The sequence below is a fragment of the Oncorhynchus keta genome, chromosome 24, assembly GCF_023373465.1.
Source record: "Oncorhynchus keta strain PuntledgeMale-10-30-2019 chromosome 24, Oket_V2, whole genome shotgun sequence".
NCBI lineage: Eukaryota > Metazoa > Chordata > Actinopteri > Salmoniformes > Salmonidae > Oncorhynchus > Oncorhynchus keta.
In genome coordinates this window covers 46,631,007-46,775,185 of record NC_068444.1, presented here as the reverse complement: position 1 = coordinate 46,775,185, position 144,179 = coordinate 46,631,007, and the positions used below count along the sequence as shown (strand labels likewise).

The window sequence follows — 144,179 nt, the reverse complement described above, 5'->3', positions numbered from 1 at the left end:
TTTAGCTAGTTTACCGATAACAATTACCTTTGGCTATAACTCGAGATTTCACCTGACCTTGTTTGACAAACAATCCCGTTTCCCAAACTGGCTAGCTACAGACCTAAGCTCGGTTGCTACCTAGCTTCTAATTTCCCAGGCCTATGACGGTAGCCAGCTAACGTTAGTTAACTAACTCAGTTTAATATTTTGGCAGTGGATTCAGAATTGAAAGCGTTTCATTTGGCCGATGGTTGGTGTTTTAAATCGTACTTGTATGTTTTACTGTAATTTTTAAGAGGGACTGGCTTGCTAACAATTGGTGACGCTTGCTGCTCACTAAAAGAAACCACCTATTTTTGCGTTGGCGTCCTTACTCACATTCACAAGTTTTTAACATTAGTTAGTTAGTTAGTTAACGATGTCATTACTTGCTAGCGAAAATGCACCACATATTTTATTTTTGTTTACCAGTCAATCAACTTTGTTAATATTGTCTTTGATTTATTTAAAAAAAAAATGCATCGTCAAACTTGAGTATTTGGTGTCTGATTGGAGGACTTAAATTGGATTTTTCATCCAGGGAAAGGTTTGGGTTCTGCATTTAAATAAAAAAAATCTACTTCACGTTTTTTTTTGTCCACAAGAATCATCTCCACACTGAGTTGTTAAATTGCTCAATAGTGAACATAGGGTATGAGTTCACTTACTGGTCATGATTGAACTTAAATAGCTAGTTTCTAGGCTGAATGTCCACATCGTTAAATTAATACTTTGACGTTTTGCCTCATCCTCAACTAAGCATATTGCCTGGAGTGGAACATGCCATAGGTTGTACATAGAATATAATATTCAGTCAGCTTAAAGATATGCCCAAGCCACCCCACAACTATTCTTTTACCTCAACTTCCCATCTGAATTCTCCAAACATGTGCTGCTCTTACTTGGGCTGGGAGCCCTGCCAGTTATTGGCAAGAGAGAGGCAGTGATTTGTTTTCAAACACCTACCAGACATAAAATTGGAAACAACATGAAGAATGACTCAAAGGTGCTATGGGAATTGTATCCCCTGGCAGTGGGGATTAAAGTAGTTTAGACTCTATGTGAGAGAACATGTCTTTTATTATATTCCCTCATGCACGGTTTGGTAGGGGGGGAAAGGGGATACCTAGTCAGTTACACAACTGAATGCATTCAAACAAAATGTGTTCTGCATTTCCTGCACATGTGTAGCTTGAGTTAGCCTGCCTCCTCATGGGGCCCTCAGTCCCTCCAGAGAGCAGAGCTTGAACTTTTTGTTCACACCTACATTCTTAAAGGACTGTCTGTGACTGAACATGGCATAAGCCTAGATGTTTCCTCAATGTTTTTTCACAGTACCCAGAGTTTAGGGACAGGGTAATGCCAGAATGACAACCTAATGTTAAAAGAAGACAAGACAAGTCTAGACAATTATGCCCAGTACGTTCCTCATGTTCACCCTCATCTTTTAGTAGTAATGTCACCTAATGCCCCCCCACCTCTCCCATACAGTATGATGTTGTGCCCATTCAATCCAGCGTGGTCATCTGTTCCTGTCCACATCCATCAATGGTAAGAAATCAGCCTGACTCCTGCTCGCCACGTGCCATCCCAGGCGCAAGTAGCAGCCACTGTACCAGCATGGAGGGCCCCACCTCAGAGTCCCGGGCCCCGGGAAAACCTGCCAGCCTGGGCGCCGAGCTCCGGGCACAGCAGGCCCCTCAGCCGCGCAAGAAAAGGCCAGAGGACTTCAAATTCGGGAAGATACTGGGAGAGGGCTCCTTCTCAACCGTAAGCAGACCATTATTCCATTTCAGTTATGAATTAGCCCTAGATAGGTGTTGTTACATGTAAGCATTCTTGTGGTCATATACTCCAGTGACTCATCTTCAATTCTTGCTAGTTGATCAGGAATGACTGAGTACTTTCAATGGAATTTAAGGTAACCTGGCACATCATTTACTCTGGGGATGAAGTGGTCTACTGAGTGAGTTGTAGAAATATATTTTCTAATAACAATGTACAGTGCATTCAAAAGTATTCAGACCCCTTGACTTTTTCCACATTTTGTTACGGCCTAATTATATAATTGACTTAAAATATCATCAATCTACACACAATATACATTTTTGAATTTTTGCAAATTTAATAAAAATGCTTTATTTACGTACCTATTTGCACCCTTTGCTATGAGACATGAAATTGAGCTCAGGTGCATCCTGTTTCAATTGATCATCCTTGAGATGTTTCTTCAACTTGATTAGAGTCCACCTGCGATAAATTGAATTGATTGTATATGATTTGGAAAGGCACACACCTTTCTATATAAGGTCCCACAGTTGAACGTGCATGTCAGAGCAAAAACCAAGCTATGAGCTCGAAGGAATTGTCCGGAGAGCGCCGATACAGGATTGTGACGAGGCACAGATCTGGGGAAGGGTACAAAAACATTTATGCAACATTGAAGGTCCCCAAGAACACAGTGGCCTCCATAATTCTTAAGTTGAAGAAGTTTGGAACCACCAAGACTCTTCCTAGAGCTGGCCAAACTGAGCAATCGGAGGAGAAGGGCCTTGGTCAGGGAGGGGACCAAGAACCCAATGGTCAATCTGATAAAGCTCTAGAGTTCCTCTGTGGAGATGGGAGTACCTTCCAGAAGGACAACCATCTCTGCAGCACTCCACCTTTCAGGCCTTTATGTTAGTGGCCAGACAGAAGCCACTCCTCAGTAAAAGGCGCATGACAGCCTGCTTGGAGTTTGCCAAAAAGGACTCTGACCATGAGAAAGATTCTCTGGCCCAATGAAACCAAGCATCACATCTGGAGGAAACCTGCCACAATCCCCACAGTGAAGCACGGTGGTGGCAGCATCATGCTGTGGGGATGTTTTTCAGTGGATGGACTGGGAGACTAGCCAGGATCAAGGGAAAGATAAACGGCGCAGAGTACAGAGATCCTTGTTGAAAACCTGCTCCGGACCTCAGACTGGGGTGAAGGTTCATCTTCCAACAGGACAATGACCCTAAGCCAACAGCCAAGACAATGCAGCAGTGGCTTTGGGACAAGTCTCAATGTCCTTGACTGGCCAGCCAGAGCCCGGACTTGAACCCGATCGAACATCTCTGGAGAGACCTGAAAATAGCTGTGCAGCGACGCTGCCCATCCAACCTGACAGCGCTTGAGAAGAATGGAAGAAACTCCCCAAATACAGTTGTGCCAAGCTTGTAGCGTCATACCTAAGAAGACTCTGCTATAATCGCTGCCTAAGGTGCTTCAACAAAGTACTGAGTAAACGGTCTGAATACTTGTCATATTTCTGTTTGTTTTTTTGTTATACATTTGCAAAGACTTCTAAACTTGTTGTTGCTTTGTCTTTATGGGTTATTGTGTATAAATTGGGGGGGCATTTGAATCGATTTTACAGTACAGCTGTAACAACAAAATGTGAAAATTCAAGGTCTGGATACTTTCTGAATGAAGTCTATTGAAAAAAATTGTTTTATAGGTTGTCCTTGCAAGAGAGCGTGCAACGGCAAAAGAATATGCAAGTAAGTTGTAATTTCGCTATTAAAAGAACTTTGCTTCCATGTGTCATACTTGTTTTTACGGATTGTCATAAGTGTGAAGTTGCTGTTGATCCCTTTGTGTTTTGTGCGGTATTTACCCTCAACTTTACTTGTAATTTTTCTCTTCCAGTAAAAATTTTGGAGAAGCGGTATATTATGAAGGAGAACAAGGCGCAGTACGTGAAAAGAGAACGGGATGTGATGTCGAACCTAGATCATCCGTTCATCGTCAAACTGTACTTTACATTTCAAGATGATGAAAAGTTGTGTATCCTTTAAAAACAGACCATGATGACTTGGAGCCTGACTGCATCACCAACTTGTTTAGTTTTATGGTGAACATGTTTTCTTGTTTATTAATTCCTTTGAGATGAGTAGTTTTCCTTAACTTGCTATTAGATTTTGGCCTTAGCTATGCTAAGAATGGAGAGCTTTTGAAATATATTCGCAAAATCGGTTCTTTTGATGAGACCTGCACTAGATTCTACTCGGCTGAAATTGTTTGTGCACTAGAATATTTGCACGAGAAGGGAATAATTCACAGGTAAGTAATGTCAGAACCGGTATATCTGTAATGATATGTTACAAGTTATCATAGTTGAATTTATATCCTGATTATCAATTTTTATAAATGTACATTTGTATAAAAAAAGTGACTTAAACTTGCTGCCACTTTTTACACAAATTATCCCTTTTTGACAATGTAGGTTGACGACGTTCCTTTTTTGTCTTTCAGAGACCTTAAACCTGAGAATATTTTACTGAGCGAAGACATGCACATCCAAATAACAGACTTTGGAACAGCAAAGCAGTTATCTTCAGATGGCAAACAAGGTACTTGACTTTTATCAACATGAAGCATTCATTGCGATTTATTTCTACCTGAACATTCCACAATTCTATGATGTTCTTACTTTTAATACACACATTTGATCAGTCTCAAGTTGAGTGTGTTGTCATGTTAATACCCTTCTTTTTGTTTTGCAGCAAGAGCAAACTCCTTTGTAGGAACTGCGCAGTACGTGTCTCCAGAGCTGCTGACAGAGAAATCGGCCTGCAAGAGGTAACTGGGACACGACAATTGAGAACCTTTGAGTGTTGTGCCAATGCATTATTTGCCCATGCACTTAGTGAATGTCTGTTGTTCTCTGATAGGATATTATATTGATATCAACTGGTTGTGTGTTTCAGCTCTGACCTCTGGGCATTGGGATGCATCATTTATCAGCTAGTGGCTGGGCTACCACCCTTCAGAGCTGGGTAAGTAGAGCACGATGGCTGCTCTTGGCCTCTTTCACCTTTTTGTTTTAGCTTCTGTGATAGGCTTATCTGGATATTATGTTTTATGGGGTAACTCTTACCTCCACTTCACTCACTGTCCTTTCTCTGGATTCCTTCCCCCCCTCATGACTTCTGTGCTTACTTTGGACCAGAAACGAGTACCTAATATTCCAGAAGATAATCAAGCTGGAGTATGAATTCCCTGAGAAGTTCTTTCCCAAAGCTAAGGATCTCGTTGAACAGCTTTTGGTAGGTCATGTTTTCATCAATAAACTCAGTGTAATTCTGTAATATCAGCACTGCAGACGAGGATACATATTATGGTGTATCTCTAAATCATCCACACACTGGTTTAGTTAGTTGTAGTAAGAGTTGAGGGCTTTGGGTCAGTGAACGTGATTCTGTTTCTCAGTCGCTGGACCCCTCCAAGAGAATTGGCTGCGAGGATATGGGAGGGTACGAACCCCTGAGGGGACACCCGTTTTTCGAGACCATCTCTTGGGGAGACCTCCATGTGCAGACGCCCCCCAAGCTCACTCCATACCTGCCAGCCATGTCCGAGGATGACGAGGACTGCTATGGAAACGTGAGACACTTCCACACATACATTGAACATGGCAAAATGAAACGGGCCTCCATGTCATTGTGGTTTGTGATAATTTTTCAAGAATGCTGTTCATCAAGGGATCCATATCTTTGTGCCATGCAAAAGCCCATGCTTTAAACCAACTTTACTACCTTCTGCCCACATCTCCTGTCTTTCCCCAGTACGATGACCTCCTGAGCCAGTTTAGCAGCATGCAGGTGGCCCAGTCCAGCTCGTCCCACTCGCTCTCCACGCCCGATACCATTCCCCCAGCACCGCAGAGGTCCAGCAGCAACATCGAGCAGTACATCCATGACCTGGACAACAACTCATTTGAGCTGGACCTGCTGTTCTCTGAGGAGGAGAAGCAGCTGCTGCTGGAAAAACAGACCAGTAGGAACCCTTGGTAAGCCCCACTCTGAAACACTCTCCTATTCACGTTTGTTTCATTTGCATTGGCAATGAGAATTTGATGTTGAATTGGTATTTTGATCATTTTGTAAAGACTTTGTTTACATCACTTTGCTTTTATTTGCTTGGAAGTACTTGCTCGTAACCCTTACACTGACTTACACAGGCACCAGTTTGTTGAGAATAATTTGATCCTGAAAATGGGCCCAGTGGATAAAAGGAAGGTGAGTGGAAGCCAAACCAGTGGTATTGAATATTTTACACCACATTTTAGTTTTTAACTCAAAGTAAATAAGTTCATAAAAGTAGTCTTTTTCGGAGCAATGTTTGTATATAGTTTCACTTGTTCGAGTTGAAGAAAGCTGATCCTAGGTCAGCAGCTAATTCCACCTCTGGTGTGGAACATTACGCCTGGCACTAGCTCCCTCTGGTGCTCATCTCATGCCACGTCTCATGACTCCATTGCAGGGTCTGTTTGCTCGGCGGAGGCAGCTGCTCCTTACTGAAGGGCCACACCTGTACTACGTGGACCCTGTCAACAAGGTCCTGAAGGGGGAGATCCCCTGGTCCCCCGAGCTGCGCCCAGAGGCCAAGAACTTCAAGACCTTCTTTGTCCACACGGTAATTGTGAACTGCAATTAACGCTTTTTGATGACACTAATGGCTGAATCATATTTCAAACTAACATTATTACATAACCTCAGGTTTCTTGTCAAACAATATTGACTTTGTCTCAGCTTTGGATGTTTTTATTTCATCTTTGTTGTGATTTGCTTACAGCCCAATCGAACATACTATCTGATGGATCCCAGTGGAAACGCTGACAAGTGGTGTAAGAAAATCCAGGAAGTGTGGAGAAAGATCTACCACAAGCACCAGAATCCTGGCCTATAGGAGAGCAGTTACTCCTGCGGCCACTCCTTCCTCCAAGCTCTGAGGCCAATCGCAGAGTAACATCCTCTTTAGGGCCCTTCATCACCGCAATGTAAACAAACTCTTTTAGAGACGCTGGCATCTAGACCTTGTTTATTTTCCTTTTCTGAAATGAGCAGAACCAATAGGAAAAAAAGACCATGGGATTCAGGGTTGCTTTGCTTGTTCTTTGTGCTCTGTGTGGCTTTTAATGAATTTTTTTTCATGTGGATGATTACTGCTTCCATGCACATCAGCATTTTATACATTCTGCAGGGGTAAGAGAGAGGATAGGCTTTGTAGAATTTCACTGGTGTAGGTACCATTTAAGACCATCTCGGTGCAAGGTCTGGTTTCCTTCTTCAACCATAACAAAACACAATCCAGCATTGCTCGTACACTAGAGTTTATCCCAATACAGTATGATACTCAATCCAGATCCTAATCCAACATTGTATCCCTCTGTAATTTTACCTGAACTCGACACACGTACTATAGACTAGTGCCTGGTTCATTATCACACTGCAACTAGGCGCTTACCCAATAAAGTATATTTTTGTCAGACCCCCATTGTCCACATAGTGTATATATGAATTGGTTCTCAACGCTCTTGGTACTTACTGTTTGCAGTCCGGTTTGGGTCTGTATGTTAATGTTTCAGGGCAGAGCGATGGTCCCCAAAGTGAGGCATAGATATGAATAGCACTCAATTGCTTCAGCGTGGTTCTCCATACACTGAGACTGTGAGAACAGTCCCTAATAGTAAACCATTACATTGCAAATAGGGGGGACATGCCACTAGCGTGTACTCTTATCATAAGACTCGCTTAGCTTTCCTGCACGGACATTTTTTAGCATAGCATTGTCTGCTTCTCTCCCAGGGCACTGGAGATATAGTTTTATTAAAGCTAAGGTGGGTATTTTGATTGCATTGGCAACCATAGATAATAATATTGAATTATTTGGCTGTTCTTTACCATTCACTGGCTATTTCTTTGTGGTTTGAATAATTTTTGTTTTATTTGGTTGGATTGATGGTTAATCTTCAGTGTCCTGTTTAAAACAACAGAATGCTGACTACCCCATTATGAACATCTTTGGCGATAATGAAAGCTTCAAGAGTTACATCCACAATACTATCATTTCTTGGAAGCAATCGTAGTACAGCTGTAGTCCCAGGGAAAGTTGTCAGCTTTGCCTCGTTGGGTTATCAAGGTTCATTAGGAATGTCCCTGTCATTTTTTTTTACAACATGACACCTGGCCCAATATGTATCGATCGATTTGACTTTTGCTCTTTTATTTTTTTAGAGAGAAGTATTACTATTATACATCAAATTCTGACATTACCTTAAGGTCCTCTCGAGAGATATTCCTCCAGCTCTTAGTCTGTGTGTGCGACTGGAGCAGGTGAATAATAGCCTCTGGCTTGGCTGAACTTGCTTGAACATCAACTAAAGGGTATCTGATCCAAATAAGATGAAATTGCTGTATCTGTCTCTAAAGTAAGGAAACACTATAGAAAGTGTTTGCTTCTCTTGTTAGAATTTTTTTTAAAATCAAGTTGGGCGGCAAGTCGGTTACATTGTGTATGTAATACTCTACCTGGTTTGTAACCGACTAGAACTGTGATGTACAGACGATGTATTATTGAAATCTGAAGCAAGTAATGCAATGATATTAGGATACAGTTTTTGTATTTTTATTCTTGTATAAGGTTATTTGATGGCTATTGTTTAGCCTCTAGTTCATTCTGTGTTATTTAAATTCTAATATATGAATCATATTTGGATTGAAGTCATGTTCAGGGGCCATGTTGTGTATGTATTGAGATGTAAAGCCTTTGAATGTGAATAATTATTGTAAACTATAATATTTTACAGCTTTTTTCTTACTATATCATATACATTTTCTATTTGCTCAGTGATTTAATCATATTTCTGATAATTTAATGATTCTGTTCATTCTCTCTGATTGTTTGTGCGCTAGGTCAGTAGTTGTTGAATGATGAATTTTCCACGTAATGCTTGGTAGTCCAGTAATTAAAGCATGTAGGGATTTAGGCATACAATAATACCATGCCTCATGTCTTCTGTTACAACCTGACATAATACATGACTGCTGAAACATTACAAATGTATATTTCCATCAGTTTTCTGCATAGTGTTACATTTATACAATATTAAAGGCTTGTAAGAAAGCGTACATTACCATTCCAACAGGGCTAGCTGGTCAATCATACATAACAAGTTATACTGTATCCACCTGATTTTAATGTGTAAACAGTTTTTTAACAATATAAATATGATAGGGATTTTATGCGTTGTCATATTTTATATTTCTGAAATAATTCTGCTTTTGGCCCAATGCATATTCTGTTATTGTTGATAAAGTGGAGTGGTAGACAGATAGTAGGTGGAGGGAAAGGAGTGGTATCGCCTGTGGATGGAGTGGAGACAGCCTACTTAACTGGAGAGGAGAGGCTTCCTGTCAACAGCCTCAGTCATACCGGAGGGCAGAGAAGAGGGGATGGCAGAAAACAGCGCCGATACTTGTGGGTCCGTTTATCGGAGCTGTTTGACTCATTCTTCCTGGGAAAAACCCCAGTCACCCAGTAACGGGGCTTCCAAATGGGTTCGCTTGAACGTGGGGGGAACCTATTTCTTAACAACACGACAGACGCTGTGCCGAGATCCGAAATCATTTCTGTACCGACTGAGCCAGGCTGACCCCGAACTCGACTCTGATAAGGTAGCTAAGTTAATGTTAGCTGTGCTAGCCTTCTCCTGGTCTCGTGTGTGAATATGTCAGTGTGGGTTCGCATAGGGTGTCTTCAAAGCTAATGTAAGTAGCTATATCATGCGATAAAAAGTTATATTTTAAGACTAACTATAAAACTGCTAGTTAGTTTACTAATCCCCGATGCCGACACGACAGATGTCAAACGACGTAATGCTAGCTAGTTACTGTAGTAGCCTGTTAGGTAACCAGCAACAGATCTGGGCCCGTTTACACAAAAGCATTTTAAAGCTAAGATCTTACCCGTAATATGTTTCTGGGTAACCAGGCCCAGATACCCCGGTGTCCACTAGTAAGTACGGTTGGCTACGTTAGCTAGCTAGTGCAGATAGACAACGTAGCTCACAGGGAAACGTAAATATCACATTTTCAACTCCAAATAGGTAAATCACGTAAACTTCTTTAACTATGTATTTTCAGTGGCAAAATTAAATGTGTCCCTTTTTTCTCTGTGACCATGATCAGTTTTGTATTGGGGATACTGGGGGATTCAGACCAAGTCTTGTAATAGGTGGTGGGCCATAGCAAGTTCTCTGCTTTAGTTTGAGATCGACCTTTCGAGGAACTGTTTTTTTTTTTTAAATTTTTTTTTAATACATATTGTGTATATTTATGTCTGCTGAACACATTCTCAGTTTGCTGGCAATGTCAATTCTTGCTAATGTTTTCTAAATAATTGTATGTTAGCTAGTTATACCGGCAAACGCTGCCAAGTAATACACTTTTACATTGGTGAGTATGTAAATTCGCTCTGGCTTAACTGCTCCGATTTCAGAACACTCTCGTCTGAGTGTCAGAGCGCAGAATAACTGATTAATTTATGAAGGCTCAACACTCGTTGAATATGGCGGGTGTCAGTAAACGTCGGCAAAAATAGCGTAATATAATTGTTGCCAGCAGCACAGTTAGTCACCAACGCTCTGGATAATATGAAAACAGCCTAATCAGCTCTGCTAGGGGTGTTCTCATTTTGTCTGGAAGTAGCTAGCCAATGTTAGCCAGTTAGCTTGAGTTCTTGACTGTAGTTGTGAGGTCAGAACGCTCGGATAAACCCTACTTCTCGGGTAGAGCGTCCAGTGTGCGTTCTGAGTACCACGGCTTTGTTGAATACTTGTTTCTGATTTGATTTAAGTGCATTATTTCCCTTTATAAACGGGGTGGTTTAAGCCCCGACTGCGGATTGGCTGAAAGGTGTGGTATATCAGACCGTATACTGCAGGTATGACAAGTTATTGTTACTCGTCTAATTACATTGGTAATCAGTTTATAATAACAATGGGGCCTGGGACTAAAAATAAATACAAATAAATATAGGACAAAACGCATCACAACGAGAGGCAACACTACATAAAGAGAGACCGACGACAACCTAGCAACGCATGACAACAAAGCATAACAACACGGTAGCAGCACAAAACATTGTACAAACAACTGCACAAAGGGCAAGAAGGTGGACACAACAATACGTCATACAAAGCAGCCACAACTGTCAGTGATTGATTCTTTGAATGAAGAGATTGAGATAAAATGGTCCGGTTTGAGTTTGTTGCAGTTCATTCCAGTCGCTAGCTGCAGCGACCTGAAAAGAGGAGAGACCCAGGGATGCGTGTGCTTTGGGTACCTTTAACAGAATGTGACTGGCAGGACGGGTGGAGGATGAGGGCAGCAGTAGATATCTCAGATAGGGGGGAGTGAGACATAAGAGGGTTTTATAAATAAGCATCAACCCGTGGGTCTTGCGACGGGTTTACAGAGATGACCAGTTTACAGAGTAGTATAGAGTGCAGTGATGTATCCTATAAGGAGCATTGGTGGCAAATCTGATGGCCGACTGGTAAAGAACATCTAGTTGCTCGAGAGTAATCTAGCATGGGTAGGATGGTCATCTGAATCAGGGTTAGTTTGGCAGCTGAGGTGAAAGAGGAGTGATTACGATGTAACTTTAGCCTGCTGCTTTATGTGCTGAGAGAAGGACAGTGTACCGTCTAGCCATACTCCCAAGTACTTGTATGAGGGGACTACCTCAAGCTCTAAACCCGCTGAGGTAGTAATCACACCTGTGGGGAGAGGGGCATTCTTCTTACCAAACCACATGACCTTTGTTTTGGAGGTGTTCAGAACAAGGTTAAGGGTAGCGAAAGCTTGTTGGACACTAAGAAAGCTTTGTTGTAGGGCATTTAACACAAAATCCAGGAGGGGCCAGCTGAGTATAAGATTATCACCTGCATATACATGGATGAGAGGGCTTCCTACTGCCTGAGCTATGTTGTTGATGTAAATCGAGAAGAGCGTGGGGGGGGCTAGGATTAAGCCTTGGGGAACTCCCTTGGTCACAGTCAGTGGCTGAGACAGCAGATTTCCTGACTTTATACACTGCACTCTTTGAGAGGGGTAGTTAGCAAACCAGGCCAAAGACCCCTCAGACACCAATACTCCTTTTCCGGCCCACAAGAATGGAATGGTCTACTGCATCGAAAGCTTTGGCCAAGTCAAAAATAGCAGCACAATATTGCTTAGAATCACGGGCAATGGTGACATCATTGAGAACCTTTAAGGTTGCACTGACACATCCATAACCTGAGCGGAAACCAGATTGCATACCAGAGAGAATACTATAGACATCAAGAAAGCCAGTCAGTTTATTATTGACAAGTTTTCCAACACTTTTGATAAACGGGGCAAAATTAAAATAGCCCTATAAAAGTTAGGATTAGCTTGATCTCCCCCTTTAAGTAAAGGATGATCGGCGGCTGCCTTCTAAGCAATGGGAACCTCTCCAGAAAGGAGAGACCGGCTTGGCGATGATAGGGCAGCAACGTTAAAGAAAAAAGGGTCTAAACCATCTGACCCAGATGTTTCTTTTGGGGTCAAGTGTAAGGAGCTCCTTTAGCATGAATTCAGTGACTGCCTGCAGGGAGAAACTTTGTAGGGGAAAAAGAGGGAGAAACATTGGGGATAGTCTCATTCGAAGGGGTGGGAGATTAGGAAATGTTGGACGGCCAAGGAGGAATGGCTGAGTCAAATAGGAATCCTGACTTAATGAAGTGGTGATTGAACTGCTCAGCCATGTGCTTCTTGACAGTAACAACCACATCAACATTAAGGGACATGGGCAGCTGTGAGGAGGGTTTATTCTCCAGGTCTTTAACTGTTTTCCAGAACTTTTTGGGGTTAGCTGATCAAGCTGATTCTATACCAATTTACAGCGGCCGGGGTCATGAAGGAAGGCTTGCTCATTCAAGTTTTTTAGCAAGCGTCTATGACAAATCAGGACGGGTCGTTTCACTGATCAGCCATTTCAAACACCGGCTGTAAAACCGTGATCTCTTAAGGTCATTACAGAAAGGTACTAGTCTGGTGTTCTCAGCATTATTTGTGAGGCTACTCTCCTTGATATGCTTTTCTGGGTGTTTCGTAGTCATACCTTGTGGGATTGGTGATAATCTGAGAAATATTTATGATGTCCCATTGCTTTAGGACTTGGTCAGATAGTTTAAGCATGGCCCAATTTAGGTCACCAAACAGGACAAATTGACCATGTGTAAGGGGCTAGGAGAGCGCTTAGGGCAGGTAGGGTACAGGCTGGTGCTGATGGAGGACGGTAGCACCCTGCAACAGTCAATGAAGAGCTATTTGATAGTTTAATGCCTAAAACCAGCAAATCAAATTGTTTGGGGACAGACTTGGTGGAGACAACCGAGCACTGAAGGTGATCCTTGGTAAAGATTGCCACTCCCCCACCTTTGGAAGATCTGTCTTGCTGAAAAAGGTTATAGCCAGAAAGGTTAACGTCAGTATGCAAAACACTCTTCCTTAACCACATCTCAGTAATGACCAACACATTTGGATTGGTGCTGTGATCCCACACTTTCAATTGATCCATTTTAAGTTGTAAGCTTCTAGTGTTAATGTGCAGAAAACCCAGCCTTTTACAAGAGCAGAAATCGGAGCACAAGTGGGTCTAGAATTGGGTCTAGCAACAGTAGATGGGCCACGGTGTACATGCACATTTCCAGATATCATTAACAGTAATACAATCAAGGCACAGCATAGGACAGGGAGAGTTCTGCAGTGCTGATTTGACATCTGAATGTGCATCAGATGGCAACAAGATCATATTGTACAGCAATTTCATCAGGTAACATGGATGTCAGCATGTTAAATGTGCAACCAGAGGGAAAAGAACTCCGGACCACCTATACTCCACACAGAGATGCATACAAGCTCTCCCTTGCCCTCCCTTTGGCAAATCTGACCATAATTCCATCCTCCTGCTTACAAGAGCAAATTAAAGCAGGAAGCACCAGTGACTAGATCAATAAAGTGCTCAGATGAAGCAGATGCTAAGCTACAGGACTGTTTTGCTAGCACCGACAAGAATATGTTCGGGATTCCTCCAATGACATTGAGGAGTAAACCACATCTGTCATTGGCTTCATCAATAAGTGCATTGACGATGTCGTCCCCACAGTGACTGTACGTACATACCCCAACTAGAAGCCATGGATTACAGGCAACATTCGCACTTAGCTAAAGGGTAGAGCTGCTGCTTTCAAGCAGCGGGACTCTAACCCGGAAGCTTATAAGAAATCCCGCTATGCCCTCCAACAAACCATCAAACAGGTAAAGTGTCAATACAGGACTAAGATCGAGTCATACTACACCGGCTCTGATGTGGCAGGGCCTGGAAACCATTAAAGACTACAAAGGGAAGCACAGGCAAGAGCTGCCCAGTGACACGAGCCTACCAGACGAGCTAAACTACTTCTATGCTTGCCTCGAGGCAAATAACACTGAAACATGCATGAGGGTACCAGCTGTACCGGATGATTGCGTGATCACACTCTCCGCAGCCGATGTAAGACCTTTAGACAGGTCGGCATTCACAAGGCCGCAGGGCCAGCCGGATTACCAGGACGTGTACTGCGAGCATGCGCTGACCAACTAGCAAGTGTCTTCAGAAACATTTTCAACCTCTCCCTGTCAGTCTGTAATACCAACATGTTTTAAGCAGACCACCATAGTGCCTGTGCCCAAGAACACTAAGGTAACCTGCCTAAATGACCACTGACTTGTAGCACTCACGTCTGTAGCCATGAAGTGCTTTGAAAGGCTGGTCATGGCTCACATCAACACCATCATCCCAGAAACTCTAAACCCGCTCCAATTTGAATTCCGCCCCAACAGATCCACAGATGATGCAGTCTCTCTTGCACTCCACACTGCCCTTTCCCACCTGGACAAAAGGAACACCTATGTGACAATGCTATTTATTGACTTCAGCTCAGCATTCAACACCATAATGCCCTCAAAGCGCATCAATAAGCTAAGGACCCTGGGACTAAACACCTCCCTCTGCAACTGGATCCTGGACTTTCTGACGGGCCGGCCCCCAGGTGGTAAGGGTAGGTAACAACACATCCGCCACGCTGATCCTCAACACAGGGGCCCCTAGGGGTGCGTGCTCAGCCCCCTCCTGTACTCCCTGTTCACTCATGACTGCACGACCAGGCACGACTCCAACACCATCATTAAATTTGCCGATGACACCAACAATGATGAGACGGCCTATAGGGAGGAGGTCAGAGACCTGGCCGTGTGGTGCCAAGAAAACAAACTCTCCCTCAATGTGATCAAGACAAAGGAGATGACTGTGGACTACAGGAAAGAGAGGACCGAGCACCCCCCCCCCCCATTGACGGGGCTACAGTGGAGGAGGTTGAGCGCTTCAAGCTCCTTGGTATCCAGATCACCATCAAACTAACATGGTCCAAGCACACCATGACAGTTGTGAAGCTGGCACAACAAAACCTATTCCCCCTCAGGAGACTGAAAAGATTTGGCATGGGTCCTCAGATCCTCAATGTTCTACAGCTGCACCATCGAGAGCATCCTGACTGGCTGTTATGGCAAATGCTCTGCCTCTGACCGCAAGGCGCTACAGAGGGTAGTGCAAACGGCCCAGTACATCACTGGGGCCAAGCTTCCTGCCATCCAGGACCTCTATACCAGGCGGTGTCAGAGGAAGGCCCTAAAAAGACCCCAGCCACCCTAGTCATAGACTGTTCGCTCTGCTACCGCACGGCAAACAGTACCAAGTCTAGATCCAAGAGACTTCTAAACCGCTTCTAACCCCAAGCCATAAGACTCCTGAACATCTAGTGAAATGGCTACCCAGACTATTTGCATTGCCTCCCTCACCACTGCCACACTCTGTCATCTATGCATAGAGGTCGACCGATTTATGATTTTTCAACGCCGATTTTTGGAGGACCCAAAAGGCCGATACCGATTTAATCGGCCGATTTTTATTTATTTATTTGTAATAATGACAACTGTAACAATACTGAATGAACACTTATTTTAACTTAATATAATACCTCAATAAAATCAATTGAGTCTAAGTAAATAATTAAACGTGTTCAATTTGGTTTAAATAATGCAAAAACAAAGTGTTGGAAGAAAGTAAAAGTGCAATATGTGCTATGTAAGAAAGCTAACGTTTCAGGTTCCTTGCTCAGAACATGAGAACATATGAAAGCTGGTGGTTCCTTTTAACACGAGTCTTCAATATTCCCAGGTAAGAAGTTTTAGGTTGTAGTTATTATATGACTATTTCTCTCTATACCATTTGTATTTCATTAACCTTTGACTATTGGATGTTCTTATAGGCACTTTAGTATTGCCAGTATAGATTCCGTCCCTATCCTCTCTCCTCCCTGGGTTCGAACCAGGAACACAACGACAACAGCCACCCTCGAAGCAGCGTTACCCATGCAGAGCACAATGAAGAGTTGCAGGCAAAATGCAAAGAAAGTGCTGTTTGAATGAATGTTTACGGTCTGCTTCTGCCTACCACCTCTCAGTCAGATGCTTAGATGCTTGTATGGTCAGTCAGATTATATGCAACGCTAGATAATATCTAGTAATATCATCAACCATGTGTAGTTAACTAGTGATTTGATTGATTGTTTTTTATAAGATAAGTTTAATGCTATAGCTAGCAACTTACCTTGGCTTACTGCATAATGCGTAACAGGCAGTCTCCTTGTGGAGTGCAACAAGAGAGAGGCAGGTCCTTATTGCGTTGGACTAGTTAACTGTAAGGTTGCAAGATTGGATCCCCCGAGCTGACAAGGTGAAAATCTGTCGTTCTGCCCCTGAACAAGGCAGTTAGTTAACCCACCGTTCCTAGGCCGTCATTGAAAATAAGAATGTGTTCTTAACTGACTTGCCTAGTTAAATAAAGGTATATCCTTTAAAAAAAAGAGTTTAAATCGGCGCCCAAAAATACAGACAAACTTGAAATCGGCCCTAATTAATCGGTCGACCTCTAATGCATAGTCATTTTAATTAACCCTACCTACATGTACATACTACCTCAACTAACCGGTGCTCCTGCACATTGACCATGTACCAGCACCCCCTGTACATATCTTTTTTTACTGCTGCTCTTTAATTACTTGTTACTTTTCTCTCTAATTCTTATCTGTATTTTTTTTAAACTGCATTGTTGGTTAGGGGCTCACTGTAAGAATTTCACTAAGGTCGACACCTGTTGTATTTGCCGCATGTGACTAATAACATTTGATTTGAATACATAGCCTGTGAGTTTTTTAGGACGGGAGGCCATAAGTCTGTAACCAATAGAGTCCCGACTGTGAACAGTCTGTCCCATGGTTGGGTAAAGAAAGTAGTCATAGTCAACTAAGTAGGAGTCATGAGGCAAAATGCACAAGAAAAATATATTCCGACTTGGGGCTAGCCATTGTAAGTTCAGAGTCACTCGCCCCAACAGTGACTGAGTTCTGGAGGTGAGCGAAAGCCTGGGAGAGAGGGGCGAGTGTGGTGGGGTTACCTGTACGATACAGGCCAGGGCAGATGGTGAACAGATCGCCAGGTGTAATCCAAGCAGCACTGCAGCAGGCAACGGGACAAGGCGTCACACCCACTTGGGAGAAACTTTTATTTCTGGAGACAGATTTCTTGTAGAAAATGCCAGTGAATAGTCTTTGAACAGCAGGAGGGGGCTTCAGAGGATGCTTCAGCCTCCTGCCACTTGTTGGGCCCAAAGGCCTCAACACTGTTTACTTCACACCTTTGCTAATTTAATTTGTATTTTGTCTGTCCTTGCAAGCCTGGGAGCCTTAACTCTGCATTCAGTCCCCATTTAAAATATATAATTGTAATGTACTTTATTTTTCTTCTAGGCTTTCAAAATCGCATGAGACCGAACACTACTCACTCAGTTGCATGGTGTCCTCAAGTCTGTTTTTGCTAGAGCACCCTCCGTATAGCTTGGAAAAAGAAACATGGCCACAATCTCGCTGGTCAATTTTTGTCAAAATTAGGTTGTGGGTTTAGAGTTTTGATCTGGAGCGTTCATACTACTACTACTACTGTAGTGAGCTAGTAAACGTGCTCACTACTTCAGTGGACGTTGAACACATTTCCATTGGCAAATGTGTTAAATTATAGTCATGGCATGAAAGGGATAATCAACTCGGGGCTCTGCGTTCTCTGAAAAATAATGCAACTCAGTGGAAGGTTAGTTCCACTCCGCTAGCGGCTCGTGGAGTGCACCTTCCATGTCGTTCATCAGCAACCACAGCTAATGAAGTCACTGAAACCCTTAGAGTTGCAGTCTGTTTTGGAATGGGTGGCCAGTAATAAACTGGTCTTGAACATCTCTAAAACTAAGAGCATTGTATTTTGGTACAAATAATTCCTTAAGTGCTAGACCTTAGCTGACTCTGTTAATGAATGGGGTGGCGGTTGAACAAGTTGAGGAGACTAAATTACTTGGCTTTACCTTAGATTGTAAACTGTCACGGTCAAAACGTATAGATTCAATGGTTACAAAGATGGGAAGAGGTCTAGCCATAATAGATACTCTGCTTTTTTGACTCCACACTCAAAAGCAAGTTCTGCAGGCTCTAGTCCAGTGCTGCAAGGAAAGACCTAGTTAAGCTGCAGAATAGGCCCAGAATAGTGCGGCATGTTCTGCTCTTAATTGTAATCAGAGGACTGATAATTACTATGCATGCCAGTCTCTTGGCTAAGAGTTGAGGAGCGACTGACTGCATCACAACTTTTTTTTTAAATAAGAAACATTGTATTAAATCCTAAATAGTTTGCATAGTCAGCTTATACACAGCTCTGACACACACACTTATCCCACCAGACATGCCACCAGAGGTCTTTTCACATCCCCAAATCCAGAACAAATTCAAGAAAACGTGCAGTATTATTTAGAGCCCATATTGCATTGAACTTCCTTCAATCTCATTTTGCTCAAATGAACAGCAAACCTGGAGTCAAAAAACGGATAAAGCAACACCTCGTGGCACAACACCTCTCTCCTATTTGACCTAGATAGTTTGTGTATGCATTGATATGTAGGCTACTTGTGCCTTTTTAAGAATGTATGTAGTTCTGTCCTTGAGCTGTTCTTGTCTAATGATATTATGTTTTGTGTGGACCCCAGGAACAGTAGCTGCTGCTTTTGCAACAGCTAATGGGGATCCTAATAAAATATCAAGTTGGATGAGTTCCGCTGGTGTACAGAAATATTTAAGTCATACCACAGATTCCCGTGTTGCTTTAGCAGTCCTGCTGGAAGGCGAACCTCTGTCCCAGTCTCAAATCTCTGGAAGACTGAAACAGGTTTCCCTCTAGAAATCCCCTGTTTTTAGTGCCATCCATCATTCCTTCAATTCTGCCCAGTTTCCCAGTTCCTCCCGATGGATACACAACCCCACAGCATGATGCTGCACCCACCATGCTTTACTGTGGGGATGATATTCTCAGGGTGATGAGAGCTGTTGGTTTTGCGCCAGACATAGTGTTTTCTTTGATGGTCAAAAGCTACATTTTAGTCTCATCTGACCAGAGTACCTTCTTCAAAATGTTTGTGGAGTCTCCCACAAGCCTTTTGGCGAACACCAAACATCTTTGCTTATTTTCTTCTGGCCACTCTTCCGTAAATCCCAGCTCTGTGAAGTGTATGGCTTAGTGGTCCCATGGACAGATACTCCAATCTCCGCTGGGAAGCTTTGCAGCTCCTTTAGGGTTATCTTTGGTTTCTTTGTTGCCTCTGATTAATACCCAAGAGCTCCTGGGTCTTCATGGTGTCGCTTGCTTGGTGGTGTTGCAGACTCTGAGGCCTTTCAGAACAGGTGTGTTTACAGTGAGATTATGTGACAGATCATGTGACACTTAGATTGCACACAGGTGTACTTTAACTAATTATGTGACTTCGGAAGGTAATTGGTTGCACCAGATCTTATTTAGGTTGCTAATAGCAAAGGGGGTGAATACATATGCACGCACCACTTTTCCTTCTTTTACATTTTAATTTTATTTCTTGAAACAGGTTTTTTTTTTTCATTTCACTTCACCGATTTGGACTATTTTGTGTATGTCCAATAAATGAAATCCAAATAAAAATCAATTTTTATGGGGGATGAATACTTTTGCAAGGCACTGTAAAAAGCAATGAGTCTCATAACAGATATGAACATTTAGCTTAACATTTTCATATAAGCGCACAAGGCAGTAGGCTATGGGCATATGTTTGTTTCTGAATGCAATTAGTGGGGAAATACCATTGAGATATTTCATTGTGACCGTGATGAAATGTAAAAAGCAGGGTTATCTAAATATTCTACAACGACCATGGGCTGCTAATATGTGACTCACCACCTGGATTCGGTCATATGTAGGAAAACGACTAGAAATTGTGGGGGGGGTTTATACATTGGATAAAAGTAGAGACTCAGAGCTACACAATTGTATATAATACACTGCATTTGAGGAACAATGGGAATGTAATTCTGCTTTGAAAGATGATCAACTTATAAACTCACTTTTGAGAAAATTCCCTTTGTGTTTTGGTATCAAGTGAAGAGCTCTCTGTCTACACCCATTCAGCGTCATTCACAACCTCTTAAGCTTTAGCCCCACCCATCTCGTTTCGCTCTCGGAACGCACACTTGATGCTCTGACTGATGATTTGTTTACCTCTGGATAACATGGAAACAATTTCATTGCGCTTTTTTACAGACGTTTACTGACACCGGCCATATTCAACGGGTGTTACTCACGTAATGTTAGCTAACCAGCCTGTCACCATTAGCCAGTTAAACAATGCCATGAAGTGGCAACAATACCAAAGTGCTGGGAGCTAACCAACCAGGTTGTAATGTTAGCTAGCAAACATAACTCTAACTAGAAAAGCAAATGGCTCTGGGAAACTAATGCCAGCCAGCTAACACTAGCTAGATAACAGTACACTTTAGCTTGAAATTAAACCCCTCTCTGTTAAAATTAGAAAAGTGTAATATATCATAGTCTAGCGATAGCCAGCTAACATTACATTATCTTACCTGCATACGTCGCTATGGACCCGTTTCCGTCAGGAATGCCATACCACTGTTGTCCTTAGTTTGAAGATGTAATCCAGAGATTAGAGGTCGACCAATTTTTTTTAATTATTTTTTTAAAATTATTATTATTTATATTATTTATTTATTTTTATTTAATTTTTTTAAAAATTGTATTTTATTTTTTAGTAATGATTTTTCAATGCTAATCCCGATTTTTACATTTTTTTTTTATCGGCGGACCATATAAAACCAATAGTGATTTAAAAAAAATATATCTGTTTTTTGTGTATGGGTAATAATAATTACAACAATACTGAATGAACACTTATTTTATCAATTTAGTCTCAAATAAATAATGAAACCTGTTCAATTTGGTTTAAATAATGCAAAAAGTGTTGGAGAAAGTAAGTGCAATTAATTATGTGCCATGTAAAAAAATAATAATAAAAGCACTTTTTTTTATTTCTTTCTCAGAACATGAGAACATATGAAAACTGGTGGTTCCTTTTTAACATGAGTCTTCAATATTCCCAGTTAAGAAGTTTTAGCTTGTAGTTATTATAGGAATTATGACGTGTCAACTATTTCTCTACCATTTGACAGAAAAGTGCTGTTTGTTTGAATGCTTACGAGCCTGCTGCTGCCTATCACCGCTCAGTCAGACTGCTCTATAAAATATCAAATCATAGACGTAATATAATAAACCCACAGAAATACGAGCCTTAGGTCATTAATATGGTCAAATCCGGAAACGATAATTTTGAAAACAAAACGTTTTATTATTTTAGTGAAATATGGAACTGTTCCGTATTTTATTTAAAGGGTGGTAACCCGAAGTCTAAATACTGCTGTTACATTGCACAACCTTCAATGTTATGTCATAATTATGTATAATTCTGGAAAATTAATTACACTTTTTGTTAGGAAGGAATGGTCTTGACACAGTTCGCAACGAGCCAGGTGGCCCAAATTGCTGCATATACCCTGACTCTGCTTGCACTGAGCGCAAGAGAAGTGATACAATTTCCCTAGTTAATATTGCCTGCTAACATTAATATGTTAACTAAATATGCAGGTTTAAAAATATATACTTCTGTGTATTGATTTTAAGACATACATTGATGTTTATGGTTAGGTACATTTGTGCAACGATTATGCTTTTTTGTGCTTTTAAGTCATCACTTGTTTGGCGAAGTTGAAGTAGGCTGTGAATCGATGATAAATGAACAGGTACCTCATTGATTATGTGCAACGCAGGACAAGCTAGGTAACAACACATGGTTGATGCTATTTCTAGCTTAACTAGTGATTATGTGAGGATTGATTTAAAAAAATATGTGTATATATAAGATAAGTACAGGCCAAAATAGATGGCTTCATGAGGAAGGAAATTTATGTGGATATATGGAAGCAACATCTCAAGATAAGAGCGTCTGCTAAATGACTTAATGTAATGTAATGTAAGACCCCAGTCAGGAAGTTAAAGCTTGGTCGCAAATCGGTCTTCCAAATGTACAATGACCCCAAGCATACTTCCGAAGTTGTGGCAAAATGGCTTAAGGACAACATAGTCAATCCCATAGAAAAGGTGTAGGCAGAACTGAAAAAGCATGTGCGAGCAAGGAGGCCTACAAACATGAATCTGTTACACCAGCTCTGTCAGGAGGAATGTGCCAAACTTCACCCAACTTATTGTGGGAAGCTTGTGGAAGGCTACCCAAAACGTTTGACCCAAGTTAAACAATTTAAAGGCAATGCTACCAAATACTAATTTGAGACCATTTAAACTTCTGACCCACTGGGAATGTGATGAGAGAAATTAAAGCTGAAATAAATCATTCTCTTAAAATAAAGTGGTGATCCTAACTGACCCAAGACGGAATTTTTTTACTTGGATTAAATGTCAGGAATTGTGAGAAACAGATTTTAAATGTATTTGGCTAAGGTGTATGTAAACTTCCATCTTCAACTTTATTTACTGAAAAATCCACAATATAGGATATATCAACGTCCATTCTTTTTTTTGTTTCTACTTAAAGCCGCCACCTGTATGTTGAGGAATGAACCATTAGTGCCCGATGATGCGCTGCCTGACTGTTTTATAAGACGGGTTGGTTGTTTAGCCCTGTAGCAACTATGGGGCAAAACGGATGGTTGTCTTTGATTCTTAACAACATGATTGTAAACTATATTTTGTCTCAATTTTATTGAAAACAAATACATTTGTACAATGAGCACTTGTCTCAAGTCCATTGTTAGCTAGCGAATTTGATGTGTAAGTGTAGAGATGACGAGTCAAAACAAGACGTGTAATCAATAACAAAACACAACGAGATGAAACTAGCCACCTACACTTCCCCACATGGCAGCTTCTTGTCATTGTTGGCTATAGATGCGATTTAAAGAGGTCAATGGAATGCAAACTGTGGGGGATAGGACACCGGATTGGTGCACATTCTACTAATCTGATCTAACAAAGTGGATATTTGTTAAATCCATCAAGATTGATGTATTTTACAGGGATGCAAACTAGTCAACTTTCGGAGGAAATTCGTCATTTTGTATCCAAAATAGGTGACCAATGTGATTTGTGTAGATCCGATGAGGAAAGTTTGGGAGGGGGCTTTGGATCACTACTGGCTGTAGTAAGTGAACGAGTGATGCTCGTTTGAAGCAATACGGGCTATATCCAAGGTCCAACCAATCGTTCATAACAGAATGCAGCACAGCATGCGACTGAAGAGAGAAGAGACAACGAACTTGCTAATTACAACATCAGCGTGCATTCTGGAAAGACAGCAGGGAGTAGAAAGGCAGCTTGCCAGTTACAGCAGCGAGTCCCCTGAACGATAATGAGGCAGTCATTTTAGGTTCGAAGCCTGACCACTGAGACGGGGGTGAGAAGGTGATGAAGCCTACTTCATGAGCTGTAACCGAAAAACAACTGGCATTTGTAAAGTTTGAGGTGGGAGAAAGTGTGGTGGACCAAGTATTGTTAGCATTGTTAAGTATTTTTTTATTTATTTCACCTTTTATTTAACCAGGTAGGCTAGTTGAGAACAAGTTCTCATTTGCAACTGCGACCTGGCCAAGATAAAGCATAACAGTGTGAACAGACAACAGAGTTACACATGGAGTAAACCATTAACAAGTCAATAACACAGTAGGAAAAAAAAGTCTATATACATGGTGTGCAAATGGCATGAGGAGGTAGGTGAATAATTACAATTTTGCAGATTAACACTGGAGTGATAAATGATCAGACGGTCATGTACAGGTAGAGGTATTGGTGTGCAAAAGAGCAGAAATGTAAATAAATATAAACAGTATGGGGATGGGGTAGGTAAAATTGGGTGGGCTATTTACCGATAGACTATGTACAGCTGCAGCGATTGGTTAGCTGCTCAGATAGCAGATGTTTGAAGTTGGTGAGAGAGATAAAAGTCTCCAACTTCAGCGATTTTTGCAATTCCTTCCAGCATAGCTAGCCTTACAGAAATCTGTGGTAGTAGTCAGTCGTTTTAACTGCTGTTGATTGGTGATGATGGCATGAACATGTATTGGGGTTGACATCCATAAATGCATTACACTCCCATTTTTGTCTCAACATAAAAACAACAGCCTAAATATAGGCTAATTTTGCTGGGCCACAGCATCTTGTTTCAGTTGTTGGTTGAGTTCCATTTACCTTTTTATTGCCTCTATCTGACCGTTCAGAATCATAACGCTATAAGGCCACCTGCCTCATCGAGTGTGCATAATTTTCGTGACCTTGTCAGCCAACCCGTTGATAGACTTTAGTTTGAGAGCTTACATGAAAATTCTGGGCAAGTGTGGCGAATTTCCTATTAATCCGTTGGGCATTTTGTGTACATGGGCAGCATCAGTTAGTGTGATGCTACTTATGATGATGATGATTAACTGTTTTTCGAGGTTAACTTGAGTTAAATGTCCAATGGCGCTAATTTTATCTCAATCAAATAATTTCCTGGTAACAATTAGTACCCTGCTGTGATAGTTTTCATTTAACGTAGTCAAAAAGAAACGGCTTCTGTTGGTCTGTCTGAGTGGGGAGGGGAAAACTAGCTGTTCTCTCAATTATTTTTCTTATTTGTCTATTAACGTCACCAGTCAGCAGGCCAAAACTCCATTCCACCAAAACAGGCTGAAATTTCAGACTTTTCAAACAGCAGGTACACTAAAAGGGCATTAATTTTCACAGTAGTGGGGAGGGAAATCACAGGAAAATTGTGTTTTTGCCTGCACTGGGCCACCATATCTATGTGATTGTCTTTTATCCTTTCTACCACTTTAGCTCTCGTACGCACACAAACGTGTACAATTACCACCATCCTCAGTCCCTTTTACCCTCTGGCCTTGTGTCTGGTCTGTAAGGAGCAGCCTGTAAAAACTGGCTTAGTCCTGCTGGCTTAGTGTTCCAGCCTTTTACCATGTGTGTTTCACTTCTCCCGGCACTGCTTTGTCTGTTTTAAAAGCATCCTTGTGTGTTTCTCTTACTGCTCCATCACAGTCCACTGCTCTCATCTAGCCTACGAGCACTGTTCATCTCTATCATTACCCTACATTCCCTGGATTTGCTGTTGTCTCAGTTCCTTTCATATTTATATGTATTCATCCAAATCTCCTAATCTCTCAATAGCCTAAATCGGTGTGGTTTACCCAAACGTGAACAGCTGATCATAAAGGGAGCTGCCAAGCCCAATCCCCTGCCTAAATGCAGATTGGGCTCTTACGCTAATGCTCTAGATATCTGTCTGGGGGCAGGTTTGACTAATAGTCGCCTTTGATATAAAAATATATATTCTGGACAACCATAGTCAGCCTATAGCCAGCACCTTTTTTAAAATGTTAATATGTGAATTAATGTGAGGCATGTGTTTCTGTCACGTTATACAACCCAACCCTGAATAGGAAGTGCCAAAGATTGATGGCTGATTCAAGTGCTCTGGTTTTTGGCCGACGCAGTAGTTTCCCACCTCAGGAAATGAGTTGCTTGGTCTTCAGTCACGCAGGCTCACTTGCTTCAGGATGAGATCTGCATTATTCATGTTGTTGGCTAGACTGTTTTGCACATTGGGGTAAACCAGGGACAGATTGCTTGGAGGGGGGAGTTGTACACTCATGCAGTCAGGACAACTGACAGATACTCCCAAATGTTTGTTTCCAGAGGGATTGAGCCAGCAAAGTGTGTGTGTGTGTGTGTTACAGTACCAGTCAAAAGTTTGGACACTGACTCATTCAAGGGTTTTTCTTTATTTTTACTATTTTCTACATTGTAGAATAATAGTGACGATGTCACAACTATGAAATGACACACAATGGAATCACGTAGAAAACAAAAAGTTTTTAAAAAATCAAAAAGCCACCTCTGCCTTGATGACAACTTTGCACACTCTTGGCAGACCAAGTCAAATTCCCAGATGGTCTGGTCAAAGTCCAGAAATAATCTCAATTGAGATGTTGTGACTAGAAATGAGCAGTTCATGCTTAAAACCCCACAAATGTCACTCCGTTAAAATAGTTCTGCATACATTAGTGAGCCAAAATTCCTCCACCGTGACGTGAGAGACTACAGGAAGCATTTGGTTGCAGTATTTATTTATTTAACCTTTTATTTAACTAGGTAAGTTAGTTAACAAATTCTTATTTACAATGACGGTCTACCAAAAGGCCTCCTGCGGGGGCCGGGGATTTAAAAAATAAATGCAATATAAGTATAGGACAAAACACACATCACAATGAGAGACCCAACACTACATAAAGAGAGACCTAAGACTACAACAGCAAAACATGACGACACAGCATGGTAGCAACACGTCAACATAGTAGCAACACAACATGGTAACAGTACAAAAACATGGTGCAAAGGTCAAGAAGGTAGAGACAACAATACATCATACAAAGCAGCCACAGCTGACAGTAAGAGTGTCCATGATTGAGTCTTTGAATGAAGAGATGGAGATAAAACGGTCCAGTTTGAGTGTTGCAGCTCGTTCCAGTCGCTCGCTACCTGCAGCGAACTGAAAAGAGGAGCAACCCAGGGATGTGTGTGCTTTGGGGACCTTTAACAGAATGTGACTGGCAGAATGGGTGTTGTATGTGGAGGATGAGGGCTGCAGTAGATATCTCAGATAGTGGGGAGTGAGGCCTAAGAGGGTTTTTATAAATAAGCATCAACCAGTGGGTCTTGCGACGGGTGTACAGAGATGGCCAGTTTACAGAGTAGTATTTAGTGCAGTGATGTATCCTATAAGGAGCATTGGTGGTAAATCTGATGGCCGACTGGTCAAGAACATCTAGTTGCTCGAGATTAATCTAGCATGGGTAGGATGGTCATCTGAATCAGGGTTAGTTTGGCAGCTGGGGTGAAAGAGGAGCGACTACGATAAATCTAGCATTGGTTTCCTCTAACTTTAGCCTGCTGCTTTGATATGTGCTGAGAGAAGGACAGTGTACCGTCTAGCCATACCCCCAAGTACTTGTATGAGGTGACTACCTCAAGCTCTAAACCCGCCGAGGTAGTAATCACACCTGTGGGGAGAGGGGCATTCTTCTTACCAAACCACATGACCCTTTGTTTTGGAGGTGTTCAGAACAAGGTTAAGGGTAGAGAAAGCTTGTTGGACACTAAGAAAGCTTTGTTGTAGAGCATTTCACTCAAAATCCAGTGAGGTGCCAGCTGAGTATAAGACTGTATCAGCTGCATATAAATGGATGAGAGAGCTTCCTACTGCCTGAGCTATGTTGTTGATGTAAATCAAGTAGAGCGTGGGAGCTAGGATTAAGCCTTGGGGCACCCCCTTGGTGACAGGCAGTGGCTGAGACAGCAGATTTCCTGACTTTATGCACTGCACTCTTTGAGAGGGGTAGTTAGCAAACCAGGCCAAAGACCCCTCAGACACCAATACTCGTTAGCCGGCCCACAAGAATACCTTCCACCTCATTGCAGCTAAAGGTGGCACAACCAATTATTCAGTTTAAGGGGGCAATTACTTTTTCACACAGGGGAATTGGGTGTTGCATAACTTTTAATTAAATAAGCATTCTTTTTAATTTTTGAAAACTCTTTCCTTTATCTAATATTTAGGTTTTGGTTGAAGAGCTGATAACATTCAGTATATAAAAAGTATGCAGAAAGGGGCCAAATATTTGCGTGCAATATATGCTATTTTTTTTATTTGTGTGACATTTATTCCTTTTTATTTCTCTGAAATTAATGTTATTACACCTACATACATCTCTTGAGATTTGTGCACCTGAGTTGTGGATGGTCTGCTATCTAATGACTTTAGAACCATAACAAGCTTACAGGACCTTATCACTTCTGCCTTTGTTAATGTAAGAACAGGCTACTCCTCTCAACCATATGCAGGACCACTCAAATTAAATTCCAGTTCTCTGGTTTTGATCGCAACATCAATATTTAAAGAATTACATGGCATAAAATTATTGTTCTTTTCACATCTAATTATTGTCATATTCCTCTCCTGGCTGGCTGAGAAGGCCCTCGCCACAGTGTGTGAGGAGCATGGTGTGCATTTAGTGCTGGGTTCATGCTTTTTCCACACCTGAGCACACTGCGTGAGGGAAGCAGGGTGAATATTTAACATTATCATCTCCCTGTTCCTCCACTTCTGCCTTCAAACTGCCACCGCTCAACACAATGCCACAGTGCTGCTGTCACTGACAGAACGAGTTAAAAGTCAGCACCACTTCTGTGGTGATGTCACACTGGCAACTTACAAAAAAATGATAATTATGGATGACTGAACATGCCATGTTGGCCCGGTGATGTAACGCCCCGAAAGTTATCCAGCTCAGCTGGTCACGTGATAGAGAAGCAGTGTCAGCTGTTACCGTCTCCCTGTCGACTGATGGTAAATATTTTACATTGTGCTGCTTTCTCTTCCCCGATACAGTACTCTTCCCCACCTAGAGTGCTCTGGACAGCAGTGATTTCCCCTTTGCCAGCCCAGCAGTGATGAAACTCTAACGGCCTCTTATGATGGGAAAGCTTTCAGGGGCTTCTAAAAGGAGCTGTTAATTTGAAACATTTATCTGTCATAAATTGTTCAGCTAAATGCACCGGCTGTGAACCTGGTGAATGATCTGTACCTTAAATGGTCAAGGAAAGCAGAGGGGGGGAAAAAACGACACAGTTGAATGTTTTTGAAAATTGAGATCCACGTAGTTTTAATGTCACTTGCACAAGTACAGTGAAGTCTTTCGTGCAAGCTCTAAACCCAATGATGCTTTGATCAATATCAATGTAGTAAAACAAAAATAAGATGGGTGTGGATTATTTAGCAGTTATATTTGACAGCGAGTTCTTAGTTGTACACCTAAGGGGCATCTGCTCCAACCCTACAATGATCAGACTTCCACTAAAAGTGCTAGTTTCAGTCTTGTGACTTCTGGAAGGTCTATTCCTCTGTTCAATTCTGTTATCTGTAGCTGCTTACTCAGATTCAAGTTCCCTAGCTACCCTTTATTTATTTTTTATTTTTTTTACAATTGATGCTTAAAATGTTGGAGTGAAATTTGAACCTCTACTTTAAGCTTTCAAGTGCTAGGCATTTTCAAGCTCCAGCAAACGTTTGACTTTCATGTCGTTGAAGGGTGGGCCACCGTGGTATTTCCTGCAGGAGGATTTCTATTGTGTATGGGAGAACGATTAGGGAACGCTTTAAGGCTTTCCCCTCAGATGTGTATCCCCCCTTCTAATTACACCTTGTTTACCCTCAAGTCTTTGGGTTTTTGTTAAGCACTTTGGTCTACTACACAGAACAAAAATATAAATGCAACAGTTTTAAAACATTTTACTGCGTTACAGTTAATATAAGGAAATACATTAATTAGGCACTAATCTATGGATTTCACATGACTGGGAATATAGATATGCACCTGTTGGTCACAGAACCTTTTTTTTTTTTTAAGTTGAGGCATGGATCAGAAAACCAGTGTGACCACTATTTGCCTCATGCAGTGCTATACATCTTCACATAGAGTTGATCATGCTGTTGATTGTGGAATGTTGTCCCACTCCTTTAATGGCTGTGCGAAGTTTCTAGATATTGGAGGGAACTGGAACACTATTTCTCGTACACGTTGATCCAGAGCATCCCTAACATGCTCAATGGATGACAGGTATGTTGAGTATGCAGGCCATGGAAGAACTGGGACATTTTTAGCTTCCAGGAATTGTCTACAGAACCTTATGACATTATCACGATGAAACAGGAGGCGATGGCAGTGGATGAATAGTGCGATAATGTGCCTCCAGGATCTCATCCCGGTATCTCTGTGCATTCAAATTGCCATTGATGAAATGCGATTGTGTTAGTTATGTTGACATCAGCAAACCGCTCACCCACACGACTCCATACACTGTCAGTCACCTGCCCGGTTAAGTTTTAAAACCGGGATTTATCCGTGACAAGCACACTTCTCCAGTGTGTCAGTGGCCATTGAAGGTGGGCATTTTCCCACTGAAGTCAGGCCAAGACCCTGGTGAGGACGACAAGCACCCAGATGAGCTTCTGAGACTTTCTGACCGTTTGTGTGAAAATTCTTTGGGTATGCAAACCCATTTTCAGCAGATGTGCGAGGGCTGGCTGGTCTCAGATGATTATGCAGGTGAAGAAGCTGGATGTGGAGGTCCTGGGCTGGCGTGGTTACATGTGGTCTTCAGTTGAGGCCGGTTGAGCTTACTGACAAATTCTCTCGAACAACGTTGGTTGTGGCTTACGGTAGAACTGAACATTCAAACCTCTGGCAACAGCTCTGGTGGACATTCATGCAGTCGACATGCCAAATGCATGCTCCCTCAACTTAAGACATCTGTGGCATTATGTTGTGACAAAACTGCACATTGCAGTAGTCTTTTTGTGTGTCCCCAGCACAAGGTCCCCCTGTGTAATGATCATGCTGTTTAATCAGCTTCTTGATATTATACACATGTCAGGTGGATGGATTATCTGGAAAAGGAGAAATGCTCACTATCAGGGGTGTAAACAAGTTTGTGCACACCATTTTAGAGAAATAAGATTCATGTGCTTATGGAACTTTTCTGTGATTCTTTATTTTTTTTTTTTTTTTTAGCTCATGAAACATGGGACCAACACTTTTACGTGTTGCGTTTTTATATTTTTGTTCAATATAGCTCATCCACTCTATGATGCAATGGAAGTTGGTCCAACAGTTGTTGAAGAGACTTTCAGTGCTTGGCCGTATAGTTCTATGGGTAGGTCTGTTGCGGTGACTATATTACCGGCAGTCGTGAGTCATGACCACAGTAAAATTCTACTTGACTGAGCCACTAATCTGCTTTTATGCACTCTGAACTAGAGGTTGACCGATTTATGTTTTTTCAACACCGATACCCATTATTGGAGGACCAAAAAAAAAGCAATACTGATTTAATCAGACTATTTTTATTTATATATGTGTGTGTATATTAATGACAATTACAACTATACTGAATGAACAATGAACACTTATTTTAATTTAATATAATACATCAATAAAATCTATTTAGTCTCTAATAAATAATTAAACGTGTTCAATTTGTTTTAAATAATGCAAAAAGTGTTGAAAGTAAAACATTTGCCATGTAAAAAAGCTAATGTTTAAGTTCCTTGATCAGAACATGAGAACATATGAAAGTTGGTGGTTCCTTTTAACATGAGTCTTCAGTATTCCCTGGTAAGAAGTTTTAGGTTGTAATTATTATAGGACTATTTCTCTCTATACCATTTGTATTTCATATACCTTTTGACTATTGGCTGTTCTTATATAGGCACTATAGTATTGCCAGCCTAATCTCGGAGTTGATAGGCTTGAAGTCATAAACGGCGCAATGCTTGAAGCATTATGAAGAGCTGCTGGCAAACGCAGGAAAGTGCTGTTTGAATGCTTATGAGCCTGCTGCTGCCTACCACCGCTCAGTCAGACTGCTCTATCAAATCATAGACTTAATTATAATATAATAACACACAGAAATACGAGCCTTAGGTCATTAATAGTTTCCGGATTTGACCATATAATTTCGAAAACAAAACATTTATTATTTCTGTGAAATACGGAACCGTTCGGTATTTTATCTAACGGGTGGCATCCATAAGTCTAAATATTGTTGTTACATTGCACAGCCTTCAATGTTATGTCATAATTATGTAAAATTCTGGCAAATTAGTTCTCAGCCAGGCAGCCCAAAATGTTGCATATACCCTGACTCTGCGTGCAATGAACGCAAGAGAAGTGACACAATTTCTCTTGTTTAATATTGCCTGCTAACATGAATTTCTTAACTAAATATGCAGGTTAAAAAAATACCTCAATGTATTGATTTTAAGAAAGACATTGATGTTTATGGTTACGTACATTCGTGCAACGATTGTGCTTCTTTCGCAAATGGGCTTTTGTTAACAGTACGCCTCATCCCGCATGCGGGATCGTGACTACAGCCTCAAGCGCATTACCATAACGCAACGTTAGCGATTTCTAAAAATCGCAAATGAAATGAAATAAATATGCCTGCTCTCAAGCGTATCCTTTTCTTAACAATCCTGTCGTCTCAGATTTTCAAAATATGCTTTAGAACCAGAGAAAATCAATAATTTGTGTAAGAGTGGTGATAGCTAGCTTAGCATTTAGCATTTAGCACGCAACATATTCACAAAAACCAGCAAAGGGATCAAATAAAATAATTTACCTTTGAAGAACTTCAGATGTTTCAATGAGGAGACTCTCAGTTACATAGCAGATGTCCAGTTTTTCCTGAAAGATTCTTGTGTAGGACACATTGTTCCGTTTTGTTACTATGCATTTGGCTACCGAAACTAACCGAAAATTCAGTCACCTACACGTCAAACTTTTTTCCGAATTAACTCCATAATATCGACTGAAACATGGAAAACGTTGTTTGAATCAATCCTCAAGGTGTTTTGTCATATATCTCTTCATTGAAATGGCAGTCCTAGAAGCCTTCTTTGTTCTCTGATTCGGATGGAAAAATACTGGTAGCTGACTTTTGCGCACCAATTTCCACGCAGACACCGTGCGGGACACTTGGCAATTGTAGTCTCTTATGGTCAATCTTCCAATGATATGCCTACAAATACGTCACAATGCTGCAGACACCTTGGGGAAACGCTAGAAAGTGTCTGTTCATTCCTGTCGCATTCACAGCCATATAAGGCGATCATGGAAAACGTACCTTCAGAAATCCTGTTCATTTCCTGGTCGCTCAAACATCTTGGTTTTGCCTGAAGCTTTTGTTCTAAGGCACTCACAGTGAAAATCTTTGCAGTTCTGGAAACGTCAGTGTCTTCTTTCCAAAGCTATCAATTCCAAGCATAGTCTAGCATCTTTTCGTGACAAAATATTGCGCTTAAAACAGGCACGTGTTTTTATCCAAAAATGAAATGCTGCCCCTATAGGACTAACAGGTTAAATCAGCCCTCGTTTGGTGAGTTGGCTGTAATTGTTATGAAGAAATGGTCTTCATACAGTTCGCAACGAGCCAGGCGGCCCAAACTGCTGCATAGACCCTGACTCTGTTGCCCAGAATGCAAGAGAAGTGACACAATTTCCCTAGTTAAAAGAAATTCATGTTAGCAGACAATATTAACTTAATATGCAGGTTTAAAAAATCACCCGTTTGGCGAAGTAGGCTGTGATTCAATGATAAATTAACAGGCACTGCATCGATTTATACTCAACGCAGGACAAGCTAGATAAATTAGTAATATCATCAACCATGTTTAGTGATTATGATTGCTAGTTTTTTTTTAATAAGATACGTTTAATGCTAGCTAGCACCTTACCGTGGCTCCTTGCTGCACTCGCATAACAGGTAGCCATTACGATTAACGATTTGTTTTAACTTGAAATCAGCCCTAATTAATCAGTCATTCCGATTTAATTGGTCGACCTCTACTCTGGACATGCGTTGGTAGTACCCAACTACCATAAGGTCCTAATGGACTGGTACTCAGGGCTCTTGTCCCTCTAAGACCCATAGGTCTTATGTGTGTAGACCTATTAGCCCAAACCTGTGGGGGGAATAAAAACGAATTATTACCCATGGCAGGAAAAACCAAAAAACAAAACTGATTTCAAGATGTATTTTGGTACATAATTACTCCAACATTAATTTAAATTTGAGCAATCGCCTTTGAGCGTGGACTTTATTATTATGCATACTGGATGGACTGGTTACCTTATGCTACGCTCCAAAATGTATATCCATGAGTCTGGGAGAGAACGTATAGCCTGGGCAATGCTGTTGGTTGTTTTGCAGGGAGGCTTACAATTAGCCTACATTTAGTGATTTTAATTTTATTTTGAATAGCATAATAAGAGGATTTATATTTTCATAAATAATTGGGTGATATATTCCCTTCAGTTCTACAAAATATTTCCACACCTTGCGTTTCCATCTCTCTTTTAGAACTTTCTCAAGCACGCAGAAAGGCTGTCAACAGTTCAGTGAAATATGTTTAGTTGCGAATACATGTTACTATCGATGTTCCCGAACAGATTTCACTTGGTTCCCAAATTTAAGCACGGGGTAGCTGCAGGAACAAGGTGTGAGAGCCCATGGAGTTCAGAGTTTGGGCGGAATATCACGCGTCTGGCAGCAAGAGCATGCATCTCAAACAGTGGTTGATATGTGGAGAGAAATAAGTGTCATATTTATTTCTCAGCTGATCATTAAGCACATGCTCAGCTATAAACCCGAAGTAACGGACAGGCTGGGAACGCATGGCCTCCAGATGTCATGTATATTCCCCCCCGCCTCTGTTCCTGCCCATTTGATAATAGTCCATTCTAAATCTTAACAAATAGTACATATTCAGGAAAGAGAATAGTATGATGGGTGAAAATATGATCACTGATGAGAGTGCAGCCTGAGGCAAGGAACAGAGCCCAAGCTTTTTTCTCTCTACTTTCTCTTATCAATAGCCTGTAGTCGCACCATGCTGCTCATGTTTGGATATTTGTTAAGATGAGATTTGTATCGTCACATCTAAAGTTGCCAAATAACTCCTAAAACTAGCATATAGGACCAGTTTTTATCAATTGTATTGTTTTAATGTTCACATATATAAGCTCAAAATAGCCACTTAATATGCTCACTTGCACAGTAGGCCTAACGGGGACAAATATCATTTTATTCAAGCTGACAAGTTCAATTCTACCTACTACTAAATGTCAAGGGACAAATGGCATATCTTGTCAGCTAAATTAACAAGCCTATAACATAGGCCAGCTCATTCTGTTCTTCTGAAATGTTCTTCATTTCAATGTTTCTTTAGACATGACTAATGGATTTACTGTGATAGTGTACAATATATTAAATCAAATGTATTCATAAAAAAAATATATAAAATGTAGATGTTTCAAAGGCACGCATCAGAGGCTTGTATGTGTGGAGGCCTGAAGATTCTAAATGTGTGTGTTAATTAACGGTCACTTACTGCGAGACTGGCAGTCCTTTTTATGACAATAACCGGCTGACAAATTTCATGACTGCCACAGCCCCAGCTAATGTATCTGGCAACAGACCGTATATCTTGCTGCCAATATCTTGCTCATGAACTAAGAGCAATTTTTCCATCTTCGGTGTAGGGTTTGGCATTTTCCATCCTCTGTCGATTTATATTCACCACTGTCATGTGTGCTCCCTCTCCGGCCTCTAGGTCACCAGGCTGCTCGTTATGGTGCACACCTGTCACCATCGTTACGCGCAGCTGCGCGTCATCAGACTCACCTGGACTCCATCACCTCCTTGATTACCGTCCCTATATATGTCACTCCCTTTTGTTTTCTTCCCCAGGCATTATTGTTTCAGTTTCCTGTCTGTGTTTCTTGCTTTGGATTGTTTTATTTTATTAAAACACTTGCTTCCCGACTCTCGGCGCATATCGTTACAACCACAGTATGTTCACTTAGCTGATCGAGCTGCTCTAGGCTTTACCTAGCTATCCCTGTGGTTCTAGCTTTATATCTGGCCTTAGATGACAGTGCAGCCATTGGGGACCTCAAATGGACTGGGCATAAATTAATAATGTTTTCTGTCCTTCAAGAAGGTTTGATGGGAGTTTTAAGTTTCTCCCACAATGGCATGTTGCATTATTCATTAGACTTGTCAGTCTTTCTTTGAATATCCTTGTGTGTCTTCCACCTGAGCTCATTCAAATATCATAAGTGACTTTTATGGTATCACTCCCGAACATTCTTGGATGCGCCCCATCAGCATCAACCTCCGCTTGTGATCACTTAATTTAGCTGATTCAATTTTGCCCCTTTCTTACTCTCCTATCCCATTCTACATCACTACTTGTCTACTCTGTTACTCCTTTTCTCGATTTCCCTATGGTTTTCTCCCTTGTCCTTTCGTCCACTTCCCTGTGTTTTGTTGACCGGTGCTCCCCCAGAGGGAGGCTCTTGTTTTTCATGAAACCACTGTGCCCTTTGTGTGTTGGTCCACATCAATCATGAGCCACTGCTCCTCTCATCACCACTCTCCCAAAAACAGGGTTACTTCAAGTGGGGACTCAACCACAAGGCCATGAGCACCCAGAGATCCCAGCCCAAATGAACCAACTCAAGGGGGTCCCGGCAAAGGATTAGACAGAAAGAGGAGTGTGGAGCTCACCTCATTTGCAGATGTGCAGCTTAGAGCTGACACACCGACAAGAGACAATGTACAGATATGGCATCACTGAGGCATGCTTCTACATCTAGGTGGCATGTCTACTGAAACTTTATATGGCCCCTCATTGTTGAACGTTGACAAAGTACAAACATGGCAATAGATGTATTCACTATGGACCTGGCTCAGCACTTTAGTCAGTAAGTGTTGTGGAGGTGCCGCTACACCAGAAGATGGAAGTCTTAGCTGACCTATTTCTGTTCTCCTGTACTCTCCACATATACACTACCATTAATAAGTTTGGTCATTTACAAAAGTCCCTTTTTTAACTTAAAGAAAACAACGCTACATTTCTTGTCCATTTAAAATAACATAAAATTGATCAGAAATGCAGTGTAGACATTGTTGATGTTGTAAATGACTATTGTAGCTGGAAATGGCTGATTTATGGAATATCTACAGAGGCCCATTATCAGCAACCATCACTCCTGTGTTCCAATGGCATGTTGTGTTAGCTAATCCAAGTTTATCATTTTAAAAAGGCTAATTGATCATTAGAAAACCCTTTTGCAATTATGTTAGCACATCTGAACACTTGTGCTGATTTTAAAGAAGCAATAAAACTGGCCTTTAGACTAGTTGAGTGTCTGGAGCATCAGCAGGTTCGATTACAGGCTCAAAATGGCCAGAAACTAAGCACTTTCTTCTGAAACTCGGCAGTCTATTCTTCTGAGAAGTGAAGGCTAGTCCTAAGAAGGCCAGTTTTATTGCTTTCAAAAATGAGGACATTTCTAAGTGACACCTAACTTTTGAACGGTAGTGTACCTGTGGTTAAACTTTAGTGTCTGCAGAAGAGTAAGAAACTGACTCTGAGCATTTAGGCTAGTTCATAACCCATGGGCTCCACTGGGGTATTTTTGCCATGGAAAGGAGGCCAGTCAGCCAAAAAGTTTCCGGTTCAGCACTATAGAGAATGCTTTGAGACAGTTTCTCATTATAGGAAAGACTAATTGGGTTTCACAACATTTGGTGACCGTCTATCTGGTGAAAGTAGCTGTGAATAGATGTATGTGTGTCCGTTGGAGTTTGCCTAGGTTTGTTAGGCTGTGACCAAAGCCTGGAAAGTATGAAAATGAAGCGTGTGTTCTAGTGCCTCAGACAATTTGTCTAGATCACTCCTGAAGTCAAATACTTAACTTCATGCAAACTCACACATCCTGTTGTATTAAGTGGATTTGCACAACATTTGTTTTGTTTCACCCCCCCATCCACAAGTTTTTTTTTTGTGTTTTTTTTTTTTGTAAATGACATCCACACACCATTTCCATTTAATCCTTACTTGAATGATATTTTTATTCTCTTCTCAGGCGACAGGTGTTACTTGCAGGTTGCTGACAAACTGTCTCAATGACTTCTGTGTTTTTAATGGATGAAGAGGGTGGTTGTGTAATTTGTTACGTCTTGTAGGCCTACTGTATGTAAGATTGTGTTGCATTCTGCAGTCTTAATTGTTTTGCATTGAAGAGGGTGCAGTAGTATTTTCCTCTTGGTCCCCTCTGGATTCGGCCTCCTGTTCCAAATCTCATTCTGTTCTGCTCTAATTGTTTTAACCTCATATTCCCCAAGGAGATAATGCTGTTCTAATCACAGTACTTACAGGAATATGGGATTGCTCGCTGTTTGAGCGCATGAGGCTCAAACCCCAAGTCCTTGTGGGAATATAGGCTAGAATCGACTGTGGAAGGCCACAGCGTTTGTGACAAGTTCAACCCATGCAGGGATTCTGATCCCAGGCGCTTTCTTCATTTATATGGGCTGATGTTAGGGCTTCTGTTTCCTGATATACTTGGTGTGGTTTTATGTATTCTATTAACAGCTGGCCAGTGGATTTCCTTTCTTTACTCAACTTGGTCTTCATCGTCCAACAACGGTGAATTGTGAGTCTTGACTACATTTATTTTCTTTCTGTTCCATTTTCAGGATGACACTGGTGCATATCTTATAGACAGAGACCCCACATACTTTGGGCCGGTGCTGAACTACCTGAGGCATGGCAAGCTGGTGCTCAACAGGGACCTGGCTGAGGAAGGTAAGACTGGGCATGTGATATGCATATTACTGCCAAGGTGCACAGTGAAGCAGTTGGTTTCCAATGTCAGCTTTCAAGTATTCTCTGTAGCAGTCCATTCAGTATGTTGATCATTCTTGCCAGGATAGATTCTAAATGTGTTTTTGAAGGTGTCTTGGAGGAAGCTGAATTCTACAATATCACGTCATTAATAAAGCTCCTCAAGGACAAGATCAGGGAACGTGACTGCAAAACATTACAGGTAGGTGACACATTGACACATTGTGCTCTATTGATTTTATTTTCATTTATTTTAAACCCGTATCAATTTTATTTGTCACATACACATGTTTAGCAAATGTTTAGCGGGTGTAGTGAAATGCTTGTGCACAAAAAAAGAAAATCTTGCAAAGTTGCTTAGGGCAGTTCTGCTTCTAGCTCCTATCTTTCGGCGCCATCTTGTGATTTTTATCACTTTGGGGGTTCCTGGCCTTGGCTGAGTCCACTGTTAGAGTAAATGCACCTGCTCTATCCCATGCTTCAGTATCTCTCTGTCTGTGTGCCTCTGTCTGTCTGTGTGCCTGTCTGTCTGTCTGTCTGTCTGTGTGCACATGTCTGTCTGTGTGCACATGTCTGTCTGTGTGCACATGTCTGTCTGTGTGCACATGTCTGTCTGTTGACTTTCCTTTGACTTTCAATTGCTAGCAAAAACAAAAAAGCCGACAAATAAAACTGTTGGCCAAAAGGGCCGGGAGAAAATAAATCCCATTACTAAATAATGCTTTTTATTAATTGATGGCAATACCAGTCGATGGAAATACATTTGACCATCATGCTTATTGGTTTATAGGTTAATTTGCATCATTAGTTGAATTAATTTGGCCTGTGTATTTTCGTGTGTACCTTATTTATCCAACACAACAGTCACACCCGCACAGCATACTGAGCCTATTTTGAGCAGGATTTCTCCTGCAGTGCCTCAGCTGGTTGCTGCTGGAGTAAAACGCATGCTTTTATAAGCACATTCATTGCGCAATTTTTTTTAAATGAAATTGTGTGTTAAACGTTTTGGTGCGTGATTAAGAAGAGCTACTGTTTTTAATTCTCAACTAATAATTGAAGCGCGCCTCCCATTCAATTGCAGGAAGCAGCCTACCATCGTGTCACCCACCACTTTACAATGTGAGTTGGAGGCAGTGTGCGTTTTGAAAAATACTTAGACCTGAATGTTTTATTTCATATTATGAGTAGCCTATAGGCAAAAACTTCATAGGCGGCTCATGAGTTTCAAGTTTGGGGAAGCTTACAATTTATCCTACCGTTATGTGTGTCAGTTATGATTTTCATGTGCGCATTTTCGTGGAACAATTTCATTTCAATAACGTTTTCGTTTCGCAAATTCATTGTCATGTCAGCCTGGTGGTTCATTGTCTTCATAGAAATCAGAATTAAAATTACAAAAAGCTCAGTTAACATTGATAAACTGATCCATTGGTGGCTAAAGAAATGAGCGCATGGAACTTAGACTGTAGGCCAATGCAGTAGTAGGCCTATAACTATCATTGCTCTTTCACACTGAGGACTGGTGATTATCAAGGAGGAGATTGTTGGACAGATTTTTCAAACTAAAATAAAGACCTATACAGTTGAAGTCGGAAGTTTACATACACCTTAGCCAAATACATTGAAATGTATTTTTCACAATTCCTGACATTTAATCCTAGTGAAAATTCATTGTCTTAGGTCAGTTAGGATCACCGCTTTATTTTAAGAATGTGAAATGTCAGAATAATAGTAGAGATTTGATTTATTTCAGCTTTTATTTCTTTCACCACATTCCCAGTGGGTCAGAAGTTTACATACGCTCAATTAGTATTTGGTAGCATTGCCTTTAAATTGTTTAATTTGGATCAAAGGTTTCGGGTAGCCTTCTACAAGCTTCCCACAATAAGTTGGGTGAATTTTGGCCCATTCCTCCTGACAGAGCTGGTGTAACCGAGTCAGGTTTGTAGGCCTCCTTGCTCGCACACGCTGTTTCAGTTCTGCCCACAAATTTTCTATGGGATTGAGGTCGGGGCTTTGTGATGGCCACTCCAATACCTTGACTTTGTTGTCCTTAAGCCATTTTGCCACAACTTTAGAAGTATGCTTGTGGTCATTGTCCATTTGGAAGACCCATTTGCAACCAAGAACACATCTCCTTCCTGAGGGGTATGATGGCTGCGTGGTCCCATGGTGTTTATACTTGCGTACTATTGTTTGTACAGATGAACGTGGTGCCTTCAGGCATTTGGAAATTACTCCCAAGGATGAACCAGACTTGTGGAGGTCCACAATTTTTTTTTTTCCTGCAGTTTTGGCTGATTTTCTTTTTTGAGATACATTTTTTTTACTTGTGTCATGCACAAAGTAGATGTCCTAACCAACTTGCCAAAATGATAGTTTGTTATTAACAAGAAATTTGTAGTAGTTGAAAAACAAGTTTTAATGACTCCAACCTAAGTGTATGTAAACTGCCGACTTCAAGTGTGTGTGCGCCAGTCAAAAGTTTGGACAGGCCTACTCATTCAAGGGTTTTTCTTTATTTTTACTATTTTCTACATTGAAAATAGTAGTGAAGACATCAAAACTATGAAATAACACATGGAATCATGCAGTCACCAATAAGGTGTTAAACAAATCAAAATATATTTTATAATCTTCAAAGTAGACACCCTTTGCCTTGATGACAGCATTGCACACTTGCCATTCTCTCAACCAGCTTCATGATTTAGTCACCTAAAATGCATTTCCATTAACCTAACTTCAATAAGGTGTGCCTTGTTAAGTCAATTTGTGGACACTAATAAGAAGAGGAGACTTGCTTGGGCCGAGAAACATGAGCAATGGATGAGCAATGGACAATAGACCGGTGGAAATCTGTCCTTTTGGTCTGATTAGTCCAAATTTGACATGTTTGGTTCCAACCGCCGTGTCTATGTAATGCAGAGTAGGTGAACGGATAATCTCCCAAGTGTGGTTCCCACCGTGAAGCATGGAAGAGGCGTGGCGGTGCTTTGCTAGTGACCCTGCCAGGGATTTGTTTAGAATTCAAGACACACTTAACCAGCATCGCTACCACAGCATTCTGCAGCGATACGCCATCCCATCTGGTTTGCGCTTAGTGGGACAATCAATTATTTCTAAAAGGACATTGAGCCAACACACCTCCAGGCTGTGTACGGGCTATTTGACCAAGAAGAGTGATTGAGTGCTGCATCAGATGACCTGGCCACCACAATCACCTAATCTCAAACCAATTGAGATGGTTTGGGATGAGTTGGACTGCAGAGTGAAGGAAATGTAGCCAACAAGTGCTTTACATATGTTGGAACTCCTTCAAGACCGTTGGATTTGTATTCCAGGTGAAGCTGGTTGAGAGTGCCAAGAGTGTGCAAAGTTGTCAAGGCAAAAGGGTGGTTACTTTGAAGAGCACTTGTTTTGCTTAGTACAATTCCATATGTGTTATTTCATAGTGTTGATGTCTTCACTATTATTCTACATTGTAGAAAATAGTGGAAATAAATTGAAACCTTTTAATGAGTAGGTGTCCAGACTTTTGACTGTGTGTATTGTATTTTACCACCCTTTTTCTCGATCTTGTCTGATTGCTGCAACTCCCCAACGGGCTCAGGAGAGGCGAAGGTGGAGTCATGCGTCCGCCTAACCACACTCCTTAACAGCCACCAGCTTAACCTGGAAGCCAGCCGCACCAATGTGTCGGAGGAAACACCGTTCAGCATGCAGGCACCCGGCCCATCACAAGGAGTTGCTAGGGAGCGATGAGCCAAGTAAAGCACCCCCGGCCAAACCCTCCCTTAACCCGGACGACACTGGGCCAATTGTGTGCCGTCCTATGGGACTCCCAGCCACGGCCCGTTGTGGCACCGCCTGGAAATGAACCCGGGGCTGTAGTAACGAATCTAGCACTGCGATGCAGTGCCTAAGACCGCTGTGCCACTTGGGAGGCCCAGGGACTATATATTTTTTAAATATCGTTCGCAATGGATGTTAAACACTTTCCTACATTTCCGCGTAATAGGCCAGGTACTTCTATGCGTGCTCAGGCACTCATGCTCCCTCAACATTGTCAGGACATAGAAAGCAGACATTCTCATTGCTCACAAACAAAATACAAATCTGGTAAATGGTTATGAACTAAACCAAAACTTTTTTCTCTCACAAGTGTAGCAGGTCGTGAACTCTGCAAATAATGTTTTCACTCCAAAAATGGCAAATCATCCAAGGGTATACGAGTCGCCCAATGAATGTGCAAGAATTGGTGGGAGACAGCTGACCCACTCTGGAGAGAGACTCGTCTATATCTTCACCACACACCCCTCCCCCTTTTCTCTCAACACTTTAAATTAGAATCAAGACACATCTTAGATGCTTTTCACTGACAGCTGCAACTGAATAATCAGCTAGGTCTATTGTGATTTGAAACAATCCACAGCATTTATTTTGTGGCAGTCATGCTTTCTGTTTTAAGTATTTTGAATGATTCTATTTCTGTGTAGACAGATATACCTTTACTTCCCTATTGGACTCACCGCTATGCAATTTATATCCTGTTCTATTGGTTTTCATATCAACTTTATTTCATTGTCCAGAAGCCAAAGGCACAATCCTAGTCATATTAGCAACCCATCCTAGTTGTTGCATATGGAACCGATATCCAGTTGCCTGTTTAGAATGAGGTTTTCAAATCAAAATCAAATGTTATTTGTCACATGCACTGAACAAAAATATTTAAAAAAGAGTAAGCGATAAGAATAACAAATAATTAAAGAGCAGCAGTAAATAACAATAGCAGGGGGTACCCGGTCAGAGTCGATGTGAAGGGGCACCAGTGTCGAGGTGCATGTTGGCAAATTTTAGAATATAACTTTTTATTGGCTGCTTCGTTACTTAAGTTGCATGTTCTGTTTCGATGCGTTATCTAAATGTTTCTTTTGTCATTCTGAGCAACGTGAGTGGACGTCCTAATGGGTTATACACCCAATGCATATGGGTCGGGTAAAGCTCTCACTCTCTCACCAGGCTCCAGTGAAGCATGTGTACCGGGTGCTGCAGTGCCAAGAGGAGGAGCTCACCCAGATGGTGTCCACAATGTCAGACGGCTGGAAGTTTGAGCAGGTAATGCTGACTCTCACCACAAGGAGACAAATGTTATTTTATTTGTACTTCCCTCACCCTATCACCCAAACCAATACAATACATTCATTTGAAATGGTCTTTAATAAAAATGTAAAATAAATCAGTGTCTTATGTGATCTGGGCATCCCTCTGCTCTGATTGGTTGTTGCAGCTTGTCAGTCAGTATAGGTTATGGGTGGGCCCAGAAGTCAGTTTCTGCTGAATTGTGAAAGGGTGTCCCACAATGTTCTGTCCTTGGGCTGGTGACTGCATGTCTCCTATGTACCCATTCACAACCCTTTTGGCCTCTGTGTATCCCAGCTTTATGCACACAAGGGGGCCATTTTGAGTTGATTTTAAGATGTGTACTGTTTGTCCAACAAAGACCCAAATGAACACGGCACCCTTTGTGTCTGTTTGACTATGTTGTCAGTTTTCTGGTAATACTCCTTGTTATTTACATGTTTTTCTTGACAATGTATTGTCTTAAGAAGACATTTTTGTGACCATGTTTAATCTTTAACATGCAGTGCATTCAAAGTATTCAGACCCCTTGATTTTTGTCCACATTTTGTTACGTTACAGCCGTATTCTAAAATGGATTAAGTAAAAATAAATTCATAATAAATCCTCAATCTACACACAATACCCCATAATGACAAAGCAAAATGTTTTATTTATTAAAAAATGGACATACCTCATTTACCTGATTATTCAAAAACTTTGCAATGAGACTTGAAATTGAGCTCAGGCGAATCCTATTTCAATTGATCATCCTTGATGTTTCTACAACTTGATTGGAGTCCACCTGTGGTAAATTCATCAAAACATTTCTGCTGCATTGCAGATCCCAAGAGTATTGAGTCTCCCCTGGCCCCACTGTCTCTGTGGGGAGAGGATCACTGGATCTCCCAGACAGCTGGAATGTCACTAATAGTCTTACAAGGGTCAGACGGGAAACACCTTAAAACACATACTTGACCTAAGCTTAAGGCTCAGCTGCAGTGAGCCTAGTCGTCTGGGGATATGTAACCAATTACTCCTCATTCAGAGCCTCTCAGTCCTGGGTTGTTCATTAGGGCACGTTTTCCAACAGAAAATGTAGATGTTTTTTTTTTTATTGGAGAAGTTCAGAGTACCGCCCAGTTTCACACCCCTTTCTGATATTTTTCTTTAATTTGTGCTACTGAACCCGATCCTGGGCTGCCTTCAGGTTTCTAAATACTCTTGCTATGTCCACGGATCATCCATGCTAGATTGGTTGAGAAAGGTTCTTGAATCACGTTTTTTAAACATTTGAATGTACTTTTTTATTTTATTTAACGAGGCAAGTTCGGTTAAGAACAAAGGATTATTTACAATGACGGCCTACCCCGAGCAAACCCGAACGACGCTGGGCCAATTGTGTGCCGCCCTATGAGACTCCCAATCACGGCCAGTTGCAATTCCGCCTGTAGTCGAACCAGGATCTGTAATGACGCCACTAGTACTGAGATACAGTGCCTTAGGCTGCCGAGTGGTGCAGCGGTCTGTGGTGTATGAATGCTTATTCAGAGTTACCTCAGAAAACAAATGATCTGCAAGTTGACTGCACTTTTAAGACACATTTGGTTTCAGTTGAGGTTTTGTCCATATCGTTGGACTTGAATGGGTATCACGATGGGCGAGAACTGACACTGGTCGTACTTGGTACAGTAGCTGGTAGCTATAACATTTAGCATCAATATAGAGTAGCGTAATACTCTTGCCTCCTTGTGTGCGACATCTCTTGGGAACAACACGGCTCCTGCAGAAGTGGCTAATGAGGCCGGGCATGTCGAGACATGCACACCCACAAGAGTACACTGTACTGTACACATACTGACTGGCTGAACACAAGTTAAACGCATTCGACTAAGAGGAGGAACAGGTGTTTGTCTGACATTGTCGTATGTATTTTGTAGGCCGAAGTACTCCGCGTTGATTTGCATAACATCACCTCGCCGTCTGCATGTTTGTTTAACAATCTGTTGTCCCTGTCTGAGTTGTTTTATTTGTCCTTAAAAAGTTAACCCTTTAAAGACCCACTCCAGCTATTTGTGAACATTTCCTGTTGAAAAATGATATTCCAGTTATAAATACAGTACTCTCACTTCATAGTAAATACATGAGGTGACGAGTTGGTCTGATGGGTGCACTCTGACATTTTAGTTGTGCATTCCATACTGTAACTAGATCACCTGGCTGCACAGCGGTGAGTGACTCACAAGGCTCTGGTCTCGTCGTGGTGTGCTTGTAAACAAACTCTGTGTGATTGGGGACTACCAGTAAGCTTCATAATGAAAAGTTGTGACTGGTGAAATGAAGAACTCGATCTTTATCTCCTTACGTATCGCACAAGCAGGTGTTTACTTGAATGTAGCTATGAGTATGAACTTTTATTATTATAAATAAACGTAATAGTTTTGACGGTATTGGAAAACCATCTAGTGGCTAATTTCAAATACCCCGGTGTACGGTATATTATCGACGCCTATAGCCATTTCACATTGTGTTCTGAACTGTTTCAAGCTCTCATGTTTTCTACCTATTATCTAATGCTTTTATTACTGTTCAAACTCATCACATTTCTGTTACCTAAGTACACTGTAACCCACTTTCTGTCCTCATTTTGTCTCTGAAGCTAATTATTTCTGTGCTCGCTCTCTCTCTCTCTGTCTCTCTCCTCTCACCCCACCCCAGCTGGTCAGCATTGGCTCCTCTTATAACTACGGAAATGAAGACCAATCTGAGTTCCTTTGTGTGGTCTCCAAGGAGCTGCACAACCAATCATACGGCACAAACAGTGAGCCCAGTGAGAAAGCCAAGGTGAGTGTGAACACCGGCAGTCAGGCAAGTGAGAATTCCATGACAAGCTTGTCTGAATAGTGGCTTGTTCTGGATGTCTAAATGGACCACATTTACTAACCTTGCTTTTATGGGACAGTGATAAATGGCCCTGGTTTGCTGACGTAAACGCTCAGAGGAGTCCATTTTAAAGAAGATGGGTTTGGACTCGTAAACGCTCAGAGGAGTCCATTTTAAAGAAGATGGGTTTGGACTCGTAAACGCTCAGAGGAGTCCATTTTAAAGAAGATGGGTTTGGACTGCTGCACAGAGTAATTAATTGATAAAAGTGAATTTAGTATTTTCTGAAAAGTATAAAACATTGGTCAATTAGTTAGGTTAGCGATTGAATTAGCCTTCATTGAATCAAGCCAAGTCCATTTTCATAGCAGTTAACATTTTACTTTCAACAATTTGGTGTCTAAATCAAAAGGACAGTTCAATTAGTGTAAAGCTATCAGTCAGACTACATTCAGGCCTAAGTGCATTTTTACAGTATTACAAGATTGATGCAATGTTAGATTTTTACCTTAGACCGAACTGCCCCCAAAATCAAATACCCATGTTAGTAGGACCTTGAACATGGGCTTGAGGATTACTGGGACTATTAGTGGGGAAGTTCATTCTCTGAGGGCTTTTGGATCAAATTAGCAGGCCTAGCTGTGGGAATTACTAGTCCCATCTGCAGGTGCCCAGTCCTCCAGGGCATGCTTCACTCACTTATTTTCATCAGGCTCCTTCTAGTCCCAGATTTGGTCATTCTATTGAATTGTTGCAAATAGGCTGCGATTTAAGGGTGTTTTCACACACAGTTTTGAGCTATAGTTTAAATCAGTTGGATTATTTGTTGTGTTGTATTTTTTTTTCATTTTGGTTCGTTTGGTTTCATATTGCCAAATGTCAAACAAACTAAAATGCCCCACCAGAAACACGTGTTCATGCAAGTCATTTGTTTATTGGAGAAAAATTGTAACGTTAAATCCATCTGACTATCAAGAAGCATAACTTGTGTGTCCCAAACTTCATATGTCTTTCGCTTTGGTCTTACAACAACATGTGGGAGATAATGGCACAATAGCCTCTCTGAGGTAAATGGGGGGGGTGGGGAGGTGGGCAGGCAGGCAATGAGAGAAGGCATATCGGCTTGATTGGAGCTATAGCCTTCAAGTAAGATTCACTTGCAGTCTTCCCTAATCTGCATCAGATGCGCCCATAAATGCAGTGCTACTTACAATGTTTCAGAAATATTAAGTTATGATAGGCTTCTGCTTGCATTTCATCAAAAGCTTACAGTCAAACAACCAATAATCGGTCTACTGCACGCCTCTGGTTATTTTCCTCTGTTTGGTCCGGACTGCATTCACACCTGCAGCTAACCATACCATGGTGCAAATGGAATCTGACCAAGACCGCCATTTTTGTATGAACCACGGTGCATTGTTTCGTGCGCTCCGGATAGTGTTCACACCAGTCCAAACGAACCAAACTAAGGGGAAATTGCTCCAAAACAATTTGGTGTGAAAGCCCCCCAAGAAGTCTTAGATTAAATCAGATTTAAATGTCACTTTGGTACAGAGCAAAGCAATCACAGAGACCGCTTAAGAGAGGGCATATCAGCTCGATTGCAAGTGAATCTTACTAGATGTGAAAGTAGCCTTCCCTCCGACCCGTCAATGTCCAAATGTTGCGATTAAAACATATTTTTAAATGTAAAAAAAATATATTTTATTTTTTTAAATATATTTGCCAAGTTTTTATTTCACCTTTATTTAACCATGTAGGCTAGTTGAGAACAAGTTCTTATTTGCAACTGCAACCTGACCAAGATGAAGCATAGCAATTCGACACACACCAACACAGAGTTACACATGGAATAAACAAAACATACAGTCAATAATACAGTAGAACAAAAAAAAAAATAAAGTCTGTATACAGTGTGTGCAAATGAGGTAAATAAAGGGAGTTAAGGCAATAAATAGGCCATGGTGGCGAAGTAATTACAATATAGCAATTAAACACTGGAATGGTAGATGTGCAGAAGATGAATGTGCAAGTAGAGATACTGGGGTGCAAAAGAGCAAGATAGATAAATAAATACAGTATGGGGATGCGGTAGATAGATGGGCTGTTTACAGATGGGCTATGCACCGGTGCAGTGATCTGTGAGATGCTCTGACAGCTGGTGCTTAAAGCTGGTGAGGGAGACATGAGTCTCCAGCTTCAGTGATTTTTGCAGTTCGTTCCAGTCATTGGCAGCAGAGAACTGGAAGAAAAGGCGACCAAAGGGAGAATTGGCTTTGGGGGTGCCCAGGTGAGATACACCTTCTGGAGCGCGTGCTACGAGTGGGTGCTGCTATGGTGACCAGTGAGCTGAGATAAGGCGGGGCTTTACCTAGCAGAGACTTGTAGATAACCTGAAGCCAGTGGGTTTAGCGACGAGTATGAAGCGAGGGCCAACCAACGAGAGCGTACAGGTCGCAATGGTGGGTAGTGTATGGGGCTTTGGTGACAAAACGGATGGCACTGCGATAGACTGCATCCAATTTGTGGAGTGTAGAGTGTTTGAGGCTAGAACTTTTGAGAATCAAGTCCAAGAGGTGTAATAGTAGTCAGCTAGGTTTCTATCCAATTGGTGACAGATTTTTAGTGCAAGTTTTCTAAAATTTGCATTAAAAAATTGGTGTATGCGCTCTTGACAACAGTTCAACTGATAAAGTGGACAGGATTGGTTATATGATGAGGGATGGATAAGAGGAGTATCATTTGTAATTGGCAGCCAAACGGATCATGTCACCAGCATTCAAATAATACCCTCCAATATTTATTAGAAAATTTGCATCAAGCTCATCATTGTCCATCACTTAACCACGAAGTTCATCAAACCTTATTTAATCTGCATATGAACTCTTAATGCTTTTCCATGTGGTATTGGTAGTACAACCTAACATATCATTGCGTGACTCCAAGTTTACTTATACACGATGGTTTAGTTTATATGAATATTTGGGCATAAAGGAGTTTCCATCGAATTGTCACAAAAAAATTCACCGACCAAACAATTATCCCACTTTGTCTATAATGTTTCGTCGGCAATGGGACATTTTTACACATCTGCTGTTACCATCAGTCCTGTTGTGAGTTTTTATGCATCAGGTAATTCATTTGCATGGAATGGTTGGATGGAAACCTGGTTAGTGATGCATCCCCAGTCGGAGAGTCTTCATTGGACTGATGTTAGTTAGTTAGTTAGTTGGAAGGTGAATGTTTTTTGTAACATTTACACAACCCCATATGTTGTCCCCCCACCCCACTTTACCCTTGACATTTTCTCCCCATTCATTTTCATTCTTGTAAAGACTTGTCTTCTTCCTGTGCCATTTGCATGCTGCATGTTGCTCAGAGTGAAGATGAAGAGACGGATTATGAAATGAGTGACTCTGATTAGGGTTGAGCACTTGTGACTCAACGGTGAGAGCTCAGCTCTGCTGCCCTCCTAACTCCTGCCCCTCCTTTCTTTCGACTCTCGTATTCGTACCTTTTTCTTTCCAGAACTCCACCATGCACCATGTGTCTTCGCCCTGGTGCTTGTAACCCTGGTCCATGAGAGGATTGTGTCTGGGATTTTGGTCCTGTCAGGCTTTCAGTCACTTCGTCTTTCAAATCAAATGTTATTTGTCACCTGCTCCGAATACAACAACCTTACAGTGAAATGTTTACTTACAAGCCCTTAATCAACAATGCAGTTAAGAAAATACCAACAAAAAAAGTAAGAAGAATTGCAAATAATTAAAGAGCAGTAGTAAATAACAATAGCGGGGCTATATACAGGGTGTACAGAGTCGATGTGTGGGGGCACTGGTGTCAAGGTAATATGTACATGTAGGTAGAGCTATTAAAGTGACTATGCATAGATAATAACAGAGTAGAGGGGGGGGGGGGGGGAATGCAAATAGTCTGGGTAGCCATTTCATTAGCTGTTCAGGACTCTTATAGCTTGAGGGTAGAAGCTGTTTAGAAGCCTCTTGGACCTCGACTTGGCACTCCGTTACCGCTTGCCGCGCGGTAGCAGAGGGAACAGTCTATGACTAGGGTGGCTGTAGTCTGACAATTTTTAGGGCCTTCCTCTGACATCATCTGGTTCAACACACTCTTTAGGACCAAGGTTGACTACACCTGTCAAGCTTTTAATTTAGCATGTGCAAATACACTGATCATACCGAACGTTAGGACCACATTCCTAATATTGAGTTGCAGCCCTTTTTGCCCTCAGAACAGCCTCAATTCGTTGGGGCATTGACTCTACAAGGTGTCTAAAGTGTTCCACAGGGATGCTGGCCCGTGTTGACTCCAATGCTTCCCACAGTTGTGTCAAGTTGGCTGGATGTCCTTTGGGTGGTGGACTATTCTTGAGACACACGGGAAACTGTTGAGTGTGAAATCCAGCAGCGTTGCCGTTCTTGACACAAACCAGTGCACCTGGCACCTACTACCATACCCAGTTCAAAGGCACTTACATCTTTTGTCACCCTCTGTATGGCACACAATCCATGTCTCCAGTCTTAAAAATCCTTATTTACCTTGTCTTTTACTCCCCTTCAACTACTTTGATTTGAAGTGGATTTAACAAGTGACGTAAATAAGGGATCATAGCTTTCACCTGGTCAGTCATGGAAAGAGCAGGTATCCTTAATGTTTTGTACACTCAGTGTATTTGCTTTATATTGCTGGCCTGGATGGTGTGGTTATCTTAGAAAACCCCTAAACATATACTTTCCCTCTACTCCTGTGTGTGTGTGTGTGTGTGTGACCCATTCGCAGATACCAGACTTAATGATCACACTCATTACTTCTAACATACTGTATGCCCGACATATTTAGATATGAGCCTGCTGTAGTATAGTTTCTAATTTACAGTTAGGTAATTGCAGGAATAACATTTTATTTTAACATTAACTGATTTGAATGCCTTTTGCCTTTGCAGATTCTTCAGGAGAGGGGATCCCGAATGTGACGGATCAGTATTACGAGCTCTAGGTATAACGATGCAAACATATCATTGACGAGGAAGAACCTTTCACTCAACAGAGAAGACATTAGTCGAGAGGGACTTACATTTGTTTGTTTTTACTCCATTTTATATTTTATTATGTAAATAAGTCTGTTTACAGACTTTTTGTGCCTGTACAGTTAAACTGGATTTTTTTAAAATTAGTGACAAGTTTTCTGAAAAAAATTATGAATTATAATCATTTAAATATTTTATGCTATAAAACATGGTCATACACGGCCAATGATTCACTCAGGGGCTACTTTTGAGTTTCTTACACCTTCTAACTCAAGGGAATCTTGTAAGGGATCATGATGGTCTATATATTATCAAGCTTAAACCTGTACTGTCAGTAGATAAAACTATTTTTTAGAGAAATTCATTTAGGTTTCAAACACATTTAATACTTCCTTAACTGGTTTATCCTTTGTATTTTTAGAGGGTACATTTTGTTTAATAAAGTCTATTTGGGGGTAAGATATTTTAGGGAAAGGTTGGGGTGTGCTAATATTTTTGGGGGACTAACGGTGAAGGAATATCTTTTAATATCCTTAGGTTTTTTGATGTACATAATCTAAAAATTCCAATATTCATATTTAACTCGAACTGCACGTTTTGTACACTGTATAGTTAAACACAACTACAAATGTACGTTGTTGTACTGGATCTTACAGGCTAGAAAGTCTTGACAATTAAATTATGTTGACTCTAGTTTTGCGACGTTTGTACAGAGGTCTGTGCATATTAAGATTTGTAAATCAGGATTTCAATTGTTGATGCTCAATATCTGCTTTAGTTAGAACACACCTGGAACGTCTTTTGATATCCAATAAGAGGAGATATACCTCGGCTCAGACGTTGACTGTTAAGTTGTACAAAGATGTATTTGTCTTGGAAATCTACACCTTCTTTGAGGCATTTTGTATTGTGGAGACTTCATACACAGCATTTCAAGCTCTACAATAGGAGGAACACTGTGCACAATGCTTTCCTTATCCTGCAACACTGTTAAGGGGAAATACTGCAGGACTTTTTATTTTTTTATATATATATATATATATATATATATATATATATATACACACACACACACACACGGAGTTGTTTCTGGCCTGAGATGTGGCATTGCGCTGTTCGATATTTCATTAACTTCTAACTTTTGATAGTGTTGCCTTTTCCCATGCAGTGATGACCAAATACAATGTCTTCTGTGCAGCTTACACATTAACTTTTAGTGTCGAGATAAGAAAACAACATTTCTGGCTGCAGGCACACTGTGCAGCAGGACACAGACACAACTCCTTTCTCACACACACCCACACTCTCTTTTCACGTAATAATTCTATATAATTAAAGGTTATTGGATGGATGCATGTTTTTTTTTGTTTTTTTTTATACACACAAGGGCTTATAAAGTGAACTTCTTTGCAGATTTCATAATTTCCAATCAAATAAGAGCGGGTGTTTTTGCCGGCGCTTGGCTATGTTTACATTTTATTATAGTGTTCTGAAGCCTTCCAGAGATCTTGCACAACACCCTCACATACCTTAACAGATCCTGACTTGCACAAAGAAAACAAGCACTCTCCACTCCAGATTAATTTTAAACACATGTTGATAGTTAACTGTTAATTTATGTTTACATATCATATACATTTCAAAGTGCAAGTAATCTCTTGAGGACAGACTATGTAAACTTAAATGGTACTGCCCAAATTATGTGAGATTTTAATTTGAGACTTTTTTTGTGATCGTGATTATAAGTGGAATGGTGACACGTTCAGGCAGCTCGATGAGACTGGTTTTGGTCTAATGAGTTTTGTTGCAGTGAGATTCTTTTTTGGTTTAGTTTGCTTGGTTCCATCTTAACCTTAGCAGTCTGTGTACTTTGGTCTGGCCTGTATAAGCTGGCTGCATTACTTCCTCAGCAGCATCCTTCTCCTCACTGCTAGACTACATGCCATGGAGAAATAACAATTATATTTTGTGCACCAAAGTATCCAGTCAAGTTCCCAGTATATTATGAGTCAGCTGGTTACTTCATCACAGAATACTGCAATGCATGATTGAAGATGGTCATATTTAGGTCTATTATTCCTTAATCAGAATGATGATGCTGTTGATATCAAAGATTATCATGTCATCACTACATCAGTCACTTCTGACTAATACCATGTTTTATGCAATGTTTAAAATAACTAATGTTACTGGGATAGATTTATGGTCTTGCATAGGGTAAGTCCAATAAAATGGTTTGTCTTTCACATTTGGTATGTGTGTGTATTTTAATGCAGTCTGTACCAGTGCACTCAGGAGTTTTTTTTTGTTAGATTGTCTGAATTACACATCAGCAGACATCAATTCTTCAATAAAATGATCAATTGTAACTTAAAGATACACAGTTGAATATTAGATGAGGTATAAAAAAGACAAGTCCAAAAACTTGAGGACAGTATGACACTCACTCGTGACAAAAGACTGTCTTAAATGGAGAAGGGAACGAGGTAACCTACAAACTTCATAGCACCCTGTGTGGTAGACTAAGCATAAGCAATGGATTCGAAAGAACATTTTGTTTTATCAAGCGTCAATTTGTGGAACTGATAAACGTAAACAAATAGCGCCCTCTAGTGTTATTTATTAAAAAATGCTCGTACTGTACCTTTAAATCTTTAGTGGTCTACGAAATTGCCGGTTTAAGATGATTTGTTCTTGAATTTTTGGGACTAAGTCTAAAATTATCTAATTGATATGCACATATTGCATAACATAGTAATAAGGCCATCTTCATTAGCTGTCACTTACGAATGCAAATTGTGCCCAAATCAATGCAGACCACATTATGAACCTTGTACCACTTAATTGTTAGTTATTTCAATTAACACAAACTAGTAACGTGATTATGGTACATCGATCCCTGCAGAACCCCCACTTCATTTAGTATTATCTTCAGGCGGTTGGGAGATTGCCTATGTTACTGGTCCTGTTATTTGGCTTGGGCAGGAACGGGTGTTTTTTCAGGAGGGAAACTTCACCGGGCTTTATCCCGATTTAAACACGACTAATTCATCCAGTTTAAATAATACGAGTCATTATAGCCATATTGAAAGGTAAGAGAATATCGCCCGTGTCCTTACAATTATGTATTTATGTAATACGAGGTTATATAATCTGCCTGAGTTTGCGCCATTTTCGTTAGTTGGTTGATGCGTAAATGTGCGCCAGTTTGGGAAGCCCTCGGTCCTTTGTCCTGCTCAGTCATGGGTGATATTATTGCACATTTGTGAGTTTCTGTTGTAAACTAAAGAAAGCGGGAAAACATAGCATCACATATTTATGGGCTTCAGATGATAAGAACGAGTCTCGTTGCCACAACAATATGCGAAAAAACAACGACAAGTGCTCAAGCAGACTCCGTTCGCCAACCGCGCTCCACATATGGCCAGGGTAGTCGAACATATTGTTGGCCAGTTTCTGACCTGGAATTTGCAGCATGAGTAATTTCTTTCGTACGTAATTTGTATTGTCGCTGGCATAGCTACCACCAGCTAACGAGCAGACAGAATTTTGCGCAAAAATGTTGAGAGTCCGATGTTATGATGCGAGCGAGCAATGATTGTTGCGGTGTGCTCAGTCTATGACAATATCATAGTGGCAAATTATCAGGAAAATCGCGTCAATTTGGCTGGATTCTGTGCAATAATTAAGTCTGCTGGCTACCTGACTGGCTCATTTTTCTGTTGAACTCATCTTCTCGAATAAAGCAAAATAGAGGTTAGAGGGATATCGAGTTTGCGATATTTTAATATACGATTTTCATATTAATTCAAAATCCCTGTTCTTTTTGTAAGCTTTCTCAAAAAATCTCTGAAATGTCAACGGAGAAATGAGTCTATACCAAGCTTTTTATTTTCAAAGCCTTTACATTTGAATTCAGCTCTTGTCATGATAATTTAGCTTTTTGTGATCCGCGAAAACCACTTTTGAAGACGATGACCACAAAATGTAAAATTATCAAAAGTTATGAGAAACCTGCACAGATACGTCAAAAGAGTTAGGTGCTCATTATGGATGTATTAGGTTACGAAATAACACTTTGGATATAATCTTGATATGTTGGAGACCACTGAACGTTTCAGAACAAATCATATTTGTCTTGGTAAAATTGATTTTTTAATAACATAAGGAAGTTCATCACCATAGCGCGTTTTTACCCACTCTAGGCAGAGTTGGTGGACACCCTAAATTTTGGATACATAACCTACAGTACACACCAGGACCTTTCTAGGGAAGTCAACATGGTAGATATCATTAATAGAAGTTGCTATCTATGAATGTAAAACTCTAGTCTTTGAGGGCCACTGTTTATACATGTTTTTGTCTTTTGACTAATATAGGCTAGACTTTGTAAACCAGGTATTTACCCCGGTGTACAGGATCAAATAAAATTATATTTGTCACATGTGTGTAATACAACAAGTGTAGACGTTACTGTGAAATGCTTACTTACAGCCCTTAACCAACAATGCAGTTAAAGAAAAAGAGTTACGAAAATATTCACCGCTATGTACAGCGGGTACCGAGTCACTATGCGGCGGTACAGGTTAGTCAAGATCATTTGTACAGGAATGTAGTAAAGTGACTATGCATAGATAATAAACAGCGAGTAGCAGCTGTGTAAAAACAAAGGGGTGGGGGGGGTGAATGCAAATAGTCTGGTGACCATTTGATTAATTGTTCAGCAGTCTTATGGCTTGGGGGGTAGAACCTGTTAAGGAGCCTTTTGGACCTGGACTTGGCGCTCTGGTACTACTTGCCATGCGGTAGCAGGAAAAACAGTCTGACTTGGGTGACTTGAGTCTTTGACAACTTTTTGGGGCCTTCCCCTGACACTGCCTAGTATATAGGTCCTGAATGGCAGGAAGCTTGGCCCTAATGATGCACTAGGATGCCGAGCAGTTGCCATACCAGGCGGTGACGCAACTGATCAGGATGCTCTCGATGGTGCAGCTGTAGAACTTTGAGGATCTGGGCACCCATGCCAAATATTTTTCAGTCTCCTAAGGGAGGAAGGGTGTTGTCGTGCCTTCTTCGCGACTGCCTTGGTGTGTTTGGCCCATGATAGTTTGTTGGTGACGTGAACACCAAGGAACTTGAAACTCTCAACCCGCCCCACTACAGCCTTGTGAATGTGGCCGTATTCGGCCCTTCTTTTCCTGTAGTCCACTATCAGCTCTGTTGTCTTGCTCACGTTAGAGGAGAGTTTGTTGTCCTGGCACCACACTGCCAGGTCTCTGACCTCCCTATAGGCTGTCTTGTCAGTGATCAGGCATCCACTATTGTGTCGTCAGCAAACTTAATGTAGTTGGAGTCGTGCTTGTCCACGGAGTCGTGGCTGAACGGGGGGTACAGGAGGGGACTAAGCACGCACCCCTGAGGGCCCCCCGTGTTCAGGATCAACATGGAAGATGCGTTGTTGCCTACCCTTAGCAAGCCTGTCAGGAAGTCCAGGATCCATTTGCAGAGGGAGGTGTTTAGTCCCAGGGTCCTTAGCTTAGTGATGAGCTTTGTGGGCACTATGGTGTTGAACACTGCTGTAGGCAATGAACAGCATTCTCACATAGGTGACAAATTCTCAACCGCGTCATCGGTGGATCTGTTGGGATACCATGCAAATTGGAGTGGGTCTAGGGTTCAAAGCACTTCATGGCTACTGATGTGAGTGCTACGGAGCAGTAGTCATTTAGGCAGGTTACTTTTTTGCTTTCTCGGGCACAGGTACTATGGTGGTCTGCTTGAAACATGTAGGTATTACAGACTCGGTCAGGGAGAGGTTGAAATGTCAGGGAATACACTTGCCAGTTGGTCCGCGCATGCTCTGAGTACATGTCCTGGTAATCCGTCTGGCCCAGCGGTCTTGTAAATGTTTAAAGGTCTTACTCACATTGGCTATGGAGAGTGTGATCACACAGTCGTCCCGAACAGCTGGTGCTCTCATGCATGCGTCAGTGTTGCTTGCCTCGAAGCGAGCATGAAGGGAATTTAGCTCGTCTGGTAGGTACACATCAGTATCAGAGCTGGTGTAGTAGGATTCAATCTTAGTCCTGTATTGTTGCTTTGCTTGTTTGATAGTTCATCTGAGGGCATAGCTGGATTTCTTATAAGCGTCCGGATTAGTGTCCCACTCCTTGAAAGCTGCAGATGTAGCCTTTAGCTCGGTGTGGATGTTGCTTATAATCCATGGCTTCTGGTTGGGATATGTACGTACGGTCACTGTGGGGATGACGACGTCGATGCACTTAAATCAAATCAAATGTTATTTGTCACATACACATGTTTAGCAGATGTTAATGCGAGTGTAGCGAAATGCTTGTGCTTCTAGCTCCGACAATGCAGTAATAACCAACAAGTAATCTGACTAACAATTCCAAAACTACTGTCTTATACACAAGTGTAAAGGGATAAAGAATATGTACATAAAGATATATATATGAATGAGTGATGGTACAGAGCAGCATAGGCAAGATACAGTACATGGTATCGAGTACAGTATATACATATGAGATGAGTATGTAAACAAAGTGGCATAGTTAAAGTGGCTAGTGATACATGTATTACATAAAGATGCAGTAGATGATATAGAGTACAGTATATACGTATACATATGAGATGAATAATGTAGGGTATGTAAACATTATATTAGGTAGTATTGTTTAAAGTGGCTGGAGTTGAGTCAGTGTGTTGGCAGCAGCCACTCAATGTTAGTGGTTGCTGTTTAACAGTCTGATGGCCTTGAGATAGAAGCTGTTTTTCAGTCTCTCGGTCCCAGCTTTGATGCACCTGTACTGACCTCGCCTTCTGGATGATAGCGGGGTGAACAGGCAGTGGCTCGGGTGGTTGTTGTCCTTGATGGTCTTTATGGCCTTCCTGTAACATCGGGTGGTGTAGGTGTCCTGGAGGGCAGGTAGTTTGCCCCCGGTGATGCGTTGTGCAGACCTCACTACCCTCTGGAGAGCCTTACGGTTGTGGGCGGAGCAGTTGCCGTACCAGGCGGTGATACAGCCCGCCAGGATACTCTCGATTGTGCATCTGTAGAAGTTTGTGAGTGCTTTTGGTGACAAGCCACATTTTTTCAGCCTCCTGAGGTTGATGAGGCGCTGCTGCGCCTTCTTCATGAAGCTGTCTGTGTGAGTGGACCAATTCAGTTTGTCTGTGATGTGTATGCCGAGGAACTTAAAACTTACTACCCTCTCCACTACTGTTCCATCGATGTGGATAGGGGGTGTTCCCTCTGCTGTTTCCTGAAGTCCACAATCATCTCCTTAGTTTTGTGGGGTGGAGATGTTGTTGCCTACCCTCACCATCTGGGGGCGGCCTGTCAGGAAGTCCAGTACCCAGTTGCACAGGGCGGGGTCGAGACCCAGGGTCTCGAGCTTGATGACGAGCTTGGAGGGTACTGTGGTGTTAAATGCCCTGATTAAAAGCAGTGGTTCGCACTTTCAGTTTCACGCGAATGCTGCCATCAATCCACGGTTTCTGGTTTGGGAATGTTTTAATCGTTGCTATGGGAAACGACATCTTCAACGCACGTTCTAATGAACTCGCACACCGAATCAGCGTATTCGTCAATGTTGTTGTCTGACGCAATACGAAACATATCCCAGTCCACGTGATGAAGCAGTCTTGGAGTGTGGAATCAGCTTGGTCGGACCAGCGTTGGACAGACCTCAGCGTGGGAGCACTTATTGATGAAGCCGATGACTTAGGTGGTATACCCCTCAATGCCATTGCATGAATCCCGGTACATATTCCAGTCTGTGCTAGCAAAACAGTCCTGTAGCATCCTCGTCATCTAACCACTTCCCTATTGAGCGAGTCACTGGTACTTCTTGCTTTAGTTTTAGCTTGTTAGCAGGAATCAGGAGGATATAATTATTTGTATGTGTCTCTGCGTGTGGAGTAAAGGTGGTCTAGAGTTTTTTTTTTTTTTTTTAGAAATTAGGTCAAATGGATTTGCCTGCATTAAAGTCCCCAGGCCACTAGCAGTTCTGCTTCTAGATGAGCATTTTCTTGCCTGCTTATGGCCTTATGCTGCTCGTTGAGTGCGGTCTTAGTGCCAGCATCAGTTTTTGGTGGTAAATAGACGGTACGAAAAATATAGACAGTGTGGTCTATAGTTTATCATCAGGTACTCTACCTCAGGTGAACAATATTAGACATAGCTTACCAGCTGTTATTGACAAATGGACACATCCCCCACCCCTCGTCTTACCAGATGTGGTTGTTCTGTCCTGCCGTTGCAAGGAAAACCCAGCCAAATGTATATTGTCTGTGTCGTCGTTCATCCACGACTCGGTGAAACCAGATATTACAGTTTTTAATGTTCCTTTGGTAGGATAGTCTTGAACGGACATCATCATTTTTTCCCCCCGTGATTGCACGTTGGCCAATAGAACGGATGGTAACGGCGGGTTACCCACTCGACGAAGAATTCTAACAAGTCACCCCATCTCCGCCCCCTGTATTTCCATCTTTTCTTCACGCGAACAACGGGGATTTTGGCCTGGTCTCGGAGAAGCAGTAATATCCTTTGCGTCGGACTCATTAAAGAAAAAATCTTCGTCCAGTTCAAGGTGAGTAATCGCTGATCTGATATATATAAAACAGGTTTTTAGACATTTATTACAATTTTTAAAAAGATGCCTTATTTACATAAGTATTCAGACACTTTGATATGAGACTCAAAATTGAGCTTGGGTGCATCCTGTTTCCATGAATCACCATTGAGATGTTTCTACAACTTCATTGGAGTCCAGATGTGGTAAATTCAATTGATTGGACATGATTTGGAAAGGCACACAACTGTCCATATAAGGTCCCACAGTTGACAGTGCATGTCAGAGCAAAAACCAAGCTGTGAGGTCGAAGGAATTGTCCTTGGAGCTCCGAGACAGGATTGTGTCAGAGGCACCGATCTGGGGAAAGGTACCAAAATGTTTCTGCAGCATTGAAAGTCCCCAAGAATGCAGTGGCCTCAATCATTCTTAAATGGAAGAAGTTTGGAACCACCAAGACTCTTCCTAGAGCTGGCCGCCTGGCCAAACTGAGCAATCGGGGGAGAAGGGCCTTGGTCAGGGAGGTGACCAAGAACCAATGGTCACACTGACTGAGCTCCAGTATTCAACTGTGGAGATGGGAGAACCTTCCAGAAGGACAACCACCTCTGCAGCACTCCATCAATCTGGCCTTTATGGTAGAGTGGCCAGACAGAAACCACTCCTCAGTACAAGGCACATGACGGCACACTTGGAGTTTGTCAAGACGCTTACAGACTCTCAGACCATGAGAAACAAGATTGTCTGGTCTGATGAAACCAAGATTGAACTCTTTGGCCTGAATGGCAATGGTCATGTCTGGAGGAAACCTGGCATCATCCCTACAGTGAAGCATGGTGGTAGCATCATGCTGTGGGGATGTATTTCAGCGGCAGGGACTGGGAGACTCGTCAGAATTGAGGCAAAGATGGAAGGAGTGAAGTACACAGAGTTCTTTGATGAAAACCTGCTCCAGGGCGCTCAGGACCTAAGACTAGGGTGAAGGTTCACCTTCCAACAGGACAACGACCTTAAGCAAACAGCCAAGACAACGCAGGAGTGGCTTTGGGTCAAGTCTCTGAATGTCCTTGAGTGCCACAGCCACAGCCCGGACTTGAACCCGATCAAACATCTCTGGAGAGACCTGAAAATAGCTGTGAAGCAACGCTCCCCATCCAACCAGAGAGAGCTTGAGAGGATCTGCAGAGAAGAATGGCAGAAACTCCCCAAATACAGGTGTGCCAAGCTTGTAGCGTCATACCCAAGAAGACTCAAGGCTGTAATCGCTGCTTAAGGTGCTTCATCAAAGTACTGAGTAAATGGTCTGAATACTTGTGTAAATGTGATAAAAATTTTAAAAAATCATGTTCTGAACCACATTTTATCAATGTGGAAAAAGTTAAGGGGTCTGAATACTTTCCGATGGTGTGTGTGTGTGTATATATACACTATCGCTCAAATGTTTGGGGTCACTTAGAAGTGTCCTTGTTTTTGAAAGAAAAGCAAACATTTTTGTCCAATAAAATTAATCAGAAATACATTGTAGACATTGTTAATGTTGTAAATCACTATTGTAGCTGGAAATGGCTGATTTATGGAATATCTACATAGGCGTACAGAGGCCCATTATCTGATCAATTTGATATTTTAATGGACAATTTTTTTTGCTGCTTTTCTAAAGAAATCAAGTACATTTCTAAGTGAACCCAAACTTTTGAAGTTTGCTTGTGTGCTAGCATGCAATGCATACATTTTCTTGCCACTGTATGGTGAACCCTTTTGAATGACCTGGATTTCTGTATAAATTGGTCATCAAATTTGATCAGATCGTCATCTAAGTCACAACAATAGACAAACATAGTGTGCTTAAACTAATATCACACAAATTATTGTATTTTTCCGGTCTGTATTGAATACATAATTTAAACATTCACAGTGTAGGTTGGAAAAAGTATGTCAACCCCTAGGCTAATGGCTTTTCTGAAAGCTAATTGCAGTCAGGAGTCAGCCAACCTGGAGTCCAATCAATGAGACGAGATTGGAGATGTTGGTTAGAGCTGCCCTGTCCCATAAAAACACTCACAAAATATGAGTTTGCTATTCACAAGAAACATTACCTGATGTGAACCATGCCTCAAACAAAAGAGATGTCAGATGACCTAAGATTAAGAATTGTTGACTTGCATAAAGCTGGAAAAGGTTACAAAAGTATCTCTAAAAGCAATCATCAGTAAGACAAATTGTCTATAAATGGAGAACGTTCAGCACTGTTGCTACTCTCCCTATGAGTGGCTGTCCTGCAACGATGACTGCAAGAGCACAGCGCCGAATGCTCAATGAGGTTAAGAAGAATCCTAGTGTCAGCTAAAGACTTACAGAAAGCTCTGGAACATGCTAACATCTCTGTTCACAAGTCTACAATAGGTAAAACACTAAACAAGAATTGTGTTCATGGAGGACACCACGGAAGAAGCCATTGCTGTCCAAAAAAAACATTGCTGCACATCTGAAGTTTGCAAAAGTGCATCTGGATGTTCCACAGCGCTACTGGCAAAATATTCTGTAGACAGATGAAACTACAGTTGAGTTGTTTGGAAGGAACACACAACACCGTGTGGAGGGAAAAAAGGAGTAGCACACCAACATCAAAACCTCATCCCAACTGTATGGTAGTATGGTGGAGTGAGCATCATGGTTTGGGGCTCCTTTGCTGACTCAGGCCCTGGACAAATTGCTATCATCATTGGAAACATGAATTCCCAAGTTTACCAAGACATTTTGCAGGAGAATGTAAGGCTATCTGTCCGCCAAATGAAGCTCAACAGTTGGGTGATGCAGCAGGACAATGACCCAAAAGACAGAAGTAAATCAACAACCGAATAGCTTCAATAGACAAAAATATGCCTTCTGGAGTGGCCCAGTCAGAGTCCTGACCTCAACTCAATTTGAGATGCTGTTGCATGACCTCAAGAGCAGGTCACACCAGACATCCCAAGAATATTGCTGAACTGAAACAGTTTTGTGAAGAGGAATGGTCCAAAATTTCTCCTGACTGTTGTGCAGGTCTGATCCGCAACTAAAGAAAATGTTTGGTTGAGGTTATTGCTGCCAAGGGAGGGTTAACCAGTTATTAAATCCAAGGGATCACATAAATTCAGCAAAAAAAGAAATGTCCCTTTTTCAGGATCCTGTCTTTCAAAGATCATTTGTAAAAATCCAACTAACTTCACATATCTTCATTGTAAAGGGTTTAAACACTGTTTCCCAACAATTAATGAACATGCACCTGTGGAACTGTTGTTACGACTAACAGCTTACAGACGGTAGGCAATTATGGGCACAGTTAAGAAAACTTAGGACACTAAAGAGGCCTTTCTACTGACTCTGAAAAACACCAAAAGAAAGATGCCCGGGGTCCCTGTTCATCTGCGTGACCGTGTCTTTGGAATGCTGCAAGGAGGCATGAGGACTGCAGATGTGATCAGGGCAATACATTGCAATGTCCGTACTGTGAGACGCCTAAGACAGCGCTACAAGGAGATAGGATGGACAGCTGATCATCCTCACAGTGGCAGACCACATGTGACAACACCTGCACAGGATCGGTACATCCGAACATCACACCCGTGGGACAGTTGAAGGATGACAACAACAACTGCCCGAGTTACACCAGGAATGCACAATCCCTCCATCAGTGCTCAGACTGTCCGCAATAGGCTGAGAGGCTGAACTGAGGGCTTGTAGGCCTGTTGTAAAACAGGTCCTCACCAGACATCACCAGCAACAACGTCGCCTATGGGCACAAACCCACCGTCACTGGACCAGACAGGACTGGCAAAAAGTGTTCTTCACTGACGAGTCGCGGTTTTGTCTCACCGCGGGTGATGGTCGGATTCGCGTTTATCGTCGAAGGAATGAGCGTTACACCGAGGCCCGTACTCTGGAACGGGATCGATTTGGAGGTGGAGGGTCCGTCATGGTCTGGGGCGGTGTGTCACAGCATCATCGGCCTGAGCTTGTTGTCAATGCAGGCAATCTCAACGCTGTGCGTTACAGGGAAGACATCCTCCTCCCTCATGTGGAACCCTTCCTGCGGGCTCATCCTGACATGACGCTCCAGCATACTGCTCGTTCTGTGCGTGATTTCCTGAAAGACAGGAACGTCAGTGTTCTGTCATGGCCAGCGAAGAGCCCGGATCTCAGTCCCATTGAGCACGTCTGGGACCTGTTGGATCAGAGAGTGAGGACTCAGGCCATTCCCCCCAGAAATATCCGGGAACTTGCAGGTGCCTTGGTGGAAGAGTGGGGTAACATCTCACAGCAAGAACTGGCAAATCTTGTGCAGTCCATGAGGAGGAGATGCACTGTAGTACTTAATGCAGCTAGTGGCCACACCAGATACTGACTGCTACTTTTGAGGGACACATTATTCAATTTTTGTTAGTCACATGTCTGTGGAAGTTGTTCAGCTTGTCTCAGTTGTTGAATCTTGTTTGGTTCATACAAACATTTACACGTTAAGTTTGTTGAAAATAAATACAGTTGACAGTGAGGATGTTTCTTTTTTTGCTGAGTTTACATTTCCCACCCTGGGCTGTGAATGTTTACACGGTGTGTTCAATAAAGACATGAAAACGTTTATTTGTATGTTATTGGTTTAAGCAGACTGTCTGTTGTGACCTAGATGAAGATAAGATCAAATTTTATGACCAATTTATCAGAAACCCAGGTATTTACAAAGGGTTCACATACTTTTTCTTGCCCCTGTGTAACACACACACACACAGTAGGTATTCAACTCTCTTGGGATATTTTTATTTTGTTGCATTAAAATATATTTAACTGAGTTGTATTTTTATTTTTCGTTGATCTAGACAAAACTACTCCATTATGTCAAAGTGAATAGAGTTCTATAAATGTTGACAAATTCATACAAATAAACTATAATATAGTTTCATATGTATTCACGCCCATTGTTAAGGCAAGCCTAAATTAGTTTATGAGTATTTAGCGGAAGTCACTTACGATAGATGGACTCACTCTGAAATAATTTTTGAATGACTCACCCTTCATCTGTCCCTGTGGGATTACAATAAATGTAATTGTAATTTTTTGGTCAACAATCTACACAAAATACTTTGGCAAAGTAGAAGTAAAATTTGAGTTAATTTTTTTAATAGTTGTATTGACTCAGGGAGCGGAATACTAATGCATGTTAGAAACAGCTTTGGCGTCGATTACAGTCAAGTCTTATGGGTAAGTCTAAGAGCTTTGCACGCCTGGATTGTGCAATGTTTGCCTTTTATTTCTTAATTATTCAAGCTCTGTTGGGCTCCATTGCTAGATGCCAATTTTCAAGTCTTGCCATAGATTTTCAAGCAGATTTAAGTCTACTTTAGCTTGGCTACTCGGGAACATTCACTGTCTTCTTGGTACGCAACTCAATTTTGGCCTTGTGTTGTAGGTTATATTGTTCTGCTGAAATGTGCATTTCCTCTCCCAGTCTCTGATGTAAAGCAGGCTTTCGTCTAGGATTTTGCCTATGTGTAGCTCATCCCATTTTATTTTTATCCTGAAACTCCCCAGTATTTGCCTTTTGTGAAGCATACCCTGATGCAGTAACCACCATGCTTAAAAAGGAGGCAGTTACTCCTGGTTGGGTCAAATCCAACAACACTAAGGCTTTGCATTTAGGCCGAAAGGTGTATTACTTTAACATTTTAGTATTTTATGTAGATTGTTGGGAAAATGGAAATGAAACCCATTTTAATCTAACTTTTGTAACACATTAAAATGTGAATAAATCCGAGAGGTCTGAATACTCAAGTGTTGAATATTAAGCACAGATTCGATTACAAAGACCAGAGCTTTTCAAAAGCTTTAAAGATGGGCAGTGATGGGTAACGATAACAAATCAGACAATGAATATCTCTCAAGTTAATAATTATGTTGTGGATGATGTATTAAACCACCCAGAAACGTAAAACTGAAAGAAAAAAAAAACTTTTGTCCTAAATGCCTTATGTTTGGGCCAAACACATCCAGGGTGTCTGTTTGGACAATGTGGGGCAGGACATTTGACCGGCAACATTTAATTTACTGGATCCATATGCATTGGGGAATGACTGAGATCGCATTTAGAATATGGTCATTCATATTAACGGAACATGCAAGTTGAGGATGCAACAATGTGCGGTCCTTCTTACTTTGAACTTTTAGAATTACTTTCCATTTACTTTTCCTCAGCCAACAACACGAGTAACAAACAACAAAATCACTAGCCTATGTCAATCTACTTTAGTAGAATAGTTTAGGCTACCTATTCTATTGATCAGCTTGTCGAAAAAGAAATAGCCTATTCCAAACACTCTGGGACAGTTGTGGGATGATGAGTCCCAAATTCATACAATCAGTAGGCCTAGGCTACATGAAATTAATCTCTCTGGTACAAGTGGGACGCTAGCGTCAAATCTGGCAGGGTGCCAAATTCAAAACAATAAAAATCTCATAATTAAAATTCCTCAAGCATACAAGTATTTTACACCATTTTAAAGATACCCTTCTTGTGAATCCAACCACCGTGTCTGATTTCAAAAAGGCTTTACAGCGAAAGCACCACAAACGATTATATTAGGTCACCACCAAGTGACAGAAAAACACAGCCATTTTTCCAGCAAAAGAGGAGTCACAAAAAGCAGAAATAGATCAAATTAATCACTAACCTTTGATGATCTTCATCAGATTAGACTCATAGGACTTCATGTTGCACAATACATGTATGTTTTGTTCGATAAAGTGTGTATTTATATCCAAAAATCAAATTTTACATTGCCGTTTTATGTTCAGTAGTTCCAAAACATGCAGTGATTTTGCATCACGTGTCACGAGCTCGTGGCAATCTGCCAGACACCTGGCTCAATCCCCTCTCATTCGGCCCCCCTTCAAAGTAGAAGCATCCAACAAGGTTCTAAAGACTGTTGACATCTAGTGGAAGCCTTAGGAACTGCAACATGACCAGTATCTCACTGTATCTTCGATAGGCTATGAGTTGAAAACCTACAAACCTCAGATTTCCCACTTCCTGGTTGGATTTTTCTCAGGGTTTTGCCTGCCATATGAGTTCTGTTATACTCACAGACATCATTCAAATAGTTTTAGAAACTGCAGAGTGTTTTTCTATCCAAATCTATCCAACTAAAGTAGCAGGCAGTTTACTCTGGGCACCTTATTCATCCAAGCTACTCAATACTGCCCCCAGTCACCAAGAAGTTAAGTGAAACAAGCTGTCTGTAACCAATTTTAGGAACAATTACTTGTCATGCACAAAGTAGATGTCCTAACCGACTTGCCAAAACTATAGTTTGTTCACAATACATTTTGTGGAGTGGATGAAATAACGAGTTTTAATGACTCCAACCTAAGTGTATGTAAACTTCCGACTTCAACTGTATATGGGAATTAATGGAAAGAATGCATATTAATACCATTTAAATGTAGATGTTTCTTGTATTGGATATATTTACCATATCATATGGAGACAAACATAAACCAAAAATTTTACCTCATCATAAGTAGACATAATTGCAAATTATTAAATACTTCAATTTAGCTACGAATTGAGTTGACTCTTCACATGGGATGATTTGACTGAGCAACAAAAAGGAATGATCCCCAATGATCCATCGCATCTCCGAAAAACATTTTCAACATACATCTGTGAAATGATAGTCTAGAAACTAAAGCTTTGGTTGTCTTTCTCTAAGGCTTCCATGTCTTTTCCCTGGACCTCCTCAATGTCCACCTCTTGAACATCAGACTGAGGCCTCATCTTCACGGTCACTTTTCAAACTTGTTGAGGATTGATTGCTCATTGTCAGGCTCAAAATGGATGGCCACCAATTTTTCAACCCTTGTATTGGTCAGCCTGGTGTGTTCTCAAACAAGGACCAGTTGCACTCTGAGGGGGCTGATGTTGGTGGGATTTGGAGGATGATGGAGGCAACAGGGGAAACAGACTCAGATCCACAAAGTCCCTTCCACCAGGTGGCTGATGAGATATGTTGGCACGACTGCCATATTGCATCTCCATTCCAAAGCCCTTGCTTGAAAGTGTACTTTGCCAGACTGCCAAGAACCTTGCCCTCATCCAGGCCAAGGTGGCGAGACACAAATAAAATACAATTCCATGTACCGATAAATAGTTAAGCAATTAGATACATGTTTTAAAATGAAACATGTATGGAAACAGGTGAATTTACACACCTCAGTTGGGAGGCTCAAGCAAGCTAAAAACCCACATGGTAGAAAAAACTAACTAGCAGAAATTGTTAACAAATTAGAAATTATTTAAACACACTTTGCTGTAGGCTACTATTTACTAGTTAACCAAAAATGATGTATGTCCTATAAAATATATTCACCCCACCCAGTATTGGCTCAGACAGTGCAGTAGTGTGGGCTCAATAGCATCTCATTAGTGTGCAAGATCTTGAGAATCTGCTGCACATGTGATGGAAGAGTGCACTGCACATGTGATGGAAGAATGCACTGCATGCAGGTTGCAATTCCATTGAATTGGGGATAGTTTAAAACCTGTTATGGCTGCATCCCTTTTTTCTCCATTTCCGCCTGAAGACATACCCAAATCTAACTGCCTGTAGCTCAGCCCCAGAGGCAAGGATATGCATATTCTTGGTATCATTTGAATGGAAACATTCTGAAGTTTGTGGAAATGTTAATTGAATGTAGGAGAATATAACACAGTAGATCTGGTGGAAGAAAAGAGAAAGAAAGAGCATACGTTTTCTGTTTTTTATTGTTGTAAGCATCATCTTTCACATGTACTAGAATAGGATGCTGGAGATACTTTTGATGGGTAACACAAGAGGGCTACTGTAGGTGTGCAAAGTTTCAGACTGATAACTTCAGGAATGGGTGAGCTTCATGACATTTAGCACGAAGTCACCCAGGTGTCCCACACATGTTGCCCAAATGTACCCAAGTGGCCGAATTGGTGAAATTACCTATAACTATATACAGCAGTGCACATAACTATATACAACACATCAAAAAGCAATTCTAACACACACACACACACAAAACATTTTTTATTTTTTATGTTAGAAAATAAATATATATATATTTTTAAAACAGTACACACCCCTTGGAAATCCTCGTCATAATATTTTGCTTCCTGTGCCATGTCCCATAGCAGTCTCTTTCTGATGTAAAGCAGAGGCAAACTGAACAAGTGGTGCATTTCATGCGACACAGAACACAACAACGCCTCCATGCTGTGCCCTTTTGGCCCTGAGGCACAGTCATGCCTGCAGTAATGAACTGTGGCATATGAACACCACTGGGGGCACAGGTAGAGCGTGCAGCTTGGCACCGGGGCCTCCCAGTCGGAGTTGCTATCACTGAAAGAAAACATTAAAAAAATATTTGTATTGTATGAGCCTTTTATCATCACATAAAATAAACAGATATATATTGATTGTATAGAGCAGAGGGAACAGTCACTAAGGTGTTCCATTCAACTCTGGCCATTGTTATATATATATACACACACACACACCCAAACAAACCAACACACACACACACAAAAACAAACTACACATTTCAATGCAACAAAAAAATATATATATATTTTTTTTTATATATATAATATATATATATTTTTATATTTCATAAAACGGCATTAGCAGTTACCTGTCCAGAAGTACGTCCTGTCCTTGCAGAAACAGCTCCTCTGTTCGTTTGAATCATAACACTCCAAGATTCCTCAAACAAAAAATCTGTCTCACTTTCACTTTTACTTTAGAGTTTGACTTCGCTTTACATGATGTATTGGCCAGGATATCTTCAATGAAATCGTTGAAACTACAACTTTACGAAATACAGCTGCGCGTAAAAAGCCTTACAGCAACTGCTCTGATCGTCAAGGCGAAAATGGAGTTCCCTGCGCGTGCGATTACAACCAAGGAATTGTGGTCCAACCCCAAACCATTACATACTGGCGTTTACCTCAGCTCATTGGCTATCTACCCAGCTAGATTTAAAGAAGATCAGTGGTCATTGGGCAGAAATATAGTCAATCAATGAAGCTTCGCTATAATTATTGGTGCGTCAGGTAGTCATTTATCGTTGTCTTCAAATCAGCTCACTTCGGTCAATTCTCCCAGCAAAAAAATATAAGAGCAAAATATCAGAATGTAAGTCATAATTTTACCTTCAGATGTGAAAGTCTAAAAACTGTCATGGCGGAAAATGTTTCTGTTCTTGATTGCTCTTCTCAAACAAAAGCATGGGATTAACAGGTTTTAAGGGAGTATAAAAGCACATTTGTTCGGTTCTCGGTTAGGCTCCGTGGGAACCGCTGCCAAAGGTGTTTCTAACATGTATTGATTCAAGGTGAATACTTATCTTATCAAGGTGTTTTATTTTTTATCTTTTAAAACATTGAACGTTTTCTTCCACTTTGGCATTGGAGTATTTTGTGTAGTTTGACAAAATGATACATTTAACCTCGTTTCTTAGATTTTGTATTTACATGTCTTTGAAAGCACACTTGTTTGTTACTTCTGCTGTTTCAGGATCCCACCAGTCATGTCTGGCATTGCATTGAGCCGGCTTGCTCAGGAGCGCAAGGCTTGGCGAAAAGACCACCCTTTCGTGAGTATTTATGCCAGTCAAGCGTCACATTTTCAGTGTGTAGTTCTGGACCAGGGGTGTCGAACATACAGCCCACATCCAGCACCAAGGGGGTCCAATCCGGTCCATGGGTGTGTATAAAAGTGTATAAAACATTAAGACCACCTTCCTAATTTTGAGTTTCACCCCCTTTGCCCTCGAATAGCTTCAATTTGTCGGGACTGGAATCTGCAAGGTGTCAACCATTCCACAGGGATGCTGCCCATGTTGACTCCAATGCTTTCCACAGTTGTCAAGTTAGCTGGATGTCCTTTGGGTGGTGGACCATTTTTGATGCACACGGGAAACTGTTGAGCATGGAAAAACCCAGCCCATTGCAGTTCTTGACACAAACCGGTGCGCCTGGCACCTACTACCATACCTCGTTCAAAGGCACTTAAATATGGTGTCTTGCCCATTCACCCTCTGAATGGCACACATACACAACCCATGTCTCAAGGCTTAAAAACCCTTTAACCTGTCTCTGCCCCTTCATCTACACTGTTTAAAATGGATTTAGCAAGTGACATCAAATAGGGATCATAGTTTTCACCTGGTAAGTATGTCATGGAAAAAGCAGGTGTTCCTAATGTTTTTTTTACACTCTGTGTGCGTGCATACATCCATACATACAGTGGGGAGAACAAGTATTTGATAACCTGCAAAATCGGCAGTGTTTCTTACTTACAAAGCATGTAGAGGTCTGTAATTTTTATCATAGGTACACTTCAACTGTGAGAGACAGAATCTAAAACAAAAATCCAGAAAATCACATTGTGATTTTTTAAACAAATTAATTTGCATTTTATTTTATGACAAAGTGAAAAAAACAGTTCTTTCAAATTTGAGCAAACGTTATTAAAAATGTAAAACTGAAAATACTTATTTACATAAGTATTCAAGTATTCATAAGTATTCAGACCCTTTGCTAATGAAACTCTAAATTGAGCTCAGGTCCATCCTGTTTCCATTGATCATCCTCAATGTTTCTACAACTTTATTGTCCACCTGTGGGAAATGAAGTTGATTGGACATGATTTGGAAAGGCACACATCTTTCTAGATAAGGTCCCACAGTTGACAGTGCATGTCAGCAAAAACCAAGCCATGAGGTTGAATTAGTTATCCATAGAGCTCCGAGACAGGATTGTGTTGAGGCACAGACCTGGGGAAGAGGACCATATCACCTCCACCCTACCTGACACCCGAGACCCACTCCAATTTGCTTACCGCCCAAATAGGTCCATAGACGATGCAATCTCAACCACACTGCACACTGCCCTAAACCATCTGGACAAGAGGAATACCTATGTGAGAATGCTGTTCATCGACGACAGCTCGGCATTTAACACCATAGTACCTTCCAAGCTCGTCATCAAGCTTGAGACCCTGGGTCTCGACCCCGCCCTGTGCAACTGGACGCCCTGTACTGGACTTCCTGACGGGCCGCCCCCAGGTGGTGAGGGTAGGCAACAACATCTCCACCCCGCTGATCCTCAACACTGGGGCCCCACAAGGGTGCGTTCTGAGCCCTCTCCTGTACTCCCTGTTCACCCACGACTGCGTGGCCACGCACGCCTCCAACTCAATCATCAAGTTTGCGGACGACACAACAGTGGTAGGCTTGATTAGCAACAACGACGAGATGGCCTACAAGAAGGAGGTGATGGCCCTCGGAGTGTGGTGACAGGAAAATAACCTCACACTCAACGTCAACAAAACTAAGGAGATGATTGTGGACTTCAGGAAACAGCAGAGGGAACACCCCCCTATCCACATCGATGGAACAGTAGTGGAGAGGGTAGTAAGTTTTAAGTTCCTCTGCATACACATCACAGACAAACTGAATTGGTCCACTCACACAGACAGCATCGTGAAGAAGGCGCAGCAGCGCCTCTTCAACCTCAGGAGGCTGAAGAAATTCGGCTTGTCACCAAAAGCACTCACAAACTTCTACAGATGCACAATCGAGAGCATCCTGGCGGGCTGTATCACCGCCTGGTACGGCAACTGCTCCGCCCACAACCGTAAGGCTCTCCAGAGGGTAGTGAGGTCTGCACAACGCATCACCGGGGGCAAACTACCTGCCCTCCAGGACACCTACACCACCCGATGTTACAGGAAGGCCATAAAGATCATCAAGGACAACAACCACCCGAGCCACTGCCTGTTCACCCCGCTATCATCCAGAAGGCGAGGTCAGTACAGGTGCATCAAAGCTGGGACCGAGAGACTGAAAAACAGCTTCTATCTCAAGGCCATCAGACTGTTAAACAGCAACCACTAACATTGAGTGGCTGCTGCCAACACACTGACTCAACTCCAGCCACTTTAATAATGTGAATTGATGGGAAATATATCACTAGCCACTTTAAACAATGCTACCTAATATAATGTTTACATACCCTACATTATTAATCTCATATGCATATGTATATACTGTACTCTATATCATCTACTGCATCCTTATGTAATGCATGTATCACTAGCCACTTTAACTATGCCACTTTGTTTACATACTCATCTCATATGTATATACTGTACTCGATACTATCTACTGTATCTTGCCTATGCTACTCTGTACCATCACTCATTCCTCATTCATATATCTTTATGTACATATTCTTATCCCCTTACACTGTGCATAAGACAGTAGTTTTGGAATTGTTAGTTAGATTACTTGTTGGTTATTGCTGCATTGTCGGAACTAGAAGCACAAGCATTTCGCTACACTCGCATTAACATCTGCTAACCATGTGTATGTGACAAATAAATTTGATTTGATTTGAGTACCAAAACATTTCTACAGCATTGAAGGTCCCCAAGAACACAGTGGCCTCCATCATTCTTAAATTAAACAAGTTTGGAACCACCAAGACTCTTCCTAGAGCTGGCCGCCCCGGCCAAACTGAGCAATCGGGGGAGAAGGGCCTTGGTCAAGGATGTGACCAAGAACCCAATGGTCACTCTGAAATAGCTCTACAGTTCCTCTCTGGAAATGGGATAACCTTCCAGAAAGACAACCACCTCTCAGCACTCTACCAATCAGGCCTTTATGGTAGAGTGGCCAGACGGAAGCCACTCCTCACATGACTGCACGCTTGGAGTTTGCCAAAAGACTCTCAGACCAGTCGAAACAAGATTCTCTGGTCTGATGAAACCAAGCTATAACTCTTTGGCCTGAAGACCAAGCACCACATCTGGAGGAAACCTGGCACCATCCCTACGGTGAAGCGTGGTGGTGGGAGCATTATGCTGTGGGGATGTTTATCTGCAGCAGGGACTGGGACACTCGTCAGGATCGAGGGAAAGATGAACGGAGCAAAGTACAGAGATCCGTGATGAAAAACTGCTCCAGAGTGCTCAGGACCAGACTTGGGCGAAGGTTCACCTTCCAACAGGACAACGATCCTACGCACACAGCCGAGACAAAGCAGGAGTGGCCTCGGAACAAGTCTCTGAATGTCCTTGAGTGGCCCAACCACTGAACTTGAACCCGATCAAACATCTCTGGAGAGACCTGAAAATAGCTGTGCAGCGACATCCACCCTGACAGAGCTTGAGAGGATCTGCAGAAAAGAATGGGAGAAACTCCCCAAATAGAGGTGTGCCGAGCTTGTAGCGTCATACCCAAGAAGACTTGAGGCTGTTATTGCTGCCAAAGGTGCTTCAACAACTGACTGAGTAAATTGTCTGAATACTTATGTAAATGTGATATTTCAGTTCTATTAATATTTTGCAAAAAAAAAAACTGTTTTGTCATGGGGTATTTTGTGTGTAGATTTGTGGGGGGGGGGTGTATTTAATACATTTTAGAAGAAGGATGTAACTAGGGATTCACAGTATATCGGTGGTCATATCGTAATTGGCTGATATTAGCTAAAAAATTCCAACATCAGCATCGGCCCAATGTCTAGTTTAACTCCGATGTCAAATTGACGTGCATACCAATATAATGTTTGCAGGTGATGCCATGAAAAATACAGCACTACACAGAACAAAAGCAGAAGAACACTAAGCGCACTTCCAACTAAACAAGTTCAAGTCGAGCAGTCATTTGAAAGAGTAAGACATTTTCAGCTAGACAACTCAAAGGCGAAATCCATTAATGCCAAGGTATTGGAATTCATTGCCCTTCACAATCAATCGTTCTCTGTCGTGGATGATGTTGACTTTCGCTGAGTGGTCAAGCACTAGTACACACTACCAAGTAGGCGCTATTTTTCAGATGTTGCCCTACCGGAGTTACACAGTATTGTTGAAATGCCCATCCATGAGCTACTTGCTATGAGCGTCACTGCTATTAGCTTCACGACTGACATTTGGACCAGCGACGTCAGTCCCATGAGCATGCTGAGTCTGACAGTACAGTGGGTCGATGAGGTTTTCGTACTGAGGAATACAGTGCCTTAGATTGCTGTGCCACTCGGGAGGCCCTATTTTTAGATTACATTTTATTTTTTTATAATCAAATCAATTTTAAGGCTGCATGATGATGATTTGATGCGACTAATGATTTGAAAAAAGTTGCATGAAAGGCATGAGCTCTGCTTTGTTTCTTGTGCAGGCTGCACACACTTCATCAGTCTCTCATTCACATTTTGACAAGCAGTTGATAATATTCTCACCAGGCCTCTAATTTCCCGGCGACATCCCCCTTGTGTGGCCGTAATGCCCCCTAAAAAGAAATCCATGCCTTTTGTGGCCAAAGGGTTACCATGACTAAATGTTCACGTGGAATTTGACTGTGGTCATGACTCCTGACCGCCGGTGTGGCGGGTAAAACAGCCCTAAGTCCACCCGGCGTCGTGTGGGTCAGCAGTTTGCTGACATCAATGTTGTAAACAGAGTGCCCCGTGGTGGAGTTATGGTATGGGCAGGCATAAGCTACGGACAACGAACACAATTGCATCTTATTGATGAACTTTTGAATGCACAGAGATACTGTGATGTGATCCTGAGGCCCCTTGTTGTGGCATTTATCCACTGCCGTCACCTCCATGTTTCAGCATTTTACTGATTGATGCACCTCTTTCTCAGGGCTTTGTGGCTGTGCCGACAAAAAACCCAGATGGAACGATGAACTTGATGAACTGGGAATGTGCTATTCCTGGGAAGAAGGGGGTAGGTACAGCCAATTCTCTACACATGCAGTTAAAAATAGTAATTGTTTATAGCACTCCATATGTGCATAGTTGGTAGTAGATCATTGAGAGTAAATGTTTTGCACCTGCATATGTAGTAGTTTCATACACCAACACTGAAAAGTGGATATCTTGTATGAAACCAAAGATTGTTAGGATGGGTCATCCTTGACCCTCACATAGTTCGCAAGTGTTTGTGATCCGTTATTAAATAAGAATTTATTCTTAACTGACTTGCCTAGTTAAATAAATAAACATTTTAAACGCTTATGACTCATCCCCAGACCCCATGGGAAGGAGGCTTGTTCAAACTGCGGATGCTGTTCAAGGATGACTATCCTTCCTCGCCCCCAAAGTGTACGTTCGTTTTTTTTCTCTCCCCCTCGGGATTTCAGGTGAAATTGGCGATCACAAAGGTAGGAAAGATGTGTTGGAACAGGACTTAGAACTTATCTCATCACCTATTTTCCCCATAATGATTCCCTCTTTTTCTATTTTTTTAGGTAAATTTGAGCCTCCGCTCTTCCATCCTAACGTATATCCGTCAGGCACAGTATGCCTATCCATTCTAGAGGAAGACAAGGACTGGCGACCAGCCATCACCATCAAGCAGGTTAGGATATCCTGGTGATTGACTTACAAACTATGGGCACCAAATGGCTATGTCCAACTAACGTGATCCTTATGTATTGTCATATCTTACAGATCCTATTAGGAATACAGGAACTCTTAAATGAGCCCAATATCCAGGATCCAGCCCAAGCAGAGGCATACACAATTTACTGGTGAGTCCTGCTAGTATCAAATCTAATTTTATTTGTCACATGTGCCGAATACAACAGGTAGACCTTACAGTGAAATGCTTACTTACAAGCCCTAACCAACAATGTAGTTTTTTTTTTTTTTTAAATACCCCAACAAATAATAAGAAATAAAAGTAACAATTAATTAAAGCACAGCAGTAAAATCGAGGGAGTTTCTTCCAGTTTGCAGTCTTGTTTTTGGATAGGGATATGGTGGATGTAACACTATATTTCGATCATTCAGTTGTTTTACTAAACCCCTCTTTTTTTCCCCAGCCAAAACAGAGTAGAATATGAAAAAAGAGTTCGAGCACAGGCCAAAAAATTCTCCCCTTCATAAGGGTGAAGATAGTTCGGCTTCGGCAGAAGGAATGGATCAAACGTGGATCACCGCCCCTATTTCTCTATGAATGTGCCCCTCTCACATCGGGACTCGCTTATAAGGACTTCTATTTAAAACTCTTGACAGGCATTCTGTGCCATCTTCTACTCTGACCCCCCCTTTTTGTTAAACTGCTGGGCCGGTGTGTGGCGGGTGCAAGGAGGAAATGGGTGCCGTAGCACCCCGGCCGCTTCCTTTTAGCTGTATTACTTGTCTTATGGTGCGAGGGACACAGCAAAGTACCGGTTTCACCATCAACTCAAAAATAATCCGATCTTCATCCTCTTTAGAGGAAGAGAACGTCTTAGTTGTCTTTAGGTTTTTTTTTGTGTTTTTCTTTTGCTCTCAAAGATGGTCTATTCCTTAAACCCCTCCCCTCTCATATTTCCATGATTTTAATTATGTAAAATGTGCTAATTACTTAATTGTCAGTATTTCAACTGCTGTATAATGAATGGCACTTTTATACTGTCATCTCACATTTGTCTCTAGTTTGCTCTGTCTGATTCTCTTATGCAGGTTTTCTATTCAGCATGCTGTAATATAAGAAAGTCTGCTGTCTTTTTGTTATTTGGAGTGTTTGCTATGAAAAAAGAAAATGGCCACATTGACTCGCAAGGCAGGTAGGCTTACGTCTGTATCAGTCTTTATGTTTATATGGTGCTTTGTTCATGTATGTGTTAGAGTAAATAAACTGTTTCTATAAAGCCATTGTTACTGTCTCGAGCAGTACAACTAGTGGTTAACAAATGTTGGCATAGAAATGTTATAATAGCTATAGCTGACACACCCCTGCCCCCATCAAACTCTATTTAAGACACTTTCTATATACCATATTTTGTACAAATAGTATATTAAAACATGTTTGTTTGCACACCATGATACAGAGTAAGACCGCTCGCTTTATCAACTGGCAAGACATTTGAGTTCCATCTTTTGAGAGTGAAGAAGAAAAACAATAGTCATAATAAAGGATATTTGCCCCTTATTAACATAAAAAAAACATTTAAAAAACAATTTAAGGATATTATTCCATATGAGTAAGAATTAATAACTTTTTCTGTAAATGAAGCGCAAATGCGGATTATTTACAATACGTTTTCCAGCCTCATATGTTAGAATGGAAGTCGGGCACAATATGCCTATCCATTGTAGGGGACAAAAATTCTAAATCAGTTTTTACTTTGTCATTTTGGGGTGTTATGTGTCGATTGAGGAAATTGTTTTATACATTTTAGAATACGGCTGTAACGTAACAAGTGTGGAAAAAGTCAAGGTCTGAATACTTTCCGACTGCACTGTACACATGATCCAGGATGGCCCCAAAGACGACCTGTCTAACCCAGCATCTGATGCACTTGTCCTGGGAATTTCTTATGCCTCGTTTCTGGGGCACTGCTCCTGGCTCACAGATGGCCCACCGGAGAGTGTGTCTGAGGCAGTGTCTAGACTTGACAGTTCATGCAGCTTTTGTATTCTGATCATGAAATTGCGGACACGTCATGAAAATAAAGCTACATTTTAAATGTCTACCGTGTCACGTGCGACTTCTGCTATCAAACTGTGAAGATCGCATTGAAACGACCGGTCTAGACACAGAAGTTGCATTGTGGTTGGATTGTGTTTAGATCTGGCTGACAACTTCAGGAGGTGGTCAGGGAGTCATTGTCAACATTGGCTAGGAAAAGGTGCCAGTTCAACAGCGCACTGGTGTGTTTCAGAACCGCCGACACGTTGGGTAGTGGTCGCTGTCGGCAATTCTGAAACACACAAGTGCGCTGTTGAATTGGCACCTTTTCCTAGCCAATGTTGCTATGTACCTAATAGCAAAGTTAACCAGCAAATTGGTGTTGAGAACAAGATGACAAACGGCCCTTACCTTAATTGTCTTAAGAAAAGTGAGGAGAAGGGAAACCAACTTTATTAGGTCTATAATCAATAGCCTAACTATTAACTGTGCCTGGCTTTATAAATAATCTCTGTGTGTATGTACAGTTGAAGTCGGAAGTTTACATACACCTTAGCTAAATACATTTGAACTCAGTTTTTCACAATTCCTGACATTTAATCATAGTACAAATTCCCTGTTTTACGTCAGTTAGGATCACCACTTTATTTTAAGAATGAAATGTCAGAATAATAGTTGAGAGAATGATTTTTCAGCTTTTATTTCTTACACCACATTCCCAGTGGGTCAGAAGTTTACCTTTAAATTGTTTAACTTGGGTCAAACATTTCGGGTAGCCTTCCACAAGCTTCCCACAATAAGTTGGGTGAATTGTGGCCCATTCCTCCTGACAGAGCTGGTGTAACTGAGTCAGGTTTGCAGGCCTCCTTGCTCACACACGCTTTTTCAGTTTTGCCTACAAATGTTCTATGGGATATAGGTCAGGGCATTGTGATGGCCACTCCAATAGCTTGACTTTATTGGCCGTAAGCCATTTTGCAACTTTGGAAGTATGCTTGGGGTCATTGTCCATTTGGAAGACCCATTTGCGACCAAGCCATAGCTTCCTGACTGATGTCTTGAGCTGTTGCTTCAATATATCCACATAATTTAACCCCCTCATGATGCCATCTATTTTGTGAAGTGCACCAGTCCCTCCTTCAGCAAAGCACCCCCACAACATGATGCTGCCATCCCCGTGCTTCACGGTTGGAATGGTGTTCTTCGGCTTGCAAGTCTCCCCCTTTTTCCTCCAAACATAACGATGGTCATTGTGGCCAAACAGTTCTATTTTTGTTTCATCTGACCAGAGGACATTTCTCCAAAAAGTATGATCTTTGTCCCCATGTGCAGTTGCAAACCGTAGTCTATTTTTTTTATGGAGGTTTTGGAGCAGTGGCTTCTTCCTTGCTGAGTTGCCTTTCAGGTTATGTCGATATAGGACTCGTTTTACTGTGGATAGAGATACTTTTGTACCAGTTTCCTCCAGCATCTTCACAAGGTCCTTTGCTGTTGTTCTGGGATTGAGTTGCACTTTTCGCACCAGAGTACGTTCATCACTAGGGGACAGAACACGTCTCCTTCCTGAGCGGTATGACGGCTGCGTGGACCCATGGTGTTTATACTTGTGTTCTATTGTTTGTACAGATGAACATGGTACCTTCAGGCGTTTGGAAATTGCTCCCAACCTGAAATGTGGAGGTCTACAAAAAATGTTTCTAAGTTCTTGCCTAATTTCTTTTGATTTTCCTTGAAATACATCCACAACTCAAATGACTTGACTCAAATGATGTCAATTAGCCTCTCTGAACCTTTTAAAATGGAATTTTCCACGCTGTTTAAAGGCACAGTCAACTTAGTGTATGTAAACTTCTGACCCACTGGAATTGTGATACAGTGAATTAAGTTAAATAATCCTTCTGTAAACAATTGTTGGAAAAATTACTTCTGTTATGCACAAAGTAGTCCTAACCGACTTGCCAAAACTATAGTTTGTTAACAAGAAATTTGTGGAGTAGTTGAAAAACTAGTTTTAATGACTCCAACCTAAGTGTATGTAAACTTCCGACTTCAACTGTATATACAGTCATTGGTCTAGACTTGGCTTCGGATAGTATACAAGCGCTACGGGAGCTGTCTATTTCCCCAAAGTGAGAGACCGAACAGGTCATTGAAATAGAACTTAAAGCTACCTAATGTAGCCCCGGTTCTATGACCTTACGAGTCAGATCTCACCGTGTTACCCTTCAAGGTGTGCGTAAGGAAGATGTACTTAGAAGTGAAGATGGGAGCGGACAACTTCCCCTTATACGGGAAGTGGATAGGTCCACTATTGGCCGTTGCTCCTGTCTGTCTACGACAGACGTTGTGTGATTGGATCTTCCTAGACTCTGCCCCTAATGGGACGTTACCCAAAAGTGAGAGCCCTTTCGTGTTATCAAAGAACTGTGATTATATTAGGTAACCTTAATTTTCCACAGTCCAAGAATGACATGATCTCTTCTACCTCACACAGTAGATGTTGTCATTAAAGATAAGGTCATCCAAACTAACCTTACAATTGGAATGTAAGCACAGAATTAGCAGCACTGGAACTGGCACAAAATGTTGTGTTCATTGGAAATTCTGCAACTGAGGGGACAAGGAACATTGGGCTCAAATGTTTCTGGTAAAGTTCCAAATGTCTTGACCAACCCATACCTTGTGGTACGGCTTCAGTCCTCCCATGAACCTCTGATGCCCATTCACTCTACTGGCCTTGAAAGGGATGTTTGTTGGGGATGGACCTCACTTTTACTGTGTCTTGCTCAAAATGTTAATTGTTCACTGAGATGTTGAGTGGCGAGCCTCGGCAAACTGGAGGAAAAATATTTGAGGAAATAGATTTATTTACTGGCTTTATTTTTAAAACATTTTTAGCAGGATTTGAGTATCTTACCTTGCCTTGGTGGCCACTTATGTAGTACAAGTTGGTACTTCAGTTTGTCAATCAGAAGATTGTTAGGTAAATATTTGTCGTATTGACTTGACATCCTGGTGAAAGTGAGATTGAATCGTTTATTGGGTTTGACTGGGGAGAGAAAGACACTTTGGTGTCAAAGATCCGGCATGGAACTGATGTCCTCAAAAATAAAAGCTTCCTGTTACACTTTACTTTACAGTGCCCTTGTTACTTTGTAATGATTGCTGTAATTACTGTGTACAAAGTATTGTAATTACTCATTTATTTTTGCTGTAATTACAATAGAGAGAATAAAGTAGATGGCGCGGGTCAAACGTCTGATTTATGACCCCATGTCCGGATGACTCGTTCATGCCCAAATATGGGCACCCGGCCAGGATATCCTGTTCCTGTTGTCACGTGTTAGAGGGTGTGTTATTTTATATCTATATTGCATCTATTCCTTTGAAGTTGTCATGATGATTGATGTGTAGGGACCTGGTTGAACTGGGGGGTTTGAACATTTCCAAGAGGATGACCCCACATCCACCCTATTTTTTTATTTTATTGCCCTTAGGGTTGTTGTCTATGAAGCAGGAATGTCCAGGGGGGATTGTGTTGGCGGCAGACGCATTATAAATAAAGCCCAGAACAACACATGCGGCCCCAGAACACTAAACAGGATTTTAAAAATAAAACCCAGAACGTTAAACAGAAAATTATGTCTCCTAGGCCAATTCTCGGGGTGCTATGCGTCTCTTGTCACGAACCCAATGATAAAAGCATCGAGGACGTTTTGGGTGAGGCCCCTGAATGTTTTAAAGGAGTTTTGGATACGAGTGAAGGACATATGTCTGACATATTCCAACCTGAGGATTCTACTGTTAAGATATTTACAGACAGCGGACCCAAACCCCTTTATCATGCAAAACCCGGGAGTTTTTCCTCCTGTGCTGCGTATGAGAGAATGGCTTAAGATAAGGCTAGCGCTCTGTCAAATTGAGCAGGCCCTGAGTGGTACAACCCTGCCAGGATATGCAATGGGAGAACTTGTTGTGCGGCGCAGTGATTTGAAGGCCCTAAAGAATCGCTTCAATGGCGTATAGCCCCGACTCCAAAGTGACAATTTTAGCATGTGAACAATTTGATAGTACAAATGCGACGAAGTCTGTCAGTTCATATGTATTTTCCAAAGCCTGCAAGGATGTAAACTTTTTGTATGCCAGTGTTCAGCTTTTTAAATGGATTGATTACCCTATATTCATAACCCTGATGAATAAGCTGGACAGTCCTTTCCAAAATCATGAACAATTACTGCGCTGGCCGCGTCTATCCTTAAGACATACCCAGGACCGACATGCCAGACGTTTGATCTATACCTGGAGTGAAAACTTATGGAGCCTTGACGGAGCGTGTGTGGGATATCCTGCGAGCAAGAGAGCCTGTCTTGACGCGGGTGAATTGGAGACGGATGGGGGTCAGGGCTAACCAGGCCCTTTATCTGTAAAAAAAATAATAGTAAAAATGTTTAATTATAACATGTTTTAAAATGTATGTACTAAAGATTTAGATTTAAAGGGGATTCATGCTATATCTCAACCCTTAACGAATGGGGAAGCTGTCTTTTCTCTCTCGCCCGGTCTGTCGCTGAGAAATGCAATGTCTTATTTTATACGAATACAGTCTTTCCTACAAAGTTATGTTATAAACATTAAAGGTTAATAAAAGTTTAGTACTGTCTGGTAATGATGTGTAACTGTTGTACAACCACTGTTTATAAATACAACATATGTGCATGTTTTTATATTGCGCAGTAAAATTGTTTTAAAAAGGTCTGTACTAAATATTATGAATTAACTAAATGTTATCTCACCGTTTAACGGAAGGAATATCACGCGCCCTCTCTTTCCCAATCTGTCCCTGAGAAAAAAAAGGCTTTCCGGAAAGACGTGTGCGTGCCATGGAATTTGCACTCAAGGCTCTATCTCTCTCTTTCTGTCAAGATATCTGGCTACCCCCAATCAAAAAAGTGTGTGGGGTTGTATGGGGGCTGTGTTTGTGTGACTCTTCAAATGGGCACTTTAGATTCATTTACCACACATGCCTTTCAAATATGTATTTATCTCACCCCCGAGGACGTGGGGGGCTAAAAAGTCAAACAACCCCGGCAGAATATATCTGGTCTAGACAACCTCCTACGGTTTAAAACATATGTTATTTGTAATCAGTGTATATACAGGGCTAGTGAAACAAATACTACCCCCTCTGTACGAACGGCAAACAGCCCAGAACAGCTCAAAGATCATCAGTGAATCCGTCCTAATAGAGCTTTCTGAAGGTGAGTTAGTGAAAATAATATATTCGATTTGGAGACGGGGAATGGTATTGATACTATTGTAATATTAAACTGGCGTGATATGTTTTTTTAAACGGGGAGCAATGATTGTTTAGGTAATATTTCAAATGCACGTATTCTTATCATTTAAAATGTATATATATATCGGATAAATATATGTTAATATTATCTAACGTTTGTAGGGTATCCATCCTTTACGCAGTTGCTCAGGGGAATAAATGATCTGGAACAGCCTTCGTTAGAAGGGGGTTCAGAGGAGCAAAACGCATGCAGCCAGTCCCCATCACATTATTGTAGACGTAAGTCCAAGAATAAAATGCATAAGAATATTTATACAATAAAAACAGTGTGCACCCTATATTAAAAGCTATTTTTGTGTTTACAGCTGACATACCACCAAGAAGGATAACATTTACATTTAAGTCATTTAGCAGACGCTCTTATCCAGAGCGACTTACAAATTGGTGCATTCACCTTATGACATCCAGTGGAACAGCCACTTTACAATAGTGCATCTAAATCTTTTAAGGGGGGTGAGAATGATTACTTTATCCTATCCTAGGTATTCCTTAAAGAGGTGGGGTTTCAGGTGTCTCCGGAAGGTGGTGATTGACTCCGCTGTCCTGGCGTCGTGAGGGAGTTTGTTCCACCATTGGGGGCCAGAGCAGCGAACAGTTTTGACTGGGCTGAGCGGGAACTGTACTTCCTCAGTGGTAGGGAGGCGAGCAGGCCAGAGGTGGATGAACGCAGTGCCCTTGTTTGGGTGTAGGGCCTGATCAGAGCCTGGAGGTACTGAGGTGCCGTTCCCCTCACAGCTCCGTAGGCAAGCACCATGGTCTTGTAGCGGATGCGAGCTTCAACTGGAAGCCAGTGGAGAGAGCGGAGGAGCGGGGTGACGTGAGAGAACTTGGGAAGGTTGAACACCAGACGGGCTGCGGCGTTCTGGATGAGTTGTAGGGGTTTAATGGCACAGGCAGGGAGCCCAGCCAACAGCGAGTTGCAGTAATCCAGACGGGAGATGACAAGTGCCTGGATTAGGACCTGCGCCGCTTCCTGTGTAACGGCCTCCTTATGGACCCTGAACGACTTCCGATGATAATTATATATATATTATTAGTTATACATATTTTATTATTTTTTTAAACATTTTTTGATGATTCAATATGTTAAAACAATGACAAATAATGTTTTTCCAGACTCCAACGAGACATGCCCAGCAGAATCTCGAATACCTGGTGAAAGAGCCCCCGGTTTCCGCGATCCGTCAGAACAGCCATCGTCAAAAAAGCTGAGGTAATTTAATTATGTATTGTTAATATATAGTATTATACCTGAAATGTATGACTTTTTTATATCTAACATATTTTATGTTTAATAACGTATTTTGTATGTATTATTTTCTTTCAGACTCCTCCCCGGCGTATAACGGCACAGAAGACCTCACACACCTAGAGCACGCAGAGGATTTCGGCTCACCAGACGTTCACAATGAAACAACGAAACCAGAGGATTTCATCGTTCTAAATTACATTTCAGAGGTAGACGACCTGCTATTATGGGAGGCGGCCAACCTTCTTGATTCAGCCAATTCTTTGGTGGAAACACCCGAACCTGAAATAGAACAAGCTAGGTTTTTCACAGCCTTTTCCAGGGCTCTAAAATCCCGAAAGGTTTTGCTCCACAAACAAATGGGGGCTTTACTCGAGCAACAATAACATATTATCCCCAATACCCCCGAACTCATATAAATAAGTAATTGTAACAATGAGTCAGAGACGACTGATGAAAAACTGTTATCCCAGATTCCTGAAGCTCTCATATCGTCAATTAACCAGATGAATGAGAGCATAAGATCTTCTACACCGAACCCACACAGACCCCGCCATTAACGCCCATGTCCGAAAGAGTCTGAAACGCAACACAATGTTTTTGAGAAATTGGAAAGTTGTCTAATAAATCAGGAGGGAGATGGTATTGATAGAAGTGTCCGGGTTGTGTACCGAAATAAATTCAGCAATACAGAGATTCGACAATTTTTCAATTTCACATGGGTGAATCAGAATCTTGACTATGCAGTGTTTTATGTGATGATACTGCAGTGTTTTATGTGATGATACTGGATACTCTGAACGAACTGTTAGACAGGGCAAGAGATTATGGCGAACCTCGTGATGTCTTACAGTTGGAAATTTGTGGAGATAGCCTGCATAACACGGTATCTCTTATTTTACCCAATGGCGAAGCAGACCGTGAACAATTTATAGCCCTGCTGGAATGACTTGTTCAGTCAAATTTATCCGTCATAGCCGATAGGACCCTCGAGCTTGTAGTGCAAATAATACGGCAACCCCTGGGTGGTCAGAGAAGGAAGCTTGATAGCCTAATGCAATCAGAAATCATAAGCAATAAAAGGGCGTATCTCATAAACGTTCACAATCCTGGTAAAAGATATGCTTTGCAATAGGCCTAGCACATTTACTCAACCCTGGGTGTACAGATCTAGCGCCGTTACACAAGGCGAGAGAGCTCCAAACGGCCGTGGGTCTAGGTATACAGGATGCGGTGGCTTTCTCGGACATAGTCAAGTTTGAAAACCTTCTGAACATCAAGATTGTGGTTTTGTACCACAGTAGAGCTAATGCAGCTCTCTTGAAATTCCAAAAACAACCCCCAACCTCATCCTCAGATTCTGTACTTTTATGTGCAAAACGCCCACTATTATGCTATTACTAACATCACAGCGTTTTTAGGCGCCATACCGGCTACACCCGAAAGGGGGGGCACTCGTGCCGTTAAAGCTGTTCAGTATGTCTGGATGAAAATTGTCCGATGCAGCCCTTAAACCTGACCCTGTGAGGATTGTCGCCGCAAATGTCGTACGGCCTACTGTTACGAAAAACACAAAATTGAAACATGGCACCCCAAGGCCTGTAAATCTGTAAGCGGTTGTGACATTAACTTCTTATGGCTGCAGGGGCAGTATTGAGTAGCTTGGATGAAAGGTGCCCAGAGTAAACTGCCTGCTCCTCAGTCCCAGTTGCTAATATATGCATATTATTATTAGTATTGGATAGAAAACACTCTGAAGTCTCTAAAACTATTTGAATGATGTCTGTGAGTATAACAAAACTCATATGGCAGGCAAAAACCTGAGAAGAAATCCAAACAGGAAGTGGGAAATCTGAGGTTGGTCGATTTTCAACTCAGCCCCTATTGAATACACAGTGGGATATTGGTTATGTTGCACTTCCTAAGGCTTCCACTAGATGTCAACCGTCTTTAGAAACTTGTTTGAGGATTCTACTGTGACGTGGGACCGAATGAGAGAGGAATGAGTTTCGTTCTGCCAGCAGTCACGCGCTGGTCACTCGCATTTCACATTTTAGCTGCTTTGTTGTCTGAAAGCTGTACTCAAATTATTGCATGGTTTGCTTTTTCTGGGAAATCTTTTTTGAATTCTGACACAGCGGTTGAATTAAGAAGTGTATCTATATTTCCATGTCTAACAATTGTAGTTTCATCGACATTTATAATGAGTATTTCTGTAAAATTATGTGGCTCTCTGCAATATCACCAGATGTTTTTGGAACTAGTGAACATAACGCGCCAATGTATACTGAAATTTAAAAAAATATAAATATGCACTTTATCGAACAAAACATACATGTATTGTGTAACATGAAGTCCTATGAGTGTCATCTGATGAAGATCAAAGGTTAGTGATTCATTTTCTCTTTGTGCTTTTTGTGACTCCTTTCTTTGGCTGGAAAAAATGGCTGTGTTTTGCTGTGGCTTGGCTCTGACCTAACATAATCGTTTGTGGCGCTTTCGATGTAAAGCCTATTTGAAATCGGACACTTTGGTGGGATTAACAACAAGATTACCTTTAAAATGGTATAAAATACATATATGTTTGAGGAATTTTAATTATGAGATTTCTGTTTGAATTTGGCGCTCTGCACTTTCACTGGCTGTTGTCATATCAATCCCGTTAACAAGAAATGTCCAACATGCCATTGCAATTACAACTGTAAAATAGACAGCCCTAAACCTCGTGTGTGGAATCATACATTGCCCACACTGTAAAGGGCCTTTGAGAAACAGAGACGCTGAAGTGGTTCAAGAAGTGCCACACAAGTGTTATATTCAGCCCTTGGCTGAAGATGAACATTCAGAGAAATACGTGTTCTATGATTTTGAGACAAATCAGCAATCGGGTTAATTTGCCAATTTTTGTATCTACCATCACTTTCAAGGGTGATAAGTGGTCGGCAGAGGGCCCCAATTGTACACTGCTCTTTCTAAAAACACTTTAGAAAACCCCAGTGCAGAAACTTCACGTTTATAGCGCACAATTCTAGAGCCTATGACTCCTACCTTCTTCTGAACCCCTTGATACAGCAAGGCGTTGCACCCAGTGTCATAGCTCAAGGTAGTAAAATCTTGTGTTTTGTAGACCCAGTCTTCAACCAGAGATACATTGACAGTTTAAGCTTCTTACCCATGAGATTGGCTCAAATGCCAGAGGCCTTGGGTTTTGAAAACTCTGTAAAAGGTTGGTTTTCCCACTTCTTCACATCTGAGGAGAATCTACATTATATTGTATCTTATCCCAGCCCCGAAATGTGCGGGTGTGATCAAATGCCACCCAAAGAGCGTGAAAGATTCATGACGTGGTACGAGACAGTAAGACATAGCACCCTTGATTTCCATAAAGAGATGGAATCATACTGTGACAACGATGTGGTTATACTTCGTGAAGGATGCCTCAGATTTAGAGAAGAGGTAATCAAAGATGCAGGCATTGACCCCTGGAGTTGTACAACTATTGCATCGGCATGCATGAAAACCTATCGTACACACTTTCTACCTACAGAATCTATAGCTATCCCCTCGCCTGACAACTACCGACGCCAATTCAAGTCATACTCTAGTGGGTCCATTCAATGGTTGGAGTACTTGGCCCAGGATGGAGACATTTTTATTCAACATGCTTTGAATAGGGATGAGAAGGCGTGTGGGTCTTATCATGTAGATGGATACACACAGATTGACAGGGTTGAGACCGTGTTTGAGTACAACGGTTGTTTCTTCCATGGCTGTAAATCTTGCGTTGTGCCCCAGGCCATGTGTCCTAACCCAAAATAATTTTTGGGAAATGTACCGAGAGTCTCAAGACCAATTGGATTCTTTACAGGCTACTTACAGGTTAAAAGTGAATGTGATATGGGAGCATGAGTGGACCGCACTCAAAAAGAATGATCCTCATGTTCAAGCCTTCCTTTCCAGCTTTGACACACCAGAACCCTTGGAACCGTGACAGACCTTGTATGGAGGCCGTACCAATGCTTTGACATTGAGCGCAACCCGACGAGAAAATAGGATATGTAGATTTGACATTCCTTTATCCTCATGTAATGAGTTCCTCATGCTCATCCTATGGGGCATCCTGAAATTATTCACTGCGACTTTCACTTACCCCAAAACTATTTTGGTCTGATCAAATCAACTGTCTACCCTCCTAGGGGTTTGTTTATACCAGTGTTGCCTTACAAGGGACCTCAAGGAACACTTTTCTTTCCCCTTTGTCGCACCTGCAGTGAAAACAACAACCAGGAAACCCTTGTGATCACTCGGATCAAGAAAGAGCCCTGACAGGTGTATGGGTCACAGTTGAATTCTCTAAGGCTCTAGAGATGGGGTATCGTGTGGCCAAAATCTTTGAAGTGTGGAACTTTTCCAGGAAATCAGACACTCTTTTTAAAGAGTACATCAAGACCTTCTTGAGATGCAAGCAAATGGCTTCAGGCTATCCTGCATCGGTCACAGATCAAGAAAGTAAAGACAGGTACATTCAAGACTATCACGACAGAGAAGGCATACTTCTTGACCCTGACAGAATAGAGGTCAACAAAGCCAAACAAAATGTGTCAATTGTACTTGAACTCGTTTTGGGGCAAGCTTTCGCAGATTATGCAATATGCTAACAACGTCGATCATTAAAGACCCCAAAGAATTTTGGGAATTTGTTTTTTCGGACCAATTCAAAATTTCACATTTTTCATTCTTGAGTCAAGACATTGCCCTGGTGCAATGGAGGCGTAACAAGAAGTGGGTTCTACCCCCGGGTAATGTAAATGTTTCTTGCAGCATTTACCACGGCCTATGGCCGACTGACACCCTCATGGAGCAGCTTCAGAGGCGGGTTCTTTACCACGACACAGACTCTGTGGTCTATATAAACAAACAGGGTGATTGGAACCCCCCACTTAGCAACTATCTGGGTGGTTTAACGAGTGAACTCGAGATGGTGACCATGTCACAGAATGGTCCTCCTGTGGTCTCAAAAGCTATGCTTTTAGGACTAAAGACAATCACGTGGTGTTGAAAGCCAAAGGCGTGACTCAAAACTATGAAAATGCCCCGCATGTAAACTTGGAATCAATCACACGATTGGTCAAGGGGTTCATAAACGACCGGACTTGGAGATTGAGCTCCTACAAAAAGATTGTTAGGTATAAAAAGTGCTTCCATCTAAGGAATGCCCCACTTACTAAAAGATTCCGGGTAGTCTATGACAAGAGACTGCTTTTGCCTGACTGGACCACATTGCCCTTTGGCTACGGACTTATGCTACAAGTTCCAGTGTGTCTTAAAGCTTAAGATATAATGACTGCTGTAGAAGGTTTTGACCCCCGGTTGCAACTACCATTTTCGGCCTTAATCGCAGGCCCATCCAATAGTGGTAAAACTTGTTTTGTAAAAAGTATTTTAGAGAATTCTTGAACATGTGATATCTCAAAAGCCTGATAATATTGTGTGGTGTTATTCGTGTTGTCAACCTTTGTATGATGAATTGTTGAAGAAAATAAAAATCAAGTTTGTTGAAGGAATACCTGAATCCCTGTCTGATGATGAACTTATCCCTCCTCATAAAAACAATCTGCTGGTTTTGGACAATATGCTATTTGCAGGTAGCGAACATCCCGAAATTGCACAGGCTTTTACCCAATATACTCATCATAGAAACCTGTCCGTGCTTTACTTGGTGCAGAATGTGTTTCACCAAGGTAAAAATAGTCGTACCATTAGTTTGAACGCCAATTACATGATTTTGTTCAAAAAGACAAACTACAAATTAACACTAGCTCAGCAGATGTACCCGGGAGGGAAATCCTACTTAATGGAGAGCTATGAGGATGCTACCAAAGCGCTATTTTCTTATTTAATCGTGGATTTTAAAAGCAAATACTCCAGAACACCTGAGGCTACGAACCGGTCTGTTACCATGGGAGTCGCCGGCTGTGTACATTCATAAAAAGTAACAGCTATGTCTCTGCATTTAAAAAGAAACCTGACCCTCTTGAGAAGCCTAGTTGGGGCTACAGCTAAAGAACAGAAGGCCACCTTGGGTCACTGTTCTTCAGATCTCATATTATCCCTATGTGAGATTGCTTTGAATCTTCTCAAGGGACGCATTCCACTCACCCTGACACAATTGAAAAAATTAAAGAGACTAAAGACCGCGATCAAACTCTTTGCCAATAAAAGGACCAGTCTTCAAAAGAAAAGACAGAGCATACAACAGTCTGGGGGTTTTCTTCTACCTTTACTAAGTATAGCCGTGCCCTTTATCACCAGCCTTATTGCTGCCAGACGTGGGGGTTGAACACAGAGGGTGATGGCCAACAAAATGTACTTGGTGCCACAACAAGAGTTGGATAGACTTAAAAAACAAATGCAGGGTCCTGACAATATCAGACAAACAGCGGGAAATGATTTGGATTCGGCCATGAAGGATATTTTGAACCGAAAAGGATTGAACCCCTATGATAAGGTCCAAAAATACACAAAACTCTTGCAAAGGTATTTGGCCTTGGTTAAACACAGTGAGAGAGAGACCAACCATTTAACGCTTTCCATACCTGACCCTTTAAAAGATGACGAGCCTAGCGAGAGCCAAGGCCCTGTAATGCCTGTACCTGCGATCTTACCGGCTGAAGATCAAAATGTCTGTTGAAGATAAAGTCATGCGTGACATGTTGACACATGTTCCGGCACGTAACAGGATAAATGTTAGATACATTATGAACAAGATAATAGACTCAAAGGGGACCGCTACTTGGAATGACAAAGGAGAGTTTATCCTTTATCCTTCTGTTGTCGGGGGGTTCACATATGCTTGATTTGCTTATAAAGTACCATGGCTGCCCACAAGGTTGCTGATGACACCTCCCGGGTGGCGTCAGTTTCTTAAGGCCCTGGCAATCCTCAACATTCCCCTCTTGGGGGTACCCAACTATAAGCTTCGTCAACAGATTCAAGCTTTAAAACGAAAACCTTCAACGAGCTACAGCACCCCAAAAGATGTCTCAACAACCCCTCCCCCCTATGAAAGGGATGACGATAACTCATTTACCCCCCTGAACGTCTCCGGGCCTTTTCCTGATCCCGATCTCTCAGGGTGGTTAGACTTTTGAATGACTAATTGACTGATTAAATTCAATATATTTTATTTGAAAAATTAAGCAATTGAACATTTGTGGCATTCTTGAAACATTTGACATGAGCATACGTCTTGATTACACAGTCTTAAAGGACACATATTTGAAATCTTTTTTTGATATTTTCTAACAAAACAAGTTACAACGTTATCATTACTTCTTAGATTATCATTATAAAGAGACATAACATCTTCAAAAGAAACTCCCCGGGCTCTTTGGCATAGGTAGAATACACAGTTTTGACCGCATGTAGTGGAAAGGTTATCTTGCACTTGTTTGATGTTGTAGTATATATTTGATCTGTTTTTGGTCAAAAAGTATTTAATAGATTTTGGGGAAATGTGAAAAACTGGAGGGAAAGCCGTAGGGATCAAAAAAAGTTTAGATTTTTCTTCCTCCTTTGTCTTCTAATGTCACAGCTAGCCAATGTGTTTGGGATGGGTATTGACAATAAACATGGCCGGCCGCTCCAGCCATTTCTCAACACTCAACAAAATTGTTTTCCAATCAATCGGCTCATGAGCACTTCCAACTCTTGGGTATTCATGTCTTTGCTCAACAATCCTACATAATAATCCACTAAGACCTGTCTTCGGGCATTCACATCCAAGATTGAATCAGAGCAGGCACCAATTTGTAAGTCGCTCTGGATAAGAGCGTCTGCTAAATGACTTAAATGTAAATGTAAAATGCATAAACAATCATGCTAACGGTACAGGCTAAAGGTGTACGGAAACGCATTTCCAGCCTGAGGTTACCTTGGGACACCACAGACAGATTTCCTGAGGTGTCATCATCAGGTGATAAATTGAAAGCATACAATGTGTAACCCTCTGCAAAATAATTTCTGTCAATAGGTAAACAGAGATCTTTTAGATGCCTCCCGGTAGCCAGGAATAGATTGTAAAATTCTCGGACAGATATGTTGTTATTAAATTGCGGTTGGAAAGCCTTAGCAGGGACCTGACTTCCGTCCTGACACAGAGCTACATACTCTGCATTGTATTAGAGGCATGATCAATCAAAACATATAACAATGTATTGGGGTAAAGGGCCTAGAAAAAGGTTTTCTTGACTTCAGATTCTACTGCCCACAGGTATGCTAAAGGTTTTCATGGTAATTCTTTGGAGAGGGTAAAGGGCATTTCCTTTAATCAAAGCCTGTGAGTGACCCAGATGAACTGCCGGAGATAGACACTTTTTAAATAAAAAGCGATGCCCCCAACACTTTTAAACTAAAGTCCCCGTCCTGGGCAGACATCAGGCAAAACTCATCCTTGGCCTTGGTTAATTTTAGTCTTAAATCAACCCGAATTTAAGAGTAAACATTCTTGAAAGAAAATGTCAGAGTGTATGGGCCCTTGCAGATGAAACTCTTGAGATTCTGCACAGTAGCGAGCGCGTGCCTCCAGTCCTTTGTTTGCACCGGTGGAAGGGTCTGTCGATTCCATAGAGACTCCTGAAGTATCCTTGCTAAACAGCCCAGCGCTGAATTGTGTCTTGAGAGTGTCTTCAGAGTAGTTGAGTAAACACTCCATGATGGCCCTATAACGGTATGTGGCACTGACTGATTAGGCATTCACCCAAAGTCACATCCACTTGGGAGAAGATGGTGGCCACTGGGTAATTAATGAGACTCACTTTAGCATCGTGTGCAATATTAGCACCATCTCTTTTGGTCACTTTTAGACGTAAATGCACCAAGGTGTTGTTGAGGTCCAGATAGTTGTCACCGTGGCCCGGTATGAAAAATTCTATGGGACTGTTGTCTGTAATGGCAGAGAGTGGGGCTATCTCCACATAACTGGACTTCTCTATTGAATGTTGGGTTAAGGGGGCCGTGAAAAGATCGAGCTCTGTCTTTATAGCTTCAGAGGACATGCAGTGTAAAAGAGCCATGGTGCTTGTTATTTTAGAAAATACTTCCGAGTATTCTTTTTGTCGTTTTTGGTCCAGACCTCTTCACTTTACCACATCTTTGACTTACCGAGTTTCTTTTAATGGTTAACCTCCGCTTTTTAGGGGCAGGCCTGTGCCTTACACCCGGAGGTCTCTTTTTTGGTCTTCGAGACAACATCATAAGCCCCGAGGCTTCTTGATGCTCGGCATCTGGTGACGCCCTTCTGGTCATAGCATTGGCTACAACCTCACTTACTATATTTTTAGCCGCTGATTTTATATGTGGTTTGGCTATGCTGAGGCCTCTCTTCATAAACGTAAAACCATCCTAAAGAGATTACGAAATATACCTCCTATCCCCACCCCGTACATGGTCGGGGATCCATAATAGCCGGGTAAACCCATTACCCACTTGAGCAACATAGTATGAGACATAGCGGTTAGGGTCGAGATGTTGGTGGTCCATAACCCTTTGAAATGATTTGTATTATGTTTTGGTGGGTCTAAAGTGGAGTTTTACAAATAATTTTACTATAAGTAAATTCAATGTTTTCGTTATGATACGTTTTAAGCTCAACCAGAATGTTTTCAATATATTTCTTGCTTATAGGTACGTAGTGTGGCTTGTCGTAGTTGTCAGTGTCTATATCGCCATCCTTTCAGTCTATATGAACTGTTCTCAGGAGGGGCACACAACTATCTCCGACCCTTTGATAGGATATGATGTCGGTATACACAAATATGTTGTAAAATCCTGCATGTATATCCGCGGGAATGGAAACAATTTATCTTTCACATACGTCCATTTATTGGGACCCATCCCCAACATGTAGGCTAAATTACCACTGGTCTTTATACCCCCATCAGCATCCCCTGAGATTTGTACACGTTTATGTATAGGGTTGTACATCAGGAGTATTTCCATATTGTTCTGGGTTAGGAGTTCATTCAACTCTGAGACGATCCTGTCGACGGTTCTATAGAACCCTTTTTTAAGCTTAATAAGTTTCGTAGGTTCCGATATCCTTTTGCAATAAAAATCACGGTCCTTATCTTTTGATATTATACCAACTATGGGGGTATGTAATCTCGCTGAGACCTACTTCCCAGGCCTCTGATAACTCTATAGGCTTTGGAAAATTGGTTGTATAATTTGAACTGTGGTTATTACGATATGTGCAGACGCATTACTGGGGAGAGTCAGGTAGAAGCCGCTGTGTTCCATGATGCACTCCCGTGTACACGCGAATGATGGTGTATTTTATCATGCATGGGGGTTTAAATTAACCCCCGATGCCTCCACCACATCCTGCTCTAATACCCAATTGTTTAACTTTTAGGGCCAGTTTTTCCAGCGGACCAGCACCCAATTCTTACCCTTTTCTCTCGTTTGATCTAGAATCTCCTCCATGTGAAAGACTTTGTGTTTACCCACCTTTACCTTCTGTAATTTCTTCTCATAAAAAGATCCCTCGAAAAGCTCCCCGTCTCAATCATTTAACTTGTAGACAGGGGGTATGTGCGGTAGACATTCGGTAACGGTGAACACCTCATCTCTGTAACCTTGCTCATTTTTTTTTGTCGAAAACACCCCTCAACTTGGATATACGCACCAAGTCCCCCACTATGAATTTTAATTTATTTTTAATTTTTTTAAATACAGATTTTTAAAGACTTGAAAAGAGTTTTCAGAAGAGACCGCGGAGGGCTTCATCCGTATACTCTTATGGTAGCTGTTGTTGTACCCCTTTACTAAATCTTGAACTATATCGATATATCTATGCGTGTTGTGAGCTGTAAAATATCTCCACATCCGCTCCTTCAGAGTTCTGTTAAAGCGTTCAACAACTGAAGCTTTCAAATCAGAGCCTGAAGCAAAATGTACTATATTGTGCTTCTTCATGAGTTTCTGAAAAGTATTATTAAAGAATTATTTTCCGCCATCAGTCTGCACTTTCTTGGGGGCGCCTCCTTCCTTCAAGATAGAGTCAAAGGCCCGGGTCACCTCTGCACCACTCTTATTTTTTAAGACACTTACAAATGCTATTTTAGAGAAAAAAAATCTATAACCGTTAGCATGTAGCGATTTCCATAATTTTTATCTGCAAGGGCCTGCATGTCACATAGATCAGCCTGAAATTGGGACAAGGGATAAATAGAAAAAACTGTTTATTGGAAATTGTTTTCGAACAGGTTTTGTAGAGTATGTGCATCCTGCTCTGATAACCACTACATTCACTTTAGCAGCGCTTAACCGGCTACCTGTTTCTTCGGCTATAGCTCTCTGTAGACGTTCCTTAACCCCATAAGACCCGGGGTTAGAGGGGGTATAATAAATGTTTTTCAACATCTTCTCCGCCATCCTTCTTGCCTCTCTGAGGTACAATAACGTTAATGAGCCACTTTCAAATAACGACAACATTTCATTTATTTTTGCATTTTTATTTTTTGCAAACATCAAGTATTATGTATACAGACAATTCAGAATTCGTTGCAGGATACTTGTTCCCGTTTTCTCAACGATCCCAGCATGCAACACCCTGTATATTTGGTTTAGATTTACAGGCTTGTGTCGCTGAATTTTTAAAACACACACATCCGCTATATAAGTATAAAAACAACAAATATGATACATGTTACAATGAAATGACGTTTCAAACAAATAAAGTCAAATCTTAGACAAAGTTGTTTCTAGTTCTTCAGAATCATCCACAAGATGGGATACCAGTTGTGTCCATTTGTAGACTCTCGCCAGTATGCCGTACATGATTGATGATTTGCTCCATTTTTAGCACACGCTCTACATTAGCCCAGGCATTGTGTGTTGTGTAGAACGATACATTGTTCACTTTATATTCAATCATTTGATGCATAACAAATGTATTTATTCTCTCTAACATCGTATGCATATAGTTGCCAATCGCTTTACATCTAAATAATAACATATGTATTGTCACTCGGTCTCTTGGGGTTTATTGAGCCAGAAAGTCATCACATCAGCCATCACAGCTTCCCTGTATGTGTTGTCATCCACCAGGGTGTGTCGGATTTCTTTGAGTTTCTCTAGATCGCCTCCTTCCGTTCATGTAGGAAAGCCTCGGTTACCCCGTAAAAGGCACAAGACCCATTGACTCCAGGGCTCTGGCCAGCGGAGGTATGAACCTGCAGGACCACAGTCTTTTCACCAGCTCCTCAAAATGGTTGAAGAAGTAGTATCTTGGGGGCTCGTATAGGCACGGATGACGGCACTGGCTGGGGTGATTGATCTCACAGCCGATGCATTTTTCTCTTATATACTCTCCAATCACACTGTCTAAAAGTGTGGCTACAGAGGACTTGATGGTGTTCACAAAAATAGTACTGACCACCCCATCAAACACGTCCTCAGGATGTGTACATGTAGGGGGTGTCGTGGGTCTTGCCTGGGTGGAGTAGAATGGTGGGCTGCGAGGCATAGAGTCCTTAGGGTCTGGCCCCCATGACGTATCGGAGGCCTGCTATGTTGTATGAATATCCATGGTATATGCTGAAATGAAGAACGGGAGGCTTTAAGGGCCCTCTTTTTATTGTTGAACCACTCCTTTGGGTATCAGGGCGTGATCTTGGCCAACAACCTCCTTCCCTCAGTAAGAGCATTGAAGATGGGTCGTGGCTGGGTCTTCCAGCATGACAACGACCTGAAACACAGCCAGGGCAACTAAGGAGTGGCTCCGTAAGAAGCATCTCAAGGTCCTGGAGTGGCCTAGCCCGTCTCCAGACCTGAAACCAATAGAAAATCTTTGGAGGGAGCTGAAAGTCCGTATTGCCCAGCGACAGCCCCGAAACCTGAAGGATCTGGAGATGGTCTGTATGGAGGAGTGGGCCAAAATCCCTGCTGCAGTGTGTGCAAACCTGGTCAAGAACTACAGGAAACGTATGATCTCTGTAATTGCAAACAAAGGTTTCTGTACCAAATATGAAGTTATGCTTTTCTGATGTATCAAATACTTATGTCATGCAATAAAATGCTAATCAAACAATGTGATTTTCTGGATGTTTGTTTTAGATTCCGTCTCTCACAGTTGAAGTGTACCTATGATAAGAAAATTACAGACCTCTACATGCTTTGTAAGTAAGAAAACCTGCAGAATCGGCAGTGTATCAAATACTTGTTCCCCCCCACTGTATGTCCAATTACAGGAGTAATAGCCATCTGTTATCCTCAGCACACACATACTTCACACTGTAATGAATAGAAGTGAGCAGGAAAAGAAATAAGCAGGAATCAATTAAAAGTTCTGAAATATATTGTACACATTGCCTCGATATGTACTGTGTACTAACACAGTGATTCTCAACCTGGGGTATGTGGGAAGACTCATAAGAACATACACCTACTGGTAAAATTCACATGAGGGGTTACTTAGGCGGTACTACAGGCAGAGCAAATGTGGTAGGGGATAGATTGGGAGTACAGTAACCAAAAAAGGTTGAACCCCTTTACTAATACATTTTTTGAATGTACACAAATTTCAGCAAAATGAAATAGTGGGGGTCTCACCCGTCAAACCCTGTCCAGTAAATGGTGGCCTCAAAGCCCAGTCAATAAGAGAACTAGTCTGGATGAGTCACATCTGGCAGGATGCTCAGGGAATAGTTATTGATGAACAGAGGGGTATCCTACGAAGCAGATTTGAGGAGTTAGCGAGGTAACTTTGGTCAACTCTAAGTTAAATTTGGGATAACCGGTTATACGAAAATTGCTCACCTTTTAACCAGGTACATTTCTATGGCAACGAATGATCCGGAACTAATCTCCTCTGGGGCAGGCTAACTCACTTTTGTATATACAGTATAATGTATGTGGACACCCCCTTCAAATTAGTGGATTCGGCTATTTCAGCCACACCCGTTGATGACAGTTGTATAAAATCGAGCACACAGCCATGCAATCTATATAGACAAACATTGGCAGTAGAGTTGCCTTACTGAAGAGCTCAGTCCCTTTCAACATGGCACCGTAATATGATGCCACCTTTCCAACAAGTCAGTAAGTCAAATGTATGCCCTGCTAGAGCTGCCCCGGTCAACTTTGACCAGGGCAGCTCTAGCAGGGAAGAAATGTGGAAAAGTCTAGGAGCAACAACGGCTTAGCCACAAAGGGGTAGGCCACACAAGCTCACAGAACGGTACTGCCGGGGGCTGAAGCGCGTAAAAATCATCTGTCCTCGGTTGTGACACTCATTATAGAGTTCCAAACGGCCTCTGGAACTAACATCAGCACAATAACTGTCAGGAGCTTAATGAAATGGGTTTCCATGGCCACCCACAAGCCTAAGTTCACCATGTGCAATGCCAAGCATCGGCTGGAGTGTTGTAAAGCTTACCGCCATTGGACTCTGGAGCGTTGGAAACGCCCCAATGCATAGTCCCACCTGTAAAGTTTGATAGAGGAGGAATAATGGTCTGGAGCTGTTTTTCATGGTTTGGGCTAGGCCCCTTAGTTCCAGTGAAGGGAAATCTTAACGCTACAGGATACAATTCAATTCTAGATGATTCTGTGCTACCAACTTTGTGGTTTGGGCAAGGCCCTTTCCTGACAATGCACCTGTGCACAAAGCAATTGACATCATTTTCGGGAATTTTCCAACTGTTTAAAGGCAAAGTCAACTTAGTGTATGTAAACTTCTGACCCACTGGAATTGTGATACAGTGAAATAATCTGTCTGTAAACAATTGTTGGAAAAATTACTTCTGTCATGCACAAAGTAGATGTCCTAGCCGATTTGCCACTAACTATAGCTTGTTAACAAGAAATTGGTGGAGTGGTTGAAAAACGAGTTTTAATGACCCCAACCTAAGTGTATGTAAACTTCCGACTTCAACTGTATGTAATCCTGTACGAGCGTATGTGCCGAATACATTACCATATTACAGATGTCAAGCTTATGGGCATGTGGCAGCAGTGTGTAGGAGGGAGGGTCCAAGGTGTGAGAAGTGTGCAGAAGGGCATGAGTAGTGAGAGTAGTAGAGATATACCAGTACAGTGGGATAAGCCAAAAAAGTGATATAAAGTTCAGTAAGACTGGACATTTAGCATTTATAGCAGTGGTTATCAACTGTACGGCAGGAATGGAATGGAAGTCGCAGAAAATTGAGATTGTGGTGGTAGCTGCACGGTGGTATTTTGGTGTGCGAGACTAGACATCAGAGAGTTACAGGATGTGTTATTGGTGATGTCCCATCCTTTCAGGATGATGACATGAGGTAGGAATAAATACATTTAATTAGTGGAGTAGGGTGGTGTTAATTTTATTTCATATCATTTTGAAATTAGTGAGTGTAGTGTTAGATGGTAGGGTATTTATTACATTTTATCTAACAAGCAAAGTGTGAGGGAGTTGTACTCCAGTCTAGTAGGTGGCGGTAATGCAATAAATTGGATGCCAACTGCCGTTAAACCTCAAAGAAGAAAAAGATGATGACGAAGAAGAAGTTGTACACTTACCGTGCTATACAGGAAATAGCTATTGTCGTCATCTCCGGTTAGTGGTAATGTTGTACGAGGTCTCTTTCTGAAAGGTTTGTCATATTTCTTAGTGATCGGGAAATAAAAACGTGAATGAATTAATACTACCCTATATATGATTACTTTTAAAACTGATTCGAGGAAATACGCCGTATTGTACTCACAGTTGCTAATCTGCTAGCATTCTTTACAGCAGCATTAGCTTGTTAGCGAGATAGATTCTTGCAAAAGCTACACTAGGTAGTAAAATGTAGCTAAGACTCAACTACCGCTATTTAGATAGCTAACGTAGATACGCATGCCAAGTTTTTGATGGCCACTTTGCAAGTTTAGGTGCACATAATTCTAACATCGGAAACTGGATAGCTTGCAAGTTAGCTAGCGGGACATTTTTGGCCTTAATTGAATTGACATTTACAAATCTACATTTATTCGCCAACAATTGTAAGAAATCAACACAAATGATTTGTAGTTAGATACCAGATAATCGTTAGCTTCAGTAACATTGGCTAAATTTAACCTCAAGAGTTGGTGACACTGACAAAACCCTAGTGTTGACAAGGGGAGATAATCAGTCTTGTCATCAACGCTAAATGTCTATATTGCAAATGTCTCTTTTGCCATCACAGAGTAAATCGTCAGCTGATGAATTATGTTAACGAAATGTACAATTTTTTAAATCAGTTTTGTGTCCTAAAACAGCTGTCACACTTAGGTTGCATAAGCAGCAATGATGTCTGGCACCGGGGGAGGGAAGCGAGCCTCAGGTGGGGACAGCCCCCCTGGTCCACCTGAGAAAAAGAGTAAAAAAGAGGAGAAGACCACCACCACTCTCATTGAGCCAATACGCATTGGGGGAGTGTCCTCTACGGTTAGTCACTATTTTTGGCCTCTGCATCTTGGTCTTGTCTAAAATGAAGTATATTATCCCTCCTACATGGTTATCATCTTCATTATCATGTATTTCACATCTGCAGGAGGAAATGGACATGAAAGTGATCCAGTTTAAGAATAAGAAGCTGAGTGAGCGTCTGGAGCAGAGGCAGACCATGGAGGACGAGTTGCGAGAGAAGATCGAGAAGCTGGAAAAGCGACAAGCCACTGATGATACCACACTGCTCATTGTGAATCGTTACTGGTCCCAGGTACGTACATTCCACAATCGTTTGCTGCCTTGAAGGATCATAGACATACAGTACCAGTCAAAAGTTTGGACACAACTACTCATTCAAGGGTTTTTCTTGATTTGACTATTTTGTACATTGTATAATAATAGTGAAGACATAAACTATGAAATAACACAGTGTAGTAACCAAAAAAAGTGTTAAAACAAATTCTTCAAAGTAACAACCCATTGCCTTGACATCCTTGCACACTCTTGGCAGTCTCTCAACCAGATTCACCTGGAATGCTTTTCCAACCGTTTTGATGGAGTTCCCGCATATGCTGAGCAGTTGTTGGCTGCTTTTCCTTCACTCTGTGGTCCAACTCATCCCAAACCATCTCAATTGGGTTTAGGTTGAGTGATTGGAGGCCATGTTATCTGATGCAGCATTTCATCACTCTCCTTCTTGGTCAAAAATCCTTTTACACAGCCTGGAGATGTATTGGGTCATTGTCCTGTTGAAAAACAAATGATAGTAACCACTAAGCCTAAACCAGATGGGATGGCGTATCGCTGCAGAATGATGTGGTAGCCATGCTGGTTAAGTGTGCCTTGAATTCTAAATAAATCACCAACAGTGTCCCCGGGAAAACACCATCACACCACTTCCTCCATGCTTCACAGTGGGAACCACATCATACGGAGATCATCCATTCACCTACTCTGCGTCTCACAAAGACACGGCGGTTGGAACCAAAAATCTCAAATTTGGACTCATCAGACCAAAGGACAGATTTCCACTGGTCTAATGTACATTGCTCTTGTTTCTTGGCCCCAGCAAGTCTCTTCTTATTGGTGAACTTTAGTAGTGGTTTCTTTGCAGCAATACGACCATGGAGGCCTGATTCATGCAGTCTCCTCTGAACACTTGATGTTGAGATGTCTGTTACTTGAACTCTGTGAAACATTTATTTTGGCTGCAATTTCTGAGGCCAACTCTAATGAACTTATCCTTTGCAGCAGAAGTAATTCTGGGTCTTCCTTTCCTAGCGCTTGATGGTTTTTGTGATGGCATTTGAAGAAACATTCAGTTCTTGAAATCTTCTGGATTGACTGACCATGTCTTAATGTAATGGTGGACTGTCATTTTGCTTTGCTTATTTGAGCTGTTCTTGCCATAATATGGACCTGGTATTTTACCAAGTAGGGCTATCTTCTGTATACCACCCCTACCTTGTCACAACACAACTGATTGGCTCAAACACATTAAGAAGGAAGGAAATTCCACAAATGTACTTTTAACAAGGCACAGCTGTTAGTTGAAATGTATTCCAGGTGACTAACTCATGAAGCTGGTTGACAGAATGCCAAGAGTGTGCAAAGCTGTCATCAAGGCAAAGGGTGGCTACTTTGAAGAATCTAAAATATATTTTGATTTGTTTAACACTTTTTTGGTTGCTACATGATTCCATGTGTGTTACTTCAGTTTTGATGTCTTCACTATTATTTAAAAAATACATTTAAAAAAACCCTTGAATGAGTAGGTGTGTCCAAACTTTTGACTTGTACTGTATGCTTAACCTAAAATGTAACCCCCACCCATACTGAATGACCCTTTCTTTGACTTCCAGTTGGAAGAAAATGTTCACGTCCTGCGCCTCCGCATTGACCCCACGGTGGTCCCAGCACCGCATGCTAAGCCGGTCTCTGCCCCTACCCCAATAGAAGAGGATGGTATGATGATTCCACCACCCCCTCCTCCAGCAACAGAACACGAGGAGACACAGCCTCCCCCACCTGATGTTATGGAGAAAGCTCCTGAACCACAGCAGGACTCTACAACGGGTAAAGATGATCCCTGCTCTCTCGCTCGCTCAACCTTTTTTCTATGCATATCTAGCTCTGATCTGCAGTAATGATACCTCCAAGTCCATTGCTTTGCCACCTGTAATAACTGATGTGAGGTATAGAAACGTAACAAAGCAGTACACCTTTCTAGCACTTATGCCACATTTATATTTTCAACCACATCCTAAGTCCTCCCGTCCATTTTTACTTATCACCATGATCTGTAGCACCTCCGCCCACTACTTCCCTCAGTGAGAGTGCCAAAGCCTTCCTCTCCATTCTGGACAACAGCAGTGAGGAGGAGCTCAGCCTGCAGCTGCAGGACAGGATGCAGTTTAGCAAAGAGGCCGCTGCTTGCATGGTCTGTGTCTTCGACAGGTTGCACAGCCGCATCGACAGCCTATGCACCCAGATCCAGTCCGCAGGTAACTATTCAGACTCACTCATGACTAGAGACAATATTTTTTTTCACTTTGTTGTTGTAGAAGCATTTGGGTTCTAAATGTGGCATAAACATGTTGAGGATTTCCCAACTGTGACATTCACAGTTGAGTAACCCTAGTAACTGTGTTGTCTTTGTCAGTGTGTGGGGACGACAGCCAGGAAGAGCTGCTCCGTCTGAATCGCACTCTGCTGGAGGAGAATAGCAGACTGCAAGACCTGGCTTCCTCCCTGCAGGGCAGACACCACAAGATGTCTATGGAGGTACTTTGCCTCACCTTATACTGTAGTGTTGGTGGATTGGGAATGCCCACATCTCCATGGTGTGACCTCTCACGCTTTTGTATCCTCAAATTGAATGTCTGCCATTTCTCATTGGTGGTAATAAATGGCAATTGTGTAAATTCATCCAGTCAATTTCTTAATCAAATGTTCTCTCATCTGTACTTCGCTTGTTCAGTACAATGAGCTTGTGGATAAGGTGACGAGCTCGGAGACCAAGGTGTCTGAGATGGAGACTGCTGTGGAGGATCTGCAGTGGGACATCGAGAAGCTCCGTAAAAGGGAACAGAAGCTCAACAAGCATCTAGCTGAAGCACTTGAGCAGGTTTGTTTAATTTGTGTGCGTGGGTGGGTGTGTATACTTTGTGTGTGTATAGTCCTGTATCTCATCATTTGCTGATGGCACTCTCCATTATGCATCTATGGCCAGCGATAAGGCACCCAGAGCATGCCAGCCATTGAATCACAGCTGTGTGTGTTTATCTATGTCCTGCTGTATGCACATGGGTAAAATCATGTTTTGATATTGTATAGTCTAAATGAAGACTGTAACCACATTGATATTACTATTTTCATATTTCTAGGTTAGTGTCTGAACTAATGTATGGGCCAAGTTCGCTAAACACCTCTTATGATTATTCTGTCCAGTTGAACTCTGGCTACTACACCACTGGCAGCTCAGGGGGGCTACCCGGAGGCCAGATCACTCTCAATATACAGAAGGTGAGTGCAGACTTGTCACTTTTTTTGTCCAGCCATGTTCTTGAGCTTCCCTTCAGTCTTGTTTTGATACATTGTTGTATTCCAACCCAGTCGTATGGAGTTGAATTGGTGCCAAAATTGATAATAATTTAACTTCATACTGTCATTATTATGTCTGTTAGTTTGAGAGCCTGAATGCAGAGTTGGAGCAAAACCAGGAGCTGGCCAACAACCGCATGGCGGAACTGGAGAAACTACAGCAGGAGCTCCAAGAGGCTGTGAGGGAGAGTGAGAAGCTCAAGGTACAGAAGTCGTCTCCTCTGAGGGAATACAAGACTAAACTCACCGCAATACTCTGTCTGCTTAACAAAGGATATGCTCACTATTTAGACAGTCTTGATGAGTCAGGTGTCAAGTCAAGGAAGACAATAATTGTAGAATGTATAAACACAATAACTTGTGTTTGTCATTATGATCATTGAATCTATACTCTGTATGTAATATCATTGAATGCATTTACTTTTCTGTTTGCTCTATCCCAAATTGATTGCATTTATATAGTTTTTCAGCAGGTCCCAAGGCATCTTACAGTGTATGAGGGGGGGTAACTCACTCACTTAACTCCTTTTCAGTTGGACCTGAAAAATATTCCAGAGGATGTGGTGAAGGAGACCGCGGACTACAAGTGCCTGCAGTCCCAGTTCTCACTGCTCTACAACGAGTCTCTCGGGGTGAAGACCCAGCTGGACGAGGCCCGGGCCCTGCTCCTCACCGCCAAGAATGCCCACCTCAGACAGATAGAGCATATGGAGGTCAGAAGCACTAATTTAGCAGATAGGTTTTACTTGCAGTCATGGTGAACTTGGTTAGTTCAATGCACTGGTTGTCGCTTTGGATAAGATAAACTGACAAATGACTTAAGTGTAGGAGGGAGCCACTGATTTAAAATCAACATTTCAGCATATCAGCACTGCTTTTTTTATATATATGCTTTGATTGAGCCTGTCTGGGGTACCAGATGGATGGGTTTTGACCTTTTGGGACTATTCCATTGGTTACATTGTGCTTGATTGAGCTTGCCTGGCACATCTAAAGTATTTGATAGAGAACTAATACTACTTGAACCCAGGTCTGGCACGTATATCATGAATACAAAAAGGAATATATGTGGTTTGAAAGGGAATGCCGTGGCAACCGGGAGAGTGGATTACATCACAAATTATAAAAACATGGCCAACACTAGTAGTCATGATGTCAGAGATTGGTGTGATGTCGCTGTTCGACAGCCGTCAACAAAAGTTGGTGTTGTTCGTCATCTTTTCAGAGTGACGAGCTGTCACTACAGAAGAAGCTCCGCACTGAGGTCATCCAGCTGGAAGACACGCTGGCGCAGGTGCGCAAGGAGTATGAAATGCTGCGTATCGAATTTGAGCAGAACCTGGCGGCCAACGAGCAAGCAGGTAACGTCTCATGTCCACAACACCTCCCACTCCCTAGGCTTGTTTCTATCACTGAAGGTTTCTCATAAAAAGCCAATGTTTTTCTGTGAGATGTTTGAATGAACTATTTTCAGTGATCTTATGTACTTAGTAATATATGCATGTCTTGTTTATTTAATCATTTTCTGTAACCAAGGATGTTGACTGTGTGTTTGGGAGGAATGTATCCTATCCATATTGCTCACAGGTTTAGCGCACCAGACAATAGTTGGACAAAACACTGCGACGGCGCTGACTGAAAACCCACGGTCGTCATCTTATCGACACCTCTGTCCCTTTTGGTCTTTCCCTCAGGCCCAATCAACAGAGAGATGCGACACCTCATCAGCAGCCTCCAGAACCACAACCACCAGCTGAAAGGTGACGTGCAGCGTTACAAGCGGAAGCTCCGAGAAACACAGATGGAGATTAATAAGGTGGGCAACTGATCCTGCACTTTCTTCTGCTCTCTAAGAATATTTCATCAATATGCGTAGTTCATAGATAGAGCCATAGGACCTGGCCGGGTCAAACTCTGGACCCTTATTATAGGTTAACTACAGCCTGGAGTTTGCCCTGGTGAGGTGGTTAGGTCATGGTTCAACAAAACGTGAGATTCAGGATAAACATGGCACTTGAATCGTGATATTTGGTACGACAATGTGATAAATGCGATCGATGTCCCAAAACCATTTCCTGTCCCTTTTGTCAGTTGCGGTGCCAGAGTGGTGACACTGGGCTTCTGTCGTTGGAGGAGCCGGTGAGCGACAGCCTGGAGGTGAAGAAAGAAGAGGATGAAGACCAAGAAGAGGAAGAGGAGAGGAGGAGGGAGCTGGAGAGACAGCGGTCCCGGGAGAGAGAGAGGGAGGCCGAGAGGGAGCGAGAGAGGGAGCGAGAAAGGGAGCGACAGCGCAGCGAAGAGTTGAAGAGAAAAGATTCGGACACACTGAAGATGCTGAGGGCTGAACTTAAGTATGTTTAGTTTTTGGTCACAGAACACACAACTCATATCTTATATAGAATTAAGGGTACTGTCATATAGTAGAGGACTTAACTCATTGTCATATTCTGGAGTTAGGTAGTGCTAACCCTTCTACGGTTCATTCTTCTTTCCCCTCAGGAAAGCCCAGGAGTCTCAGAAGGAGATGAAGCTACTTTTGGACATGTATAAATCAGCTCCCAAAGAGCAGCGAGACAAAGTGCAGCTTATGGCAGCAGAGCGCAAGTCTAAAGCCGAGGTTTGTCCAACTATGCTCTTTGACTTCTTCAAATTCCAACCTGAACTGTAGGTTATCATTGAAAGTCAATTCATGAGATGGTTAGTGTTATCTGAATCTTCCCCCCACTACAAGCTGAAGTTGTCTCAGTCCGTGTGTTATACCTAAATCCACCCTCTGTCCCAGGTGGATGAGTTGAGGGTGCGGGTTCGAGAGCTGGAGGAGAGGGAGAGGAAGGAGAGCAAGAAGCTGGCTGATGAGGACGCTCTCAGGAAGATACGCGTGGCAGAGGAGACGATCGATCACCTACAGAAGAAGCTCACGGCCACCAAACAGGTACTGTATTTCCACTACACATTCAAACCTTCTGCAGAGGTGCTGAATATGCTCTATCACAATTGCGGTGGGTTTGCCTTGGCTTTGTCATTTCTTTGTTTCTTTTGACCGGGGATTTATATGGAATAAGTGAGGTATCGCAATAGGGGAGGACGGGGTTTAAAATTGGTAGGGTTATGCAAGCAGTGTGCTTGGCGGGGTTGTGCTCTCGACCTCTCGACGAGAGTTGCGGAGATGGGACAAGACTGTAACTACCAATTTGGATATCATGAAAAATGGGTAAAAAGTAATAAAACAAATAAACTCAGCAAAAAAAAAAGAAATGTCCTCACTGTAAAATGCATTTATTTTCAGCAAACTTAACATGTGTAAATATTTGTATGAACATAACATGTTTCAACAACTGAGACATACACTCATCATGTTCCACAGACATGTGACTAACAGAAATTGAATAATGTATCCCTGAACAAAGGGGGTCAAAATCAAAAATAACAGTCACTATCTGGTGTGGCCACCAGCTACATTAAGCACTGCAGTGCATCTCCTCCTCATGGACTGCACCAGATTTGCCAGTTCATGGTGTGAGATGTTACCCCACTCTTCCACCAAGGCACCTGCAAGTTCCTGGACATTTCTGAGGGGAATGGCCCTAGCCTTCACCCGCCGATGCAACAGGTCCCAGACCTGCTCAATGGGATTGAGAGCCGGGCTCTTCACTGGCCATGGCAGAACACTGACATTCCTGTCTTGCAGGAAATCACACACAGAATGAGCAGTATGGCTGGTGGCAGTGTAATGCTGGAGGGTCATGTCAGGATGAGCCTGCAGGAAGGGTACCACATGAGGGAGGAGGATGTCTCCCTGTAACGGACAGTGTTGAGATTGCCAGCAAAGACAACAAGCTCAGTCCGATGATGCTGTGACACACCGCCCCAGACCATGACGGACCCTCCACCTCCAAGTAGATCCCACTCCAGAGTACAGGCCTCGGTGTAACGCTCATTCCTTCGACGATAAACGCGAATCCGACCATCACCCCTGGTAAGACTAAACCGTAACTCGTCAGTAAAGAGCACTTTTGCCAGTCTTGTCTGGTCCAGTGACGGTGGGTTTGTGCCCATGGGCGATGTTGTTGCTGGTGAGGACCTGCCTTACAACAGGCCTACAAGCCCTCAGTCCAGCCTCTCTCAGCCTATTGCGAACAGTCTGAGCACGGATGGAGGGATTGTGCATTCCTGGTGTAACTCAGGCAGTTGTTGTTGCCATCCTGTACCTGTCCCGCAGGTGTTATGTTTGCATGTACCGATCCTGTGCAGGTGTTGTTACACGTGGTCTGCCACTGCGAGGATGATCAGCTGTCCGTCCTGTCTCTCTGTAGCACTGTCTTAGGCGTCTCCCAGTACGGACATTGCAATTTATTGCCCTGGCCACATCTGCAGTCCTCTTGCCTCCTTGCAGCTTGCCTAAGGCACATTCACGCAGATGAGCAGGGACCCTGAGCATCTTTCTTTTGGTGTTTTTCAGAGTCAGTAGAAAGGCCTCTTTAGTGTCCTACGTTTTCATAACTGTGACCTTTATTGACCACCATCTGTAAGCTGTTAGTGTCTTAACGACCCTTCCACAGGGGCATGATCACTGAACAAGCATGGGAAACCATTTACAATGAAAATCTGTGAAGGAATTCGTAAAAATCCAAATAATCTTTGAAAGACAGGGCCCTGAAAAAGGGACGTTTCTTTTTTTTGCTGTGTTTATATACTCATCAGTACGTGAGTATACCAAACATTTAAGAATACATTCCTAATATTCAGTTGCACCCCTTTTTTGCCCTCAGAACAGTCTCAAATCGTCAGGGTATGGACTCGAAAGCGTTCCACAGGGATGCTGGCCCATGTTGACTCCAATGCTTCCCACTGTTGTGTCAAGTTGGTTGGATGGATGTCATTTGGGTTTTGGATCATTCTTGTTACACACGGGAAACTGTTGAGTGTGAAACCCAGCAGTGTTGCAGTTCTTCACACAAACCGGTGCGCCTGGCACCTACTACCATACCCCGTTCAAAGGCATATAAATCTTTTGTCTTGCCCTTTCACCCTCCGAATGGCACAGACACAACCCATGTCTCGATGCTTAAAAATCCTTTAACCTGTCTCCTCCCCTTCATCTACACTGATTCGAAGTGGATTTAGCAAGTGACATCAATAATGGATCATAGCTTTCACCACCTGGTCAGTCTGTCATGGAAAGAGCAGATGTTCTTAATGTTTTGTAGACTCAGTGTATATCCCACTGGGTGAAAACTGGTTGAATCAATGTTGTTTTCACAATTTCAACCCCAAAAGCCTATGCAATGTCGTTGAATCAACATGGAAAACTGATTTGATTTACAAAAAGTCAACTTTTAACCTAAATCCAATGATTTTGTTGTTTTAATGTTAATTGACAACTCAGTCAAATCAAAACTAGACGTTGAACTGACATATGTGCCCAGTGGGATTAGCATATCTTTAAAAATATATATATTATAGCCGTTTCAATTGTAGGCTATTGTTGATCATGTAGGTTATCACATTTGTGACTCTGACAGTTTGACTGTAAAAACAAAAGGAAGTGACATTTCACTAGTATAGCCTGCCTTAAGCTGAATCAGTAAAGAGTTATGGCTGATTTGGTGGGAAAGAAAAGCACATCTTCTCCTTTTTGGCAGTTCTTCGGTTTTAGGCCGAATGATAAAGGTGAGCCTGCAGACCTGACCGAAGTCACTTGTAAAATGCTGACCGAATATTCTGCAAGTCCATCATTCTGCTGAGTTCTATACTCTGGGGCAGAAACGGTTTACATGCTGGTGTTCGTTGCCAGAAACCTTTAGGTCATTTGCACTCTGAAGTAGGTTCTCATCAAGGACTTGCCTGTATTTTGCTCCAGTCATGGTTCCCTTACCAGTCCCTGCTGCTGAAGAGCATCCTCATAGCATGATGATGATGCTGCCACCACCATGCTTCATGGTAGGGATGTGTGATGAGCAGTGCCTGGTTTTCTCCAGTGATAGTGCTTTGTGTTCAGGGCAGATAGTTACATTTGTCTCATCGGACCACTGAGATCATAAGTATTTCTGTATTTCACATGCCTTTCTGCAAACTCCAGGTGTGCTGTCATGTGCCTTTTTCTCAGGAGTGGCTTCCATATCGCCACTCTCCCATAAAGCCCAGATTGGTGAAGTGCCTTAGAGACTGTTGTCCTTCTGGTAGGTTCTCTGATCAATCAATCAATCAAATTTTATTTATATAGCCCTTCGTACATCAGCTGATATCTCAAAGTGCTGTACAGAAACCCAGCCTAAAACCCCAAACGGCAAACAATGCAGGTGTAGAAGCACAGTGGCTAGGAAAAACTCCCTCGAAAGGCCAAAACCTAGGAAGAAACCTTGAGGAACCAGGCTATGTGGGGTGGCCAGTCCTCTTCTGGCTGTGCCGGGTGGAGATTATAACAGAACATGGCCAAGATGTTCAAATGTTCATAAATGACCAGCATGGTCGAATAATAACAAGGCAGAACAGTTGAAACTGGAGCAGCAGCACAGTCAGGTGGACTGGGGACAGCAAGGAGTCATCATGTCAGGTCGTCCTGGGGCACGGTCCTTGGGCTCAGGTCCTCCGAGAGAGAGAAAGAAAGGAGAGAATTAGAGAACGCACACTTAGATTCACACAGGACACCGAATAGGACAGCCAAGAGGATTCATTGGTTTCATGGTCACCTCCCTGACCAAGGTCATTCTTGCTCAGTTTGGTCGGTAGGTCAGCTCTAGGCAGAGTCTGGGTAGTTCCATATTTTTTTTTGTAATTTCCCATTGCTAGAGACTACTGTGCTCTTGGAAACTTTCAAGACTAGAAATAGTTTTTATACACTTTTCCAGATATGCCTTATCACAATTATCTCTCTGAGATCTACAGACAGTTCCTTTGACTTCATGATAGAGTTTCTGCTCTGACATGCACTGTCAACTGTGGGACCTTCTATAGCCACGTGTGTGTCTTTTTAAATAATGTCCAAACAATTTAATTGGCCACAGGTGGACTCAATCAAGTTGTAGTGTTGTCTCTAGGATGATCAAAGGAAATTGGATCCACCTGAGCTCAATTTGGAGTGTCATAGCAGAGCGGTGTAGATACTTATGTAAATTAGATTTCTGTATTTAATTTAATACATTTGCAAAAGTTTCTTCAAACATGTTTTCACTTTGTCATTATGGAGCATTCTGTGTAGATGGGTGTGAGAAATGTATTTTAAATTCAGGCTGTAACAACAATGTGGAATAAGTCAAGAGAGGTATGAATACTTGAGGCACTGTATATTTAGGATTTGTACAGTTCGATATACAGTTTGATTTTTTTTTTTTTTTTTGCCTAAGCCAATGTTCATTCAAGTGTTATAAAGAATGTTATAGGCTAAATAGTATTTTTATCTGATTGTTTGTTTTTATTTAAATGCACAGTTTAAGTTATTGAAAACACAGAATCATCATTTATTTTTCGTTCCAGCTTATTGAATGTGCTGCTGTGGGATCTTATGCCCAATTGCCTGTTGAGCAATTCAATGACATTTAATAAACACTTTGACAATATTAGTTTAACTTGTGAAAGTAAATGTTTAGTGCAACTTTTATGGACTTTAGCCTATGGTGTAGGCCTATATTATTAGCTACGTGGTTTGCAAGGGGGGGATTTTCCAACAGCACAATTAATTTTGCCTACACTTTGGTCAAGTAACGCAGAAACCTATCTTGCTATTGTTCTCATTATTACTATACTGTTTTTATTGAGGCTAATCGCAAACAACTTTCTGAGATGGAACTCCGTTAGGCCTCTCTCTCAACTCCGTGGTTGATCATAAAAGAGTAGGTTATGTCTAGGCCAACAAGTCACATTGAAATCGAATGAGGGTTGTGGAGAAAGGGGAAATCAAGATTTTAAAACGATAAGCAAAACAATGAATTGTTAGCTGCAAAATGCCCATGATCATCTGACATTAGAGAGAGGGCCTAAAATGTTTTTTCCCCATCTGACATTTTGTGTTGCTTTGGCGCTAGCCACTCTTTCTACATTGTTCTCTTGCATTATGTTAATAGTCTAACTACCATATATGTATTAAGCTATGACAAATGGGGAATAGGCCATTTGGCATGTCGCCTTGCTGTGTGCTCACTCACTGTCGTGTCCTGCCAGACTCCGGAGATGCAGTTAAATTCAAATCTACTAAACCATCGTTTGTGACATCACAATGTCATTACCATCGTCGATGGCTGTCAAACATTGTCAGTAGACAATACAATCGTAAAATTGCCCTACTCTATATCGCAACGCAATGCTATTCAAAGGAAGCCCGTTGATACATATTACACTGAACAAAAATATAAACTCAACATGTAAAGTGTTGGTTCCATGAGCTGAAATAAAAGATGCTAGAAGTTTTCCATACACACAAAAAGCTTAGTGAGCATGTCTCCTTTGCCAAGATAATCCATCCACCTGACAGGTGTGTGAAATCAAGAAGCTGATTAAACAGCATGATCATTACATAGGTGCACCTTGTGCTGGCAGACAAGAAAAGGCCACTCAATGTGCAGTTTGGTCACTACACAATGCTACAGATGTCTCAAGTTTTGAGGGAGCATGCAATTGGCATGCTGACTACAGGAATGTCTACCAGAGCTGTTGCCAGAGAATTGAATGTTAATTTCTCTAACATAAGCCAGCTCCAACGTCGTTTTAGAGAATTTGGCATTACGTCCAACCGTCCTCACAACTGCAGACCATGTGTAACCACACCAGCCCAGGACCTCCACATCCGGCTTCCTCACCTGCGGGATCGTCTGAGACCAGCTACCCGGACAGCTGATAAATCTGTGGGTTTGCACAACCAAATAATTTCTGCACAGACATGTCACCCATTGAGCATGTTTGGGATGCTATGGATTGACGTGTACGACAGCGTGTTCCAGTTCCCGCCAATGTTCAGCAACTTCGCACAACGTTCCACAGGCCACAATCAATAGCCTGATCAACTATATGCGAAGGACATGTGTTGCACTGCATGAGGCGAATTGTGGTCACACCAGATACTGACTGGTTTTCTGATCCACGCCCCTACCTTTTTTTTAAGGCATCTGTGACCTACAGATGCATATCTGTATTCCCAGTCATGTGAAATCCATAGACGAGGGCAGATTTCCTTATATTAACTTTAACTGGTTGCATGTTACGTTTTTATATATTTGTTAAGTGTAGTTAAAATGACATTGTGTGAGATACGTTCAGGTACATTGCAAGATACAGTGCATTAGGAAAGTATTCAGGCCCCTTGACTTTTTCCAAATGTTGCTACATTTTACAACCTTATTCTAAAATTGTAATAAAATTGTATTTATTTTCATCAATCTACACACAATACCCCATAATGACAAAACAAAAACAGGTTTTTAGAAATGTTTGCAAATGTATTAAAAGTTTTAAATACCATATTTACATAAGTATTCAGACCCTTTGCTATGAGACTCGAAATTGAGCTCCGGTGCATCTTGTTTCCATTGATCATCCTTGATGTTTCTACAACTTTATTGGAGTCCACCAGTGGTAAATTTAATTGATTGGACATGATTTGTAAAGATGCACACCTGTCTATATAATGTCCAACAGTTGACAGTGCATGTCAGAGCAAAAACCAAGCCACGAGGTTGAAGGAATTTTCCATAGAGCTCCGAGACATGATCATGTCGAGGCACAGATCTGGGAAAGGGTACCAAAACAATTCTGCAGCATTGAAGGTCCCCAAGAACACAGTGGTTTCCATCATTCTTAAATGGAAGAAGTTTGGAATCACCAAGACTCTTTGGCCGCCCGGCCAAACTGAGCAATTCGGGGAGAAGGGCCTTGGTCAGGGAGGTGACCTAAGAACCCGATGGTCACTCTGACAGAGCTCCAGAGTTCCTCTGTGGAGATGGAAGAACCTTTCAGAAGTACAACCATCTCTACAGCACTCCACCAGTTCACCTTCCAAAAAGACAACGACCCTAAAGCAAACGGCCAAGACAATGCAGCAGTGGCTTCGGGACAAATCTCAATGTCCTCGAGTGGTCCAGCCAGAGCCTGGATTTGAACCCGATTGAACATCTCTGGAGAGACCTGAAAATATCTGTGCAGCGGACTCTCCCCATCCAACCTGACAGAGCTTGAGAGGATCTGCAGAGAAGAATGGGAGAAACTCCCCAAATACAGGTGTGCCAAGCTTGTAGGGTCATATCCAAGAACACTTGAGGCTCTAATCTCTGCTAAAGGTGCTTCAATAAAGTACTGATTAAAGGGTCTGAACAACTATGTAATTGTGATATTAGTAAGACTAATGGTGCCAGAGGAGATGGCAGCCGTTTTACGGGCTCCTAAAGGATTGTGTGTTTGCGTTATTTGTAACTTATTATGTACATAATGTTTCTACCACCATCTCTTATGACCAAAAAAGAGCTTCTGAATATCAGAACAGCAATCAGTCGCCTCTTACTGGACAAAGATTATTTTCTTTAACGAGTCGGACGCGAAGGATTTTCTTCAGACACCTGACAAGGACCAAATCCCTGGCATTCACATGAATAAGAGACAGAGATATAGGGGACGTGGGTCGGTGTGCCTTGTAAGAATCCGACGGCGAGTGGGTAACCCGCCTCCACCTTCAGTACTATTAGCCAACGTGCAATCATTGGACGATAAACTCGATGAGCTACGATGAAGACTCTCCTAGCAACGGGGCGTTAACTCTTAATATCTTATGTTTTACCGAGTCGTGGCTGAACATGGGTAGCATACAGCTGGCTGTGTTCTCCATGCATCGGCAAGATAGAACAGCTGCCTCCGGTAAGACTGTCTGTGGCTGTCTGTCTATTTGTCAACAGGTTTCATCTATATTTTTCATAGCTGTCAATTTTCCACCACAAACCAATGCTGAAACTAAGACCGCACTCAACGAGCTGTATAAGGCCATAAGTAAACAAGAAAATGCTCAGCCAGAGGCGGTGCTGCTAGTGGCCGGGGACTTTAATGGGGCGGCAGGTAGCCTAGTGGTTAGAGCGTTTGTTCTTAACTGATTTGCCTAGTTAAATCAAATAAAAATAATTCAGGGAAACTTAAATCTGTTTTACCTCATTTCTACCGGCATGTTATATGTGCAACTAGAGGGGGAAAAAACTCAAGACCAGCTTTACGCCACACACAGAAGCGTGCAAAGCTTTCCCTCGCCCTCCATTTGGCAAATCTGACCATAACTCTATCCTCCTGATTCCTAAAGCAGGAAGTACCAGTGACTCACTCAATAGGAAAGTGGTCAGATGATGAAGCTACAGGACTTTTTGCTAGCACAAACTGGAATATGTTCTGCGATTCTTCCAATGGCATTGAGGAGTACACCACATCAGTCACTGGCTTCATCCGTACTGAGCTAAAGGGTTTGGCTGCCGCTTTCAAGGAGCAAGAGACTAACCCGGACGCTTATAAGAAATCCTGCTTTGCTCTCCGACGAACCATCAAACAGGCAAAGCGTCAATACAGGACTAAGAATCCTACTACACCGGCTACGACACTCATCGGATGTTGCAGGGCTTGCAAACAATTACGGATTACAAAGGGAAGCACAGCCACGTGGCACGAGCCTACCAGACAAGCTCATTTACCTCTATGCGCGCTTCGAGGCAAGCAACACTGAATGCATGAGAGCACCAGCTGTTCCGTACTACTGTGTGATCACTCTCTCTGCAGCCGATGTGAGTAAGACCTTTAAACAGGTCAACATTCACAAGGTCGCAGGCCCAGACGGATAACCAGGACGTGTAGTCGGAGCATGCGCTGACCAACTGGCAGGTGTCTTCACTGACATTTTCAACCTCTCCCTGACCGAGTCTGTAATACCTACATATTTCAAGCACACCACCATAGTCCCTGTGCCCAAGAAAGCAAAGGTAACCTGCCTAAATGACTACTGCCCCGTAGCACTCACGTCGGTAGCCATGAAGTGCTTTGAATGGCTGGTCATGGCTCACATCAACACCATCATCCCGAAAACCCTAGACCCACTCCAATTCGCATAACGCCCCAACAGATCCACAGATGACGCAATCGCTATTGCACTCCACACTGCCCTTTCCCACCTGGACAAAATCAACACATCGTGAGAATAGTGTTCAACACTATAGTGCCCTCAAAGCTCATCACTAAGTTAAGGACCCTAGAACTAAACACCTTCCTCTGCAACTGGATCCTGGACTTCCTGATGGGCCGACACCCAGCTGGTAAGGGTAGGTAACAAAACATCTGCCACGTTGATCCTCAACATGGGAGCCCCTCAGGGGTGCGTGCTCACCCCTCCTGTAACACCATCATTAAGTTTGCAGACAGCACAACAGTGATAGGCCTGATCACCGACAACGATGAGACAGCCTATAGGGAGGAGGTCAGAGACTGATCCGCTCCCTCAACGTGAAGTAGGGCCGAGCATGCCCCCATTCTCATCGACAGGGCTGTAATGGAACAGGTTCTGAGCTTAAATTTCCTTGGTGTCCACCAACAAACTATCATGGTCCAAACACAACAAGACAGTCGTGAAGAGGGCACAATGCCTATTCCATCTCAGGAGACTTTGCAACAAATTATAAAAGACAGTTTTTGCTTTGTCATTATGGGTTATTGTATGTAGATTGAGGGTAGAAACTATTTAATCCATTATAGAATAAGGCTGTGACGTAACAAAATGTGGAACAAGTCAAGGGGTCTGAATATGTTCCCGAATGCACTGTAAATAACACTGATCTAATGTGTTTTCATCTGGCATATGGTAACAGGTGTCGGTCTCTCTCTATTAAGGAGATTTAACCTCAATGACATGAAACTACATAGCTAACAGTTCAATTAAAAAAACAAATGCCACTCTATTCCAACCTCCCACCCCCGTGCCTCTCCATTGTGTCCAGGAGGAGGAGGCCCTACTGAGTGAGATGGACGTGACGGGCCAGGCCTTTGAGGACATGCAGGAGCAGAACAGCCGGCTGATGCAGCAGCTGAGGGAGAAGGACGACGCCAACTTCAAGCTGATGTCGGAACGCATCAAGTCCAACCAGATCTACAAGCTGCTGAGGGAGGAGAAGGAGGAGCTGGCTGACCAGGTGCTAACCTTCAAGACCCAGGTGAGAGGAACTGTGGAGGATGAACTCGCTTCGTGTGTTTATTTCCAGGGCAACTTGCAAAGCAGATTTATAACAGGTGTTCAACTTATTTGGTAAGGGAAACTTTTTTTTCTTTTTCTTTTTTACGAAAACCTTGGCCCAAAAAATATCTCGGGCCATATTGGCTATTCGCTATTGAAATTAAATGAAATAAAAATACACATTTGATAGTAGTCCGGATAATACTTGTGTTTCTGAGCCAATGAGGAAGAGGTCTAATTGGTTCCCTTTGCTGTCTGTCACAGGTGGAAGCTCAGCTATTGGTTGTACAGAAGCTGGAGGAGAAGGAGGGCATCCTCCAGAGCTCACTGGCCACTCTGGAGAAAGAGTTAGGAGTCCGCACACAAGCACTTGAACTAAACAAGAGGAAGGTAGGAAAACAATACCTCTACTACTACTACTACTACTACTACTACTACTACTACTAAGATACTTTTAAACTATCCTTCTTCCACAGTTACCTTACGAATACTACTGCTTTTACTATTTATGCTGTAATACCATGGTTACTAATACGACAATACGAGCAACTGTATTGCTGGTCACTCTTCTTGTAACGTTCTGTTGGGAGTATCTCTGAGTGTTTCTTGCCCTGCCATGTCCCCAGGCGGTGGAGGCAGCCCAGCTGGCTGAAGACCTGAAGGTGCAGCTGGAACACACCCAGTCCAAGCTGAGAGAGATCCAGGTTTCTGTGTCCGAGAACCGCACCGCCAGAGAGAGGGAGTTGGGCAACCTCAAAAGAGCACAGGTACACACAACTACTGACAAGTCTGTCCTTTCTAGATATGTATCCTTTATTTAACCAGTCCCATTGAGATGAGCATATATTTTTGGAGGGAGCCCTGATATGTTAATTTGTCAAACCCCTAAAAGTCTTCAGCGAATACAGTGGGAGAGAAAATTAGAGCGTGTGAATGTTAACAGTAGGTTTAATATGGTCGTGAAGAGGGCACGACAACGACTATTCCCCCTCAGAAGACAGAAGATTTGGCATGGGTCCTCAGATCCTCAAAAAGTTATGCAGCTGCACCATCGAGAGCATCCCCGCCTGGTATGGCACTACAGAGGGTAGTGCGTACGCCCCAGTACATGACTGGGGCCAAGCTACCTGCCATCCGAGACCTCTATACCAGGCGGTGTCAGAGGAAGGCCCTAACAATTGACAAACTCCAGCCACCCCAGTCGGACTGTTTTCTCTACTAGCGGCGCTAAGTCTAGGTCCAAACGGTTTTATAACAGCTTCTACCCCCAAGCCATAAGACTGCTGAACAACTAATAATATGGCTACCTGGACTATTTGCTGCTACTCCTATGTACATATTACCTCAATTACCTTGACTAAACTGTACCCCCGCACATTGTCTTGGCACTCCCTGTATATAGCCTCGTTATTTTATTGTTACTCCTTTCGTTTATTTAGTAAATATTTTCTCAACTCTTTTTCTTACAACTCCATTATCGGTTAAGGGCTTGTAGTAAGCAATTTGGCGAATGTGTCATAACATTTTGATTTGACTGTCTAACTTCTAGGAGGACCTGTCCAGGCTACGACGAAAGCTGGAGAAGCAGAAGAAAGTGGAGGTGTACACTGATGCTGATGAGATCCTGCAGGAGGAGATTAACCAGTACAAGGTGAAAAAATTAACTTTGCGTATCTTGATGGACGAGCCTTGCTTTTGTTTTATCAATTGCATGTGATGGTACATGTGAGAAGGTTCACATATTGTCTATTGTGGTACACTTTCTATCCAAATGGACCCTGTATTTTCTCTCATCCACTCCTTTCAGGCGAAGCTGCGTTGTCCGTGCTGCAACACCCGCGACAAGGAGACCGTGCTCACCAAGTGCTTCCACGTGTTCTGCTACGAGTGTCTGAAGACGCGCTACGACACCCGACAGAGGAAGTGCCCCAAATGTAACTGTGCCTTCGGGGCCAACGACTTCCACCGCATCTACATCACCTAACTCCGTTACACGGAGAGGAGAGGAGAGGAAGAAGGCAGCGGTGAACAGACCCTAAAGGAGAGGAAAAGGGGGAAAATGGTGTGGTTGGAGAGGTGTCTGGAGAGTTTAGTTTTTTCTCGGTTTTAATCGCTCCTTTTGGAAAGACTTTCTTAAATTGCATCATTGCCGGTTGGTGCTAGTGACCAAACAGAGCATTGTCAGTGATTGCGCTGTACGGTAGGTGGTAATAAGAACAGATGTGCTCATGCTCCCATACAAAGGTATTACTACTTCTGTTTTTCTGGCCAATCTTAGTCTGTCAGATCTTGCCCATGTGGAATTCTTAACATTTAACTGAGCCCATTTTTAAACTGTTAATCACCTTGTAAAAGTGAACTGGGAAGTTGTCGTGGTGCTGTATGATTTGGACACAGACTTACCCAGAATTATCCTTTAGAATACCTGTATGTGCTTGTTTTGGATATTCAAAGAAAAGACGACCATTCTCAAGAACTGAGATTCCATTACTGGACACGTATCTAGTTCAGTTGCTATGTTGAGTTGTGTACATTACGACTCCGTTCAGTTGAAAATGAATTCCTTTCATTGTCGTAACAATCACGTTATGCACCTGTGCAGAGATTTCACCGGATAATACTATTGTCGATACCTAGGAATCATTCAACTTAGTTGGCAGTTTAGTTTAACTTTGCCTGTGGCTAGCAGATCGAGCGCCTCAGTCACACACAACATCTGCAGGTTTTAGTGCCTCGTTACTGATGACATTTCAGTGGAAGAGTCAGCTCACGAGTGTCATTAAGTGGGCCATCCCATCCAGCTCTTTCAAGACAACTTAAAGATTACTGGAACATTAAAGGAGCTATATGTAATAATTTGCATTGTAATTTCAGAAAATGTCCTTAATATATCTACAGTAATAGTGGAATGATAGTTTCACTATATTTTTTCAACAAAACAATTTTTGGCCCCACACAAAATTCCATTCTAATGGTGCAGACTTCTTGACCGGGCCATCAAAGGGCAAGCGTCAAACATGTAGAAATCACTCAGCTCCAGTCAATTGGTCAATTGGACAATGAGATTTGCTGGCCCCAGTCAATTGGACAATGAGATTTGCTGGCCCCAGTCAATTGGACAATGAGATTTGCTGGCCCCAGTCAATTGGACAATGAGATTTGCTGGCTCCAGTCAATTGGACAATGAGATTTGCTGGCCCCAGTCAATTGGACAATGAGATTTGCTGGCCCCAGTCAATTGGACAATGAGATTTGCTGGCCCCAGTCAATTGGACAATGAGATTTGCTGGCCCCAGTCAATTGGACAATGAGATTTGCTGGCCCCAGTCAATTGGACAATGAGATTTGCTGGCCCCAGTCAATTGGACAGTGAGATTTGCTGGCCCCAGTCAATTGGACAGTGAGATTTGCTGGCCCCAGTCAATTGGACAATGAGATTTGCTGGCCCCAGTCAATTTGACAACTGGAGACTGTCTGTTGTTGAATTGTCACATATACAGTCTCTCCATATATCTTCCAACCATATTCTGCCTTAATGGAATCTCTGAACCCCCTTTTCCTCAGTTCTGATGATGCTAGCCATTTAATGAGAGCATGGTGACGTGTTTGATGTTATAGCACCTGTGAGAACCAAAATCATAACTGGCCTCAAAATAGCACCGTGAGACTCTTGTGATCTAAAGTCTATGGCAAAAAAACCCATCATGCATCTGTTCAAAAATAAGACTTCTAGAATGTTTTGATGAAATGTTTGAGTTTTGTGACTCTGGATATTTGGATTGGTATTAATAAGTGGATAGTGTGGGCTCTGTGTTATGAACATACATGTCATAGACAAAGAAGCCGTTCTCATTCAGAACATAGTGATCATTTTGTATTTCACAGAGTGTAGATTTTGTGAGTTTTCCTAGTAAAAACAAAGACTTGCGCATCATGAGTTGACTGTTGAATACATTTACTCATTATGGGGGTTTTCTGACCTGGGAGTTGAACAATGGGAAAACATTTGATCTTGCTAAAACAAAGTGATGTGAGTGGTAATAGCAGGCTTTTAGTAATAAAAAATAAACAGTAAAGCCGATTTTTAAATAAAATTTGCACCGGCAAATTGTCCAGAAGGGAATAAAATCCAATTGCAAACTAATGCTTTTTAGCCTCTTCATTGATGGAAACGCATTCGACTGGTCATGCTTATCGGTATATGGGTTGATTTGCATAATTTATGGTAATGCATCTTATTTATAACACGCATACAGATACAAGGCCTTTGGGCGGAGAATCTGCCAGTCTGTGCTTTATAATCCCAATAATTGCGCAACAATTCTAAATGTAATTGTGTGTTAATAGTTGTGGCCATGATTAAAATGAGCCAATTTTGTTTTTTTTCTGAACTGGTAATTGAAGCGCACTTCCCACTCGCCATTCAAATGCATTGGCAATGGAAGGCAGGCTTGAGCTTCAAAGTAGCCTTAGCAAAATCTTACCATATCCGTAGAGGCAATTATTTTATAAAGATTCCATATGCCATTGAAATAAGTATTTCTCATGTTTTTTTTGTTTTGAACTTTCTTCAATTGTCTGGTATCCAAACACACTTTTGCGCTTAGCCTACTGCCGTGTGCACATTGCTGCGCTAATAATGTTGAGAAATAATAGTTTCAGGACATTTTAAGCTAAATGTTCTGATCTGTTGCATCAGATTCATGTTTTTAGGCCTACTGGTTGTATGAATTTGGGATCTATCGTCCCACAACTGTCCGAGAGTCTGTTTGGACAAGCTGACCAATGGAATAGATCAACGTTTCTACCATGGGGGATAGTAAATTGACATACAGTGCATTCGGAAAGTATTCAGACCCCTTGACTTTTTACACGTTTTGTTACGTTACAGCCTCTAAAATGGATTCAATTGTTTATTTTCCTCATCAATCTACACAATACCCCATAATGACAAAGCAAAATCAGGATTATTTTTTTAGATTTTTTTGCACATTTCATAAATATACCAAACTGATATTACATTTACAGTTGAAGTCGGAAGTTCACATACACCTTAGCCAAATACATTTAAACTCAGTTTTTCACACTGTCTGACATGTAATCCTAGTAAAAATTCCCTGTTTTAGGTCAGTTAGGAGCAGCACTTTTATTTTAAGAATGTGGAATGTCAGAATAATTGTGATTTCCAGTGGGTCAGAAGTTTACATACAATCAATTAGTATTTGGTGGCTTTGCCTTTAAATTGCTTAACTTGGGTCAAACGTTTCAGGTAGCCTTCCACAAGCTTCCCACAATAAGTTGGGTGAATTTTGGCCCATTCCTCCTGACCGAGCTGGTGTAACTGAGTCAGGTTTGTAGGCCTATCTGATATAGCCCAGACCTCTACCCTACAAGCAGATCCTGGTTCAGCATTTGGGGTAACTGTTTCTCTGTAGCATCAGAAAAGGTTACACAATTATCTTCCGTTTGTCATTTTATTTCAGGTGATGTGTATGATTTACCACTCCCTGGGAGGGTAAATTAAGATGCTGCAGGGTCAAGCGTCCAGTGCCACATTTTCATAAAGGAAACCCTGATAGGAAGTGTTTTTTAAATATTTTTTTTACTGATGTTGCTACTTAATGAGAATGGAGACAAGCCCCTTTGACACACAAAAAAAACGTGATATCGAACACTGCAACAGTTGCACAATCTAATAATGTAAATCAAGATAATGATTATTTTCTCTAATATGTCATCTCTGTAGTGTTTCTTAGAAAAGTACAACTTTGCATCACAAAAGTTCCTCTGGGGTTTTACACAACCCTAAACGTATTCAAACCCCGTTTTAAGTGCTTTTCCCCGCTGCCAGACGTATGCAATATACTTCTGGCAGTGCTCGGTGAATGACGTATACAACAGGCGTGGTAATGAGAACACTAATTCCAGACTATACACAGTGTTCACTCCAAATTGGCTACAGAGCAAATCAGAACATGGTATTTAGCGCTGCTGGTTCAAAATACACATTGTGGATGATCCATTGACATTTCTCTCTTTACGCCATTTCAGTTTCGTTTATTGTAGTATCATTAAGTTTCCTGCCTGTCCGGACCGCTGTGCTTCATGCGCAATACACTGAGAATTTGAGTACAGTACATAGGAAATGACTCATAGGAGTTGAACTGTTAGCGTGGGTGTGTACTCTATTTAAACAAGGCTCAGACTACTCGGGATGACTCAGTGCGAGGCTAGCTTTCAATGGTGAAAACCAACACGGGCTGTTCATCAGATGAACTTTCGGGAATTGCGTTTATACAAGAACGATGGCTTCATACATTCTCTGTGCGCTTTGTGGACTGATCGTTGCGACTATAGTGAAACTAAACGGAGTGAATGGGCAAAGTAAGTCATAATTTTTCTTAAACTTTTATGGATGTGCTAAAAATGTAATGTACGAAGTCAGTTAACATGTAAGGGCAAGTAAGCAATGTTTTATTTGAAATGCGAAAACTTATTTTCTCTCACTTTTAATCGCATTGGAGTTCGTGTTTTATTTAAGAGCATGGAATCATCGCATGGCCTCTCAAATTGAGTCTGATAAAAGGGTTGCTTATCGAGTTTCTACCAGCTGCCTTCTCACCGGTTCCGCATTCTAATCACCTTATTTCACTCCATCCATGCCAATGGGTGAGGACAGACCTAATTGAATGGTGTAGCCTACTTGTAGTTGACAACAGAAAAAAATATATAACTTTACTTACTTGAGGATGTATGAATGATTAGCATAATTGGTGACTTTGAACTTGAGAAAAAATGTTTTCCCATTCCCAGCACATTAAGAATTCCTTTATTTTCCTAGGGTGGCTCTCAGTTATGAGTGGGGCTTATGACAACTTATGATTTATTACATGCATGTGAGACTGTTTAACCTGGTTAATTGACCAGACCAGGTCAACAATGTAGAAAATTCTGAAATAGGCTTGCCCTTGAGCATGACTCTGTTCCATTATATTACGAGTCATTGGATGAAGGCGTCTTCTGTAGGGGGGGAGTTTTGTTATGATTCCCCTAAAATCAATCTGAACACAAACAAGTGTCGCTTGCGGTACGGGTTTGGAAGCATAAGGACCTTTCATATCAGTGATTAAATTAGAAAAAAATAAATGTTACATTTATACACACCTTGTTAGTGTTCCCCAAGGCCATATCTCCATATTACAGCGATTGTTTACGGAAGACAACAGGCGACCACCTGCACTAAGTATCAAGCATGCTCTGACTGAACACCTGGACGTAGGCGTAACATGGGAAGTGTAGTTGCGTCGGATGGAGGCCCCGTATTGAGCTGTACAAAACTGCTACAGTAAGTGTGTTATTTGAATGATTCTTTCTCGCTGATGAAATAAGGGCCATATGTTTCGAAAGCCGTGTCGCAAGCGATGATTATTGACGTTTCGAAACTATAAAACACAGTTTAGGCATAAATTACTGGTTGAGAACTGTAGGGAGAAGGCAGAATGCCGTGTAGAGTATTCTGAGATTTAGCTTGCACCCTCGACCCACGGGTGAATTGGAATTGTGCAGGTGGTGGGGCTGACACTATAGGCAACCAGTGTTGATTTCCTATGATTATTTATCAAATATAAATCTAGTTGCTCTCCCCCTCTTTTCAAGTGACACTTTGTCATGCAGAATATGAAGGCCGAACAGCTAGCACACGTCAATTCTAACATTAGCAGTCATGGAAGACAGACGAAGACGAGAATCCCTTAAAATAAAACACTTCCTTATAACATGAATCTTCTGCTATCTTCACAAATAGTATCTTACCATGGAAACCCAGGCTGACTGTTTGATACTGTAGATTTAATGCAAGCGCTGACTTGTCTCCAATTTCCTGCACTCTTATCTCACACCTTTTGTCTTACATCATTGTGTCACTCAGTACTGACCTTTTGGTATCATTTCACTGAGATACAAAGCAGCTGATGCTAAATGCAGCTAAAATAAGAATCCTGTAAGTATGACTGATAAACACCACACCAATCAGCCTACATTACACCCATGATTAAAGTCATGTGGAATGGTGAGATAATGGTGTAGGTCATGAAAAAGTATGCATCCTTCCAACTGTTTTTGCCGTGAATGTTGAAAATGGTCAACATTTTCTCAATGAAGTACATTGCCCATGTGGTAACATGCTGAATTACAAAGTAACAAATGACATTGTCAACACCTGATTACACTGGATAGCTAGACCTTTAACCATTGTGTGACCTTTGAGTTCAAGAAAGAGCAAACTATAATGTTCATCTTATTTAACTCTATCTTTACATCACGTCAATGAGTGAATCTGTTGATGTGAAGACGTCAAAGTGATCTATTAACTCCGTGAAGTTAACAGGTTTTCCATTACATTATTTACAAGTTTGTTTAGTGCTGTGATCACATTTAATTTACCGTCATGCTTTATTCTTTACTGAGTTTAATTAAACATTGCACACATGTTCCTTCAATACTTCATCACCTTACATATATTTAAATGTGCCTTGTCTACACTATATACAGTTAATTCAGAAAGTATTTAGACCCCTTGACTTTTTCTACCTTGTTACGTTACAGCCGTATTCTAAAATTGATTTTTAAAATAAGAAGTAAAAATTCCCCTCGTCAATCTACACACACACTTCCCAATGACAAAGCAAAAACAGGTTTAGACATTTTTGCAAATGTATAACAAAAAAAAGTGGAAATATTACATTTACATAAGTATTCAGACCCTTTACTCAGTACTTTGTTGAAGCAACTTTGGCAATGATTACAGCCTCGAGTCTTCTTGGGTATGATGTTACAAGCTTGGCACACCTGTATTTGGGGAGTTTCTCCCATTCTTCTCTGCAGATCCCCTCAAGCTCTGTCTGGTTGGATGGGGAGTGTTGCTGCACGGCTATTTTCAGGTCTCTCAACAGAGATGTTTGATGTGGTTCAAGTCTGGGCTCTGGCTGGGCCACTCAAGGACATTCAGAGACTTGTCCCGAAGCCACTCCTGCATTGTCTTTGCTGTGTGCATAGGCTCATTATCCTGTTGGAATGGGAACCTTCGCCCCAGTCTTAACCTGCTCCAGAGCTCTCAGGACCTTTCATCAAGGATCTCCCTGTACTTTGCTCCATTCGTCTTTCCCTCGATCCTGACTATTCTCCCACTCCCTGCCACTGAAAAACATCCCCACAGCCTGATGCTGTCACCACCATGCTTCACCGTAGGGATGGAAGCTTGGCATTGATCTTTAAAAAAAAAATGTGTCGGCCCTAGCCCCGAATTCAGGCCCTGTGTGTAGTTAACGGACCCTCTACCCATTCATCTCCATTTTACCTGTTGTCTTCTTAGCTAATTAGCTGTTGTTGTCTTAGCTATCTCTCCCAATCAACACCTGTGATTGCTTTATGCCTCGCTTTATGTCTCTCTGAAATGTCAATATGCCTTGTATAGTTATCATTGTTTTAGTTTACAGTGGAGCCCCTAGTCCCACTCTACATGCCTCAGATCCCCCCCACACACACACACACATGCGGTGACCTCACCCAGCATAACCAGCACATCCAGAGATGCATCCTCTCTTACCTCCACTGTACCCGCACCCCACCATACCCCTGTCTGTACATTATGCCCTGAATCTATTCTACCACACCCAGAAATCTGTTCCTTTTATTCTCTGTCCCCAACGCACAAGACGACCAGTTTTGCTAGCCTTTAGCCGTTCCCTCATCCTACTCCTCCTCTGTTCCTCGGGTGATGTGGAGGTTAACCCAGGCCCTGCGTGTCCCCAAACACTTTCATTTGTTAACATCTGTAATCGAAACATGCATGAGACAAATGCTTTTAACATCAGAAGCATCCTGTAGCTCTAACTCAAATGTTTTCGGACACTGTAAAGTCCATGGAGAACAAGAGCACCTCCTCCCAGCTGCGCACTGCACTGAGGCTAGGTAACACTGTCACCACCAATAAATCCATGATAATCGAACATTTCAATAAGCATTTCTCTACGGCTGGCTGCCACGGCCAACAGCTCTGCCCCTCACGCAGCTACTTGCCCGAGCCTCCCCAGCTTCTCCTTCACCTAAATCCAGATTGCAGGTGTTCTGAAAGAGCTGCAAAACCTGGACCAGTACAAATCAGCTGGGCTAGACAATCTGGACCCTCTCTTTCTAAAATGACCCGCCACCATTGTTGCAACCCCTATTACCAATCTGTTTAACCTCTTTCGTATCGTTAAAGATTGGAAAGATGCAGCGGTCATCCCCCTCTTCAAAGGGGGTGACACTCTAGACCCAAACTGTTATAGACCTATATCCATCCTGCTCTGCCTCTCTATAAAGTCTTCGAAAAGCCAAGTTAATAAACAGATCACTGACCATTTCGAATCCCACCGTACCTTTGCTGTGCAATCCGGTTTCCGAGCTGGTCACGGGTGCACCTCAGCCCCGCTCAAGGTACTAAACGATATCATAACCACCATCGATAAAAGACAGTACTGTGCAGCCGTCTTCATCGACCTGGCCAAGGCCCTCGACTCTGTCGACAGACTCCATAGCCTAGGTTCCTCAAATGACTGCCTCGCCTGGTTCCCCAACTACTTCGCAGACAGAGTTCAGTGTATCAAATTGGAGGGCCTGTTATCCGGACCTCTGGCAGTCTCTATGGGGGTGCCACAGGGTTCAATTCTCGAGACGACTCTCTTCTCTGTATACATCAATGATGTTGCTCTTGCTGCGGCTGATTCCCTGATCTACCTCTACACAGACGTCACCATTCTATATACATCTGGCTCTTCTTTGGACACTGTTAACTAACCTCCAAACGAGCTTCAATGCCATACAACACTCCTTCCGTGGCCTCCAACTGCTCTTAAACGCTAGTAAAACCAAATGCATGCTTTTCAACCTTTCGCTGTCCGCACCCACCCGCCCGACTAGCATCCCTACCCTGGACGGTTCTGTCCTAGAATATGTGGACAACTACAAATACCTAGGTGTCTGGTTAGACTGTAAACTCTTCTTCCAGACTCATATTAAACATCTCCAATCCAAAATCAAATCTAGAATTGGCTTTCTATTTCACAACACAGCCTCCTTTACTCACACCGCCAAACTTACCTTAGTAAAACTGACTATCCTACCGATCCTCGACTTCGGCGACGTCATTTACAAAATAGCTTCCAACACTCTACTCAGACTGCATCGAGTTTGCTATCACAGTGCCATCCATTTAGTTACTAAAGCCCCTTATACCACCCACCACTGCGACCTGTGTGCTCTAGTCGGCTGGACCCACTGGCTCCAGGTCATCTATAAGGCGGAGCTTTACCTAGCATAGACTTATCTCAGTTCACTGGTCACGATAACAACACCCACACATAGCATGCGCTCCAGCAGGTATATCTCACTAGTCATCCCCAAAGTCAACACCTCCTTTGGCCACCTTTCCTTCCAGTTCTCTGCTGCCAGTGACTGGAACTAATTGCAAAAATCGCTGAAGCTGGAGACTTATATTTCCCTCACGAACTTTAAACATCAGCTATCTGAGCAGCTAACCGATCGCTGCAGCTGTACATAGTCCATCTGTAAATAGCCCACCCAATCTACCTACTTCATCCCCATATCGTTTTTATTTACTTTTCTGCTCTTTTGCACACCAGTATCTCAACTTGCACATCATCGTCTGCTCATTTATCACTCCGGTGTTAATCTGCTAAATTGTAATTAATTTGCTACTATGGCCTATTTATTGCCTACCTCCTCATGCCATTTTCACACACTGTATATATACTTTTTCTATTGTCTTGTTGACTGTACGCTTGTTTATTCCATGTGTAACTCTGTGTTGTTTGTCGCACTGCTTTGCTTTATCTTGGCTAGGTCGCAGTTGTAAATGAGAACTTGTTCTCAACTAGCTTACCTGGTTAAATAAAGGTGAAAAAAAGGCCTGATTGGTGGTTCTGAAGAGATGGTTGTCCTTCTGGAATTTTCTACCAGCTCCACAGAGGAACCCTGGAGCTCTGTCAGGTTCTTAGTCACCTCCCTGACCAAGGCCATTCTCCCCGACTGCTCAGTTTGGCCGTTCTAAGAAGAATCTTGGTGGTTCCAAACTTATTCCATTTAAGAATGGAGGCCACTGTGTTCTTGGGGCCCTTCAATGCTGCAGACATTTTTTGGTACCCTTCCCCAGATCTGTGCCTCGATACAATCCTGTTTTGGAGCTCTATGGAAAACTTCTGCGACCTCATGGCTTGGTTTTTACTCTGACATGCACTGTCAACTGTGGGACCTTATATAGACAGGTGTGTGCCTTTTCAAATCATGTCCAATCAATTGAATTTACCACAGGTGGACTCCAAGTTGTAGAAACATCTCAAGGATGATCAATGGAAACAGGATGCACCTGAGCTCAATATCAAGTCTCATAGCAAAGGGTCTGAATACTTATGGAATTTCTGTTTTTTTATACATTTGCAAACATTTATAAACCTGTTTTTGCTTTGTCATTATGGGATATTGTGTGTAGATTAATGAGGAAACCTTTATTTTATCAATTTTAGAATAATGCTGTAATGTAACAATTTGGAAAAAGTCAAGGGATCTGAATACTTTATGAATGCACTGTATACAAAAGTATGTGCGGTTTCAGCAATTTCAGCCACACCCGTTGCTGACAGGTGTATAAAATCGAGCACACAGCCATGCAATCTCCATAGACAAACATTGACAGGAGAATGGCCTTACTGTAGAGCTCAGTGACTTTTTCAATGTGGCACCATCATAGGAATCCATCTTTCCAGTAAGTCAGTTTGTCAAATTTCTGCCCTGCTATAGAGCTGCCCCGGTCAACTGTAAATGCTATTATTGTGAAATTAAATATCTAGGAGCCATATTGGCTCAGCTGCAAAGTGGTAGGCAACACAAGCTCACAAAATGGGAGCGCCGAGTGTTTAAGCACGTAAAAATTGTCTGTCCTCGGTTGCAACACTCACTACGAGTTCCAAATTGCCTCTGGAAGGAACAAAATCCGTCAGTCCGACGGATGAATCTGGGTTTGGCGGATGCCAGGAGAATGCTACCTGTCCCAATGCACAGTGCCAACTAGAGGTCGACCGACTAGGATTTTTCAACGCCGATACCAATTATTGGAGTACCAAAAAAGCCAATATCGATTAATCGGCCAATTTTTATTTATTTGTAATAATGACAATTACAACAATACTGAATGAACACTTATTTTAACGTAATAACATTTCAGGTTCCTTGCTCAGAACATGAGAACATATGAAAGCTGGTGGTTCCTTTTAACATGAGTCATCAATATCCCCAGGTAAGAAGTTGTAGTTAGTTATTATAGGATTTATAGGACAATTTCCCTCTATACCATTTGTATTTCATATACCTTTGCCTATTGGATGTTCTTATAGGCACTTTAGTATTGCCAGTGTAACAGTATAGCTTCCGTCCCTCTCCTCGCTCCCCGCTCCTCCCTGGGCTCAAACCAGCAACACAATGACAACAGCCACCATCGAAGCAGCGTTACCCATGCAGAGCAAGGGGAACAACTACTAGAAAGCTCAAAGCGAGTGATGTTTGAAATGCTATTAGCGCGCGCTAACTAGCTAGACATTTCACTTCGGTTACACCAGCCTCATCTCGAGAGTTGTTAGGCTTGAAGTCATAAACAGCGCAATGCTTGATGCACAATGGAGAGCTGCTGGCAAAACGCAAAGAAAGTGCTGTTTGAATTCATGTTTACATGCCTGCTTCTGCCTACCACAGCTCAGTCAGATGCTTGTATGCTCAGTCAGATTATATGCAACGCAGGACACGCAAGAGAATATCTAGTAATAACAACCATGTGTAGTTAACTTGTGATTATGATTGATTGTTTTTTTATAAGATAAGTTTAATGCTAGCTAGCAACTTACCTTGGCTTACTGCAATCGCGTAACAGGCAGTCTCCTTGTGGAGTGCAACGAGAGGGGGGCAGGTCGTTATTGCGTTGGATTAGTTAACTGTAAGGTTGCAAAATTGGATCCCCCGAGCTGACAAGGTGAACATCTGTCGTTCTGCCCCTGAACGAGGCAGTTAACCCACCGTTCCTAGGCCGTCATTGAAAATAAGAATATGTTCTTAATTAACTGACTTGCCTAGTTAAATAAAGGTAAAAAAAAAAAATCTGCAAATCAGCACCCAAAAATACCGATTTCTGATTGTAATGAAAACTTGAAATCGTCCCTAATTTAATCGGTCGACCTCTAGTGCCAATTGTGAAGTTTGGTGGAGGAGGAATAATGGTTGGGGGCTGTTTTTCATGGTTTGGCCTAGGCCACTTAGTTCCAGTGAAGGGAAATCTTACCGCTACAGCATTCAGTGTTCGGTTCTGTGCTTCCAACATTGTGGGAAACAGTTTGGGGAAGGCTCTGTTCCAGCATGACATTGACCCTGTTCACAAAGCAAGGTCCATACAGAAGTGGTTTGTCAATCGGTGTGGAAGAACTCGACTGGCCTGCACAATGCCTTGACCTCAACCCCATCGAACACCTTTGGTGTCCATATACTTATGGTCATGTAGTGTATATAAGTCTGGTACTGCTGCCTGTGACTTCTCTAAAAGGATATATAAGGTTTCAGGTTGTAAGTGTCTCAAGGGATGTAGACATTTTTATCTAGTTTATGACGTGTGTCAGTCGGGGAGGAACCAACGTTCAATGCCGTTATGCTTTCAGTCTCGCTAACTTCTCTAGAAGTCAAACACCCAAAACAATGTGGCAAAGCGGGTCTTGATGACACACATCCTGCCTGTCTCAACATGCTTGTACACACAAAGCAAGTGAGTAATGTTAATGTACGTGTAAGTGCAAAACCAAAGGAATTCCCCAACTCATTTTATAAGAAGAGGAAACCCACAGTTTCTCGGATCTTCTCAATTTCTTTAGACTTGATGTCATACGATTTCTTTATTATTGGGCCAAAACAATTCCTTTCAGAGACCACACAGACTGAGTGCATACCTTTTTTTAAAATTTTTATTGGCACGTTTTAAAAACATCTACATACTTAGGTTGCTGTCTAAAGACGTCAAGCAGATCTATGGTTCTCACTGTGCAGGACACTGACCAATGTTGAAGGAAAATAATATATACGCACTCTATTCCAGTAGTTAATTTGCTTTGGTGAGGTAGAGGAACTTTTCCCAATGAGCAAATGTACAGTATGATTCACATTGTGGTCATTCAAAGGGTAAATGCTGTCAGAGGATTAAGCGTTAAGTCTCTCCATTTGTTTTTTTCCCCCACAGGCCTATGCACCAGTAAAGAGTTCTGGAGTTCAGACATAGACCAATGTGTATCCTGCTCAACATGCAAGCAGTATCCAAAGACTCCTTCATGTAACACTTGTAAGTTAAGTTTGAATGTTCCTTAGCTAATAATTTAACTTAACACCTAAATCTTGCACATAACCTATCCTTTATTGTATGCCTAAAGCTGTCCTCTTTGACCAATAATGTCCCCTTTCAGGCACATTTACAGAGGAGAGATCTGATGTCTGGAGACTAGCAGCCATTTCCAGCTTCTCTGTGCTGGCAGTCGTTCTGCTCATTGCAGCGTTGATCATTGGGGTCATGGTGCATCGACGCACGGCAAACAATAGGCCCCTTCGTGGTAGGGCTCACGGCTACCATCTCCTGATAAACTAACATTGTCAGTCATGAAACTTATTGTAGCATGATGAGGCACATTTTTTTTTTTTTTGTTTGTTGTTGTAGCATTTTGACCTCTTTGGGTTCTGGTGAAAATACAGTAAAAATGTTCTGCATTGTGTTGTTGTTCTGTAGAACCTATTGAAGAGACAACGGGACCTCTTCACCAAGCTTAAACATTTCAGTAGGTATGCATTCCACAAATGTGTTGGTGTGTGAACAGTTGACAACTGCTATCAATTATTATGCATAATTAAGTGTGTGTATGTAAGTAGCCTCTAAGTATGCAAATAGTTTTGAACTAATTGTTTTTGAAATAATGGGGGATGTTGAGTGAATTAACCAACAAATCTCTCGTTACTTTCTCAGCTTCATCTTCCTGCTGACATCGATGTGACAGAACCAAGGGAACACCTTTTGAGGACCAATCAGTCAGAAGAATTTCTGTACAATGGACTGTGGGTATTATTTGAGTAGAGTTTGACCATCTTGAATTTATACTGCTAGTTAGTAAAGATGTGCTCACACTCATTAGACTGTCACAGAACGGAGCTCTCCCGTAGAACTGTGTTGACTCACGCTGTCAATCCCGTCTTGTCTGAAGTCAGACTGTACTCTGAGGAAGACCGCGTGGTTCGTAAAGAGTAGCTCTCACAGCTCTTTTTGTATTGATGTCCTTTGACTAGTGATGCTAGTTTTAGCCAGTGTAGATATTCCAATCTATCGATAAGTCATTTGTTCAACAATAAGTAGGTTTAAAAACAGTAGTGAACATGAGACATATCTTGAATGATTTGTATTTATTACCATAACTGTCAATGCTTGAACACCTATTGGTGTCAGACATATTGTACATTTAGATTTTTAGGTAGAATACCAGCAAACACACTGCCTCGACTTGCCACAAGCAGGATGAATGTGAATACAGCACAATCAAGCTTTCTGTGCCAGGTTTGACCTGCTGTACTTCTAAGACTAAAAGGTTTATATTTGCTGGTCATATATAACAACCTCTTGTTGAAGTATACAAGTGATATGTTAGGTGAGTGGTCACCAACCAGTCGATCGGTCATATAAAATATATTTAGATTTGTTTGAAACTTTTTTTTGGTTACCACACGATTCCAAGTGTTATTTCCTAGTTTGTCTTCACTATTATTCTACAATGTAGAAAATAGTAAAAATAAAGAAACCCTGGAATGAGTAGGTGTGCCCAAACGTTTGACTTGGTACTGTATATAATTTCCTGAGCTTTCTTATATCTTCTAGATATAGGACTAAGACGTAACCTTGTTTCTTATTATTTGAATGTCTTTTTGCCATTTATGAAAGTGTGATTTCAGTATCTCTCTGGGCTATAGTAGTAAAGGCCAAATTCAATATTATATTAAAAAAAATATATTTATTTTTATACCTAAAGGGGTCCTAAAATTCCAAATCAAATATCTAAATGAGCCACCTCATGGAATCATTTTAAGATGATCATATGTCAGCTTAGATCCCACACCCAGCAATGCAGAGAAAGTAGATAAGTAATATTTAAAAAACACAATACAAGTAACAATAGATACACAATTAGTGACTAACTTTGCTATATTACAAGGGGTAATAGTACCGAGTCGATGTTCAGGGGTACGAGGTAGATATGGACATATAACTAGGAATAAAGTGACAGTAGCAGCAGTATATGTGATGAGTCAAAGCGAGTGCAAAAAAAGGGGTCAATGCAGATAGTTAACCAAATACCTATTCAGACAAACTATTTCAGGGTCCTGTTACTAGTTTCAACAAATCATTTTTAAAGGAGTAGAATGTTAACATTTGTGAACTGTAGTCTTCCAATCACGAGGCAATGGGGAAAATAAGTTGTGACTATGAAACTGCTCAAACATACTGGACATTCTTTAACAGGTCATTTTACCATTTATGCTGTCAAATGTAGACACTGTGTAATGTGTGCCCTATGCAGGATAAAGTAGCATAACACGGAGGTTCCCAAACTGTTGTGCTGGATAAGTTCTAGGTGGTCCAGAATTCTGTGAGAATATGTTTATATCTAAGCATTTAAATCATTCCCAGATGGACACAAATAGGGAATCCTTACCACTGTGCTCTGATTCAGAGGGGTTGGGTTAAATGCGGAACACATACTACTGGTCCAAAACTTTAGAACACCTACTCATTCAAGGGTTTTTCTTTATTTTTAACTATTTTCTACTTTGTAGAATAATAGTGAAGACAGAAAAACGATGAAATAACACATGGAATCATGTAGTAAGCGAAAAAGTGTTAAAGAAATAAAAAATATTTTTGAGATTCTTCAAATAGCCACCATTCTACCTTGATGACAGCTTTGCACACACATGGCATTCTCTCAACCAGCTTCATGAGTTTGTCACCTGGAATGCATTTCAATTAACAGGTGTGCCTTCTAAATTTGTGGAATTTCTTTCCTTTTTAATGTGTTTGAGCCAATCAGTTGTGTTGTGACAAGGTATACAGAAGATAGCCCTATTTGGTGAAAGACCAAGTCCATATTATGGTAAGAACCGCTCAAATAAGCAAAGAGAAATGACAGTCCATCATTACTTTAAGACATGGTCAGTCAATACGGGAAAATTAAGAACTTTGAAAGTTTCTTCAAGTGCACTCGCAAGCGCTATGATGAAACTGGCTCTCATTAGGACCGCCACGGGAAAGGAAGACCCAGAATTACCTCTGCTGCAAAGGATAAGTTCATTAGTTACCAGCCTCAGAAATTGCAGCCTAAATAAATGCTTCAGAGTTAAAGTAAAAAACACATGCCCAACATCAACTATTCAGATGAGACTGTGTGAATCAGGCTTTTATAGGTCGATTTGCTGCAAAGAAATCACTACTAACGGACACCAATAATAAGAGACTTGCTTGGGCCAAGAAACACGAGCAATGGACATTAGACCGGTGGAAATTTGTCCTTTGGTCTGGAGTCCAAATTGGATATTTTTGTTTCCAACCGCCGTGTCTTTGTGATACGCAGTGTGGGTGAACAGATGATCACCGCATGTGTATTTCCCATCGTAAAGCATGGAGGAGGAGGTGGTGTTATGGTGTGGGGGTGCTTTGCTAGTGACACTGTCTGTGATTTCTTCTGCATTCTGCAGCGATACGCCATCCCATCTAGTTTGGGCTTAGTGGGCCTGTCATTTGTTTTTCAACAGGACAGTGACCCACAACACACCTCCAGGCTGTGTACGGGCTATTTTACCAAGAAGGAGAGTGATGGAGTGCTGCATCAGATGACATGGCCTCCACAATCCCCCGACCTCAACCAAATTGTGATGGTTTGGGATGAGTCGGACGGCAGAGTGAAGGAAGAGCAGCCAACAAGGGCTCAGCATATGTGGGAACTCCTTCAAGACTGTTGGAAAAGCATTCCAGGTGAAGCTGGTTGAGAGAATGCCAAGAGTGCAAAGATGTCAAGGCAGAGGGTGGCTACTTTGAAGAATCTCAAATATAAAATATATTTTGATTGAACTTTTTTTGGTTATTACATGATTCCATGTGTTATTGCATAGTTTTGTCTTCACTATTATTCTACAATGTATTATAGTAGTAAAAATAAAGGAAAACCCTTGAATGAGTAGGTGTTCTAAAACTTCTGACCGGGTCGTGTATTTTGGTTGAATGCATTGTTGTGCAACTTACTCAGTATTCCCTTTCCTCAGTTGAAACAATGGAGATGAGTCTATGCTTGTGTGACAATGTTTGTAACACTATTAGTCACCGAATCTCAACCCAGGAAGGAACATTGCGGTTTAGCGAAAAAACTGAACCCAATTGACAAGTATAACTGTGTACTCAGCTTCACTCTTTAGTCAGAACACAATTTTAAGGGTTGTGTGTCAGGAGAACGTGGATGGCTGAATAATTACCTCATGTTACTGACAATTACTTTTATCAATGTTAAGTGGATATGGATAACAGCAGCAAGAAAAGGGCAATTTATATACAGAATTATTTATTTCAAATTATATTTTTGAATGTTTATAGTTTGTGTTAACAGCTAAATGTCTTGATAAATACTGTCAAAGGGATCCCTGCAAAGTTGTTTGTAAAACCAGTGACACCAGCTGACCAACTTTTTGTTACTGAGCAATAAATGACAAGTTGTTAATTTACTTCTCTTGTCTGTTTTGGTTTATGTACATGGGTTAGTGTAGTAATAAGCAATGTTACATGTGAACTCTGGCTGATTTGTGTATTATGTTCTGAATAAAATGAGCTGATTTCTTGATATCAAATTTTATTTGTCACATACACATGGTTAGCAGATGTTAATGCGAGTGTAGCGAAATGCTTGTGCTTATAGTTCCGACAATGCAGTAATAACCAACAAGTAATCTAGCTAACAATTCCAAAACTACTACCTTATAGACACAAGTGTAAGGGGATAAGAATATGTACATAAAGATATGAGTGAGTGATGGTACAGAGCGGCATAGGCAAGATACAGTAGATGGTATTGAGTGCAGTATACATATGAGATGAGTATTTAAACAAAGTGGCATAGTTAAAGTGGCTAGTGATACATGTATTACATAAGGATGCAGTAGATGATATAGAGTACAGTATATACACATACATATGAGATGAATAATGTAGGGTATGTAAACATTATATTAGGTAGCATTGTTTAAAGTGGCTAGTGATTCATTTCCCATCAATTCCCATTATTAAAGTGGCTGGAGTTGAGTCAGTGTGTTGGCAGCAGCCACTCAATGTTAGTGGTGGCTGTTTAACAGTCTGATGGCCTTGAGATGGAAGCTGTTTTTCAGTCTCTCGGTCCCAGCTTTGATGCACCTGTACTGACCTCGCCTTCTGGATGTCAACCTTGTAGAACTACCTCTCCCGGCTCCGGGAGAATTGTCATAAGCAACCGCTGAATAGCATAGCGCAACAGTCAAAAAATATTACTAGAAAATATTGATATTCATGAAATCACAAGTGAAATATAGCTTAGCCTTTGGTTAAGTTGTTAAACAACAGTGCAACAACCAGGTACACAACCAAAGGCTGTGTGTAGGAGACAGGGTGTGGTTTGGAACCAGGTATAGGAAATGGTACAGTTTGGAAGCAGTTACTACTGTGTGGAGGAGAAAGGGATTGGTTTGGAACCATGTTCTGCATGCTTTGTTATAAAACTTTAAACAAAATAAAAAGGTTGGAATCCTTGAAAACAACTCAATTACCAACAAAGTCATTTAATTTCAACAAACTGATTTGGTTAAGGTTCTAATTAGCTAAGTTCATAGTCCTAACCTGGAAGTAAAAATATATATTTCAAAAGTGACAAAATATATACAGGGTTATATTAATAATAATATTTCAGATGACTTTTTGAATACTAAATTCACATCTTTGTGGTATATGCTTTTTATTACACTATAGCTAATTTAGCGGTGAGTTCCTTGTGTAAAGGAAAATCCTACTATGAATGTACAGAGAACCCAATGTTTCCTTCCCTTATTTACAACTGTGGGAGATGCACATGACACATACAGTACACAGGGGTTGTCATCCTGGCAAAGAAAGTTAAGTGTACATTAACAAGTGCCAGAAGAGATGTGAACCATAGTAATCAGACAATGCCACTTGCAAGGTTTAAACTGAGATCTGACATTAACACTACATGCTAATGTTAATGGTTTCTAAAAATACATGTTGCAATTTGGATACGCGAGCCGTATTACAGAACTTAACTGTAATGGCGCCGATAGAGGGCAGCCGTGCTTCTAGCCCCCAGGCAACTTTGCAGTATTGTTTTTTACGTGTTATTTCGTACATTATTAGGCCTGAAATGTGTGTTATTACATGCAGCCGGGAATAACATTTGGATATCAGAGCGGCGGTAACTCATCAGCATTTACGACTAATAATACAAGTTTCCCGATTTGGATCCTTCGTTCACACCCCCCAGGGCAATTGAACTGATTCCAGAGGCTGACCCAAAGCATCGCCGGCTGTGAAGAGGTACTCGGAGTGGACTTCTGCACACTGAACTAAATTACTATCGTCCCGTAGCACTCACTTTGAGAGGCTAGTCAAGGATCATATCACCTCTACCTTACCTGACATCCTAGACCCACTTCAATTTGCTTACCGCCCTAATAGCTCCCCAGACGATGCAATCACCATCGCACTGCCCTATACTATCTGGACAAGAGGAATACCTATATAAGAATGCTGTTTATGGACTACAGCTCAGCCTTCAACAGCATAGTACCCTCCAAACTCCTCATTAAGCTTGAGGCTCTGGGTCTGAACCCCGCCCTGTGCAACAGGGTCCTGGACGTCCTGACGGGCCGCCCCCAGGTTGTGAAGGTAGGAAACACCACTTCGCTGATCCTCAACACTGCGGCCCCACAAGGGTGCATGCTCAGCCCTCTCCTGTACTCCCTGTTCGCCCATGACTGCGTACCCACGCACGCCTCCAACTCAATCATCAAGTCTGCAGATGACGAGACAGCCTACAGGGAGATGGTGAGGGCTCTGGGAGTGTGGTGTCAGGAAAATAACCCCTCATTCATCGTCAACAAAACAAAGGAGATGATCGTGGACTTCAGGAAACAGCAATCCACATTGATGGGACCACAGTGGAGTAGTTGGAAAGCTTCCAGTTCCTCGGCATACACAACACCGACAAACTGAAATGGTCCACCGACACAGAGTGTGGTGAAGGTGCAACAGCACCTCTTCATCCTCAGGAGGCTGAAGAAATTTGACTTGTCACTTAAAACCCTCAAACTTTTACAGATGCACAATTGAGAGCATCCGGTCGGGCTGTATCACTGCCTGGTACGGCAACTGCACCGCCCGCAACCGCAGGGCTCTCCAGAGGGTGATGCGGTCTGCCCAAAGCATCACTGGGGGCAAACTACCTGCCCTCTAGTACACCTACATCATCCAATGTCATAGGAAGGCCAAAAAGATCATCAAGGACAACAACCACCCGAACCACTGTCTGTTCACCTCGCTATCATCTAGAAGGCGAGGTCAGTACAGATGCATCAAAGCTGTGACCGAGAGACTGAACAACAGCTTCTACCTCAAGGCCATCAGACTGTTGAACAGCCATCACTAGCACATTAGAGGCCGCTGCCTATGTGCATAGACTTGAAATCACTGGCCACTTCCATTTTTTTTTAAATACACTAGTCACTTTAATGTTTACATAATTTGCATTACTCATCTCATTTGTATATACTGTTTTCTATTCCACTGTATTTTAGTCTATACTGCTCTGACATTGCTCGTCCATATGTATTTATTCCATTCCTTTACTTAGATGTGTGTACTGTTGGGAAATGATTAGGTATTACTGCACTGTTGGACCTAGAAACACAAGCATTTCGCTACACCTGCAATAACATCTGCTAAATGTGAATCCAATAAAATTGGATTTGATGCATGTCAAAAACAGCCTTTTTTTAGGTAGAATAGCTTACTATGGTGATGGCAGACTAAATGTACAGTAGTTGCTACTGTCGTAAACCTTTCAAATTCAGAGCTATTTTGTGTGAGTTGTACTTTCCCTGTGTCAGGATGGCAATGTGTTTCATCTTCTGAATGAAGTAATATAAATTTGACCCAGTGGGAAAGCATGTTTGAATGGTCTGACAGAAATGACTAATTAAAATCAAGATGTGCACTTACTAATATGGTACCATGTACTGACAAAATTATCATGAAACATTTCTTAAAATGTCAACATATTGCTTATAATATTGGTAGACTGGGCAGAACAACTTACATGTAATCTCAACTGCCCACATGCAATTAGAATTTGAGGTGTTGGGAGCTGATGCCTTATTAACAATATGCTTATGATACAGGCCTACCTGACTTTAAAAGTTTGAATGATTACAGTACTGAATTGATATGATCTTTCCTAAATAAACTGTTATAGCTTTAAATAATCGGTTGTTGGATTGGCATGGCTCTGAGGTATTGCATACTCTTACCGGTCGCAGAAATATTTACAGTTCATAATACACTACATGACCAAAAAGTATGTATGTAGACGCCTGCTCCTGGAACATCTCATTCCAAAGTCATGAGTATTCAAATGGAGTTGGTCCCCCTCTTTGCTGCTATAACAGCCACCACTCTTCTGGGAAGGCTTTCCACTAGATGCTGAAACATTGCTGCAGAGACTTGCTTCCATTCAGCCACGAACACTGATGTTGAGCGATTAGGCCTGGCTCGCAGTCGGCGTTCCAATTCATCCCAAAGGTGTTTGATGGAGTTGTGGTCAGTGCTCTGCGCAGGCCAGTCAAGTTCTTCCACACCAATTTCGACAAACATTTCTGTATGGACCTCGTTTTGTGCATGGGGGCATTGAAACAGGAAAGGGCCTTACCCAAACTGTTGCCACAAAGTTAGAAGCACATAATCATCCAGAATATCATTGTATGCTGTAGCATTAAGATTTCCCTTCAATGGAACTAAGGGGCCTATCCAGAACCATGAATAACAGCCCCAGACCATTATTCCTCCACCAAAATGTACAGTTCGCACTATGCACTCGAGCAGGTAGCATTGTGTATCGTAATCTTACGCTTGTGTGTAACTGCCCGGCAATGGTAACCCATTTCATGAAGTTCCCGATGAACAGTTATTATGTTGACGTTGCTTCTAAAGGCAGTTTGGAACTCGGTAGTGTGTTGCAACCGAGGACAGGAGATTTTTATGAGCTACAGCACTCGGCATTCCCATTCTGTGAGCTTGTGTGGCCTACCACTTCGCAGCTGAGCGATTGTTGCTCCTAGATGTTTTCACTTCAGAATAACAGCACTTACAGTTGACCGGGGCAGCTCTACAGGGTAGAAATTTGACTAATTTACTTGTTGGAAAGGTGGCATCCTATGACGGTGCCACGTTGAATGTCACCGAGCTCTTCAGTAAGGCTATTCTACAGCCAATGATTGTCTATGGAGATTGCATGGCTGTGTGCTCGATTTTACACACCGATCAATAAACGGGTGTGGCAAAATAGACTAATGAACTAATTTGAAAAGGTGTCCACATACTTTTGTATATACAGTGCATTCGGGAAGTATTCAGATCCCTTGACTTTTTTAACTTTGTTACGTTACAGCCTTATTCTAAAATGGATTAAACGAAAAATACAAATCCTCAGCAATCTACACACAATACTCCATAATGATAAAGCTACAAACAGAAATACCTTATTTACATAAGTATTCAAACCCTTTGCTATGAGATTTGAAATTTAGCTCAGGTGCATGCTGTTTTCATTGATCATCCTTGAGATGTTTCTACAACTTGATTGGAGTCAATGTATTGGACATGATTTGGAAACGCTAGAATTCCGAGACAGGATTGTGTCAAGGCACAGATCTGGGGAAGGGTACCAAAACAGCATTAAAGGTCCAAGAACACAATGGCCTCCATAATTCTTAAATGGAAGAAGTTTGAATCCACCAAGACTCTTCCTTGAACTGGCCGCCCGGGCCAAACTGAACAATCGGATGGTCACTCTGACAGTGCGTCAGAGTTCCTCTGTAGAGAAGGGAGAACCTTCCAGAAGGGCAACAATCTCTGCAGCACTCCACCAATCAGGCTTTTATGGTAGTGGCCAGACGGAAGCCACGCCTCAGTAAAAGGCACGACAGCCTGCTTGGAGTTTGCCAAAAGGCACCTAAAGACTGGTCTTGAGAAACATGATTCTCTGGTCTGATGAAACCAA

The 144,179-nt window shown here is 41.9% G+C and overlaps 4 protein-coding genes and 2 long non-coding RNA genes across 14 annotated transcripts in view; all 6 read left to right on the top strand.

Annotated features, from left to right (window-relative positions):
- The window catches only part of LOC118357632 (3-phosphoinositide-dependent protein kinase 1-like), a 10,009-nt gene extending 1,178 nt beyond the window's left edge, over positions 1-8,831 (top strand). Inside the window, exons 2-14 of the mRNA XM_035734947.2 lie at positions 1,513-1,791; positions 3,506-3,548; positions 3,697-3,834; positions 3,966-4,110; positions 4,303-4,400; positions 4,554-4,629; positions 4,758-4,826; positions 5,000-5,096; positions 5,260-5,433; positions 5,616-5,839; positions 6,011-6,068; positions 6,313-6,465; positions 6,625-8,831. Coding sequence (XP_035590840.1) covers positions 1,513-1,791; positions 3,506-3,548; positions 3,697-3,834; positions 3,966-4,110; positions 4,303-4,400; positions 4,554-4,629; positions 4,758-4,826; positions 5,000-5,096; positions 5,260-5,433; positions 5,616-5,839; positions 6,011-6,068; positions 6,313-6,465; positions 6,625-6,738 — 1,668 coding nt within the window. The 3' untranslated portion in view covers positions 6,739-8,831. The remainder of the gene's footprint in view (positions 1-1,512; positions 1,792-3,505; positions 3,549-3,696; positions 3,835-3,965; positions 4,111-4,302; positions 4,401-4,553; positions 4,630-4,757; positions 4,827-4,999; positions 5,097-5,259; positions 5,434-5,615; positions 5,840-6,010; positions 6,069-6,312; positions 6,466-6,624) is intronic.
- Positions 8,832-9,222: 391 nt separating this feature from the next.
- On the top strand, positions 9,223-54,045 carry LOC118357631 (BTB/POZ domain-containing protein KCTD5-like). The gene is made up of 6 exons (XM_035734946.2): positions 9,223-9,506; positions 38,604-38,712; positions 38,862-38,953; positions 43,774-43,869; positions 46,591-46,716; positions 51,716-54,045. The coding sequence occupies exons 1-6, from the start codon at positions 9,285-9,287 to the stop codon at positions 51,743-51,745; spliced, it is 675 nt and encodes a 224-aa protein (XP_035590839.1). The 5' UTR covers positions 9,223-9,284; the 3' UTR covers positions 51,746-54,045.
- Positions 54,046-54,747: 702 nt separating this feature from the next.
- Positions 54,748-78,106, top strand: LOC118357630 (SUMO-conjugating enzyme UBC9-B-like). 6 transcript variants are annotated; one of them, XM_035734944.2, is made up of 8 exons: positions 54,751-54,891; positions 60,235-60,414; positions 70,971-71,049; positions 76,107-76,190; positions 76,495-76,567; positions 76,714-76,823; positions 76,916-76,995; positions 77,290-78,106. In XM_035734944.2, the coding sequence occupies exons 3-8, from the start codon at positions 70,984-70,986 to the stop codon at positions 77,351-77,353; spliced, it is 477 nt and encodes a 158-aa protein (XP_035590837.1). In that variant the 5' UTR covers positions 54,751-54,891; positions 60,235-60,414; positions 70,971-70,983; the 3' UTR covers positions 77,354-78,106. The 6 variants fall into 6 exon arrangements, with proteins under 6 accessions (XP_035590835.1, XP_035590837.1, XP_035590832.1 ...); XM_035734939.2 differs by having other exon boundaries at positions 54,760-54,891; positions 60,177-60,414; XM_035734940.2 differs by having other exon boundaries at positions 54,764-54,891; positions 60,182-60,414.
- A 5,708-nt stretch (positions 78,107-83,814) lies between these two features.
- LOC127911464 (uncharacterized) lies at positions 83,815-84,666 on the top strand. Its single transcript, XR_008078689.1, has 3 exons — positions 83,815-84,121; positions 84,342-84,438; positions 84,525-84,666. It is a non-coding gene; the product is annotated as an uncharacterized LOC127911464 (long non-coding RNA).
- Positions 84,667-100,995: 16,329 nt separating this feature from the next.
- On the top strand, positions 100,996-122,845 carry LOC118357629 (E3 ubiquitin-protein ligase BRE1B-like). Of its 3 annotated transcripts, none has more exons than XM_035734936.2 (20): positions 100,996-101,103; positions 101,753-101,921; positions 102,028-102,195; positions 103,787-104,000; positions 104,231-104,428; positions 104,587-104,708; positions 104,905-105,051; positions 105,375-105,449; positions 105,611-105,730; positions 106,061-106,240; positions 106,753-106,888; positions 107,222-107,343; positions 107,619-107,878; positions 108,027-108,144; positions 108,310-108,459; positions 118,469-118,681; positions 118,966-119,091; positions 119,328-119,468; positions 120,251-120,352; positions 120,509-122,845. In XM_035734936.2, the coding sequence occupies exons 2-20, from the start codon at positions 101,781-101,783 to the stop codon at positions 120,683-120,685; spliced, it is 2,910 nt and encodes a 969-aa protein (XP_035590829.1). In that variant the 5' UTR covers positions 100,996-101,103; positions 101,753-101,780; the 3' UTR covers positions 120,686-122,845. The 3 variants fall into 3 exon arrangements, with proteins under 3 accessions (XP_035590829.1, XP_035590831.1, XP_035590830.1); XM_035734938.2 differs by having other exon boundaries at positions 101,003-101,103; positions 101,766-101,921; XM_035734937.2 differs by lacking the exon at positions 100,996-101,103 and adding an exon at positions 101,474-101,494.
- A 1,822-nt stretch (positions 122,846-124,667) lies between these two features.
- LOC118357628 (uncharacterized) lies at positions 124,668-138,588 on the top strand. Of its 2 annotated transcripts, none has more exons than XR_004820346.2 (5): positions 124,668-125,085; positions 134,027-134,125; positions 134,247-134,390; positions 134,564-134,612; positions 134,798-138,588. It is a non-coding gene; the product is annotated as an uncharacterized LOC118357628 (long non-coding RNA). The 2 variants fall into 2 exon arrangements; XR_004820345.2 differs by having other exon boundaries at positions 124,669-125,085; positions 134,564-134,616.
- Positions 138,589-144,179: the final 5,591 nt, after the last annotated feature.

What these genes read in the sequence shown, in the direction of transcription:
- LOC118357631 (XM_035734946.2), top strand. Translation starts at nt 9,285, where the DNA reads ATGGCAGAAAACAGCGCCGATACTTGTGGGTCCGTTTATCGGAGCTGT. An exon ending in CCGAACTCGACTCTGATAAG is followed by an intron (nt 9,507 to 38,603) that starts GTAGCTAAGTTA and finishes TTCCATTTTCAG; the next exon opens with GATGACACTGGTGCATATCT. An exon ending in GTGACTGCAAAACATTACAG is followed by an intron (nt 38,954 to 43,773) that starts GTAGGTGACACA and finishes CTCTCTCACCAG; the next exon opens with GCTCCAGTGAAGCATGTGTA.
- LOC118357630 (XM_035734942.2), top strand. Translation starts at nt 70,984, where the DNA reads ATGTCTGGCATTGCATTGAGCCGGCTTGCTCAGGAGCGCAAGGCTTGG. An exon ending in CTATTCCTGGGAAGAAGGGG is followed by an intron (nt 76,191 to 76,494) that starts GTAGGTACAGCC and finishes ACTCATCCCCAG; the next exon opens with ACCCCATGGGAAGGAGGCTT. An exon ending in CAGCCATCACCATCAAGCAG is followed by an intron (nt 76,824 to 76,915) that starts GTTAGGATATCC and finishes CATATCTTACAG; the next exon opens with ATCCTATTAGGAATACAGGA.
- LOC118357629 (XM_035734936.2), top strand. Translation starts at nt 101,781, where the DNA reads ATGATGTCTGGCACCGGGGGAGGGAAGCGAGCCTCAGGTGGGGACAGC. An exon ending in CACCCAGATCCAGTCCGCAG is followed by an intron (nt 104,429 to 104,586) that starts GTAACTATTCAG and finishes TGTCTTTGTCAG; the next exon opens with TGTGTGGGGACGACAGCCAG. An exon ending in GGGAGAGTGAGAAGCTCAAG is followed by an intron (nt 105,731 to 106,060) that starts GTACAGAAGTCG and finishes ACTCCTTTTCAG; the next exon opens with TTGGACCTGAAAAATATTCC.